The following is a 119,228-nucleotide window of genomic DNA, read 5'->3' as shown; positions in this document are numbered from 1 at the left end:
TAGAGAAGTAACTAAAATAAATACTGGGGATTATAGCAAGGTAGATTAGTGAGCTTTTGGGGAAAACCTAGCTAGAAACAGGGAGCTGGTAGCTTAGTAAGAAGAACAAAAGAGTCCATTGTGAGATGGACTTGGATTGGTTGGGTGAAGTATAAGAAATGAGAGTCAGGGTATCCTTTTTTTTTTTTTAATCCCCACAGTCTACCTTGATTTCTAATAAATATAGATACAGGCATGAGGAGGATATGATCTACACCATGGAAGGGAGTACCCAAATTGATGAGATAACAGATTTGTTGTGATAATAAAGACCATCCTTATTCCCTCTAGAGTATGGATAGGAAGGAAAAAATGTCACATACATACATACACATACATGCATGGTGAAATGTAGAGAATAACACATTTAAAATAAATGGATTTGGGTTTCAGTGTTGACCCTCACTATATGTTGACCTTTACCTCTGTGAACCTCAGTTTCTTTATCTATAAAAAGAAAGACTTCAACTAGATTACCTCTAAAGTCCCTTTCAAGTCTAAATCTAGGTCCCTATGAGCTATACATCTCCCTCTTTCCAGCTTTAAATCTTAATTTTCCATGAAATGACTTCTTCATTAGACACACAAATAAGAACAATTTAAGTAACAATTTTATTCACAAATAAAAAAGCATCACACAACTATTTATACAAGAAAACTATAATTTATAGAATTTTTAAAAATGTCTCATATGCAAAAATAGCAATGACGCAACCTAAATTCATTCAAGCTGATGCCCTTAAAGTGTCACTGGACATTTTCTACTGGCACAGATCACAGTGCTTCACCTAAGCAACATAAACAATAGCAATATAAAGTAGAAAAAAAAATCTATTTTTTAAAAAATATGTACAATTTACATTAAAGGGGGGAATTCTGTGCTTTAATTCAGTGATCTCAATAGATACTTCATTCTTTGAATGAATTTCATACATAATGCTGCTCAGCGGTATACTAGTAAATGCTTAACAACCGGCTCTCGAAAAGAAAAAAATATTTGCATGTTACACTTTTAAGTTTAATCTGCATTATTAACATTTCTCCCTCATTTTATTAAGTCTAGACAACCAAGAAAGCAATAAATCAAGTCCTGATTTGTTGCATATGCTGATTTCCAAGGTATAAATGCTCACATTGAAAACATTTAACAATCAACTCTTGAGAACTGATTCATGTTGGCACACCCACAATGCTGTTGAATCAAAATGATCACATGGATTGCAAACTCCAATGGGCTACATGCTTTAAGTCATGAATTATCCTAGTTCCTTGGCACACACACCCTGAAAGGTCAACTTTTTGACTGCTATGCAAAATTCCACTAATATCTTTAGGAATCTGAAGTGTGTACTGAATTTCTCTAAAATATTAACCAAGCTTAGAGAGTCAGCAGAACATTATTGAATGCTTTTTTCAGCAGGTGTTAATGAAATGGCCTGCTACCCAAAGTATTTCTCCACTGATGAGAAGTGTTATTTTGAGATCAGAGGCCAAAGTCTAATTCATATCACTGAGTGTTCTTTTGTAGGTGTCGAGTTTGAAGTCAGTAAGAGTGCAGATTTAAAAAAAAACAATCAGTTCCCCTCCTCCTTTTGTTATAACACAAGTAGCAGACGTAGGGAGAAAAACATTAAATTGGGTGCCAGGAGACCTGGGTTCTGGTCTTACCTCCACTAGCTAGGTTTGTGACCTTAGGCAAGTTACTTAAAGCCACTGAGCATCAGTTTTCTCACCTGTAAAGTGGGGAGGTTGGATCAAATTGATTTCTAAAGACTTCCATCTCTAAATATCTGAGTAGATGAGAAACACTTGGAATTAATGACATTTATATATGAGTTACAGTAAGTCATTAAAATTGATACTCTTTCTTTACTATGCCTTTCTTTCAGACTCTCTTTGTTGATCTAAATGAAATATGACCAGCTTGTGGTGAGACTCTGACTACATTTTCAAAGATATTTTTAAATAATCTATGGAAATTGTCCATGAAAGAGGTTTTCCTGAAAACGATTCTCATAAGGGTCAATGGTGTTTATATAAGTAAATGAGCTTCAATTTTTGAGCCAATGACAAATTTCATAATATCCCACACGTAGTCCATGAAAACCAAGGTCCTTCTTATGGCCATGCTAACAGTATTGCTGTTAGCTCTTGGTTAGCAAAGTATCCTGCACAATAATGCATATTGGAAATTCTTTTTAGTGAGTATAATGCTTTTCTTAATACTGCAACATATAAGATTGCTCTGGTGCAAATATTTGACTTACCTGATAGTAATATTTACACTTTAAAAAAATTCAATTTTGTTTGTCCACAAAGTAGACACAGAAGATTATAGACTCTGAGAAATCATGTAATTTCCTATTTCAGCTGTAAAGAAGTGAGGTAATGAGATGGAAGAACAAACAAGGCAAGCTAATACAGATTTATCTCAACCTCACATTGACAGAAGAGAGGTAAGGCTAAGGGGAAGAGGACACGGTACCTTTTCCACTCTTGTCAAACCATAGTGTACAAAATGAGGGGAAAATCTGCTTGAAAAGATGGACTTGAACAAGACTGGGGGAAAATGAATGTCAGCTTTAAACCATAAGTACATAGAAGACCCAGAAAAAAAGGGACAATGTCCATATGGTAAAATTGAATTTAAAAAGTGCAAATGTGACCAAGAGTTAACAAGGCGAATTGGTTAAAAGACGCAGGGCAAGATTGATTCTGTGGGCTCTAGTAATGAGAAAGGGAGCCCTATTTAATCTCCTCCCAGTAATAGGAAGAGGGAATACATTCCCAAAACAAGCCAGGCATATAACTTCTCTTTGACAGGGCTATTTTCTCCCCTGTAAATCACTTCAGAGTATCCAGTGCACAAATCCAGAGGTGAGAGGGAATGGAGCAAAGGCCTTTATAACTCTCCTATATTCCTACAGGCAATTAGTAATTTTGATGGGGACAGAGAGAGGCTTCAATACCACAACATACTGGTACTGGTCAAGGAAGCCCTTTGATTGTAACCACATACTACCAACTTGAAATACTGAATTATGAATTCACTTCTGCTTTTAACAAACTGTAGTTTTGCTGATGGCTACAAACAATAGCACACTATACTTTAATGATGGTTGGACCTGCTACGTTACAACTTATGAGGTCTTTAATGGAAAAGGCCCTCCTTTAATAAGAGCTCTTTCTCCTAGAAATACTGTTTAGCTATGATACTGACAGTTCTGAGCATTGGAAGGAAGCTCAACCTTGGAAAGAGATATAATAAAAAGTTTCCTCATTAAAATATTATGTGCATGTCTTGTCCTTTGTACACAGAAGTGATTCATTTCTGGTCAAGTGTATGCATTAAGTTACTTTATTTTTCTTCAGTAATGGTGATAGATAACACTGAGTCATCGACTCTCGGTTGCACTCTCCGTTATGATCATGAGCACACATTTTGTCAGATATCCGGTTATCAGTGTTGATGCTGTCTATGTATGAATTTGTCTTTGTGAGAAGTTAACTGGCCAGGGTAGAAATCAGCCCTGAGACTTTGGTCTCATTAGCACTCTATCCACCAGGGCTATGGAGTTTAGCCTAGCCAAAAAAAAAAAAAAGAGGCTCTGCATAAGTAGAAAAACTCACTTGAATTCTTTCTCCATCAAAACTAAACAATTTAAGTCGATGTCTCTAGTATGATGCCATTTACTGTCTGCTTGTTTTTGAAAACAAAACATGGATGCCCACATATGCCCCATCTTTTCAGTCTTGTGCAGTCATTTGGCCGAGGAACATAAATCCTAACTCATTTCTGCTTCCTGTTACACGGACAATATCTTCTTAGCTTCCAGATCAATCCTTTCGTTCTTTCAGTCAGTTGTGTAGCATAGCAACTGCTTGTTTGGAAGAGAGGCAAAGGATCAGAAATCTGTCTTTAGTCTTTTCTCAAGTTATGCCCTGGAGTTTCAGTTCCCAGCTGGTCTGGCTCAGACACAATTGGCTGAAAGACTTGAAATGCGGCCAGTTCAATTCAGCTTTGTCAGAAACCATCCAAGGTCCAGACTGGGTTCGGTTCCCCAGTGTTAGCAGAGTGGCATTAGGGTTATGTACACTTCCATTCTTGGTAGAAACGAGTCCTTTAGGCTTCCTAAAACCACAACAGAAGAAAAGTTTGTTTGTTAAATGCAAACTAAAGGAAACACACTGTGGATCATAGACTCATTGAGAGCAATTTAATTTTCAGATGTCTCTGCTGCTAATGTTATGTGTTGGTGCCATCTTTGTGAACAGAAGGACCACTGCTTGTTCTCTGATGCAGGGTGATATAGCTTCAAAAAGTGAGCGTGGAGAAGTCTGAGAATAAGTGAATGTCTACAGAGAGCCTGAAGCATATCTAGTATTTGCAAACATTGCTTAAAAGGGAATGACTTCATACACAGTGAGAAATAGGTGCGGATTTTCTCTACTCAAAGCAAACAACCTAAGAGCCATATTCCATTAAACTCCTAGACTTTCTAGTCTAATTGTCTGGTTGAGGTGGTGAAAACAGCAATAATAATGATAGCTCACGTTTATATTGTGCTTTGGGGCAGCTAAGTGGCACAGTAGAAAGAGACCTGGGCCTGGAATTAGGAAGACTCATCTTCCTGAGTTCAAATCTGGCCTCGGACACTTACTTTGTGTGACCCTGGGCAAGTCACTTAAAGACAAAAATAAAAATAAAAACAAAACCAAAAACAAACTCTTACCTTTCATCTCAGAATTGATACTAAGTATTGGTTCCAAGACAGAAAAGCACCAAGGGCTGGGTAATTGGAGTTAAATGACTTATCCGGGGTCACACAGTTTAGGAGGGATCTGAGGCCATATTTGAACCCAGAACCTCCCATCTCTAGGCCTGGCTCTTTATCTACTGAGTCACCTAGCTGACCCTTGGACAAGTCACTTAACCCTGTTTGCCTCAGTTTTCTCCTCTGTAAAATGAGTTGGAGAAGGAAATGGCAAACCACTCTAATATTTTTGCCAAGAAAACCCCAACTGGAGTACCAAAGAATCAGAAACAACTGAAAACTAGTTGCTTTGTTAACAACAAAATACAATGCTTTAAAAATGCTTTACAAATACTATCTCATTTTATCTTCACAACAACCCTGGGAGGTAAGGGCTAATACTATCCCCATTTTGTTGAGGAGTAAACTGGAGCAGGCAGACAAGGTGACTTGTGTGGGGCCATACAGCTAAGTATCTGAGGGAGGATTTGTCCTCCGTTCTTCCTGACTCTAGCCCTCGGCTCCTTAACCCATCTCTATTAATGTTGCAAATAGGTCACACTTAGGTTTCTGAAAAGCTGAGTTCCTAAAGTTAGTTGCAAAGAGGATTGGACACTTTCCCCCAGAAACAGAAAGGAGTCTGCGTACAATGCTTTGATTGAATTGCCAGAAGACACTGTCATCAATTAAGCAACAGGAAAAAGTATGCAGATAATTGTGGGGGATGAGAAGAACTTTTTTCTTTAAAATGCCTCACGGATATATGCACAATCAGCCTTTTACAGATTTTCTTAGCAGGAAGGAACCTCTGACCTCTTGAAGGCAGTATGAGGAATAGGCAGTTAAGGGGGAAAGAAAGCGTTATGTTGGGTCCCCTCAAAAATAGGACATTGACTTCCAGAAATCACAAAGCATGAGGGAGTTTAGGCCAAAAGGAAGAGCATACAAAACACAATAATAACAACAGTAAGCTGAAGTCAAATGTAGTAAAGCCTCATTAGTTCAGATCCTGCTAATGTAGAATCTGTAATGATTTGGACAAGATCTGGGCTGAAGATGACCTTTTTTACAAATCTAGAAAAAGATGTGCTGAGTAAAACATTGCTGAGAACAAGAATGAAAGAGGAGTAGGAATAGGTGCTTTCAGAGTGCTCAGGGTTACCCTGAAAGAGTGTTTTTTTTTTTTTTAAGTAATTAAAGCTATTGACAGAGTAATTATAAGACAGTCTTATCTGCTTATTAAAGTAAATCCTCACAGGTATATACTACCCAAACTGGTACATTAAGTTACCAAATGTATGTGAATGAATAAAAATAATAGTGAGCATTTTTATAGGACTTTTAAAGTTTGCAATTGTCTTTACAAATATCATCTCACTTTAATTAATAAATTAAAAAAATAGCGAGCATTTATATAGAGCTTTAAGGTTTGCGACTGTCTTTGCACATCATCTCACTGGGACCTTAAAAGATAAATGCTATCATTATTCTGATTTTACAGATAAGGAAACTAAGACTTAGAAGGTTTAAGTGACTTGCCCAGAATCACATAACTAATAAGGATCTGAGGCAAGACTTGAATTGAAGTCTTCTTGACTCTAGATCTAGGGTTCTATCCACTGCATCACTTCAGAGTAATCACAGTATTGCTGGGTAGGAAGAAAAAATAAATATTGCCTGTAATTTAGATTTATTATTGATTCATATGAATTATAACACTGACTTTCTCTGAAATTAGCCTAAATAAATGAGATTTTACATCTTTAATGTTTTCAAAAGATCTGCTTTCATTGGTGAGGCACTTTCTGCAATGACACAAATGGTGACCCCTCCCCATTTTATTAGATTATTTGCTTGGGCCCAAAGAAGAATCCACTGGGGATGATGAGCCTCTGGGCACTCAGCTGGCCTGGTCCTGAAGAGGTCAGGTTATTATGAGGTCTCCTTTCTCAAAGTCTCTTCTGTTTTATAAGACTTGCCCAAGTTTGTGCTCCCTGAAAATGGCCTTAAGAGACCTCAGGGTCATTTTTGACTTTAAGATAAGGCCCTGGAAGATCTTAGGGAAGAAAGTGTACTCTGTGTTCAAATTCAATCTCTAGTAATTTGGATTTTAGGGACCTTAACCTGGACTGGACTGAAATATACTATTTTATATATATACATTTATAGTAGGAAAGTAATTTGCTAACTATATTAACTACATAAGCAAGATACCAAGGGATACACCTAACCCATTTAAGGGAAGTGTTACTGGATTAATTCTTCTAGATTAATTTTTTGAATTAATTATTTGAATGCTGGTGGGTACTATTAAATACAAATGCAGAGTGGGTTTTTTTAGTCACTAAGGCAAATTCAATATACTTATGATAATCCCTCCTACCTCATTGCCATGTATTAATGAGGTTTTATTTAACCATATTCTTTTCTGGTTTCATCAAAAGCAAAAGAAGAGAGGCAGCTAGGTGGCTCAGTGGATAGAAAGATAGACCTAGAGATGGGGGGGGAAGGGGGTCCTAAGTTCAAATCTGGCCTCAGACACTTCCTAGCTGTGTGACCCTGGGTAAGTCACTTAACCCCAACTGTTTAACCTTTACCGCTCTTTTGCCTTGGAAATGATATTCAGTACTGATTCTAGGATGGAAGGTAAGGGTTTTTTAAAAACAAGGGAAAGAAAATGTATGATTTTCTAAGGCTTCTGAATCAAACTGAAAAACAAACACAGTTCTTTCTTTTTATGCTCTCTATTAGCACTTTTCTTCCTACTACCCATCCATGTATTTTCTCTTATCATTCAACAAGCACTGTTGTATTACTAATCAACCAACAAATATGTGCAAAATGCTTCTATTTGTAAAGAGCTGTGTAAGTAAACTATAAGGAAATAGATGGGCCTGGAACAATATTAAGAAGATCAAGAGACTTGGATTTTCTTAGAAAAGCAATCTTCTGGCAAGACTATTCTTGATCAGGCAACCTGCTTCAGGGCAACAGAATGCTAGACATGGAAATGGCAAGAACTGGGTTGGAATCACATCTCAGACACTTGCTTAACTTGTGTAAGCCTGGACATGTCATTCAAACATTCTTTGAGACTCAGTACCCTCATCTGTAAAACAAAGGAATTGGACTAGATAACTCAATCTTAAAATATTTACAAATGATAGTAAGAAAAATTTTCATTAATAATGCATATTATCTGACTAATATAATATATGTATATGTATATACAAATACCTAAAATATAATGTTATCATCATAATCAAGTCTGCTAGTGTTGAAAGTATTGTTCAATACTAATATCTAGAAGCACAGTGGACAAAGAGTTGGGTCTGGAGTTAAGAAGATGAATATTTGAATTCAGTCTCAAGAGACTTACTAGCTGTGTGATTCTAGGTAAATCACTTAACGTTTGTCTGCCTCAGTTTCCTCAAATGTAAAGTGGAAATAATAACAGCAAGCACCTAACTCATAGAATTGCCATGAGGATCAAACCAGATAACATTTGTAAAGTGCTTACCAGCACAGTGCCTGGCACAGAGAAGCTTTTAATACATGCTTGTTTCTTTCCTTCCATCCATGTTTTGATATTTTTCTTATTTGAGTTTGGATAAATTAAAACAAAAAACACTGTCTCACTTATTGTAAGGTCAAAGGATAATCTTATAAATTATAAAAAATTTAAACCTTAGCAATCATAAAAGCACAACAATAATTCCTTCATACCACTACCAAGAAAATTACATGAAAGAAAAATGAGTCTGTGAAGCTCAAACAGGTAGGACTTTTCACTGAAATATTGCTTTTCTGGAATTAATTAAATCAAAGTCAGAATGTGGAGAATTCCCACAAAAACTACAACAAAATACTTGATGAAAGACCATGAACTAGTGATAACTAATTATTTCACATACTGTCAACAGTTTGTTTTTTTTTTTAAAGCCAGGCTTAAATTTCAGTTGGTAGCATATACTTGTTCTAATTATTCAGTCTCTCCCCAAACAGTAGTTGACAACAAGGGGAATAACCCAAATCTGTCAATGGGTTTCTCCTAGAATTCAGTGCTAGAAGGGACTTTAGACAGCATCTAGGAGAAACCCCTTAGTTGACTCATGAGAGGAAAGAGAGGTCCAATGACTTGTTTAATGCAACACAACAGAATGGTTAAAAAGAAATCCCTAATGGAGATTCAATATATTAAAGATAATTTGAATAACTGAAAACTGAGCCTGTGGAAACTGACAGAAACCCAATTAGGACTGTAGGATTTAGGGATGAAGAGGATCTTAAAGATCTCTTAGGTCAGTGATGGTGAACCTTTTAGAGACCGAGTGCCCAAACTGCAACCCTTGTGCCTCATGTGAGCTGCCTCCTTATCCCAGACAGGGGAGGGAGGAAGCACTCCCATTGGATTGCTGGGCAGAGGGGAGGGTTAAGTGAGGAATATTCTCAGGTATATGTGGAGAGGGGGAAGGGAGCACACCCCTTTGGCTGGCATGCCATAGGTTCGCCAACACAGTCCTAGGCCAATCTCATTTCATAGATGAGGGAGGTGTGGCTAAGGGGAGGAGAGTGGCTTATACAAGGGCATGTGGACAGTAAACAAAACAGCCAGAATATTTTAGCTTTAAGTCCTCTCGATATTCTGATATAGAATAAGAAATATTCAAATTTAATTTTTCAGACTATCATAATTTTGTATGAAAAGCCTGAGAAAATATTTCTTTAGACTAACATAAGCCAAAAGGGGTCCAATTTTCTCACTAAAAATGCATGCTAGCCAAGATGGGAACCTATATTGCTAACCATCCTTTCTGAGGATTCTTTGCTGCATATTCTCTCAAAATGTACATTTGATGAATAAAGGGAAGATATTATGATATTATATGAATAGGCACAACTAGCCATGGGCAAAACTCAGAGAACTCAGGATGAATTCACTTTTACTCCCTTTTTTGGCTCCCAGTGAGGGAAAGGGCACATCTGTTTTCTTCTACCAATGTGTTGAGCATTCAAATATAAAAGTCCACACTCTCCCCACCCAGTAAAGGAACATACACATGTTATTCTAGTTCATAATTATTTTTCTTCAGCAAACACTTATTAGATGCCTTAAAATCAAAGGTTTTAGATTCAGAAGAGATGTTAGGAGATCATCTGGTCTGACATATTCTTTTTGATATTTGTGCAGGGCCCAAAGTGCTTTATCTACAATATCTCATTGAAGCACCCCAACAATCCTATGAAGCATGTCATGGAATTGTTGTGTCCATTTTAAAGCAAGGAAATTAAAGCTCTGAGAGAGAAGATGACTCAGCCAAGGTCATGGAGTTACTAACAAAAGGAGCTGGGACTCAACCTCAAGTATTCTGGACTCTAGTCCAAAAGTTCTCTGTAGTCAGTACTCTGCCCCAACCCTACCTCAAAATACCAGATAATACATTAGCCTCTCAGTACACATAGAACCCAATCCTAGCTATGGGCAATATAGGATTCCCCAGATTCAAAGAAGATTTTAGTAAAGAAGAGTTATCATATGAATTTTTGTATATAGGAATTTAAAACTCAGAGCCCTTCCAGAAGCCAATTCCCATTACTTATTTTAATTGCTTTTTTTTAAATAAAGAAAAACCCCTTACTATCTGTCTTAGAATCAAAACCAAGTACTAACTCCAAAGCAGAAGAGTGGTAGGAGCTAGACAATTGGGATTAGGTGATTTGCCCTGGGTCACACAGATAGGAAGTGTCTGACACCATATTTGAATCCAGGACCTTCTGTTTCCAGACCTGACTTTTAAGCCATGGGGCCACTTAGCTGCCCCCCACCCCCCATTATTTATTTTTTTTAAAAAGAAACAGAGCATTATGTTTCTCATTGAGAATACTATAAGATCTGGGTTCCCAAATAATCCCTAATCCCAAACCAGTGTTTCATTTCAAGGTCAATCTACAACATGCAGATGCTAAGAATACTGATATTAATCATTATTTCTTACCTCGAGGGAAGACTGGGGGACCATATTCATGGTATCCTCACTTTCTTGCTCTAAGTGGTTTTTAGAAGTTAAAGACTCCTGATTTAGTGGTGGGTCTGTAAGTAAGCTTTGTGGACACCATTCAGTAGTTTCTGCCAAGTTTTCTGGATGAGATTGAAGTGAAGCCACTGTACCAACCAGGTCCTGGCTACTGTTTGAATCCAAAATGGCTGAGTTTTCAGTTTCCAGGTTGAGTGAATTTCTCTCTCCTCCATTCAGTTCCAAATAAGATTCAGAAAGAGAGAGAGTGTCACTGCAAATTGGATTCTGCATGAGTGGCCAGGCATCTGAAAGATCACCACAGGTAGAGTGGGAAATGGAACCAAAGAATGTTGGAAGCATTTCTCCTACTGAACTTGCATTCCTGAAAGAACAACAAAGCAAAAAAAAAAAACCATAAAATTAATTTAAAAGGGAACATAAGTAAAAACTGAATGGAGAACACTTATTAAAGAGGGATGTATAAGAGAGACATTAGTGCAATGATTACCAAACTCTTAGAAGAAGCTATATGTAGTGCTGCCTGCTATTCTAATTTATTTGCCTCACTCATTTAAACTAAATTAGTTAATTTGCTTTAAAACTAGATCAGCTGAAAATCTGGGTTCATATCTGGCCTCAGTCAGATACTTCCTGACTTTGTGACCCTGGGCAAGTCACTTAACTCCAATTCCCTAGCCCTTACTACCCTTCTACCTTGGAATTGATACTATCAATTCTAAGACAGAAAGTAAGGGTTTAAAAAACAAAACAAAACAAAAGATCAGTTGTCCAATCAATGGATAAACAAACATTTTTGAAATGCCTGCTCTGTGCCAGCCACTATGCTAGGACTTGGGGATACAAGGACAAAAATGAAAGAGTTCCTGGCCTTAAGGTGCTGACATTCTATTGGATATCTATAAACTCCAAAAATCAGATAATTACTGTAAAATCCATCTGCAATGAAAATATTTGTACTTAATTCAAAGACTTGTATAGGAACTATGTATTTGATTGGTAGAAATTTTAAAGTAAAATGAAAACAGTAGAAGTGGAAGGTAAGTTAGAAAGAATAATGGACTGTAAAGCAGCTCTAAGTAAACTTGCCTAATTTGGGGGCATTTCACAAAAAAGCAATCAGATGCTTCATATGTGACTTGACCTTTTAAATTCAGCATTTGGAGATGGAGAGGTCTATTTTAGCACTGGTAAGTCAGCTGATTAATTGCTTGTTCTCAGAGACATGAAATGTCACAAATGCCTAAACTTACCTTTCATGAAGGGTAGTCCTGGAGTGGAGAGCACAGCCATGAGTGCCATGATCCATGCTACAGGTCTCATCACAGCACAATGAAGGAATCAAGTGTACTGGCCCTATGATGAATACAAATGTTATTTTTAAATAAAGTCATTCAATTTCATCACATAATTCCCATTAAAACATTGTCCAGTTCAACAACTCAACATATACAATGGCAAAACCCACATAGTATCTGCCTTTGGGATGTTTGAAGGGGATTCGATATGTACAGAAGAAAGCAAATACAAAGGGTATACAGCATAATACAAAACAATTTCAAGAGAGAGGAAGCTAATAATTGGAGGCATCAAGAAAGGAATTAAGGAATTCCATCTGGTAAAAGATTAGAAGGGAGTACACTCTAGACACTTATGCAAAGACAAAGTCAGAGGAGAACTGTCATGTATGGAAAATAATGTTGCTCTTAAATTTTTTTTTTGAGGGTTACTTTTCCCCTTTCCTACCCTCATCAGTTCAAAATGTGTATGTATCCTTTAGTCTATGCAGCATGCAAACCAGGTTTCTCACTGTTCCCCATCCACAAAATGCTACTTCTTATTTTCCAGATTTTGTACAGGGTGGTTCCCATATATGAAATGTTCTCTTTCCCCTGTCACTCAGAACTCCTAGCTCCCTTCCAAGAATTGTTTAAGGGTCACCCAATTTCCCAGATTAAAAAAAAATTTTTAATCATTTTTTTGTTTTTAATTTCTTTATTCTTCCAGTTGTCAATGCTCTCCTCCTCACATTACTATCTATTTACTTTGTATGTTCTTTGCAATTACTTATTGGTAAACATATATTTTCCCAAGAAAATATAAACTCCTTGAGGACTGGTAATGTCTTGCTTTTTGAATTGGTGTCCCTAGTAACTAGCACAAAGCATGCTACATAGCAGGCACTTAATAAGTGCTTCGTGGTTTGTTGATTTATTTGGTTTTTACCATAGTATTTATCTTATTTTAAATAATTTTAACCACTGAGGATCAAATTCAAAATTGTGCATTCTACTAAGGTTGCCACCTGTCGGTTCTTCATCTGGATAGTCCATAAATCAAGGCCTTCAGAACATCATTATAGGGAACTTCCAGGTAAAAAACAAAAACAAAAACAAAACCCTTCTCCTTTCAACATATGTTGGCACCTTCTCTCTACTTACAGTCTTAGGAGAGTTGTCTAAGATGCTAAAAGATGATATGACTTCTCCAAGATCCCATGGTGACTATATGTCAAAGGTAGATTTGGCCATAGGTTTTCTTGGTTTTGAGGCCATCTCTCTATCCACCACATCTTGTTGCTTCTATCTAGAGTGGTTACTTGCACATATAATATTTTGGCATTGATATCATGCCACTCTTGAGTCTACCTGCCATTCATTCATTCATTCAGTCATCATATGTTTATTTAGCATGTGCTTATTGACATACCACCCAGTACAGAGAATACAGAGATAAACAAAATTCATAGCTTTATTTCCACATTTTTAAAATAAATTCAAGGTCTATATTGAATATAGAGGTATTTAATTTCTATTTATGAGTAAATACATGATCTTTTAGCAGCAAGCTATTCAAATATTTAGGAAAAGTTATTTTCTCAACATTTCAGCTTTATTCATATAATTTTAATGTGCACAAACATATTCTGTAAATCTTGTTCTCTGATGGGCTTGAAACAGGTCTTTCAGTGCTGTGTGTCACATTCTGAATCCTAAATGGGAGCCTAGAAAAACCTTCCCACTTGTTCCTCTGACAGCAGGGAAACTCTTGATATTTTGTAAAAACTCAAGATAAGCCACTGGATTATCTTCTAGTTGTGTTTATACGATTTTAGAGTGGTGTCTCCTTTCTATTGGCTCTTTCTGGTTACCTCCAATGGTATGACTGATATTTGCCATTGATATTAGATTGCTCTTGGGAGACAACATTTTTGTATGGATATTTCTAAAAATCATTTGGTTTCTTTAAGGTTTTTTGGGGACGAAGGCTCATGAACATGATTCCTGAGTTCAAGGCTAACAGATCTCACACATCAATTTAACTATCAAGGTTGAACTCAGAATGACTTTATAGGGAAGGCAGGAAACAAACACTTGTCTAAACAAGCAGGTTGACAGGTTGTTTAAATGAAAGCTCAACTGACCCCAAGCAATGACGATGAACTTGCTCAAACATTCTAGGGTTTTAATGAGGTGGCAATTTTCTTTTACTGCTTAGAATCAGAACCAAACCATTAAGGAGAAAGGAAGGAGAATATGACAATATCATTTTTAGCTAGATATTCAAGTAGAACATCTCAATTCTGGGTAAGTGTGCCCTGTTCTTTCTGTTTCCATAGCTTCTGGGCTACTCTTATTCCTCTAATATGGTTATAATAAGGCCTTACTTACCACAAGTCTGTGCTGAATCTTGATGGCACTGACAACAAGTTCTATGAGGATAGTCATTAAGCCGAGGTCTGTCAAAACATGACAGCTCTGACCCATTGTACTGGATATCCTGTGATCTCATAGACCCTGTTTGGTAAAGAGGGAAGAAGGAAAATGCAGCAAGTTCAAGTTAACTCTTGTTTCTGCACTTTCCTTTATGAAGCATAAATTAACATGAAAATATAAAAAATTCCAAATTAACTTTTTTCTAATATTTTCAGTTACTAGTGGGTTTAATCTTAAAATGAGATCATTAAATATGGAGACCATTTATCAAGAAATCTAGAAGCGGTAAGATACTCAGGTTACAAAGAATTTCAATGTTCATCTTTATCTAGTGGCATTAAGATGTCTCGTACTTGTCAGCATCTCTATAAAAATGCCATTCATTTCCTTCTGTACCTCCTCCTTCTCTCTGTCTTTGGGCCTCCCGGACACAGAAAGACTATAGGGTTTATTTTCATTAATCTCCAATTACTTTAACAGTTCACTGGTTCTCATTTTAGGCAAGTTCCTTTGTCAAACCTTTTAATGGCTTTGATAACAATTTGCTTCTCCAGTTTCTTACTTAGAAACATAAACAGAGACTTACAGCGGGGCTTCTTCTCCATAAATTGCCTCTTACAGTAGATCACACAAAGGATGAGGAGGGCCAACAGAACAGTGGCCAGTGCGCTACAGATCACAGCAGCCAGAGCCGTGTCTCGGGGACTGGAGGCAGTAGATGGTATCTTCACAAGGTTTACTTTGGTTGTACCTGAAACAGACAGGAAAGGCAGTCAAGATTAATATTAGAATAAGCAGAACAAAGCTGCTGACTGTGGTGAATTTTGGAATACAGGGTACAGTTATGGACATCCCTTCTGAAGAAGGGCATTGATGAGTTGGTGCATAATTAGGTGGAAAGAGAACAATATGGTGACTGGCCCCAAGATAATGCTGGATGAGGATTGGTTGGAGGAACCGTGGTTGAAGGTTGAAAGATGATTAGCTTGGAGAAGACTTGGGGAAGGACATAATAATGTGTTTTGGGGAGTCAAAAGACCTCAATTCTTACTCTACTTTAGCCATTTACTAGCTTGTGTGACCTTGTCATTTAACATCCTGAGCCCTCACTTTTCTCATCTGAAACTGAATATGCTGCATAAGAAAACACTAAGTTTTTTTTCAGTAACCATCCTAATTATATGAAGGGCTGCCATGTTGAAGAGCGGCTTTCTCTAAAATACCTTCTTACTTTGAGAGTACGTGATTCTGAGATTAATCACTGTGAGCAATGAACAAATAAAAAAGAAGACTATGTATTTCCTAGTGCATATTATATACAATAAGGTGGGAAAAAACCAGGTTGTGCTGAGAGAAACACATTCCAAAACTTCAAGAAAAACTAAAATCCTTAGATCGTTCTTGATCATATATGGCACCTGAAAGATTCAGATATCCTCACTGCTACCTTTGGCAAGTTACAAGAATGCATCCGCTTGCTGAATTTTGCAGAAAAGACTTTCATAGCATATAGTCACTATAATGAAACTAAGTAAGCAACATTACCAAGTAAAAGACACTGTGTCTAATACAGCTAAGCAATGTCTCTATTTTCCTTTGATTGTACTTCATTTGATCATGTGTTATACTTCTCTTTGGAGAAGTCACTACCAGAGTAGATTATTCCTTAATGAACAACATATTTGATACCAAAACTATCCTGAACATTAATTTGACATCACTTGTTGATTTGGGGGTATTTGAAGGAAGAAAACAAATATTTATTAAGCATCAACTATGCACCAGTCACTGTGCTAAGTGCTTTACAAATATCTCATTTGATCCTCAGAACAGTCCTGGGAGGTTGTTGTTCAGTCATTTTAAGTTATGTTCAACTCTTTTTGACCCCATTTGGGGTTTTCTTGGCAAAGATACAGAAATAGTTTGCCATTTCCTTTTCTAGCTAATTTTACAGATGAGGAAACTGAGATAAACACAGTTAAGTGACTTGCCTAGGATCACACAGCAAGTAAGAGTCTGAGGCCAGAATTGAACTCAGAAAAATGAATCTTGACTCTTTCACTGAACCACCTATCTGTATTTATTAAGGAAGTCACTATGCTAAGAAATATTATCTCATGAAGTCCTCACAACAATCCTGGTAGGTAGTCATTACTACTAACAGGTTAATTGACTAGCTGAGGATCACATAGCTAGAAAGTATACCTGAAGCTAAATTTGAATTCAGGTCTTCCTGACAGTTGGCTCAGTACTTTATTCACTGTACCACATAGCCACCTCTAGCTAGCTTTTGCAGTCAATGTGCTACAGAAGCATTTAACAGAGAATTCCCAAGAATTCTATAAAATGGAATTTGCTGTCACCTTCAGTACCTTAATTTTGACACTCTTCCATTCATCTAGAATGGTCAAATGACAGATTTTTAAAAATTAAGGTCCAGAAGAGATCACTTACTTTGATACTACAGAAGCACTATTATTGTCGTTTTTTATTAAGGCCCAAAAGAGATCGCTCATTTCAATGCTATAACAGTTCATCAAGTTCAATTTCCTCATTTTCCACAAATACTAATTATGGATGGAAATAAATTCGACTTCTTCACCTTTGAAATATGTTTAAACCAAGAAATTAAACTGTTTTTAAAGTTTGGCAAACACTCTGGTTCTGCTCACTCCTGCTCTATAGAGAATCTTAAAAGTGTCATAGTTAGAAATAACCTTAAAGACTGAATCTAGCCATTTTCTTTATTGAGCAGGATTCAAGGAGTTCCATGATTTATCTGAAGTTATACTGAACTGGTGGAAGAGCTGAGAGTAGGGCCCAGTCCTCTTGATAGAATATTTATTAACAACAAGCATTTATTAAACGCCTACTATGTGCCAGGCACTGTACTAGAAGCTGGGGCTACAAATAGAAAGAAAGAAAAAACTCCTACTTACAAGTGCCTTATGTTTCATGGAAAAGATAAGTACATAAGTCAATTTAGATATGGATAAGGCCTAAATCTGTCATTTCATTGCTATATAGCTTCCCTGTAAAAAACTTTCTCTAACTATAGAAGTCAGAATCTTTTTTGCAATTTATAATCTTAAATTCCTAGAACCCAGAGGCATTGAGGTCTACCTACCCATAGCTACCCAGCATGTCAGAGGCAAGATCTGACTTCAAGTCTTTCTGACTCTGGGACCATCTCTCTATGTACAATATTATATTGCCTCTCATATATAAGTATATACAGAATAAATATAAAGAAAATAAATACAAAGATGATTTGGGAGGAGTTCTAGCAATATGGTATGAGAAAGGCTTCTTGAAGTAGGTTGTGTTTGAGTTACATCTTGGGAAGCAAAAGGATTCTATGAATCAGAAGTGAGGAGTGAGTTCATGCAATGCATGATGCATTGCAAGTCTAATGCAACGTCTTGGAAATGGAAATTGGAGTGCCATGTAAAAGAAGATGAAGAAAGATGAAGGTCAGTTGGCTGGATGGTAAAGTATGTGAAAAGGATCATACAAAACAAAACTGAAAAGATAGGTTGGGAACAGATTGTGGAGGGCTTTCAAGAAAAAAGAGGAGTTTACATTTTACCCTAAAGGGCTTAGGGAGCAACTTGTGTTCACTGAATAGGGGAGTCACATGGCCAGATTTGTGCTTAAGGAAAAATTTGTGCTTCAGCAACAGTGGGTAGGATGGACTTGGATAGAGAGTAATTTGAGTTAGGGAGACCAGTTAGGAGGCTGTTGCAATAGTCTAGGTGAGAAGCGATTAGAGTTAAACTAATGTAGTAACTGTGCAGAGAGAAGGTATTAATAGAGGGATGTAGATGTTAACATGATCTGGTGGCCAATTAGATATGTAGCTTGAGGAAAGAGAATAAGGGTGGGTGTGGGTCAAGAAAAATGCCTGTTAGACTAGAGGGATGGTGATGTCTTTGAATGAAGTAGGGAATCTGGAAGAGGGAAGGGTTTGGGGCATACAATGTTGGGGTAGATAAGTTCTTTTTTGGTATATGCTGAGTTTGAGATGCCCAGGTTATTGATAACGTGAGATTGAAGCTCAAGGGAAAGATTGGGGCTGGATATATAGATCTGTGAGTTACCTAAACAGAGATTAAAATTAAACACAGGGAAGCCATTGAGGTTCCTAAGAGCCTGAGGAACTCACCATCTTACAACCTGCATGCTCATTTCCCTTTATCTGATGTCTTAGGGTGGTGGATAGAATCTGATTGTCAATGATTCCTAGACTAATTTGGACAAATCTGGCTTGGGTATCCAATAACATTGCTAGCAAGGGTTTTAAATAGCATTTACTTCCAAGTATGTCTGGTATTTACAAGCATATTTTAATCATTTAAAACCCTTTGGAGATATCATTAAAAATCTTAATCAAATGCTTATCTTTAATGCTATCCACTTCCAGAGAAAGGAGTGTTAAGTGTCAGAATGCAGATCAAAGCAGAATATTCTTCACTCCAGTTTATTTGTGTTTTTATTTGAGGGTTTTGGATTTATATAAGTATTCTCTAACAATAATGACCAATATGGAAATATGTTTTGCATGATAATACATGTGTAACCCAAATCAAATTGCTTATTATCTCTGAGAAGGAGAGGGAAGAGAAGGATGGATACAGTTTGGATCTTTTAATTTTGGAAAATGTATATAAAAATTATTATTACATGTATTTGGGAAAATAGAATATCTTTTAAAAATAAAAATAAATTGCCATTTTTGAATGCTGCAAATTAAGCAGTCATTGTCCTGGACCTCCCAGAAATGGAAATTCATAATGGCTTATGTCAATGTGGATAAATGAATAAAAAAAGATATGGACACTGTGGCAGCAGCACAAACGTGTAAAAAGAGACAATAACCAAAATTTGCATCCAATTAAAGAAAATTATATTATGAGGTTGAAAGTGAACAGGGAAATGTCAATAGTGGTACAAATGTTGATAGTAGGGTCCACTGTCTCTCTTATCTGCTATGTGAAAGAAAATTCTACTCCAAATAAAGAATTACTTTACTACTTTAAACTAGCCATCTTACTCAAGAAATTTTAAAAATTTAAATAGTTATTTTTGATATTATTAGTTGCCAATCTGAAAATCAGCAATTATGTCCTAGCTATCAATTATGAAGCATGTATTTAGTGCCTGCAAAGTATCAGGTACTTGGTTAGGCCCTGGAGATACAAATACAAAAATAAGACAGTCTCTGGTCTCAAAGAGCTTACATTCTATAGATAAAGCCACATTAACTACCATGTTAAGATCAGTGATCTTCTCTAAGGAATTCAGTAAGACTGAAATTAGTGGAACACAATGGGGAATGGGAGCATTTAAATTTTCAGAATAAATATTACAAATCGTGGAATATTAGGTCCAGAAGAAACCTCAGATCTCTAATTCCTTCATGCTACAAATGAGAAAAGAGGCAGCTATAGATGTCTCAGTGGACAGAGAGCTGGGTCTAGAGTTAAGAAAACTTGAGTCCAAATGCAGCCTCAGACCCTTACTAGCTATGGGCAATTCACTTCACCTCTGTTTGCTTTAACCCACTGAAGAAGGAAATAGCAAATCACTCCAGTATCTTTGCCAAGAAAACCTCACACATGAAAAATCAGACATGACTGAATGGCTGTACAACAATAGATGAAAGAACCAAGACCCAGAAAGGTTGTAATTGGCCCAGAGTCTTGCTAGTAAGGAGTGTTAATTCAAGGGTGATCAGAAAACCCTTTTTGTTTATTTCAATCCTCATTGAAAATTTTGTACTTGAATACGTATTAATCAATTTTCTTTCCAAAGTAGAAGTTAGTAAATACACTGTGATGCTTCTTTCATGATTATTTGTGGTACCTTAGGTTCGTTTAAAAATAATGTTATATTTATGCTTTTTATTTCAGACTCATATTTGGATATATCCCTACTTGCTCCCTCACATGGTCTCCCTCATTACAAAGAAAATGAGTTAAGCAACACCAATGGCCCCAGAGACCATATGTGACAATGTAGCAGGTTTATTATTCTGAACATCAATTCTAACTGTAAAATTCTTTCCACATGGAGGCTATTGTTAAGACACTGGCCGGAATGTGTGCAGACTTCAAAACATCCCAAAAAACTATTTCATAAGAACCAACTTAGTTTCCAGGCAGGCACTATTCAGAATCACATACAGGGATAATATATAGACTAGAAGATCAGCAGTCAGGAAGTCCTGAGTTCAAAATTTGGCACTAACTAGCTGTGTGACCATGGGCAAATCACCTCACCCTGTCTGCCTCAATTTCCTCATCTGTAAATGGGGATGATAATAATGCCTACTCTCCAGGGTTGTTGTGAAGCTCAACTGAGATAATAATTGTACAACACTTAGTTTAGTGCCTGGCACATAGTAAGCTCCATCTAAATGTTATCTGTTATAATGATGATGGTGGTGATTGTGGTAATGATGATGTTGAAGGGTATGTCTGAAGAATTCTGATTATCTGGTTATCTGAGTTGGTATTGGTTAGGTTCCATTTGGTTTTAATGAGAATCTTTTAGGAAATGGATTTGAGTCTGCTTCATAAAACAGCAAAAATCAAGCACTGTTTTCTTTGTGAGTTTCTAAAATGAAACTGAGATGTCTAATTCTTTCCCCCTTAGTGATACCACACATACACATCTACTAATTTGTCTGTCAATATTTTACTAGGTATTGTGAAGATTAATTTAATTCTCTCCTGATTATAACAATGAAAAATACTTAACTCTCCCCTGATTGTGAAGATTAAAATGTAACCCCTGATTTATTTTTAGATTTAATCCCCATAAGTGTAAACACCCTACTTAAAAGCTGAGTATGAAGATCTGCCCATTTTACATCTAATCACCAAAGGTACAAACTCCCTAATTCACACTTGAGTGGGGGATGTCTTTTACCAATGTGTGAGATAGTGGGTGATGAATAAGAATTGACTGACTGCCTTCTGGGCAGTCCTAGAGCAGTGTCAACTGTGAGTAAAACTAAGGGAAAACACAGAAAGTGACACAAAGGAAGTGTCTTTAAAAGAAGTTGTTACTTCCTGTGAAAAGACAATTCTTCATTCATTGGAGTGCGGACTGGACCTGAGACTCTGTTTCCAGGTAAGGCTGATAAAGAATCTGCTGACTGGTCTGACATGTGGTGAGTGAAAAGCTGACTCTTAACTACCAGATTGACTAAAGAAACTAGCCTCAGGAGATACCTCTCCTCTTAAGAGAGGCTCCCTATATCCCAGGTTCTTGGCTCAAGGCAGAGGCCCCTCGGGCTAAGGTCTAATTAGCCCTGCCTGGATTGAGCCTGGGGCTGGAGATAATAGTTATCCTCTCTGAAGTCTTGCTTCACTCTTTCTAATTTTGTAAATAAACTGCAAATATAATCTCTTTGGAACTGATTAAATTCCTGGTGACCATACTCATAAAATATAAAGTCCAAACCCTTTTAAAAAGAAACCCCTTTTAATCTTGGATGCCTCTAGTGACTCCTCAACCATCCCACCTCCAACCCCTAGAGTTCTGATGGTCCTTTGACGAAATGAGGCATGTGAACTTGTATATCCTTTGGAAAGTTTTACCTTTACCACAAATGATAGTAATCTCTTGATTAAGCAATAATTCAAGGTCCTGTGTTGTGCTAAGCATTATAACAGGGGCTATAGGGATATTTAAAAATAAATTTTGTCTTTATTTTCTCTAGTAATAAATTTACAATAAGTTTTCCAAAGTTATATGATTCATGTTCTTTCCCTCCCTTCTTCCCTCCCCCTCCCAGAGATGGCAAGCAATTCCATTGGGTTATACATGTATTATCTCTCAAAACCTATTTCCATATTATTCATTTTTGTAAGAGAGTAATAATATAAAACAAAAACCCAATTCATATACTGTGGAGAGATATTTTTAAAGAATGGAAGATAGAGTTTGTGCCCTCATAAGTTCACTCTCTAATACTTTGAGCAGATATAACGAGTGCACAGAAATAAAGTGGAATTATTGGCAAAATGCAGGCAATTCTCTTCTGTTTGACTCTTTTGCCCTTGGTATATGGAATTAAAAAGACACAAATTTAAAAAACACATGCCCCCTCTCCAGCCAACTTCTCTACTGTCTATAAAAAAAAGAAGTCCAGGCATGCCAACCATATGTTTACTCTCATTCCCTTTCATCCCTGGCTACATAGACAATCACAATAGAATTGGAAAAAGGTGGCTTGAGGCAAACAAGGAGTGTGTTTGCATATACTGAGCTTTGTGTGATGGGAATGTCATTATGAGTGAAGGTCTCCCACCTGTTGAAATCTTACCCATTCTTTGAGACCCAAATGCTACATCCTCAATAAACCTTGAAACACCATAAAAATGTGTTAGTTTAAAGGCTGGTCCAAGTGCCAAAAATAGAAGTAAGTAATTGTTGCACTGAAGGATCACAGATAAGAGTTAAAGGGATCTTAGATGTTTACTAGTTTACTTCCCGTATTTTACAGAATTGTAAACTGACCCACTGGCAGATATCTTTTCCCAACTCTAAGCTTATGACACTTTGTTCTTTGCTTATAGCCCTGGTGAGTACTCTAGGCTGAGCCCCATATCTGGACTGCACTCTCTCCTCATCTCTGACTCTTTGGGTCTCTAGTTATTTGCAACGTTCAACTCAGGCATCACTTGAGTGGGACCCTTCCTGATTCTCCTTCACCCCCACCCAAATACTCTGCATTTACATATTATGTACATGTTATTTCTCTGCCCAATAATTCCCCCCACAAATGTAAACTCTTTAAGAGAAGGAAAAATTCTATTTCTGTCTCTCTCCCCAGAACCCAGCTTTGTACCTGGTACATGGTAGAAATGCCTTCTTTTCCCCATAAATCCTTGAAAAGGCAGTGACCACCTTCTGTACATGTTTCAATCCACCTGGCCCCATATAATATATGTATGTATGTATGTATGTATGTATGTATGTATGGAAGGTACTCAAAAGTTTTTTTTTTAACTTACTTTCTGCCTAAATACCAATTTTAATACAGAAGAGCAGCTAGGGCTAGGCAAACAGGGTTAAGTAACTTCACACAACTAGGAAGCATATGACGCCACATTTGAACCCAGGTCCTTTCCACTTCAAGCCTGGTGCTCTATCCACTTTACTACCTTGCTGCCCCTCAATAAATGTTTTCTTGGCCATGAAGGGATACCACTCTTATCCTAACCAATGATTAGCTTTGAGAAAAGAAATGCAAACAAAATTTACAAATCTTTGAATTTATTTCTTCTAGAGCTCTGTTATCTTCTCCATCTAATTTCAAGTAAATTGCCATTAATTCCTTGATTTTTAATGTTCTTCCAGCATAAAATCATGTCTAATAGCTTAAAAAAACTAGAAACTGAATAAGCCTACTTCTACTGACATTTTCAAGTGAAAAATATTAATGAACAACACTTTGCAATATCAAATAAACCAAAGATACAGTTTTAGAGTGGAAGACAGCCTTTTGTTAATCCTCACTGGTTAACAAAAATATCTATGGTAACATTAAACATATGAATTCCAGATGTACCGCTGAAGAGCTGCCAATAAACAAAAGAGTTAGATTTTTTTCAGTCAATTTGTACAAAGCATGCTGACACCAGATAAATATAAAATAAATGCCTTCCTCATTTATTTCATCTCCTTAAGATTTTGGTCTAAAAATTGTGTTTTATAGTTTAAAAACTTATGGAAACTCTTTGCCTAAAATGAGTTTTTGAGGGTTAGGCTACCTACTTGTAACCATTTCATAGTTATTTCTCCATACATGAATGATAAATACCTTATTATTAACACCAACGGATTGAAAAATGGAAAGGAGTTTTCTCATTTTTTAATATAGGAGAAAAAGTCATTGATGTATTTTTGTGTGGGCATTAGGTACTACATTCAACTTTAACACAGAGGGAAGAATCACTAACTGTTTGCTATTGTGATTAAGGAAACAAGTCTGCAATTCAGTTTAAAACTGAACAGTTTATGACAAATTATAGTGACCCCAAAACAATATTTGGCAGTGTGAAACCACAAATTATGATAAGATAAGAGAGATGAAGCTTAGTATTAGCCTCTGAAAAACTGCCTGGCAGCACTCATCATTTTAAGAAAATGACTTAAAATAGGAAAATACTGTTTTTAAATGACTACAGTATTTAGAAAAGATACTAATATAAGGATAGGACTTTTAAAAAAAAACAAAAGAAAAAAAGTGTGGTCAGTGCAAAGAACTTTGAATCTGGAATCAAATCTTAACTCAGTTATTTATTATGTAATCTTGAGTATGTATAGTCTTGTGTAACTTAATTTTTCTGTCTTAGCTTCCACATCAGTAAAATGGAGATGGGGTTAATTTGAGAGATGGTGCTGAACTGGAGAAAGAACTTTTTCATCTTGGATCTATTTTTTTTAACAACCCAAATAAATGATTTTCCTTTTTATCTTGATGTTTTCTGACAAGAGGTAAAAAGCTATCCTTCGCTGTGGTAAACACTGAAGATATTGTCTCCTAACATCTGTAATAGACAGTCGGTTGCGTGTATGGCCGAGATCCAAAAGTTCATCATGTAAGGCCACAGTTTCCAAATACGCTCCAAGTGCTGACTTTGAAGCATTTAGTTTCCAAGTTAGTGCCCTATAGTGTTTTAGGAGGATTTTTTTTTTAGAACTTTTTTAAAGTTCAGTTCTGCAAGTATTTTTTCATTTGTTTAAAAATCTTGCAACACTTGTTTATAAATACAGGACTTCAGAGCTTGATTTCTTCTTTTCATGTATACTACTTTGACATAGTTATAATTACTGGCACTTTGATGGTTTAAATTTAAGTGAATCAACTCAGAGCCCTGGGGTATTGTTCAATTTTCAGTATTTTAACACTAATAGTGAAGATCCAGACAGTTACTTTCATTACAAGCAGAAACTCCCCAGGGAATATACTTCGATGTCTTTGATTTACACTTGAATTTGAAATTGCTCATCATTCATTCCCTCTCTTAAAGTCTTTCCCCCATGCTCCATGAGGGCATGGAGATGACCTGGGACTTTTTGAAGACTGTGCCAGGGAAGTGTGCAAGCTCTGACAAGTTTAACCAAAGGGCAAAGGCTTCAAGTCTGGGCCTGGTGACAATATATAGGTCTGTTGTCTGAGGTCCTGCCTGGCTCAGAAGAGAGACTCAGCACCAAGCTGGCCACAAAGCAATGACTTTTTTCAGCCAAAGAGACTTTCAGGGAGCATCTAAGTTATAAAGGGTTTGTAATCATAGTCACTGGTGAAACCATAGTTGTTTTTTTTTTAAATAACACAATTATCTTCTGTATCACTTCTAAGACAGAAGAGCAGTAAGGGCTAGGCAATTAGGGTTAAATGACTTGCCCAAGGTTACACAGCTAGGAAGGGTCTGAGGTCACATTTGAACCCAGGACCTCCTATCTCTAAATCTGGCTCTCTGTCCACTGAGTCACTTAGTTGTCCCAGAAACCCCAACTTTTTGAAGTATTAAATTTACTTGGGTTTAATTATGTCTTACTTAAGAGTTAAGACACTGACTGACTGGATAAACTGAAGCTGTATCCTTTTGAAGAAGATATCCCCTAAAGATATGATTCAGAAAGATTTAAGCAAAGACATCTATATTATGTGGACAACTTTAGGTTACCTGTCAATGTTAAAAAGTGAAAAAATAACAGGGTCGTCAACATGTTCCCCCAAGTCTGTATCATTAGCCTTTATCCTTCCATTTATCAACTCTGCATTTTTCTGAAGGCTGGCCTTATATTGCAGAGTGTGCCTGCTTCATAAGGTGTAAGCTAGTTGCCAAATAGGAAGGAAGTAGACTCCTAAGAGTGGATTTGGTCCCAAAGTTCAGTACTTTTTTTCTTAGATGGTGATGCTATTATCACCCACAAGTATTTCACTTCCATGTTCAAAAACTTGAAAATTCTTCCAATTACAATGCCATTCTATCTCTCTCTTACCTTTCCTATTATCAAATCTATTTTTTGTCCTTTCTTTCACCTCTAATCCCTCCACCCCTCAGTACTTTCTCAGTTGCTGATATAGCTCTGGCCAGACTGTCTTTCCTTCCCAGTCCTGAACCCTTTGTGAACCAGTTCAACCCTGCATTCTCCTTGATAGCAAGTGTCAAAAGCATGGCCCCATGAAACCTGTCACAATACCTCGTATGGCCCAAAGAATATTAATGTATGATTGGGACATTTATTTATTTAAATTTTATTCTTACTGTCATGCAAAACACACTTCCATATTGGCCACCGTTATAAAAGCAAATCCATACATAACCAAAACTCCCAAATAAAACCAAAGACACATGGATGTGAAAGACAACTCCAACAGTTCTTTCTCTGGAGGTGAATAACATTCCCCATCATAAGACTTTCAGGATTGGATTGGAACATATTTAACAAAATAAATAACAATATAATAAAACATGGATAACATTATATTTATTTCTGAAAATCCACAATTCAAAATGCTTTCTAATAAAAAAAAACTTTAGTTTTTAAATTTTCTAGTGAATTAGGAATCTGTGACAAAATACATTATTATAAAAACATAGTTTCTCTCATGAAGCTATGTCTCATGACAAGCTATTAATTTCCAATTTCTATCTAACATATTATCCATGCTGTTAGAAAACTGTAACTAAAGTCAATAGTTTTAACTGGTGACTTTTTTCAATGAATAGCACATAGTAAAGTAATGGAGATAAGGAATAATTCAAGTATGGTAATTGACTAATAATAGGATAGGTACAGACTGAACACTCCTGAAAATCAATAGTTTAAAGATAAGAATGTATGATACTGTTTACATAATAAAAGGGATAATGACTATTCTACTTTAATTACTCAATGCCTCTTGAAAAGAGAGAAGAAACTGCTGTTTGTCCAAAACTAGTATTATACCATCAGCATATAATGGACAAATCTACATGGTATATAACATATTGAATATATAACTTCATGAAAAATTCTTTATCATCAAAAACAATTTAAGGCTGAGATTACATGAAGTTAACAGAACTAGGAGAGTTCTTGCTAAATAAGATACCGAGTCATAAAGATTTTTATTTATATGTACTGAATTTTTAAAATCAATTTTTAAAAATGGATTGACTCATTCTGCTTTGGGGATGGTTTACCACAGCCTAAGCTGGAACATTTTAATGCATGTTAATCATTTTAAAAATTCTTCTTTTTCTAGTTAAAATTTTTTCTTTTCTTTTTAAATTGTTATTTTCCATCTTAGAATCAATACTATGTACTGGTTCCAAGACAGAGGAGCCATAAAAGGCTAGGCAATTGGGGTTCAAGTGGCTTGCCCAGGATCGCATAACTAGAAAGTGTCTGAAGCCAGATTTGAGCATCAGACCTCTCACTTCTAGGTCTAGTTCTCAATCCACTTAGTCACTTAGCTTCCTTCTCTTATTTTTCTTATAAAGGTGTTGAGATTTGACTTTCAAAAGTTTGAGATAGAAGCATGCCTACATTGGCCCAATAAAGCATTCTTTAAAAGTATTTTTATGTTATTACATTCTGTAAGATTAAAATTAATATTCAATAACTCCAAGTATTATATTTTATAAGATTTATTAATAATTACTTAAGGTAGAAGAAATAAAAGGACAAAAGTAAAAGCCTGAGTAAAACCTGCTTTCCCAGCCGCCATCAGGGGAAAACAGAGAGGGGAGCAGGATCACACAAAAACTTTATCTCCAAAACGTAAGGACATATCATGAGAACTAAAGTGGGATGCTGAGAGAGAGTCCTGGGGTTCAGATTCTAATTATACAATTCAAACCATCTGATTGTGTGATAAAATGAGGCTCATCCTACTATTCTAGCAAGTTCATGCAGCTAATTTGGTTGACTTCAAAAAGGTAGTAAAAATATAGACTTGTCTGGGATATTCCTTCAGCCAGCTAAAATTATCTTAGCTGTGGGCATCTAACTATACTGTGATCACAGGGCAGCTTGGGAAATCAAAGGCTTTTCAATGAATGAGCACTGACAATTTGGCATTTAAATCTGGTCATTCATTCTGATGTCCTTCTAATCCATTTCTATGTCATTTGACATCAAAATAAAAATGAACGGGTCAAAACATTAAGTTTCTCTCCAGACAAACTTCTACTTCTTCTAAACACATGTAGTCTATTACTCTAAATTCTACTTCTTCTAGACAGATATAGTCTACTATTATGTTACTAGTTTTTATTGCTAGAGCATCTCATATACAAAGTCTCAAAGGATTTTACCAACATGGCCCCTGTCTTCCTAAAGTACAATGGCACATGGGCTTGGAGTTTGGGATCCTGTTCTTGAGTACAGGGTTGGATGCTTGCTAGTAAGCATGAGTCTCAGCTTATTTATCTGTAGAATGGAGGTAGTCTACCTTATGGTGTTGTGGGAAGGGGAGTCCTTTGTAATACTTTGTAATTTGTGAATTATTACTATTTCTTTAATAATTACTTTGTTAACATTTCTTTTTAAACCCTTACCTTCCATCTTAGTATCAATACAGTGTGTTGGTTCCAAGATAGAAGAGAGGTAAGGGCTAGTCATGCTTGTCACTTTAAAAGACCTATGACTTCAATAAGGCAGGTACTTCTTCCAGCAATGCAGATCCTAATTCATTCATGCCTGAATAGTAGCCTTCATGAGTTGTTCGGACCAAAATAACTGACTGAATTGCTAGTATTTTAGTGGTGAGCCTATCCTTTGGATTATATAAGCAGTAGGTAGTAAAGTCCAGGTTCAAACCCAGGTCTTCTAACTCCATCTCCAAGATTCTTTCCATTGCATCATCAGATTGTAGATAACAAATCATTAGTAGCACTGAGGCCGAGGAATTTTGCTTTATGGACTATAAGCCGCTGCTAAAAGAATAAAAAATTTCTGGAGAAAACTCAAAATTACTTTGACAGATTATCTTACTCCTATTAGGCAGGAAGCTCTCTGTTGGCATTTAATTTGGACTTTGTTATGTCCTGCAGTGGCTACAGAGGGCTGTAGAGAACAGGCTTTTAAGAAATGCTTGAACTGAATCAGTTTTATGGAATCATATCCATTTCAGTTATTAGGTATTTTTTGCCATCATCCATGGTTTGAGCTATGTAACAGAAACATAATTAGCTATTTCTTTAGAGAGAAAATGTAGAGTGGATATATTCAATGAGAAAGAAGAGAAATTGTCATATCTTCACTTTGACAATCTTTAGTCCACTTTCTGGACTACAGAACAAGTTTGTATGAAGATAAGCAAGCAAGCTCCATGCTCAGCAGTCAAGGAACCTAGATAAAGACCTTCAATTAAGTACTCAATAGTGTTAGGTGATGAACAAAGTAAAACAACATGGAATTTGCACATACTAGTTCTCCTGCTTGCTACTGGGTGACCTTGGCCAAGTACACCTCTATGAATTTTAGCTTCCTTCTAGGTAAATTGAAAGTGGGATAAGATTTTTTTTTTTTTAGGTTTTGGAAAATTTCATTTAACTAATTAATTTAGAATATTTTTCCATGGTTACAAGATTCATGTTCTTTCATTCCCCTCCCCCCCCATTCTCCTCCTATAGCTAATGCACAATTCCACTGGGTTTTACATGTATCATTGGTCAAGACCTATTTCCATATTATTAATATTTGCATTAGGGTGATATCTTAGAGTCTACATCCCCAGTCATATCCCCATCGACCTATGTGATCAAGCAGTTGTTTTTCTTCTGTTTTTAGATTTGATGTTTAAGGTTCCCTTCCACCATGGAAGGAACTTAGGACCATGGTCCCTAGGTTGGTTATAGTCTAGGAAATGATATGTAGTTATTAAGGACAGTGAAATATAAAGAACAAAGAATGTATATTTGTGCCTAGAACAATGTCTTCCTTCCTTATAGAAGTTAACTAATAGGAGTTCAGTTAATTAATTTGAATAAATTCAGTATTTTAAAAACATGTGAAAGGTAATGGAAAGTAACTGGGGGGTTATGGGAGTTGTATCTTAGAGGAATTAAAGATGTATTTATTTTTCCCTAACCACCCTTTTCTGTCTTCAGTTTCATTGTTGACATATGCCAAAGAAAACAATAGCAATAAAAGAGGATCATAATCATAGGATCAAAAGACTAGAGCGGGAAGGGGCCTAAGAAATCATCTAGTACAATCCCTTTTATTTTTCAATGAGTAATGTGAGGTCCAGAAACGTTAAGCAACTGGCCTAATGTCACACAGATGGTAGAATGGTAGAGACAAAATTCTAACTCAAGTCCCAGAACTCCTAACTTCTCCTCTTCCTCACTACCTCCACATGCATATTCTATCTCATGAACAAGCCAATTTGACTTAAATCTACTGGTGAGATCGAGAGGCAGCATCGTGGCAACAAAGGGGCTAATCCCAAGGACACTGGACGACCTTGGTTCAAATCCTGCCTCTGATACATATTACACGTATGGCCCTGGCACATTACTTAACCTCTTATTACTTCAGATTATCCTCTAAGACAGGGGGAGCTAGATGGATAGAAGAGAAAAGAGTAGCTGGCTTGGACACAGGAAGACTTCAGTTTAAATTCAAGTTCATATCCAGCTATGACCTTGAGCAAGTGACTTAACCTTGTTTAGTCTCAGTTTCCTCATCTGGAAAGTGAGATGGAGAAGGAAATGGAAAACTACACCAATATCTTTGCCCAGGAAATCCAAATGGGATCACAAAGAGTCAGACATGACTAAAGCAAGTGGAAAACAACATGCTCTAAGACTGTGAATGGAAGAGCTAATGAACATCTCTATTGTTAGAAAGACTTTCCTTACCAGGAATTCCCTACATAGGTTTAGAACAAAAAAACCCACATTTGAAAAAAAATGTACAGTCATTGAACTTTGGGTTAACACCTTTAAAATTCTCATGCACAAAGAAGAAAAAAGAAAGAAAAATTTGGGAGACAGAGAAAGAAGGCAGTTCACCAAATGACTTATGAATGAAAATTTTCTAGAACCTCAGGAAAATATAATCTATGGAGGTATCATTTTTTACTGTCTCTATTTTCTCTCTTTCCTTTATTCCTTATGTCATGAACTTGCAGACTTTTAGATCCAATCCTTTTCTGATGAAAAAAAAAAAAGGAAACAAGGACCAGAGAAGGTTTATCTGAGGTCATTTTCTGCTTATTGGTTACAAAGCTGGGATAAGAATCCAGGTCTTTTGGCAAGGTCTTGTAATGGAAAGAGAAACCATCTTTTTTCCACTGCAAGCCTTCTCAGGGACCATTACATTAACTATTTTCCATATCATGCTTAACCAAAAAAATCTTAGCTGACCAAAATTGTTTCACATCTGAGACAGTGCCACCCAGGACTGTTTGGCTCCTCATAAAAAGAGAACAGTAGTATAACATAAATAAAAATTCAAAACCATAAAGAAACTGGAAGATTTGACTTCAATACATTATAACTGTAAGCATTATATCTGTAATTGTGGATTTGTTCCTTTAAAAAAACCCAAATGCTCAAAGTACATCATTCCTATCTGTAGATAGGAGTGCTTTGTACTTTAGTGGACAATCAAATATGATTTTTAAATAAACCTCCTAAAGCAAATTGTAGACAATGCTTTGAAAATACAAGAGAATCTAAACTCCTTGAGGGTAGGAACTGACTCATTCTTACATTTGTATCTTCTGGTACTTAACACAATACCTAGCACATCACAGGCACTTAATAAATGTTTGTTGATTGTTTAACCTGAATGAATATATGGACAGGAAATAGTCTCATTTCTTTGACAGTCTCCTCTTATCCCCAGCAATGGCCTGCAAGCAAAGAGGATGCTTAATAGATGCTAATTGAGGGTCTGAGGTCAATACTTGCCTCATATATTATCTTAAGAAATTAACTAGGGAAAAAATACAAAAACAGGGAAGAACTTAAAGAAATGAGAAGACCTATGAAAGGTGAAGAATGTCAAACTAAAAGACAATATTCACATTATTCATCATGAATAAAAAGATGTGGATAAAGTCAAAATTGAAAGGCAAGTAAACACTAGTTAAATATAATAGACAACATTGTTACTCCCTTATTAAAGCTGAACCACATGCCAGTTCTTTCTCTTACCAAACCATAAACTACAGAGTAAAATATGAGCATTTATATTCTGTTACTCAAATAATTCTTATATGCTGATTTGTTTAATCATTTTAGATAATTATACTTTGGTAGGTTTAATGATGAGGATTTTTTTTTAGTTTGTGTATTGTGTCACAACAAAATTTCTCAACTGAAAAAATTAATGGTGTCCCTTTCAAAACTGTGCCTGAAGCCCTGTGACTACAAATGTCTTCCTCTTTCTCAGATTCTTCATAAAATTTTGTACTTCTCTCATATGCTCCTCATATTCCATTATGTATCATAGGCATTTGCATGTCTATATCTAATCTCCCTTACTATATGGTAAATTCCTTGAGGTTCTGAATTTCATCCTATTCAAATCTGCATTGTTTTCTGGATTCCTGAATTCACAAAAGAAAACCTGAAAAAGGTTTAACATATCTCAGGTTCATCAATAATTTAACAACACTTTTTCTTTTTCTCATAACTTAATATTAAATTGACATTTGTTGTTTATTAAGAAAAGGACGTAAAACATTTCTAATCGAGCCCTAAACAATTACCAAAATGACTATTTAACTGTTTTCTTTCCTGGAGCATAGTGGAAAGGCATGCCAGCATTTGCGGGGGGGTAGAATTAGGTACATACCTGACCTTCATTTACACTGTTTGGCCTAGGGTGGAACTGAATGTCTGGCTAAATAATGAATCACTATATTTCATTCCCTGTCATGAAAGCCACATAGGGTTCTCTTTCATGAATGAATGGAAAAGGGAAGACAGTAAAAGCAATTGTCACGGTGGGTGGTGGCTATCCCATACAGGAAAGTTGAAGGATAAGCCCTTGCTGAGAGTAGACTATATAACTAATGAAAGATCAAACTTTGCATAAGATGCAACCCCCAAAAAAGGGAGGGAGGAAAAAAAGAAAAGTAAAAGAAAGGGAAGGGATGGAATTATTCTTTTATTAATATTCAGAATGGTCAAAATTGGAAGCTTTCTATGTGAAAAACATCAATATGTCTATTGTAAATGAAATGGACATTGTTTTTAGTACTTAAAACATATACTGGCTATTGTGGGTTTTTTTTTAGATATTGGAGAACAATAGATGCATGATTTCTAGTTCCAGGGTTATTTCATCTTTTGGTTATGAAAGTCTTCACAGGATACATGACCGATGTTTACTGACTCATGATGCAATGAAACTTCTAAAATTTGACACCAGTAAACTAAAAAGTCCATTTAAAAGAACCCCAGCATTATGGCCTATTTAACATCTGTGCTGAGGGATGTGTTAGCTCAAAAAATAGTTTTTGTGTTTCCACTGGGACCAACAGACAAGACTGCCAGCTGGGAGTTAGAACAAAGATACAGAACTTGGGCTCATGCCCTTCACATTACTGTGTGCAGCTCTTCTTAACCTTTTGAATGCCAGAGCCAACCCATACAGCTGCCATTTTTTAAATCCTGAAGGACAAATGGCTTTGCTGATAGTAATCCATAGAAGGAATGAGGGTGCTACTCTTTTAAAGAACAAACTTTGAAACAGAAAGGCTTAAAACTCTTTAGGCTCCCTATTAAGAAGATTTTTACCATCCTCAGAGAGCAATCAATTAATCTTTCATGATTCTTAGAAGATGGTGAATCTGTAATTATCATTATCTAATAACTCTAAGAAAACAAGGACTGGCATTTCAAGTCATGTGGACTTGCTCCTTAATACCATATTTGTAAAGGGTATATGAGGGAAAAGTTTAAATTTAATTTTCATTCAATTCTCTTTTATTCAAATTAATGCTGCTGATAAAGTGTTATTTCACTACTGAAGAACCTTTGGTGACAGAAGAGGCTTTGGGAACCACTGGAGAGAACAAAAATCTGTTGAAGCGTAGAATCTTACAGAAATTCTTGATCTGCCCAGTCTATGTTTAGCTTTGTGTAAAGTCACCTGGCTCTGATTCAGCTACTTTTAGTAAAATGACCAATCAGCTCAGTTGGGGGAAGGGGGAGAGAGACACTGTTAGATTAAAAAAAAAAACAAACAAAAATGAACCAGACAGGTATTTTGATTTCACTGAAGAGTCAGTCATGTCATTAGGAGAGATGAATCAAGAGCGTATTTTCATACATTGAACTCCACCACTGGTTGCAAGTTATTTTCAGTTCTTTTACTCAGGCTCAGATCATGTATGTCTTTTTTTATTGGACCTCTTTAGACTGGTGTCTGAATGTGTTCAAACTAGCCCAGTTAGCCCACTAGATCTACCAACTGGCTAAAGACACCAGACTATGCCTCAGTTTCCTATTCCTTCCATCTTCCCATCTGCCATCATCTATGAGTTTGTAAATTCCCTGCTTTCTACCTTTCCAGAACAAAATGCCTTTCCCTGGTCCTCTCTCCCCACATGTGTTGCCTTCACCTATCTAGGCTTCTAAGATAGTGGTTGTTTTTTTTTTTTAATTGCATTTTTAGCTCTTAACTTAGTACCTGGCACATAGTATGCCCATACTAAATGCTATTTCAATCACTTTTTCTAACAGGAAGGTTTGTTTTGTTTTGTTTTTAACCAAGAAAAGATGACTAGAACAACAGAGAATGACTCAATATAGAAACATCTTATGCTTTCTTAGTACATGCGAATTTGTAAAAATGGTACCTCTTTCTTACTACTTATAATCGTTTCACTTGATTCCCTTGGCACAGCAGCTAGAATTTTCTCTGGCCAGCTCAGTTAGTTTTCAAATTTTCAAGGGCCTATCACAATAGAGCAAATTGACAATACCCTAAAATCTGAGGTAAATGTCTATATGTTCAGTATTTCCATAAACTAGCTACACCTGAATGGAATTAATAAGAATTTTTTTTTTTTTACTTCTGAAAGCTGCATGTTAGTGACTCTACAGGCAGTGGAGATATTGTACAGTCATATCTAGGTTTGGAGTCCCAAAGTTGCTTCTGAGTCCTGGCTATGAGGTTTGTTCCTCGTGTGAGCATGAATAAGTCATTTTGAGTCTCTAAATCTCAGCTCCTTTATCTGTGCTGTGGGGATTGGAATACCTACATTTCAGAATTATTGCCAGGCAAAGGCTTTGATTAAAGTATCATATGAATACTTTAACATAAAGCTTTTGGTAATAGATATAAAAACTTGGGAAAGTAGTGGGAATTCTGCTTTTCAAAGCATCTGAATATTTTTAACTATCACCTGAAAATTTTGTGGAAAAATTAAATGTAGATAATTAAGTATATGTAAGAATTATCTTCCAATTCTTCATTTCCATAAGATGCATCCAAATGGCATTTAGTCCAGATCTGTATAATGTATACAGTAGGCATTCAAGAGAATGCTTTGGGGATGAACTGAATGAATGTCTATGACACATCTCAGACTCAACCATGAAAAAATAAATGTGATTAGTCTCATTTGGTCGTAATAGGGATACTAGTATGGAGTTTGATGAATCTATGACTTTCAGTGATTACCTGATATTTATTTTAAGGCTCAAAACCACTTGTATTTAGAAAGAAAGTTTTTTGGTTATTGTTCAGTCATTTTTCAGTCATATCTGACTCCATACGACTGACCCTATTTGGGGTTTCCTTTCCAAAGTACTGGAATTACTGACAGTGTTACATTATATAGTTCTTGTATTAGAAAGAAGTCCAAGCCTTTCAAATAAACATGGTATATACATTGTTCTTAAGGGAATAAAGCAATGTTGTAAGTAATAAATACCATCTTTTAAAAACAAAAAAAAATCTATTTTCTTCTCCAGTTTATTAGACAGATGAGGAAACTGAGGTGAACAGGGTTAAGTGACTTGCCCATGGTTGCATAATAAGTGTGTCAGGTCAAATTGGAACTCAGGAAGATGAGTCTTCCTAAGTCCAGAAGACTAATAGAATTCATGTCACCATTTTTGATTCTTGAAAAGAAACAAAATATTGATAGAATATACTATTCAAAGCCAGAATATACTATTTGAAGACAAAAAGGAGACTAAAAGAATCTGCAAGGATTCTATATAACATTATAACATTCTGCTCTCTATAACATTAGATTCTAACTATCACTTCATGATCCTGCAGAGTTTTTATAAAACCAACCTCTATAGAATCATTAAACTTTAGTTAGTGCTGAAGAAAATTACTCTCTTCCTCTTATTCCATTTTCATAATTCTAGAAGAAAAATATTTATGTTTAATTAATAAATATGAGAGATTCATAATATATCTTGGACTAACTTAAGTATATAATTGTTTTTTTCCTTCTGTTGGTCAAAACACAAATAAAATGCACAATTTAAAAATGCTTCAGCAACATGAATGAATGGAACAGGACCTTCTTGGCCTCATCTCATTTAATGCCCAGCTTTAAAGTTGTCCATCCTTTCTTTGTGTAATCCCAAGTATACCTTACTAATGCCTTTTCCACCTTAAAATATTATGTCATTCTCTAGACCGGGTAAGTCAACAACATTCCAATTCAGATTTGGAGCTTTTAAGCATGTTGCTCCTATATGTCTTTTCTTGGTTCTTCTGCCATTTCTTTTCCTCCTTTAAAGTCTATCTCAAGTCCTACTTCTTTTCGCAAGAAAAAGTCGAAGTAAGGCACAGATCCCTTTATTAGCACACACTTTGCATTAGCAAAGACAATCCAAACCAATCCTTCTTAACTCCAGCATTTGCCCTAGAATGTGCATCCCTAGAAGGCAGGGGCCTTCTCTACTTTTATTCTGGAGAGTTCCCAGCACAGGGTGGGAGTTCATATTTTGGCTATAAGAGAAAGAATACTCCTTAGAAGGCTCTCTTTCAACTCAGAATAGGAACGTTTTTGCCATTACAGGATCTCCACTTGTAATGTTTGCCTACTTCATCACTGTTGGTGTTTATTTATCATTAACTGTTTAAAACAGGTGAATGAAATTTATCCTTCCTTTTGTAAAATTCTAGAAAAATGAGCTGTCCAGGCTTCCTTTTCCTTTTCTTTTTTCCCCCCAAACTTACCCTACTCATCAATATAAAATATTTCAAATTCTGGGATGGCCTTTAATAAACTACAACCTGTTTCTTCATGAGTAAATATTTAAACCCAGTCACTGCTTTAAATGTCTACAACAGACAGGATAAAAGCCAGAGGAGTTAGATTTATAGCTAACTAGGTAATAATCAACTGCTGTTAGTTCTTGGAGGTCCTGATCAAAGTTTCAAAGCCTCACCATGAGCAGAGGAAGTTCATGCCCTCCTGCTAATGCTCACAGGCAAACAAAAACTTTCCAAAGCATCCACCAGATACAAAGGATAATGTCAATTTACTGAGTTGAGACATTTAAACTTTTCCTTTTCACCTGTAACAGTCAAATAGAGTTAATGGTCTGCAAATATTTAAACAATTTCATATAAGAAAAGAAGAGCAGTCCAAAGAATGTGATGCAACTTTTTCATTCTTTGGAATTTTTACAGGTTTCCCCAATAGCTATGGGCAGTAATCTCACTAAGAAGGGGATCAAAAGTTTGGAAACATGAGTGGTGGAAGACACTGGTTATGGTATTTAGGGTGCCCTTTCCTTTGAAGAGGTGGAAGAACTTTAAACATTTAAATTTTAAAGAGAACTTTAAAAATATAACTATACTTCAGATATGAATAACAGCATACATCTCAGAGAGATTGGAGGAATCGTTTGAAATAGTATACATATATAGAGCATTTTGAACTCTTAAAGCATTATAATTATAATGATAATTATTATAGTCGCCTCAGTTGCCTATTAGTAAAGCACAAGATATGGAGTCAAAAGACCTGAATTAAAATCCAGCCTTAGACTTTTACTACCTATGCTTATTAGTTGTATGACACTGAGCAAGTTGTTTAATTGCTGTCTGCCTCAGTTTCCTCATCTGTTAGATGTGAACAAGGATAATACTTACTTCTCTGGTTGTTATATGAGAATAAAAAGAAATACTTTCAAAACATTCCATAAATTTTAAAGCACCATATAAATGCTAGTTATTATTATTATTAATGTAATGTTGTTTTTATATCAAGCAGCATAATCTCCTTTATCTCTATATATATATCAAGATGTAACAGAAACAGAATACTTTTCAAGAAATGCCAGTTCTACACTATTCACATCCAGAGAAAGGACTGTGGGAGTAAAAACACAGAAGAAAAACAACTGCTTGATCACATGGTTCAATGGGGATATGATTGGGGATATAGACTCTAAATGATCACTCTGGTGCAAATAACAATAATATGGAAATAGGTCTGGATCAATGACACATGTAAAACCCAATGGAATTGTGCATTGGATACAGGAGGGGGGGTGGGAGGAGGGAAAGAACATGATCTATGTAACCATGGAAAAATATTCTAAATTAATTAATTAAAAAAACTTAATTTAAAGAAAAAAAGAAATGCCAGTGTTAGATTTTTAGACTCCTTGATTGCATTGTCTCCTCTTTTCTTTATTCCATACTCTCAGTATCTTTAATATCAGCAAGAAGATAGAAGTGCTCACATTAAAGCACTTTTGGTCAAGAGATTTGCCATTTGCACTATACTGATTGGTGGTCCTCAAGACAATATACCCTATTATGGGTGTGTGAGGGAAAGCACTCTGGATAACAGTAATGTATAGGATTGATTCAATGCTAGTGGCTACTAGATATGAGGGTGATTTTTATATGATAGTTTTAGGTAAATTTAACTTAATCAGACAGAATCCTTCACTAGTCTGAAGGTTCAACCTTGACTACAAGCTCACTTAATGACTTTTTCGGTAAAGACTGCTACATGTCTGAGCAAAGAGTGGATGAAAGGAGTTGGCCTTCTCACACACTTTCAGGAATCTCAGTGGTCAGGTTTCCCCAGTTGTGGTGTTTTTTCTTACCCTCTAACTTTCATAGAAGGTAGGAAAAAGTACAGAAACACAGGAGACACAAAATATTAAAAACAAAATCTCATACTTCGCATGTCTTACAATTTGACTAAAAATTCCTACAGAATAAAAATAACATTGGTAATGTTGTAATGACTTTAAATAGGATTTCAACATTTCATTTAGAATACATCTGGGACAGTAAGGCAACATCACTGAGAGTATTATTTCCTCTTTGCTCTCTCCTTTGGCCATCACAGAACATATCTGTGATGGTCTTTTGATGGTAATATCTAACACCACAATGACTTCCAGTCCTCTTGTCTTCCCCCTTTACTTGACTGTTCACAGGGTTTGGAGGAGACAGGAATCATCAATTCCATTCCTTTTAATAAAATGAAGACCATCATCTTCTCTGTCACTGCCTCCAAAGATACTTTATATCTCACTCTCTGCCATGCTTCCATACCCTCTAGAACCCTTCCATTGCCATTTTGACTGATTATGCAACCTAAGGTCTTCTGGGCTTTGCCATCCAATGTATCATTGACTCTTCACAACTTCTGAACCTTTCTGACTTCCTTTACAGTTAAACTTACTTTTAGGATAATCCCATTTTTAAATTCACATCCCCAGTGTTCAGCACAACCTCAGGCAATAGGAAGCTCTCTCATTCCTTCAATCATTCATTTATTAATCAATCAATAAACATTTTTATTGTTTGGACATTTCTATCATGTCTGACTATGTGATGCCATTTGGGGTTCTTGGCAAAGATACTGGGTGGCTTGCCATTTCTTTCTCCAGCTTATTTTATAGATGAGGACCTGAGGCAAACAAAGGGTAAATGACTTGTCAGGGTCACATAGCTAAGAAGTGGCTAGGGCTGAATTTGAACTCATGAAGATGACTCTTCCTGATTCAGGCTCAGCATTCCATCGACTGTGATACCTAGCTGCTCCTCAATACACATGTATTAAGCACCCACTCTGCATCAGGCACCATGCTAAGTGCTGGGAATACAAGAGGCAAAACACATTCTTTGCCCATTACCTTATGGTACTTGTTTTGAATAATGATTTATAGAAGTGATCATTCAATGTTTCATTAAAGATTCCATTGTAATGTGAATGATGGGACATTTAAAGATTGTCATTTTATACTTGTGCTGTACTCACAATGTCTAGGCCATGTATAACATCAGGAAATGGGATGACTGCATGAACCAATGAATATAGAGCTGGTTTTAGAATCAGGAAGACCCAGGTTCAAGGCCCACCTTGGACACATACTGGTTTTGTGATCATGGGTAAGGCCCTTAACCTCAGGGTGCCCTGGGCAGCTCTCTAAGATTGTAAGCTGTAACAAATGTGCCAGGTACATTGATGCACCAATGAAATCATAGGGTGAGGGAAGGAGGCAGGAATCAATGGTTCAAAGAAGGAATGGAAGAAGGAAGAAAGGAAGGAAAGGTGTTAAAAAGGAAAGGAATGAAGGAGGGAGGAAATAAGGGAAAAGGAAAGGAGAAAGAAAGGAAGTTAAGAAGGAAGGAAAGAATGAAGTTAGGAAAGAAGGAAAGAAGGGAGGGAGGGAGGAAAGGAAGAAGGCTGAGAGGAAGGGAGGGAAGGAGGAAGGAACTTAGAAAGGAAGGAACTTAGGAAGGAAGGAAGGAAAGAAGGGAGGGAGGAGGGCAGGAGGAAGGAAGGGAAGAAAGTTGTGAATGAGGGAAGGAAGAAAAGAGGGAGAGAGGACAGGAAGAAGGAAGGAATGAAAGGCATTCAAAAAGAAAGGACAAAAGAAGGAGAAAGAACATTATAAAGAGAGGGAGAGATGGAGGAAAGGATAGAAAGAAAAAAGAAAAATGCATATCCAAATTAGTGAATTTGATGATCTTCCATGTTGGTTAGAGTATGATGCTAATGAGATCACCAACATAGATACAATATCTTTATAGTTTATTTTGTTCCAAAGATAGCCTCTTTAACATTAGCCAGCCACATCATATTACACGCCCTTGGGCACAGACAAGTATGTTTACTAGACTGGCACAGCTCCACACCCAAGCTCTGCTGATTGAGGCAATGGTAACATCCTTCTGTGCGAAGTTCTATACATTACTGAACCATAGAACTGTAATTAGAAGAGCTCTTGAAGACAGTAGGAAGTTTGGAGTCTAGAGAACAGATGCAAGGATTATTTTTAGACTGGAAAGAAATCTATTTCTTCATGACTAAAGAAAAGAATAAGAAATTAGATTTGAGGTAGCAACTTTGGGGGAGATGGATGGGGTATCCAGACCTATGATTTCATTGGTATAGAAAACTACTGATTTCAAAACTCCCTCTACTGATGTGGACCAGGAGATCCTCTATAACTTAAGTGTTGGAGAGTAGTCCAAGGGCAGTGGTCTCCAAACTTGTTTTACTGTATACTCAATAGTATAAATCTTTAAGCATACAAGCCCAACATATACATATTTACTTATATTATAAAACTTACTAAAATATTAGTAAAAAAAGATAAGATAAAGCTAAAATATATTTGATCCTCAAGTCAACAGAGAACCACTGGAATTTATTGAGTAGGGTGGTGATTGGCCAGGCCTCTGTTTTAGGAATATCAATTTGGCAGCTTTTTGGAACATGGATTGGAATAAGGAGAGATGAAAAAGGGAGAACCAGTAGGATGATATAGTTTAGGCACCTGTCCTAGCTGTGCGACCCTGGGCAAGTCACTTAAGTTCCATTGCCTAAACCTTACTGCTCTTCTACCTTAGAACTGATGTTAGTTCTGAGACAGAAGGTAAGAATTTTTTTAAAATCTATAAAGAGAATAGATACAGTGCTGGGCTGGTAACCAGGAAAACCTGGGTTCAGGTCTTTCTTTAGACTTTCTAGCTGTGTGATCATTGGTAAGTTACAATAGCTCTCTGGGTCTCAATGGCCTCAATTGTAAGATGAGATGATTGGACCACCATGGTCCGTGGCCCTTTTGAGCTCTGAATCTATGATTCTCCTGATTGAAAAAGTTACAGATAAAAATCTAAAAATAGTGGATTCAGATCTAGGAGAAGAAAATGAATAGCTAACAGTGGCCAGCCCACATTCACAGCACAGAACTATTACAGATAGATGTCTGAATGGCAATAATGGGTAAATGATTGTAAAAATTAAAATAATTTTATCCCTTACATCATTCCATGTTAGACACTGATTTTAAAAGGCTTGAGCAATTAGGTTTCTCTTTTGGTGTCTCCTTAAAAGTACAGTGTAAACACAGAATGGTTAGAAAGAGAATGAAAAGACTTCTCACCAGTACTGGAAAGAGCCCAATCATTACGAGTTCACCTCTGAAACAGGCAAAGCTGAAATACTGAAGTTTATTCCTCAGGACACAACTAAATTGAACTGGTTTACTTGAGTTTTTTGAGAGTTAACTTGACTGGATTTTCTACACCTCCCCACTAGGTTCCTTCTGTTTAATAAACCATTGTAATTTATAGAATGCTGGACTACTTTTACTGGCTCCACTTTGGTGTTTGTGTATGCTTGTCATTTTTATTCATCTAGCCTGATCACTTTTAATAGCCATTGGCTTCCACCAAGTCTCACAGTATATGGACTGAGCAACTAAAGAAAGATGCATATTATTCTTTTGTTGGTCAGATATTTTTCAGTAGTGTTCAACTCTTTGTGACCCGAATTGGGGTTTTCATAACAAAGATTCTGGAGTGGTTTGCCATTTTCTTCTACAGTTCATTTTACAGATGAGGAAACTGGGGTAAATAGGATTAAGTAACTTGTCCAGGATCACACAGATAGTAAATCTTGCAGGTTGGATATGAACTCAGGTATTCTCAACTCCAGGCCCACTGCTCTATCCACTGTGCTACCTAGCTGCCCATTTGACATAAAAGAGAGACATGATAATAGAGTGAAAAGTGAAAAGAAAGAGTGATAATATACTTGGAATCAAGAAGATCTAGGACAATATCTCATCTCTGATACGTACTAGTTTTATGACCTTGCATCTCAGTTTTCTTATCTGTAAAATGGATACCTTAAATGATAATTAAAAGGAAAGAGCTTTACAGTCTTTTAAGGGCTAGATAAATATGAGTTATTATTATAAATTATTATAAAAGTGTACACTAGTGTAAAACTATAAAATAAGTGGTCATACTATCAAATTTGTTCTACTATCTGGAAGTGAACTAGCAACACATGAGTGAAACAAACCTTTTCTTTTGATTCTCTTAAATTTAGAATTCTTCTCTATCAGTAGCCTTCCCAACTGCCAAAAATATAGCAACTTTTCTCCTTTCATGTTATGGCACCATACCAAAGACCTAAAGTCCTCTAGGAGCTTATTTGCGTCCTCTAAGCATATTGGTAGACCTTCTTGGTGACCCTTTCTCTGTCCCATTACCTGTCATGTTTTCTTTAGGGGCTATATGTTCAGCACTAAATTTGTGTTTGGGTACACTAAGGGAAATAAAGCTCTTTCACAAAAATAAAGAGCAGAATTGAAGATGATAGTTCCTGATTTGAAAAAAAAAATCTTTAGATATAACCAGTTTTCCACACACATGTTAACAGAGGTTAGTGCTAGTATAGATATTTTCTAAGAAGCTACATTCAAATTATTCTTAATCTATTATTCAGTGTGATTAATTCACCAAATGAGGTTTGACTGATGATAAGCATAAAACAGAATATGAAATATGAATAACATACGAACATGTGAAAGTAGCTTTGACTATTTCACTGTGAGGAACTCTTGGTGTGAAGGTTCTTTTCTGAGTGTTGGGTCTCTCTTCAATAATACAGTTCACAATCTATCTCTAATATCATAGGGTTATAGGAAGTTGCTTGCAGTGCACAGAGCTTAAGTAACTTGTCCAGGATCACACATAAACTATCTGAGCCAGAATCTAAACACAGATCTTCCTAATTTCAAATCCAAAACACTATCTACTGTACCATACCATCTCCCTTGAATAAAATATAATAGCAAAATGTCAATAATTTTCTTTAAGATTTTTATGAATCAAGAAGTTTTGTTCTCTAAAACCCTAGCAAATGAACATTAACATCCTGGTAGGAAACTTGATAAATTTCATGCCCCTCGAGTAGTTTCACAGTGTGAAGATTGAATTTAGTTCTCCCCTGATTGTAACAATGAAGGTACTTAGCTCTTCCTTGATTGTGAAGATTGAATTGTAATCCTCTATTTGTTGATTTAATCCCCAGAAATGTAAGCACAGTACTTGAAGTTGAGTGGGAAGATCTGATCACCAAGGGTGTAAATCTCCCACTTAATCATGAGGTGGGAAGTCTGTGACCCACATATGCAATAGTGGGTAACGAATTGGAATAGATTAATTGTCTTCTGGGCAATCCTAGAGCAGAACATCTGCTCTGATTGGTAGATGTGAAATTTAGGGGAGGTGACACAATAGAAAAAGATCTTTAAAAAGAGGACCAAAGGCTAGAAGAAGATATTTGAGATAGATGGAAGAACTCTGACTTGGAGTAAAGACTGGAGGACAGACACTTGAGGAGAGACTAGAAGAGGAACTTGACCCTGGGGGAACTCTTGCAGGAGACCTCAGACTGCTTTCCTGTTAGAGGGTCTCCATTGGTGAGTGAAAGGCTGACTTAGTGACCCCGCCTTTCTGGAAGGTGTGAAGCATCCAAGAAAGGCCCTTCATCTTGAGACTCCTCCCCTGGCTGGGGCTTAGAATTTCTAACTGGTATCAGTGGAAGCCAGAGCTTGCTCTTGCTCTCTCTCTCTCTCTCTCTCTCTCTCTCTCTCTCTCTCTCTCTCTCTCTCTCTCTCTCTCTCTCTCTCTCTCTCTTCCTTAATATCTTCCCTCTATTATAAATAAACTACCATAAATTCCATTTACTTTAGTAATTTATTTTGGGATTTGGAAATTAAATCCCTGGTGACCACATATATAGATATTCAGAGTCCAACCACAATTAGATTTAACAACAGTGAGAAAAATTTACTTCATTTCTCAACTAATGAAAGAAGGAAGGTTAAAGATAGCTCTAGTTCTATTTTAAGCAACATTGACTCACAGTGAGGCTCATATGGGGGTGGTGGATCTCCACAAGGTACACACTCCATGTCTTGAAAGCCAACAAGCTTTGTCTTCCTGTAAAATCTAGAAAAGGAAGGAGAATGAATCCTTTAGATATTAAGTCTTTTTCTCCCAAGCTAATAGATGCAACAAAACTTTTTTTTTGCTAAAAGATATCTGATGCTTCTATGACTATTTTTATTCCAAATAAAACTGAACTTAGACAGTTAAACATAATTGTACCTCAGGTAACATACCATCAAGAAGCATAATTGTGATCACACTGTAGTCTTACTGAATATGTCAAATATTGGGAACCAATCCCAAAAAGAAAATTAAAAAAAAGAAAGAAGCCTCTCAATTCTAATTCACACCATCTATTATGAAGGAAACTTTTTCGATATTCAGAATTAAAGTGCTCTTCTTTATAGCATAAATTACAATGAAGTCAGAAGTAACTATATGATGAATCTGGACAATGTATGCAAAAATATCCCTATCTGAATAAATGTTAAAGTTACATTTGGCCCTAAGCTGGGTAAACAGTTTATCTAAATTGTCCAGATGACTGTCAATTTTTATTATGAAAATCTGGCTAAATAATACATAGCTCTGATTTCTATTCTCCTACTGAAAAAAAGTGACTCATTTATTTAGGAATTTTTCATAAAGTTACATAGAAAGCAAAATGGAGAAAATTAAGAATTTCCCCCTTCAAGTTAGCTCTTTTGTTAATTATTATATATAATTATTATAATTTAATAAATAATAATATAATAATTAATAGGAATATCAACTTTTCAGTTTTGTATCTGTAGTGATTAAAAAGTAAACAGATGAGATTCCAGTAAAATAAACTAAATGGCAAAAGATAATCTGTACACAGTAGAACTTATTCCATACAAAAGCAATATAGTATAAAGGAAAGAATACTAGAAGGGGAGTTGAGAAGACCTGGGTTTTAATTCTGGTTCTGGTTTTCCCATTAATGCAAGTAAGTCACTTTTGTTCTCTGGTTCTCTAGTTTCTTCATCTAGAAAATGAAGGGCTGGATTGGATGATCTCTAAAGTTCCTTTTGGCTCTAATGTTCTATAACTCTGACTTTAGGTGAGTAGAAAAATCAATCAATATCAAATAAGAATACAATTTGTGGTAATGATCAGTATTGAAGGGATAGTAATACAGTATCCAAAAAAAAAAGACTTTAAAAAGAGAGAACTACAAGAAGGAAACATAAAAATGTTTTAAATGTCAATATTTTATGTCATTTTGGGAAAGAAAGAAAATGTATATTTTGAATTCAATATTGGGTTATATAGTGATAGCTTAACAAAGCAGTCTTCTCACAATAACTCTGTCAGATAGGCTGTGTAAGTATTATCATTCCTATTTTACAGATATGGAAACCAAGGCTTACAGATATTAAAGTAATTTTAACAAGGTCACAGAGCTATCAAGTGACCTAATTAAAATTCATATTCTAAAAAAATAAGTCTTTTAATTCACTATACCATGCCTTTTTTTAGGATAGGACCTCATTCTGTTTTGAGCTCTTTCTGGTAGTTCTAATAATGATAATTAATATTTTCACTCATAGACATTTATTAAAACATTATTATTAGCTTAAAATTAAAGAGAACTCAGGATCTGATTAAACTTGTTTAATAAGACTTTGATAATGAACTTGAAGACCATGACATAAGGAGGATTTTAGTGTTAGTTTCTCTTCTGAGCCCAAGTAGTCAATTATGTCAACTATCTATCGAACATTTTGAAACTACATGTAAACACTTCATTGAAGCAAAAGCCTTTGGTCTAAGCAAAGAGGAGGATAAACTATGGAATAAAGCTATTCATTTGGGCTCTGTGCCCCATCCTCCACTTTTCCTCAGGATATCTATCACCTATGTTCCATAATTTCCTAAAAGAACTTCCCAGTTATTCAATAACTTCTCCCTCTCAACTGAAAAACCTCTGCTTCCTTTGAGTCTTGGTCACCATATTCCCCATCTTGGGTTTCATCCTACATATCTGCATGAAATTGTACCTCAAATTTAAAAAATTGAAGAGCCTACTTCCACATTTTGGGAAATACCAATGGCTGTGGTCTTGAATTGTCCTAGGTGCTGGGGCCACTAAGCAAAAAATGACACATATCATGCCCTTATGAGGAGCTTGGGGGAAGGGAGGGTAGAAATCAGCATGTACCCAAGAAAGTAAATGCAAAGTAATTTCAAGATGGGGGTAGAACTACCACCTTTGGGGGATGAGAAAGGGCCTTATCTAGGAGGTGGCACCTGAGTAGTGCTTTTAAGGAAGCCAGAGACTCTATAAGGTAAAGGTGAGGAGTAGGTGAATGCTGGACATGGAGTCCAATGTGCTATGATTTAGCTACGAGAGCATAAATGGACTAAATGGCAAAATACATGAAAAATCTGACAAATCAAATCAACAAATGCTTATTGAGTATTTCATATATTTCAGGTACTAACGGGGACTCAGAAGTGTAAGAAATGGACCCTCTACTCAAGGAACTTACAGTCTAATTCACAAGGGTTATATTTAGAATCGGAGGGGATTTTAGTCACCTCATCCAATGACTTCATTTTACAGATGAAACTCAGACCCAGGGAGGAAAAGTAACTTGGACAAAATCAAAGGTCTTCCTATTCCCAATCTAGCAGTATTTACAAAATATTTTAATGGCAAAAAAGATAAACAATTTGAGTTAATAATAGCATATTAATTAAATATTAATATATTAATATGATATTAACTAATTCAAGGCAATGTTAGAGTACGAATTTTAAAATTATTTAATATTTAAAGTTTAAGAGAATATAAGTATATTAATTTGTAATCAGAATTATATTAAATATTTAAATTATTATTAGTGTGTTGATTTATTAATATAATATCAAATAATTTGAGTTAATACTGGTATGTATAAAATTGAGATAATTCAAGTCAATGTTAGTGTATTAATCTAAATTTTATTTAATATTTAAATTTGAGAACACAAGTTTATTAATTTATAATTGGAATAATATTTGTTATTGTTAGTGTAATGATTTATTAATATAATATCAAATAATTTGAGTTAATACTGGTGTATATGAAATTGAGATAATTCAAGGCAATGTTAGAGTATGAATTTTAAAATTATTTAATATTTAAAGTTTAAGAGAATATAAGTATATTAATTTGTAATCAGAATTATATTAAATATTTAAATTATTATTAGTGTGTTGATTTATTAATATAATATCAAATAATTTGAGTTAATACTGGTATGTATAAAATTGAGATAATTCAAGTCAATGTTAGTGTATTAATCTAAATTTTATTTAATATTTAAAGTTTGAGAACACAAGTTTATTAATTTATAATTGGAATAATATTTGTTATTGTTAGTATAATGATTTATTAATATAATATCAAATAATTTTAGTTAATACTGGTGTATATAAAGTTGAGATAATTCAAGCCAATGTGAGTGTATTAATTTAAAAATTATTTAATATTTAAAGTTTAAGAGAAGCATATTAATTTATAATTGGAATAATATTAAATATTTAAGTTATTTTTAGTGTGTTGATTTTTATAATATCAAATCATTTGAGCTAATACTGGTATGTATAAAATTGAGATAAAAACAGGAGAAATAATTTTCCATAATGATGAAAAAAAGAGTAAAATTTTAACTTACCCTGGTAAGCAGTCCCCACAAATGGCATCACTGGTGACAGAACAGTTGGCCTTCTGAAATCGATTCACTAAAGCACAATCCAGACAGGATTTGCATTTCTGAAAGCCCCAGTCCTCCTTGAATCTGTGCGGCCTGCATGTCATGCACTGTGCATCCTCCCCATAACCAAAGCCACATTCCTGCAGGGATTAACAAGCAATAGAAAGCCATTCAGACATTGCAAGCGTGAATAAGTAGGGACTGCTGGGATAAAATGAAGACCTAGTGTAATAATTACTGAGGATAGGCCTTCCTAGATACAAAAGCACTTCTTTCAGCAAGTTCAAATGTGTCTTCCACTGCTAATAATCTCTCTTACTTCTATAAGTATACTTAGTCATCCACTTTATTCAAGAAACCACCGGGTATTTGAATAATAAAGGGCCGCAAGGACTCCCACTGGTACATTATTACTAGCTTATGGTAGAATTATTGAGCTTTCTTGTTTTCTAATTAAACCAGTCATGTGAATGTTCAGATTCTAAAGTGAATGGACTATTCAGCAATTCACTGGTAAGACATAAAAACAAGTACTTTGATATTGGGATTCATATCTTATGTGAAGGAAAATAATGGCGTGTAAAATTTCACATGAAATTGGCATGGTTATAAAAACAAACAAATATACAGTTAACTAATGTTTGAAAAAGTGTTATTTAAAATTTGATTACCTAATTACATTTTGCAACTTAAGTTCAAATTTCATTTAATAAGGTATGGACATTCTTTTTAAAATCACTCAAACTCTACAATTTAGGATGAAAATGTATTGTAACTTCTGGTTTGGATAAAAAGAAAAGTGTTTTATTTGTGTCACAAATTATAATCTTAAGAGATCCAAGGGCTGTAAGCTGGAACCACGTTGAGAATGTGTCCATAAAAGTGCAGCCAATATAAGCGGAGGTGATCATTTAACCTCTCAAAGCCTTAGATTCTTTATCTGAAAAATAAAGGGGGTACAGCACAATGATCCCTTGGATTCTGAAAATTCTTCCTCTGCCACACAGCTCTCTTTTCTTTAACTTTACACAATTTGATATTTCTTATATATTCTAAATCAAGCTGAATTATCTAAAACAACTGAATTTTAAAGCATCCATTAAGTGCTTACTACTTGCCAAGCAGTGTGCTAAACCAGGAATATTAATACTAAGACAGTTCCTGTTCTCAAGAAGCTGACATTTTTATGGGGAGATCACACATAGAAAAGAGTGGTGGTCAGGGAAAGATAATTCTGTTTGGAAAGCTGTATCAGGGATTCTCAAATTGTTTCATCTCAGTATTCCTTTATCTTTGGTACCCCAAAGAACTTTTGTGGGTTATACCTATCAACATTTATCATATTAGAAATTAAAACTTATATTGGTTCATTTCATTTAAATAATAATAAATCCATTACAGGTTAACATAGGACACATTTTTATTTTAAAAAATAAATATTTTCAAAAATAAAAAAATATATAGTGAGAAGAGTGCCATTTTTGAAATTTATTTTTGCAATCCTTTTATTCCAAGTATGGGGGGGCGGGGCAGAAAGCTGGGTGACTCAGTGGATTGAGAGCCAGGCCTAGAAAGAGGAGACCCTAGGTTCAATTCTGACCTCGGATACTTCCTAGCTATGTGACCCTGAGCAAGTCACCTAACTCCCATTAACTATCCCTTACTACTCTTCTTTCTTGGAACTGATACACAGTATTGAGTCTAAGAAAGAAGGTAAAGGTTTAAAAAAAAAAGTACATAAAAAAATCTAGCCTCACACAAATACATAGTTGGAAAAGGAAAGTTTTAATAGGCAAATAATGTATTGGTATTGTTAAGAAATAGTTTTGACCTTGCAGTCCCTGAAAAGGTCTTGGGGACTCCCTGATGTTCCCAGACAACAATTAGAGAACTGCTGAGTTACAAAGGTGAGAGAGGAATAGACTGGCCCAGGATCTTCCATCTCGAGGCTTAGCTCCTTGGTAAATACTTCTTGGCAATGACAGAGCTGAGTTCATCATGGTACCCAAAGGAGAAAGCACTGGTGAAGGTTGGGGAAAGGAGTGAAATGAGTGGGATTTGGAACCAGGTATTGAAGTAATGGATGCCTGAGGCAATTACCAGTCAGAACATGGAGCCCTGGGGGGAGAAATTCAGGGGGTAACAGGGTTCAGAGTGCCTGTCACGACTGGGAGAAAGTCAGTCACCCTTGTTTGCCCCAAACGACTCTTAAAATTATAAATTGCAGGGCAGATATCAATCTGCAGTGGTCAAGGGAGTTTCCTCACTAGGCCCTCCCTTAATAAAATCATAGTTCCAATAAAACAAACAAAAAACCTCTCTCCCCCCCAAACCCTCACCACCAAAAAAAAAAAGGAGGCAGCCAAAATGGAGCACATTTTTTTCTTGATGAGACAACAAGCAAAACTGAATTCCTTCTTTTCCTTAGACTTCTCATATCTTACAGATCCCTTCAAATGTCTATTTGCCACCATACTAAATGGCTTTACACTCCTATTTTTTTTAGTTCTCATGTTGGCTTTTTAAAGTTTCTCTCTATTTACCTTTATTGTCAGCCTGCTAGAGATCAAGATCTTGCTGCTTCCCTATACTTAAATTTTCTTTTTTTTAGAAATGACAGGGTCAGTTCCAAAGCAGAAGAGTAGTAAGGGCTAGGTAACTGGGGTTAAGTGACTTGTCCAGGTCTACACAAGTTACGAAGTGTCTGAGTCTAGATTTGAACCCAGGACCTTCAGTCTCCAGATCTGGCTCTATCCACTAAGCCACCTAGCTACTCTTACTTCCCTATACTCTTCACTGACAGTCTTTCATTCCCTTTTCATTTGAAGCTTCTAAACTGCTATGTATGCATCAGGAAATTATATACCCATGCCTGCAGTCTGTGTTTGAACACCCTGGATGAGATTCTCCCCCCTCCCCCCAGCTTAATTCAACAAACCCATTAAACTATGTGCCCAGCACTGTCCTAGGTGCTGGGAATATTGGGACAAAAATAAAACAGTTTCTGACCTCAAGGAGCTTATATTCAATCAGAGAAGACAATATATACATATGTATATATATATATTACATGTATAAATAATGAACATACATAGTTGTTTATAAGGAGGCACTTGAAATGAGGAGAGATCAGGAAAGGTTTCATTTGAAGAAACTAGAGCTTGAGTAGAAATTGGAAAGAAACCAGAGACTCTAAGAGTCAGAGATGCTTTCCAGGCACAGAGGACAGTCATCACCAAGGCACAAAGACCAGAGCTTGTGTCATGTGTGATAAACAAGCAAGAATATGTTTTGTGGAACTTTTAGTGGAAGGTAGAGTTAATATTTATAGTATGAAGCCTTTGAATGAGGGTCTAAAGGACTCTTCTAAAAATAAAAAAAAAATCCAGGACTTTTGGTACTGAGACTTTATGATCTCTATTTTAGTTTCTCAGAAGCCTTCTTGATCACTTTGGATTGTTAGTTGAATTCTGCCTTATTCAGGTAAATGATGATGTGACTTTTGGATAAATGAGGTATTTTTAATTATCTATGCCATTTTTAGCTGGCCAACTAAATACTAGAAAAGTGATTTTTTGGTAACTGGCTAGTTTTAAACTGGCCAAGTTTTAAAAAATTAAACAAGTAAGCTGAATGACCCTGGGCAAGTCACTTAACCCCAATTGCCTAGCCCTTACCACTCTTCTACTTTAGAACAATATTTGGTAACGATCTGAGGCAGAAGGTAAGAGTTTAAAAAATAAACAATTTATAGATTTCCAGGTCAGGAATTTCTGACATCGAGTACTGACTATATGGATATTGTAAAGCATTGATGTCATATCTTAAGATTTAAGGCAAAGCTTAAGTTGCCCTTTTGTTTCCTGTTAGTGGATTTATTTTTCAGAGGTTAGGACTAAGGTTGTTTGTACCCACTAATTTTTAGGGAGTATTTTAAAAAATTTCAAAAGATGACACTTGAAGTCCACTGTAATTTAAAGAACCACCACTACCACCACCACCACCACTACTACCACTTTAAAAAACATAATCCAGCTGGCAGATCATAAAATTCTGGGAACTCTATGCAGTGCCTGTTCAACCCAATCCCATAAATCTTAAAAAGACTAGAATTTCAGAGAAGTTGTTTCCAATTATCCAAAGAAGTAAATTATAGTGTGTAGAATATGATTGTTTGGGGCACAACAAAGAAAACTTATCAAAGCATTTAATACTCATAGACTTGATCTGTCACATTTCTGATGCATCATAAACATCAGAGTCACTGTAATTACTTTAGATGCTCTAATAAAGTAAACAGCATATAAATATTAAATTGCTTACAGTATAAAAATTTAAAACACTCCAATGTCTTCTTTGATATAGTCTCATTAAATTAAGTAAAACTATTAGTTAAAGGTGCTTTAAAATTCTTCACAGTAGAATCAAGGAATACCTAGGAGATGTGAATCACAAGAACAGAAAGGAAATGTGTAGGAAAATGGGGTTTAATAATAGAATGCCATTTGTTCTCCGTTAGCCAAAAGGGGCTCATTCTAAATATCACATCCTTAACTTTTCTGTATAAAATTAGCAGATAAGTGAGTGTGATTCTTGGAGATGGTTTCTTTTAAAATGCCATGATCTCCCTAAATGACCTCTCCCTTTTGGATTTTGGGTCACCAGTTTAATGTTAGACTTCCAAAGGTAGTCAAGCTTTTAAGCAGTGAGTCCAAACTGAAAATTACTTGGTATGAGCCTCTTGATTATTTGACACCAAATCTTCTCTTTGTCTTTTACTAAATTGACTAATTATTGAATTGAACTAGAAAAACAGTAGACTTTCATAGCAGCACATCAACTGTTCTGAAAATTCTTAGTTTATGGACTGCTTCTGGGAAGCTGGGCTCATGGAATGAGCTCAATATTTCTTGAGGCTTTTACCAGCTACTGTTGGCTTTTTCTGTAAAATAATTTCATACTGGCAGAAATGGAAGGCAGAACATGATGTGGGGATGGTTTTGGAGACGTAGGCTCTTAGTCATCTTATTCAATTAGGTTTTCCATATATATAATTCATCCTTCACATCCTCTTCTTAGTTTCCTTCCAGCCCCAGCCCAAATCTTACCTTTTACAGGAAATCTTTCACATCCTTCTTTTCTGAGATCTATTGTGTGCCTATGCGTTTCTATGTATCTATCTATCTATCTATCTATCTATCTGAGACAGTTATTTACAAGTTGTTTACCCTATTAGAATGTGAGCTCATTGAAGACAAGATCAGTGCTGTTATTTATTTTTGTATCCATATCACTTCTAACTGATCCTGGCATGCAGTATACACTTATTAAATGCTTGTTCACTAACTTCCTGTGTCAAAGAACAGCTTCCCTCTGATCTTGACCCAAACTTAAGAGTTGGTAGCATCCAACTGCTTCATTATATTCAAGCTTTAGCTATGGTTGAATCCATCCTGTAAGTCCCAGTTGGAAAGCTTCCCTCCATAAAATTGCTCACCATAAACCTGCCACAATCACCCCTCTGTCTTTTCTCCCTCCAAAATATAGCATCAGATGCAAATTTTATCATATAGTAACAATGATCTCAAGCTGGAAGGGAACTTGGAGGCCAACTATTCCAACATTCTTTTTCTCACCAATGGGGAAAAGGAGATTCAGAGAGGATAAGTAATTTGCTCAGGGTCACACAGGTAACAAAAGTCAGCAGTTGCACTCATGTCCTTTGACTTCAAACCAAGGTCAGTTTTCCTTGTATTGCAAAAAGAAATGTATCTTTCACTCTCACTGGAGACAAGTCTGTCTACTACTTGGAAGATCCACACAAAATAGAAATAGTTCATGGGCCAATAATTTCAGAACCAGAGAATGGTCTTTATTTATTTATTTATTTGTTTATTTATTTATAAATGGTATTTATTTGCGCATGTTCTGAGGAAAAGTTTTGTTCACAAAATTTGAAAGTCAAGTGATTATTTTAGTATTTATTCCTAAGAAGTTATTTGCAGATAGATTTTAGAGTATCAAAATGAAAATCACAAATTAGATTAATGTGAGTGGTATTTAGAATTTGGCCCTCTTCCTTTTAATAAAACAGCCCCAGTTGTTTTTTTCCATCTTTGGAGATTCCGTAAGATTCTGGAGTTGCTTTGTTGTTGTTGTTGTTTATAGAGAAATTAAAAAGCTGGAAATTGTTAGTATTTGCCAACATCATTCAGCTCTTAAGTATAATTAAGCCTAAATAAAATGAGCAACACTTTAATTAAATGGTGGGAATAAGTAGCTTTTATGCCTACAAATTACTCTAACATTTTTTCTTGCATCTTTTCACATTAAACTAAAGCTACCCCCAAGTGAAGAAGGAAACTTTAAAAGCACAGAGACAAACATCCACCTATGTGGGAGAAGGAATGTTGTTGTTTATAAGAGTTAATTTTTCATATTAACAAAAGTCATCCCAATAATTGGTTAGAAAAGCTTACTTTGAAAACAGTGCCAAAGACTCAAAGCCTAACTGTTTCCAGTGGTTCATGCAAAAACTAGTTTTCTGATTTACAGCTGGAAGATGCTCATGCTAAAAGCACACTGTTGGCAGTAAGACTTAAAATGCAATACTTGCTGAAGAGGCACAGTCATGGCTGGGCAAATTCTAGACAGTGAAAATTAAAAGTCTAATGTGGTTACTTTAAGAAAACAATATCATGCTCTCCCACAAATCCCAAAGTTTTGTTTATTTTCTTGAATTGAAAGGAAGCCCAATGGCTTCTTCAAATCTCTCCAACTCATTTATGGAGAAAGTTGTTCAAAATATACATACATACATGTATTTGTTTACATACATGTGTTTCTTTTCATAATCTTAATATTTACATAAATGGAATCATCATATCTACTTTTACCAAATGAAGAAAATCTTAATTATTGGTTCTATAAATTACAAAGGCTAAATAGGTGTGAGAAACAATGATCTATTATAAGATAGAACTTTACTGGGCTTAAAATCTTCAATGTATTTTTCTAGTAACAATGGAAAATTAACTTGGTTTACATTAAAATGGTATTGCTTGATTGTCACTTTTAAAGAGCACTATCAGTTTGTTTAGAAACTGGACAGATTGCAGTGAATTGATTTCTTAGAAAAAGAAAGGTTTCTTCCAGAGGCAGCACAGAAGAGTCAGTCAGTCAAAATGCATCTATTTTTAAGCCCCTACTATGTTCCAGATCTTGTACTAAATTCAGGAGATACTAAAAAAAGGTAAAGAAGGTAGAACCTGGAGTGAGAAAGTCTCAGGTTTTAATGCCAGCTCTGACACTAATTAGCTGGATAGTCCTAGACAAGCCTCTTTACTTATCTAAGACTCAGTTTTGTCTTTTGTAAAATGAAGACAATGCCTGAACTGCCTATCTAAAAGTTGTTATTATGAAGAAAGTATTTTGTATACCTTCAGGTGTTATTTAAGTGAATTACATATACATAGTCTTTAAATGAGAAGTTATTTAATTAGGCAATTATTATGATTCAGGAGTCTTTTTCTTATAGAAACTGATTCTGAATTGTCCTTCAGCCAGTTTCCAGGGAAAAAGCAAGATGCCTGATCAGATCCAGAAACAGTCTGTGACCCTTAAAGATCTACTGAAATCACACCATCAAAAGGTAGATTATGAAGAAGTGAAGGCATGCAGTTGTTGCAAAACTTTGGATTTCTTCCAGTTAGTCATCATCAAACAGTAGTCTAGGGATAGAGCAAGTGTCTTTAACCTGAGATCTGTAAGCTTGTCTTTTTTTTTTCCATAACTGTCTATCAACATAATTGGGTTTTCTTTGTAATCCCAATAATTCCTATTTTAGACATTTAAAAAGATTATTCTGAAAAACAACTGCTTGATCACATGGGTCAATGGGGATATGATTGGGGATGTAGACTCTAAGTGATCACCCTAGTGCAAATATTAATAATATGGAAATAGGTTTTGACCAAGGACACATGTAAAATCCAATGGAATTGCTCATTGGCTATGGGAGGGGTTGGGAGGGAGAGAACATGACTCTTGTAACGAAGGAAAAATATTCCAAATTGACTAAATAAAATTAAAAAAGAGTATTCTGAGAAAGGATCCAAAAACTTCACCAGATAGCCAATCTGGTTCAAGACAAAAAAGAGATTAGAAATCCTAGGTAGGGGCATTTTAAGAGATGGGCAGAGGGAATATAGTAAGAGGTAGTAAAGAAAATGAAAGAAGACTCAGGAAGTGTTCCTTGAGGAAGGGGGGAAATAGTAGAAAATGCTCAGCAAAATGTTAAAGGAAGAAGCCACTGAAAGACTTAACCCTTGTCTACAAAAACAAAACAAAAGAAAACAAAAAAAAACAAAAAACCACCATTTGCTGAATGGTGAAGATGTTTTATTTCAGTCATTTTAAATACATACTGTGGCTTTTATGATCCCATTTGAGGTTATCTTGGCAAAGATACTTGAGTGGCTTTCCATTTCCTTCTCTGGCATATCTGACAGATGAGGAAACTGAGGCAAAGAAGATTAAGTGACTTGTCCAAGGTCATACAGCTAGTAAGTATCTGAGACAAGATTTGAACTTAGGAAGATGAGTCTTCCTGACTTTAGACCTGGTACTCTATACACTGTGCCACCTTGCTGCCCCCAAAACCAAGACCTCCAACCAAATTTGGAAGAACTTCAAGGTTTACTAAATGATAAGAGACACCCTTTGAACTTATACACCTATGTAAGCTGGAATATACATATCTCAAAGTACTTTTTTCACAATTAAAAGATTTATTAAAACTGGCAAAGATTAATGATTTAAATAAGCAAAAAAAATAATGTAATTTTGGAATCAAGAACTGCTGCTGAGGCTTCTTACTAACTAGTAATTGAAAGGAAATGAGAAGAGGTATGGGAAAAACCACTGACCATGAAGGGTAGTGGGATGCCAAAGCTCCCACTTCCTCCAGAAAATGATGGTATACCAGTAGCTTAAAAAAAAACAAAACTTGCTACTGAGAACTTTTAAAGGCAGAGATTCAAGAGTAAGAATTTAATCCTAGACACCTTGAAAGAAAAGACTTGAAAAACTTCCAAAGAAAATAATAATTAGGAGTAATAAAACCACAGATGGAAATTTTAAGTGTACCTAGCTCTCACCTGCAGCATGTTTATGATCTATCTTTTAAGCCATAGGCATAAACTTTGAATTACAAAAAATAATCAAGAGTATAAGTAATTGTAACCAGAAAAGTTGATGTTACTATAGATAGAGAAACATAGTTTAGGACAAGAAAATGAGGCAAAGAGAATAGCTTATTCTGTAAACTTTCCATGTTGTCTGAAATGTGCTGTCTTTTTCATGTCAAAGTAGCTTTAGTTGTGGGACTTCAGTAATTGGATCCAGTACTTCCACTTTCCCATAAATTACTTAAAGATGCTGCTGTTTACTGTACTTTTTAGATTCAAAACACTTAACCTAACCATAATCTTAAGCTTCAATCGAAAAGTTAAAAGAGCTCTCTCTATTTGTATTCATAAAAAGGAAACAAGTAGACCTCTCTTCTAACTACATATTTAGTGTAAAACTCTCCTTTAAAATGTTATCCAGTCATTTTTAATAATAAATTTAAGAGTCACAAAGCAAAGATATGCAGATGTTATAAAACTGCTAAGCAAATAGGGCTTATTTTTTAGTAATTAGGCTTATCTTTTTATACATAAAGCCTAAAAGTAATAATTAACCAAATTAAATAGAACCTATCTTTTAAATGTTTCCACCTACAGAAAAATACCTATGCTTTACTTTTCTTTCATAGGAAAGTCATATGCAATGGTTAAAGACCTTATGTGAGGAACAGAGAAGAAAGAAATTCACTAATTATAGTAAAGAGTTCTCTTACTTAAAATGATTAAGAATAATCTTATACCTTCGTTATAGTCAACCACTAAATAAAAATGTATTTTGCATTTTGACAAGTGTCAGGAAGCAAGGGTCACACACCATTTTAATTTATTGAGTGCAGAAACCAAAACAGAAAGTTAAATAATTAACCTTTTAGAAAGCAATGTGTGTGTGGAGGGAAGCTAGGTAGCTCAGTGGATGGAGAGCCAGACCCAGAGCTAGTCAGTTCCTAGCTGTGTGACCTTGGGAAAGCCACTTCACCCCCACTGCCTAACCCTTACTGCTCTTCTACCTTGTACTGATTCTGAGACAGAAGGTAAGGGTTTAAAAAAAAAGCAAGCACAAAATAAAAAATGACTTATGGATTCATAAATTACTTAAGTTTTGGTCTTTAACCTTAACACATACATTTTATTGCTTAATAGTGATGATGAAGCCCATGTAGTCTAACATTGATGATATAACCCATAGACTCTTGAGATACTTTTCTATGAAGTATTAAGGAATATATATGATAATGTGGAATATTATCATTGTACATTCCGATAGTGTATTCATTTTACATTCCAATGAAACCAAAGTCCCTTCCCTTTAATATTCTGTTGTGACAAAACATGGAAAAATGAAACTTTCCTCATCCAATTTTTCCTGTTGCTTCCAAACATAAAAAAAAAGTTAGTAAATATCCCACATCTCTTTCTTTTTTTTCTATAGGTTGATATGGCTGAAAAACTCATCACCTAGTGGCCAGCCTATGGTTAAAATTCTCTCTGTACCTAGTTATTTTGGTCCATGGAAAACAGAGACAATCTGTTGCCTGGATCACACTCAAAGTTTCTCCAGCCAGCATGGCAGAATCAAGTAGAGTTTGTGTTATGCAAGCACAACCTTCAAGAACCCAAGAACACTTCTTTGTCATGGCATAATGAGGTGGTGAAATAGAACTTTTGTCTAGAAATATGGCATTACAAAACCCACAGGATTTGTAATGATTTCCCTTTTTCCAATTTCTACCTTAAATAGAATATTACACAACACATCTATGTTGCTGTTTAAATGGATTTAATTTTAAATACAGGGAAACATTTAGCATGCATATGGATGAGATTTAATAAAACACAAAAGTGTTAAATTTTCACAAAATAGATTATTTTGCTTAATATAACAACTTTGAGCTAATAAAAAATAACTGGGATTTCTAAATTTCATTGTGTTTCTTAAAAAGTCATCTTATCCCAAAGTCTTCTAGAAATGTTTAGAAGCAAAAGCTAATTGAATTTAATTCAAATTGTCAAGATGGGTTTTGAATTTTTTAGGTTTTATTTCTGTTAGCTGTCTCTGATATCTTAAGATATAAAATTCTTATCAGATATATTCAGCACAAAGATATTTGTCAGTCAACCACTTCCCTTGTCCCTGTGAATTAATTGTATTTGTGCAAAACCTTTCCAATTATCCATTCCATTGCAATGAAAAATATCTATTTCATTTTTTGCTGCAGCCTATATTCCCCATTTAGTTAAGATTTTCTCTTTCATGAATCAGTGCATGTGTTATATGCATATACTATGTGTCAGTCACTATGCTAAATACTAAAAGTACAAAGAAAAGCAAAACACAGTCTCTGCCCTTGAAGAGCTCAGAATCTAAGGTGAGAGACAACATGAAAACCACTTTGTTCAAACAATTATTTTATGTAAAATAGGAAATAATACAATAATATATCATTGATATTTCTTCTAAGTTTTAAAAGGTATAATCTATAAAATCTAGACCATGTATCCACTTTGAATTTATTGTGGAATATAGTATAACATTTCTGTCTAAACCTAAAATATGCCATGCTAGTTTTCAATTTTCCCAGAAGTTATCAACTAGGGATTTCTGGCTTGGGCAATTTACATTTTAAGTTTTATCCAATGCTAAATTATTGAATTCAACTATTTCTGATTCTTCTTGTCTAGCCTATTCCACTGATTTGTATTTTTATTTTTTAACCATTACCAAATGGGTCTAATGATTAAGTTTGAGGTTTGGAGTTCTGGAATTGCTATTTCCCCTTCAAGTCTACCTTTTTTGTTCATTTTCTGCATTGATATTTTAGGTCCTTTGTTCCTCCAAATGTATTCTGTTATTTTATCCACTTCTAAAAGGTACCTCAATGGTGAGTTTGACTGCCATAGTTCTAAACTGTAAATAAACTTGTAGATTGCCATTATTATTCTGTTGGCACAGCCCAGAATATGCTCATAACTGTCCAAGTAGTTCTTTAGTTTTTTGAGAAGCATTTTGTAATTGAATCTACACAGTTATTGGATGTGCTTTGGTAGAATGACTCCCAAATATTTTGTGCTTTTTGTGGTTATTTTGGACATTTTTTGTATTTTAACAAAATATTTCTGTATTTTTTACCCAGAATTTATGAAAATCTGATCCTCATCTTAATTATAGGGATTTCGAAGGAGGGAATGTTTTCCTGAGGAAGAGCTTAAGTAATTGGATTCTCAAGTCTTCTCTTCCTATCTAGTAAAACCAGGCAACTTCCTGATCAAATTTCCCCTTCAAACTATGTACATCTATACTTTTCATACAAATCACTTTATATACAATGGTAAAATGTATATTGGAACATGTATTTTTGACAATAGACATTGAAAATTATCTGTTGAAATGCTACTAGATTTCACACTGAGTTCAAAGAACAGATAATTCAAAACCAAATGTAAAACACAGGATGTTTAAATCACCCTACTTATTTAACACACCAATTCCAAAAAAGCTGCCTCCCATGAAACTACTACTTCGATGCATAATTCTTTGTTTCCTGTGGCTTGTAGATCATTGATCAAAAATATATGAATGACAAAACCAGTCTTTGAACAATGGCAAGCCTGTGGGGAGAGAGCACTTCCCTGAGGAGGAGCCAGATCTGGTCACTTTAAGCAAAGGGAAAACTCTTATTGTTTGTGCCTTTTTGAACAAGGAGACTTTGATGCTTTCTTCCCCTCAAGAAGATACATCAATGACTTGAAAGTTCCCCACTAACAGTGAGTCTCTCAAAGAGTCAACAAAGAGAGAAACTAGGCTCCACCTTTCTTAAAATGCATCCAAGAGAATAGAGAACCAAAATTCTTTGCTAATATATATTTCCCCTAAATACCAGTACATTTCAAAGCTGTCATCCTCATTTACAAAATGCTTTTGACTCAATTTTGATAAAGAATAATGACAACTAATATATTAATTTTAAATGCTACTATAAACACCTTGAGTGAGTTCATTTAACTTTTATTTTTAATAAAAAGGCATTGATCTCCATCTAGCTTGGATGAGAAATACTACTGAAGAAATTCAATCCAATTCCATAAATATAACAATCATTTACCATATGTAGTTTATTGTCAAGCCTGGTAGCTTACTGGAAATAGAATCTATATTACTTATTTCTTATCTCTACTAACATCAAAATCATTCACATTAGGAAAAAAGCAGATAATCACATCACTGAAGATATGTCATTTATCTTTATTTATCTTTATTTATTTTGAAAGTTGTGTTTTATAGAACATGAACAAAATAATGTTATTTAGAAACATGACTTTTCAGTCTCCTGCATCTTCTGTTTGATGGGAAGGGTCTAAATTGGGATTAAAATTCAACTGAAAAAATCTTCCTCTAAAATTCATATCTTGTATATGTCTCATGCACATAAACTAGAAAAAAATAATTGGTATTCTTACTAATGTGGTGTTTGGTTAAAGCAACACAATGAAGCAAGTTAAAATGACCAGATGAACACAGATTTCCAGAAGAAATAGCATTTTGGGGAAAGAAAGATTTCCAAGAATAAAAACATTTAAGTACCCACGCCATCATATATGTAACAGATGTACCTTAGACAGCTCCATTCCTGGGCCACATTGTTTGCAGGGGACACAGTTTCCAGAGCGATCCCTAAATTCTTGTTGTCTACAATCTCCCGTTTCAGACATTATTCTATGTGGCTAAAAGAAAAACACACACACACACATAATTCAAAATGAATTGTCCACAAAGATACATCACACTAAAGTACCTTGAGCTCTTTGGAACATAAAGTTTAAAAATAAATTCAAGGTATTGTTCTAATAAGGCTGTCTGATATAAGTAATGTCATGCCCAGAAAGGTTAATTGAGAAAGAAATAAAGCTCATTTTCACTTTCTGAAAAGAGGCCAATGTAGGATAGGCTCTCAGTAAGTCAATGAGTCTAATTCTTCAGGGCACTTGAAGGACCATTCTTTCCCCTTAATACAGAGGAAGGAAAAGTTTCTCTCCTTGGACCAAGCTTTATTCAGCTCCAGGGCAGAACTGCTGCTTCCCGCAGCAGTTGGGTGAAAAGTGATATATTACATCTTTAGGGGATATTGATGCAGCCTAAGGAGAAAGTCTGGAGCCTAGGAAATGTCTAGGAAAGGAATGGGCATGCAGAGAGAGCTATTCTTCTGCTCTGGGGTTTAAACATTCTTCTGCTCTGTAAACTTCCAAGTTCACAGCAGCCTATTCTCAGATCTGCAACTAAGAGGATACATTTGCAAATATAATGAATTTGGATGACCAGTTACACAGGGTTTTTCAATAACTCATTAGAAATTTCCAAGTGGCTTCGATGTGACTATTATTAGTTTTACCCGAACAGAGTCAGTCCTTTCCAAGTGTGCAAAGTGTTCATTTTACCTAGAATTCATGAAAGAATCCTATATACTTGCCCTTATATACTTGCCTTGACTACTGGCTTCGGGAAATTACATCTGAGAATTAATGGATAAAAAGTTGAAATTTGTGAAAGTGTTTTAAAAGTTTGCAAAGTGCTTTATACATATGATCTTTTAAAGGCTCACAACAACTCTTTGAGGTAGGTGTGATTAACATGCCCTTTCCAAAAGTGACAAAACTGAGATTAAGGAAAAGTTAAGTGACTTGCCCAGGATCCCACAACTCGTAAGAGTCAGCAACAGAATCAGAGACCGGGTCTTTCTGGTTCCAACTCCAGCACTGTCTGTACTCTTTCAGCCTTTTCTAGTTGGCAGAAAAATGGTTGTTTTTTAAAATATTTGAGTTCTTCAAAAGAAAGATTTTATGTAAATATGAAATTATATTATCATCATTATTGAATTCTCTAAATGATGTATTGAGATAAAGAATACATTTGGGGAAGATGAAGTCAAATGATGAAATTTTCAGTAAAGGCAAAGAAGTTTCTATGCCTTTTCCAAAAGAGGGCTCATCCAACTTTAGGTCTGTGTTATTAAAAAAAAAAATTATTTAACTCAACTGTGAAGGGCTCAGGGAAAACCAGGACAATAAGAGGACTTGGCTATGATACGAGTTACTTTTTATCAGTCATCTCCTCAAAGTCAATAGTTATTTTTATATTTCTTTCCTACCTGCCCCCTTGAAGAAGCCAGATGTTACTTAATAATATCAAGGGCATTTTTTTTTCAAAATATTTTCCCCTTTAACACAGAATCATGAAAATCTGAAGAGAGACTGGGCTGTCCAGATCTACTTGTTGGGCATAGCGCCTTACTACAGGACCATGTAGAGAGGCACTTAAGAAATGCTTTTAGACAAGAGACAGGGCAGCATAGCAGGGTCTAAAGTCCGGACCTGGGTTCATCTCTTGGTTCTATTACTTAAAACAGTTGTAATCTTGGCTGAGTCACTCTCCCAGCCTCAGTTTTCTCACCTGTAAAATAAGCTGGTTGGACAAGATCATCTTCAAGGTTCCTTTCAGCTGTCAGTCTGTGATCTCATGATGGATGAGCTATTATTTTGTCTAAGCCCACCGTGGATAAAGACTTCTAACTTTGATGAAAAAGCTATATTTCAAAGACATTCAGAGGGAAAAATTCCACACAGCCTCCCTTTTTAACTGTTTATGTTTAACAGCTTTAATCGTCAGCAAATTTTCCATATGTCTACCTGAATTTCTCATTGCAGCTTAACCCCCTTTCCTCACACTCTGTCCTCCATGGAGAACAGTTACTATCCTCTGTATAATAACCTTTCATATATTCAAAGATCATTATTAAGCTTTGCTTTATTATGTCTCCAGATGAAATAAATTTCAGTTCCTTTTAACTTCCCTCATAGGGCCTATTTTCCAACACTTTTAATCATCTTAATGGTTCTCCTTTGAACCCTTTCCAAGTATTCCACAACCCTTATAAGCTGTGCAGTTGGGAACTGGAAATAATACTCTAGTCAGGAAGGGTCTGACTCGTGCTGAGTATGGCACATTTCTATGAGCCACAAGATAATTTATCATTGTCATGGGGCTAGAAATGTTGTTGCTCCAATTATTCGATTTCCTCTGTATTTCAAAGAAAAGAATTTAAACAATGCCTTCCAAAGGCAAGCCTGGTCATTTCTGTTCATTTCTGATTCCTTCATTTGTACTACGGAAGTTTAAAAAAAAAGGAAAGACAAAGGAGTCTGAAACAATTATAGAAAATACTCCAGAACACAGTCCATTAATTACATTTCTTTCCTCATATTCAAATGAAAAAGTAGAATGAAATTGGGTTACTTACCAAATGTGCTAGTAAAAATATTATGGTGAATAATAATTCTTTTGGTGAGCTTCTAGATTCCATTTCTTTTGATGAACTATATTCCAAAGCTGAAACCAAAATAAAAGAAAATTAAGAAAAAATTGCATTAAAATTTTAAAAACATGATAAATACATTTACTTTGAATTTTCTATTTGAAATTTAACAATGTATTTACATGTTATTATTCCTTATTTTCAAGGGATCATTTATAAGTCAGCATGGACAAATGACCGAAGTTTATTTTTAAAAGATAAGGGTGAAAATTAAGGCTTTAGCTTGACAACAAATGTTATTGAAAACTTTGATAAGCATTAACTTCCTTCATTTTCCATTTTCTCTCTGAAATCACTATTGAGTTCAATATAGTGCACTCTGTAGACAGCCACATATCAAACAGGGACAATGAAAGCTACTCCTGACTTCAAAGGCAATTCATTCCACATGCAAGGATGAACTTAGGCTATGCCTCTAGGATGTCAGAACAATCAGTTAATGAAGTCAGTGGAGTCAAACAACCAGTCAATTCACCAGTGAAAAAAAGACAGTCCAACAACTTGTTTGACTTGTCCATTTGGACAAAACAGCCAATGAGGTAAATCTGTACAGTTGGCATTAGCAAAATCTGATGCTCACCAGAAGTACATAAACTAAGGGCAAATGAAAATTAGAGGAAAATTAGAATCATAGAATGTTTGGATTGAGAGCTGGAAGGTTCCTGAGAGATGATCAAGCCCAACTCCTTCATTTTTTACAGATGAGGAAATTAAGGGACACAAGAAGCTAAGTCATTAAGGCATTTTTTAAAATTAGGTAAACCAGTTGTTTCCATAGGCAACTTGGAAGTTGAGGCACTGATCTGAGTAATCCAGAACAAGAAAAGCCAACCAAATTAAAGAGAAAAATTGAAGCATTATTTTGTAAAGCCAGTCAAGTTGACTAGGTCACATCTACACAGTGGCAAACAAAGAAGAGATCTATTTAAGAAAAAAATAATTGTTTAAGGGTAGCTCCTAGACATCCATGTAGTTGCATTATTGAAAAATGAGTTGAGAAAGTCCAGGGTTTCTTTGAAACAGAAGTTTCTGGAAACAGATTCAGAAAAGATGATCTTATATGCTCTAAAAAAGAACAAAGTTCATAGCCTCCTTCCAACTATCTCAAGCAAAACATCCTCTCTCTAGTTCTCTCCCTCCCCAAACAAAGCAAGTTACACTAGCAATATAAAGAAGAACCAATCTTTTAGCTTTGCTTAGTTAGCCAGGGGTATATCAACAAGACAGCAGATAAGTCTTAGGCAGAATCAAACTGGCTGTTTTCATAAGTCAGAGTGGGAAAACCACTGGGGAATTATTTAGTTTAACTCTTATTTTTTTCATCAGAGGTGGAGATATAATAATTTAAGATAATCCAGAGCTTCACTTAAAAAGCCTTTAGTGAATGTGTACTGATGAGTAGGTTATTGTCTTTACACACAATACTGAAATCTATATAACTTACATTAATGCTATAATTGTTTAATCATGCAGTTCTTTTAAGATTAGGAACACACAGGCTATAAAAACAGAAGAAAAAAAGCAAATTACAATGCCTCAAGACTTCTTTTTAGGATTATTTACATTTCTTTAGGATAACAGGATTATGGATTTAGAGATGGAAAAGATTGGGCAATCTATCAAACTTTTCATTTTAAAGAGGGGGCACCTGAGATCCAAAGAGATTGAGTTATCCAAGGTCATACAAATAAGGTAGCAAAACCAGAATTTGAACCCAGGGCCTCTGACTCCAAACCCAGGGTTCCCTTTCATGAACTCACATTGCTAAAAAGTACCAACAATAGTTAGTGAAGTGATGGATTTATAATAATAAAAAATATTTGTCATTCTAAATTTGAAAAAAATTTTTAAGGATAAAAACTGTAAACATATATGTAAAGATCCTAACATCAAAGGGCAGTCTGTTAATGTCTACATAAAATGAGAGGAAGGGACTCATAAAATCAATCAAACAAGCACCCACTTAGCATAGAGCACTACTCTGGGTTCTGAGGAAAGCTTATAAATAGCATCTATGGGGGAAAAACAAAAAAACAAAATATTAACAATCTCGAACATTGATACCCAGTTCAAAAACCTAGCTCTGGTCTGCTAGTTTTTGAAAGTGAATAAGAATAACAACACACACACACAGAGTCCTCCCTCACAGAAATGATAGATTATATAATCCAAAAAAGATTATGCCTTATTTTAGATGAGATTTTTCTTTAACAGGACAGAATAATTTTTACACGCTGGTCTCATAGGAAATATCCTCTCTTATTTCATTAACACATGCCAAATTGGACCAAAATAGAGAGTTGAATGTCTAACATTTTAAGGGGGCAGGCATTTCTCCCAACAAAGAAAATTTTCCAGTAATAGCACTGGAAGAAAAAAAAAGCAAAGCAAAAATCCATCCTATTTTCTGATTCTTTTCCTAGCTCTATCATATGACCTTGGGTAAATCATTTTTGTTGTTGTTTGGTTCTTTTGGTGTGTCTGACTGTAACTCCATAAGAGGACATCTAGGCAAAGATATTGGAGTGGTTTGCCATTTCCTTTCAGCTTATTTATGCATGAGGAAATTAAAGCAAACAGGGTTAAGTGACTTGCCCCAGGTCACACAGCCACATAACAAAGTCACTTTCCTCTCTTCTCCTTTATTTTATTTTAAAACCCTTACTGTATGTCTTATGGGCTAGACTTGCTCAGGTTCATATAGTTGGGAAGCGTCTAAGGTTAAATTTGAACCCAAGACTTCTTATCTCCAAGTCTGGCTCTTTAACCCCTGAGCCAATCTAGTTGCCTTGCTTCCTCTTCTTTAAAAAGTAGGGAGACAGTCCTATTTATTTGATCCCTAATTCTTTATATTATAGTGGGGATCAACAGAGATAATACATGTGAAGATATTCAGAAAATTATAAAGAGCACTACAAATGTAAGGTATTATTATTATTAGCACTATTTGGCAGGCAACCAGATAATTTCTGCTCCCAGGGGACCAGGAATCAGAATAGAATCTCAAAAGTGAAGTGATCACCTAAGACTCTAAGAATGAATTTTGGTGAAAGGATATGGGATCTCAAGTCTGAGAACCTGGGATGAAGTGGGCTCTGCCATTTAACTATGGGAACTTGAATGATTTATTCTACTTCCTTATTCCTCAGTTTCTTCATATGAAAAATAAAAGAATTAGGCTGGATTTTCTGTCCTTTTTTGGATGGTATAGTTTTATTAAAGAAGCATTTTGACAAATGCATGTATGTAATGGGAATAATTTAATTTTTCATAAGATAGTCTAGTCAAGTGACATTTTACAAGTAATTCAGCTATGATGAGGTGTCACGAGTATGAACTTGAGTTTCCTGGAATAAAATGAAATGCAATATGAATTTCTTTGGCATTCATAACATGGGGAAAACTGGGCAAAAAAAGTCAAGCATTTAAGTAATAATATTAAAAGTTTAAAATGAAGCAAAAAATTACATTTCAATTACTGAAATGTTATTTGACTTCTAGACATCTCTTTCTCAAAGACTATTAAAATAACAATATTGTTCAATGTTCAACTGATGATTCATCAAATGGGAAGTTATAAGGAATGTCAGTAAGCTCAAGAATGATTATGATTATGTGCAATTGGGAAGTTGGTTAGAAGTACATCTGGGTAGGGGTATAAATTCATCCTATATAATGATCCCACCATTGGTCTAGAGTAGGTAAACCTTTTAGAGATGGAGTACCAGGCCCTGCCCCCATCCACCCCCTAGACTAAGTACCATACCAGCCACCCCCTTACCCTATACAGGGGAGGGAAGAAGTTCTCCTATTGGGCTGCTGGCAGAGGGGCAGGTGATGTGAAAAAATGTCATCAGGTGTGATGGAGAGGACAAAGGGAGCAGCTCTTCCCAAGTCCCTTTGCCTTTCTAGTAACGAACCCTGGGGTGGAGAGGGGGAAGGATGTCTCATGTGCCCAAAGAGAGCATTTTGCATGCCATCTTTGGCACCTGTGCCATAGGTTTGCCATCACTGGTCTAGATTTTTTTTTTTTTTACGTATAACCTTGGTGGGGCAACTAGGTGGAAAAGTGGATAGAACACTGGTATTGGAATCAGGAAGACCCATATTCCCTAATTCAAATCTGGCTCAGACACTATCTTTGTGACCTTGAGTAAATCATTTTACTCTGTTTTCCTCAGTACCCTCCTCTATCAAAGGAGCTAGAGAAGGAAATGGAAAATCATTCTAGTATTTTTGCCAAGAAAACCCCAAATGGGATCACAAAGAGTTGGGCAAGACTGGAACAACTCAACCACCTTATAACCTTTGTGAGGAACAAGCACTTTTGGTCTGAGGGAGAGAGTATATGTTAATAGAAATGATTCAGTTGTATTCAAGGTGCATGGATAGATGAGAATGGAACTGCCAATGAGTGGTGGGCGTCACACATTCTCTAATTTATTGAAATCCTGTTCATTTACCAGTCCTTTATGTTGGAGGAACAAAGGCAACAATGAGAACTGTTGGTCATTGGAAAAAACTTTTCTTTTCCTAAAGCAGATCCTTCTGACCATGCTTTATTGTTTCTGCTATGTACTTGTCAGTCTGCGATTGTACTAATCACTCATATCAAAAAGAACATAACTAGAAAATTTTAAGTTTACACAAGTCAGTATGTAATCATAACAACAGCAACTAGCATTCATATAGTACTTTAAGATTGCAAAATACTTTACATATATTATCACATTCAATCCTCACATTGTGCCTGGGAAGTAGTGGCCATTATTTTCCCTACTTACAAATGCGAAAGTTGGGACAGAGAGGAAAGTTTAAATGGTTTGCTAGGGTCAAAGAGTTGGTATAGGTCTAAGGCAGGATTTGAACTCATGTCTTCCTGCTTTATGCACTGTGCCATCTAGCAACCTATTTCTTAAGTTATCCAGGCTACCCATCTTGTATTACATATATTTCCTATTTTCATAGCTTCTAAATGGGCAAATCCCAAGGCATTTTTAAAAAGTATATTCCCAAGTCCCTTATCTAAATATATAAATACTTGTAATGCCATGTTAGCTGCCCATGATAGGGTAAAGGAACTTAATACATGTTTCTTGATGACTGATCCCCAACTCATGTGAAAGGAGCTCAAATATTCAAAAGAGAACAAGGGTCCTGAAGCTTAACGTTTACAATTTTTAAAAAATATTAATACACTTTACCTCATATTCCTCTGATTCCTTATTTCCAAGAACAGCTTCTATGTACAATTTTGCCAAGAATCCAAAACGTGGATCTTAAAAGAGTATTTCAAATAGTCTGGATAATTTTTCAGAACAAGTCACTTATTTTATTTTATTTTCCATCCCTTAAATAAAAACCACTTGATTTATTAGCCACCAGATGCAGCCCATGCTGGAGGTAACCGTTTTCATGTAATAATCATATATTAACTTTATATAATGAAGCCATATTCATCCTTTACATTTTTCCAATATGCAATAAGCTGAAACTTTTTAAAAAATCAACTTTAATGTAAACTGGCAAGCTCACAATTTATAAAAACCAGGGTTGAGGTAAAGCCAGTGCTATAAATGCAGGCTTTAGCATTTTAATACCTAGACTGTAATCATAAATGGATTAAAAACAAATGTCAGTCCTAAATGTCAAGTGATGCAAAATGGATCATAAATATAGGGTACTTCTATCTTCAGGAGGGATTACAACCACCAGCATCTCCTATGGGCTATACTCTTATATTTTAGCTTTCAATTTCACTCTATTCAGCTACAAAATGTCCTTGTGGCATTGTGTATCTGGCAAATCTGTTTGCAGCCCAGAAACTCTTATAGAGGTGTGCTGTATTACACATATTGATGTTGGCCTAGAGACGGAAATGATTTTCCTTTTTGCAATCATGAAATATTTTCTACAAGCTTTAAAATTTTCTGCTGCCAAATGCAATATCTTCAAACACCCAAAGTTCAAAATGTTAAAACCTAATATCAAGCTCCAAAAAATCATGCCATTTGGGGGGGGAGGGGTGGAATAAAAAGGGGCAGCATTTTCAAGTCTAGACCCTCCCCCCTATTACCTTACCCCCAAATGATTAGAGTTTCATGGGTTAATGAGCAGGGATCATTTATACACTACAGGACACACTGATGTTTTCAGAATTGTTGCTCAATGATGATAGTCACTAAAATATTATAAGAATTTCTAAACCTGCCTTGTAGATCTATGCATTATAAATTTAGAGTAAATAAAAATTTGAATGAGAAAGGAATTTCCCTTTTTCTGGAGGAAACTGTATTTCACCATCCTCCAAATATAGCTGTCTAAACTATTCTTTTAAAACATATCCTAAGGAGATTACAATAACTTCTTTCATAACCTACTGCAGTCTCTCATTTCTCCAGGCTAAATACTCACCATTCCTTTAAAACCTTGACAAGCTGATTGAGGAGCCCCTGTGTAACATTCACTCAGTCTGATGAGTGTTTATGCCTCTTAGTTTCAAATAAGTGCTGGTGCATTTTTATCTCAGGTAGAAAAATCTTTTTAAAAGACTGTTGACCCGTAGGCATGCCTTTTAAAAATCACATGACATAATATGATTCCATTCAATTATCCTAATTCTTATTGTCAGCATTTCTGAAAGATAACAGGCTTTGCATGAACTGTAATGGAAAAAAACACATTGTACAAATTGCCTGTTTTTTATTTTTCTGTTCAGCTTTGAAGTTTATTTTCAAATTTCTAAATACTTAATGTGAATGAATGGAACATGTCTCTTGAGTAAAAGTTTATTCAGCAAGCTGTAAACTCACACATAAGGTAGAATTATAACTGAGATAACTTATATTTATCTAGTGTGGGCAGAATGTGGCTATTATAATTTCTACAATCAATATAAACTACAAGTTATAATGATCTGAAGTAATCAGTCTATATGTATCTCTTTCTTTCTAAAGTGTAGTAGACATTAAGCCCTATACAAATGTAAGCCATAATCCTAATTCAATTCCCTTATATAAGGGACCTTATCAGGCTAAAAAAGGAAAAGATAAATTTTTATGTTCTAAAGTTCAGATTCAAGTGTAAGACTAATTTTAAATTTCTACACAACTGACTTTATGGTCCTTTAATTAAAGGAATACATTACTTCGATGGTTATTCAGAAATATACAAACAATAAATCAGTTACTACTTACTATAAAAAGGAAATATTATAAATTCAATTAAATCATGTGCCAAAAGAGTGAATTCATTAAAGGATTAGTAAATAGTTATAAGAAATAGACCACTATGCACATATAGTAATAATTTCACATTAACTTTCAAGGCTAAGAAAAAATACTTTGAAAAGACAAATTTCATATTAAAAGTGGAATTTGAGTCACTGAAAATAATTTTAAGGCTAAATAGGTGAATAGAATGCCAAGAAATGGTTTTATGATGGTCTCATATTCTGTATTAATGATGACTGATTAAAGTCATACCACACACATCTTTCTGGAATTAGTTCAACAATGAATTGTGACATTAAGCAACCAAATATTTTCATCTTGTCTCAATTATGGTCATTATTTTCCTCTCTAAATCTCCCTCTTATACATATCATCTTATTTTAAAAAATACTTCTTTGCACCAAGTTATTGATGAATAATTGAGGGAAGGATGACAGCTTTTGGCAGTAGCTATCAATTGCCAAATCTAAATACTATCTGAAAATTGGTCAGTAAGTGACATATGAAACTTCACCTACTTGAGAAACATACAGAAATAAAGTAGCAGCAAAAATACCCAAGGTATATAATGACCTGCATACCATAAAAGATGCTGAAGAAACACTTCACTAAAGCAATGTAATTCACTCCTAGTAAAACAGCATCTTCTCACAAAATAACTACATTGAAATAAATTCTTCAATTTATGTATATCGTGTTTAAGAACAATAGTTACTTTAAATACAATGGAATCTTAATCAAATAAGACTGTTTCAAGAAAAAGAACACAACATAGCCAATAAACACTTATTAAGTGCCTTCTAAGTGCTGGTCATTGTGCTAAGGATGTGTGAATTTTATATAATCTATTGCAATTAAGAAAAACCTGTAGCCTGTCTGGGTTTTTTGTTTACAAAACTTACTTTCTGTTTATGCAAAAAAAAAGTGATTTTATTAAAGATTTCTTACATGCTAAATAGAGGCAAAGTAAAAAGTTCCTTATAATTAACTCAGTCCACTCATTTCAACTCATCCAAACGTTTATTACCAAGGTCATAATTAACTCTATGTTATATTTGTCCACAGAACACCAACAGCAAAAGTAAAAGAACTTACAGGTTAGATCAAGTTTTCTTTTCCCTTTTAAAAAGGAAAGATAGGGCAACCACAAATCTGTTAAATTCTCTCTACATCCTTTTTTTTTTAATTAAAGTCCTTCATAAATGTCAGCCTTCAACAGAAAGGATAACATATGTTTATGTTAACATTTATGAGGCTTTTGAAAGCGCCTTCTACCTTCCTCCCCCGTTACAATTCTTTTCTGCGATTGCAGACTAAATTTGTTAATAGGAGGGGCTGCTTCCAGCTGCTAAAATCTGAGGGCAGCTCAGCAATCCTCACTCCTGAATACCCACAGGAACAAGCACCTAGGCAACTCTAGCGGGCGGTTATTTGGGGTTATTTCCGAGGTGACCACTAACACAATAGAAGCCACAAGTTTGGAGACAGACTAGGCGATATTCCCAACTTTTCTCTACCTCCCATCTAAATCCTGGAGCACACAACAAGGTCCCTGGGACAAGCCTATGCTTTTTAGAGACTCGAAATAATCTTCCCTTCCACTCCTATCTCTGGCTCCGAGGTGCTTACTTGCCCTGCCCAAGTTAGAACCCTACAGCTGAAAGACTCCGCGATCCCCTCGGCCTTCCTCCCTGCACAAAGCGCCCTACCCTCCAGCGCGCGCGCTCACCCTCTCTCCAAAGCTATCTACGCTCACACCTTCGGCTGCACAGGATGTGCTCTCACCCCAGGCGATCATCAGTCAGCGTCCACCTCTCGCAGACAGAAACAGCCTCTCTCCTCCGGCGCTGCACCCAAGAGTTGCTCGACGGTGAGAAAAGCGCCGTGGGCATCAGCTTAAGCAAGGCGTCCATCCTGGGTCGGTTCACCCTCTCCAATCCCTTGGAGGCACCTCCCGGAGCGCTCTCCTACTTGCCTGGATCCCTGCTTCCCCTCCGAGGCACGCCAGGGTCAAGCACCATGCAGTCGGTGCCAGGTTGAGCTCTACTAGGCTAGAGGATAGCGGGTTTCGGCGATGTAAGGGGTGGCCGGTCCTGGGGACATGGCTCTGTAGCCTCCGCACGGGGCACTGCCGTAGTCTGGGCAACGGCAGCCGCCACCGCCTCCGTCTCCGTCTCCCCAAATAGTTCCAGCCAGATTTACGGAGCAGCCCCGCCCTCCTCTCCTGTCCTCTCCTGCCTCCTCCTCTCCTTCGCAGGCCCAGCCCTCTTCTTCTTCTTCATAGTCTGCCTGGCCTCTCCAGAGACAAACCTTCCCGGTAGGGAGCTGGTTTCACTCAGTGCCCTACGCCCCCTCCCCCCTCTTCCTTCCCCAACACCACCCCACCCCCAACCCAGCCTTTTACACCTCCATCTCTACTCAGCACCTGGGCTGATGTCCTACTTTGCTCCAGCCACACAAACTGCCATCGGGGGCGCTAGCAGTCACTCACCACCGTGGCAACCATGGGTGAGGTGAGTCTTGTGCCCTCCTGCCAAAGTGTGAGAGGGTCAGCAATAACCTCCCTCCTAAGACTCTTGTGAGGCACCAGAGTGGCCCGCTGAAGGCAGGAGGGTGTTTCAGCTTCTCAGTGGGTGAGAAGGAAACAAGCATTTATTAAATATCTGTTATGTAGCAGACACTGTGCTCTTTACAGACATTTTATTTGAACCTCACAATATCCCTGGGAATTATTATGAACCCCATTTTCCAGTTGAGAAAACTGAAGTGAGCAGACATTACCTGATATGCCCAGAGTCACACAGCTAGGAAATATGTGAAGGTAGATTTGAATTCAGGTCTCACTGACTCAGGGTAAGGGCTCTACCACTTCTCCTACCCTGCTGTCTCTAGGCAGAGGACTTCTCTTCTGCTCTTGCCATTTCCCTTATTTAATTCAATAAATGTGTTAGGTGCCTACAGTGTGCAGAGAACTACTAGACATTGGGGGAGATAAAATGGTAAGGAATAGCCTCTGCCCTCAAGAAACTCATAATTTGATATGGATAATTTACCAAAAAAAAAACAAACAATAAAAACAGCTCTTTCCCCAGTTGGGCTACTTTTCAAAAAACTCTTCAGACTTTCCTTTGCCAGGCTTCAGAACTCACTACTTTATGGGTGCTATCCTAGTAGACAGAACTCATGTTTTGAATTTGGATATCCTTGGCTGAGGAAAGCCTCAGTATGCAGCCCCTATAAGTAGATATGTGTGCCATGAAAGATGGGTGTCACAGTGGGTCAGGAAGATCAGCATCTCCCCACCCTGTTCACTCCAAAAATGTTTTTCAGCATCTATTATAAATGCATGGCCTTTTGCTAGTGTTTGGGGATGATCCAAAGGCATAGCTAGTCTAACATCTAGAGCACTGGGCCTGGAATCAGGGAGATTTATCTTTCTGAATTCAAATCTGACCTCAGATACTTCTTAGCTGTGTGACCCTGGGCAAGTCTTTTAACCCTGTTTGAATCAGTTCCTCATTTGCAAAAGGAGTTGGAGAAGGAAATTGGTAACATTCTGGTATCTTTGCCAAGAAAACCCCAAATGGGGTCATGAAGAGTCAGACTGGCCTCAACAGTAAGACAAGCAGCAGGGATTTGCAAGATGATGTTTATGAACTGGGTAGATTTTTTAAATACTGTGATAACTATATTTCAACATAATTACTTTCTTCTGAAGCCCTATGTATTTTATTTTATGCATTTAAAATATTATTCTTAGATTTCACCAGAGTCCCAAAGGAATCTAACACATGTGTACTGATTAAAAACCCTTGAACTAGCTCCTTAAAGTTTCATGTGTAGTATTTAATCTTGGGCTTTTTGAAGTCAGAGGCCATACATTATACTATTTTATTTGTGAAGCATATGGGTTAGCTGGACTCATACCTGGCATGTATGCTCTTCTCATCTCTGCTTCCTGGCATGGTTTGAGTCTCATCTGAAAACCTACCTTCAGCAAGAAGCTTTTTCTTAGTCCCCCTTAATTCTAGTGACTTCCCCCTCTAGGTTAGTTACAATTTATTTTGTAAATAGCTTGTTTTTACATAGTTGTTTGCATGCTGTCTCCTCCAATAAAATATGAGTTCCTTGAGGATAGGGACTGTCTTCCCCCAGTGATTAGCACAGTTCCTGACAAATAACAATCATACTCATTGTCTAAATGTTTGTTGAGTTACTGACTGCTTAACTGAAGATGACATCCTGATTTACTACTACCATGCATGGCAATGGTGAGAATTCTGAAGATCACATCATAATTATTTGGGTTCTGAGGTCCCTTTCTCTTCTGAATCCACCATCTTATGATAGAGACATGGCCCTAACAGGTCATCTATAGAGTCCAACTCCCTTATTTTACAGATGAGGAAACTGAGCCAAGTAGCAATTTTTCAAAGGTCACACAGAAAACAACTATTAAAAGAGAAATTTGAATTCATGTTCTCTGATTTGAGTCATTGCTCTTCCTACTGTCCCTTACTGTCTCTCCTACATTTATAGTTTATTGAGCAATTTCAAATATTTAACCCATAGCTCAGAACTATACCTTCCTACTATGGAGGACCAGAATTCAGGCTTGGAAATTTTTCAATAAGTATATCAGTTTGCCTCTGCCCCTGGAGCTCAGAGAACATTTGCATCTGGCTAATTTCTAGCTTCAAGGTATCCCTATTTCCCTTTTAAACTCCAAACTAACAAGGAATCAAACATAGAACACAATTCAATTCAATCATGAAAACAGGAAGTACTTATAGGGGAATCCATAGACAGTCAAGAAAGAGCAACCCCTTTAGTGAATTCCATGTACTATAGGGACCTACATTGTGCCCCTAACCATATGGTAACATCCTAAGGTTAGTTTCTTCCCACTTCACCTCCCAGAGAAGGAACCCTCTCCAGACCTTCATAGATCACTCACAGTTCCAGTTAAGGCATTATCTAGACTTGTTCTTCCACCTTCTGCCTGTGTGCCTCATTGCCTAGCCCCACCTCTGATCTTTGCCTGGATAATCTTTCTTCCTTGTTCCAGAATCAGTTCTAGCATCAATCAAAATACTGACTTATTACTTTGCTGCTGCTAAATTGTGTTCCTAAGTTGTTCAGTCATTTTCAGCCATGTCTCACCCTTCATGACCCCTCTTGAGGTTTTCTTGGCAAAGCTACTGGAGTACTTTGACATTTTTTTGTCCAGCTCCTTTTAAGGTGAGGAAACCAAGGGAAAGTTAAGTGATTTGCTCAGGGTCACACAACTAGAAATTGTCTGATATCAGATTTGAACTTAAGAAGATGAATCTTTCTGACTCCAGGTCTGGTACTATCCAATGTACCACCTAGCTGCTCTTTGTTTCTATAGTAACTGATTTTTGTCCAAGAAATCCTCACTTTTCCTCTGCTTCTGCATTTACCACCTATATATGCTGCTTTACATTGCTTTTCCACCACTGATAAGTGTTTCCTTTTCCTTTGGAAAATGTTACAGCTCAAGGCCAATACATACCTTTGGTCTAGTAAACACATTTCATCCTCTCTGGTAGTCAGACTTACAGTCTCATCAATACTGTACACATAAAAGCCCCTCAGGTAGCTATGAAGATCTCCCTTCTGCCCTCTGACTCTGCTATATTGAGTTAAGGTCATTCAGCTCTTCTCTGCCTCAGAGTACAAGTTATATATCCCCATATTATCAGCATCTTTACAAAAATGAATAGTTTTGAGGTTGAGTTAAACATTACATCTTTATCTGTTTCTCTTTTTCAATTCCCTTCCTCTCATTCCTCCAAGAAGCAAGCCATGCAAATTGCCTAGAGATTTTAAGAAGCTGAAGAGAGCACCAGGAACCTGGGAGGTAAAGGGGCAAAGTCGCCATCTCTTACTACAATGGCAAAGACCAATTTCCCCATTACACATTATGTCATTTGATCCTTTCAACAACAATCTCTTAAGAGAAGAACAACATTGCTATCTCTGGTTTACAAATAAGAAAACTGAGTTTCAGGGTGGGTAGGTAATTATAATTGGCATAGCTTGGTCTAAAACCTATGGAACACATGCCAGGGGGCACTCAGAGCCTGCTCTGTGGGCACATGCGTCATTGCCCCAGCACAGAGTTCTCCAGAGTTTGTTACTAGAAAGCCAGAGTGATGGGGATCCAGGCTGCTCCCCTCCCCCTCTCCATGTGCACCTGAGGATATTTCTAATATCACTTGCCCCTCTAAAAGGTTCACCATCACTGGTCTAGAAGCTAGATCTTCTGACTTTGTCTTCTCTACTGAATTCACTCTCCATTTTGTTAAGAGATGTTAAATGTCCATATATATGCCTAGAGAAGGCTAACCTGGCATAAATTTGAAGGACAAATTAAGGAGGAAAATGAGATTTTATTACCTAATGTGTACCAGGCACTGTGCTAAAAACTTTACAAATACCATCAAATTGAATCCTCACAACAACCCTGACAGGTAGGTTCTATTATTATCCTCATTTTACAGTCAAGGAAACTGGGGCAGTCAGAGAAAAAAGAGACTTGCCCAGAATCATTGTGTTTAATAAGTATTGAGGCCATATTGGAACTCAGGTGTTTCTTACTTCAGCCCCAGCCCTCTATCCACTGTGCCATCTAGATGATGGGAAACAACAAGTGGAGGCAAGTCGGCTTGTTAAAAGGTTATCGCAATATTATGGGTGGAAGGTAATGAGGATGGGCACTAAGTGTGGTAGCAGTGGGAATAGAGAAGAAGGGACAAATGCAAAGGATATGGCTCAGGTAGGATTAAAAATAAATGAATGAGAGAAGTATGAGTCAAAGATAGCCCCAAGGTTGTAAACACAAGAGATTGGATGGATTATTTGTAATGCTACTGGTAAAGTCAAAAGGAAATACTACTTTGAAGAAGAATATAATAAGGTTAGTTTTTGAACATATGGAAGTTGAAGGGTGTTGGTGATAGAATCAAAGTAGAAAAGTTCTGGAAGGCAGCTGTGAAATTCAGGAAGATAAAATTTGGGAATCATCTAGCTGAAGCCATGGGAGCAAATAAGACTGCAGAAGGAGAGAAAAAAATAAGGATAGAACTTTGGGGAACATCCAACTTCATAATGAGGAGCCAGCAAAAGAGACAAGAGATGGCTAGAGAAACAGAAGAGAGTATCTAGAAAGAAAGAATAATGGAGAGGAAAAAAATGTTGCAGAGAGAAGAATCTGACGAGGGCAGAGAGAATGCCCTGGGTCTGATTATAAAGGGAGCTAGTTTTTGGATGCAGAAGCCATATGGAAAATGGGTGAGAAGAGTATGAGTAGTAAGGAAATAGACACTTTGGGTTTAGACAGAATTTTCAAGAATTTTTCAGAGGAGGAGAGAAGAGATTCTGCATGTCATCTGAATAAGGTAAAAATGTCAAGGGAAGGCCCTTTTAGGACAGAGAAACTTGACCAGGTCTGTAGTCACATGTTTTGCCCTATTCAGTTTGGGATCCTCCCTTTCCAAACCATAAACAGACCATGATCATTTTTGCATCTGTGCCTTGGTTAATCACTTCCCCTGCCTGAAATAAATCTACCCAAATCCTACTTTTCTTTTCATGATTTAGTCCTGCTTCCTCCATGACTCCTCTCTGATTTTTCAGTTCCCATCGATATCTCTGTTCTCTAAATTCCAAATACATTTGCAATTCTAAACACAGTTTAGCTATTAATCTCCAGTTTCAGATGTGCTCATTTTGTCTCTCTCTATAAGAATAAAAGTTCCTTGAGGGCAAAATATGTCTTGTATACAGTACCACCAAGCACATATAAATAGATGATGAGTCTACATTTATTATGTAACTGAACTTAAGGTAATTCATAACATGAAGTTAAAATTTTACATTATTTAGAACTCATTTTCTAACAATAAAATAAGTAAAAAAGGGCATTTTGCATTACAGATAATTATCTTTAAATAATTTTGAAATGCTATGTTATTTGTGGCAGTACTTACATATCAAATTATCTTGCATATTCTATTTGCATATACATTTTATTTATATATTGTTTTCTATATGTACATACATATAAACATAAATATTATGTATAGGATTTACATAATATATTTATTCAACAAACTATTGATGGACTATACCACAGTAGATAGAGCATCAGGCCTGGAGTCAGGACAGTTCTAGTTCAAATCCCGACTCAAACACTTACTGACTGTGCGACCTTGGGCAAGTTGCTTAACCTCTCTGCCTCCATTCCCCCAACTGCAAAATAGACATAAGAATAGCACCTACCTAGCATGGTGGTTGTGAGAATCAAATGCAATAATTGTAAAGTACTTAGCACAGTGTCTGGCCAACAATACATGCTATATAAATGTAATTATTATTATTAATTATGTGCCAAGTACTCTTGTCAAGTGCTGGGGAAACAGAGCTAAAAATGGAAATCTCTACCCTAAAGGAGCTTACATTCTAGAGGAAATAACATATAAACTTATAAATAGATGCAAAATGTACACAAAGCAAATCCAAAGTAATATTAGGGGGAAGGACCTAACAAATGGATTTTCTTTAAGACAAAAAGATTCCAAGAGGCAAAAATGTGGGAAAATGTTCCAATCATGAAGCACAGCCTGTGTACAGAATCTGGAGATGGAATGTTGTCAGGGACTAGCCATTTTGGCCAGAATACAGAGTGCGTGAGAGGGAATAATATATAATAAACCTGGAAAGGTAGACTAGAGAAATATTGTGATTATAGCCAAAGCCCTGGAGGCCAGACATATAGCTAGGTAGATATACACTAATTAATATATATGCCTTTGTGTGTGTGTATACACATATATACATAAACTTACAGATAGGATAAGGAGACTGTTTTGACATCATACTTTACATATATGATGCCTGCTAAATTAAATGATTGCCAATAAATGTTCTAAATAAGAGCACAGTGGTGAGAACCTACCCTCCTTTAAAAAAAAAATCTTTGCTCCAAGCACTCCTGGATGGTTAAACCCTTGTACCTTTATATTAAAAAAAGGAGTTTTTATAGGTTCTATTCCTTCCACAGTAGAGAAGTCAAAAGTTAGAAAAAGGAGGGCTGGAGTCATCTTTGGTTTGGAGGTTAGAAAAGCTTCCTGTGCTTCCTCCCTTCTTCTCATTCTTCTTGCCTCTTGTCTAATCCCTGTTTCTTTAGAGGAACAAGGATGAGGTAGCAGTAGAAATCTGTGCTGTGAATCTGAACAGATTTTTTTTTCCTCTCTGGAAGTTACAATTTCTTTTTGATTATGACAGAATCATGTTCTTCATGTTTCACTTTAGGTTGAATTCTTTGAGAATGATTTCTTTCCCTTCCTACATCAGACTGCCTCTAGTATATCGGATAAATTTTGTGTTTTTGTCTTTGTGGATGCTCATGGCATCTTCATTCCATCTTTTGAGATCTCTCATTCACTGAATATAGAAGAAAGAATCAGGCCAATCAAGTGACCTAATCAAGTTATAGTTTTACCCTGAAAATGACATCAACTAGATAGATGACTTCTGGAGGTCCTGTTAAACTTTATAGTTTTGTAATATTTGCTGGACCTCATGTTTGTCCTATACCTTCTCTTCAATTTGTAGTCAGAATTTCTGGGAGACAGAGAGGCTGTCACAAAGCAGGTTTTTATGCAAACAAACACCTTGGGGTCAACTTTCTGCCCACTATAACACTGTGGCTCTGAATTTGGTGATAAATGGTAAAATTATGGTACCTATAATTAGCTGTTATTCAAATATAATATGCAAAATTATAATAATAAAAGATCTAAACTGTACTAATTTTTGAAAATGTTTGTTACCTTTTTTGTACCTTTAATAAAAAGAATTTACTGTCTATTTGGAATTTTTCTTGAGCTCTTTGAGATCCTTTATAAGAGTCAAATGACAGTTGGTGGATGATGGTTGTTTTACCTAGAAAATGTTATATAAGCAAATTACCCATTTTACTTTAAATGGCACTGGCAAATATCATAATCTATTCCTTACATGGAATATTTGCCTTATTTTCAAGAAAGAAAAAATAGGGAAAGCATTCTCAGTGATGTGGAAAATAGTTTCAAAAAATTAAAAATGCTTCTCTATATGGAAGAGATAAAGAGATTTGTCCATAGTTATCATTAATATTAATGAAAGTTTTAGCATATGCAAACAAAGCATTAAGTTAGTATTGGTCAGGTTCTGGGTAGCTCATTGGAACTATTTACAAAAACTCCAAATTCTCCTTAATACAGAAAGTTAGCTAAATAAGATCTCCCATAATGGCATTTAGAAAATTCACAAAAACTATTTTTAATGTGGTGATAAATCATCATAATGATAATATTTTTAGAAGGCATACTTTTGCTTGCCTTGCTAATCCTACTAACTTGGTGTATTCGATACTCCCTGGTAGGAATGTAGAAACCGATTCATGTGGTAGAGATTCAAAAGGACAGTCGAGAAGTAATTTGGAGTAACCGTGTTGATAGACAAAAGTGCTTGACATGGTTGTCTCAGTAGCAGAAAATGCACGCCAGAGGAAGTTACTATCTTTATATCTCAAAGACTAACATTGTTCCCCAGTTGGCTACACAATGCACTTGTTATAACAGTTGTTAGAAAGTTATGCTACTGACTAGGCTATCTGGGACATTCACCACTTCCACAACACACAGCCAGGACAAACTTTGAATAGTTATTAATCTCTGGGTACTTCTGTAACTGAGAATTGCTAGTTCATTGACATGGAAACCTATAATTAAAGCTTCTAGTCAATTGTTCTTTTCTCAACATTGTGACTTGTTTAATTTCTCAGCCTAAGGCTGCGTCTATACAATGTCAGCAGTTATTTAATTTAATTAATTCAGGTAAAATAGATTGGGGAGGGGGAAACCTGACTTGGGCTGATCTGGCCCTCTGGTCTATATTAACCATATATGGACCAATTTTTTTTTATTTTGTTCTTTGTAGATAGCTCTGTTATAATGAGATTGTTATAATGAGATTAACAAAAGGATATATTACTATGTGAACCTGAATTAAGGGGGGGGGGGCAGGAAATGACAGATAATCCCAAGGGCCAGGACAAAGTATATCTACATGTTGCTTTTTTCCTTGTTACTTTTCCTTTTTTTCCAAGTTTTTTTTTGCACCTTGGTCCAGTAAGGTTGGAGTAATTTGAAGTAGATTATATAAACTATGAAAAATTTAAGAAATGATGATCTAGGAGGTCATGGTCATAATTTGTTGCATTGTTAGGAGAATAAAAATGTAAATACCTCTCCTGGCACTAGTAAAAGCAACAGTTAAGACGGGAAGATTAAATTCTTACTGACAGACAGCCCTTTAAATCACAGTCAGCTTGGCATGGTCTTAAGTAACCTTCACTGACAACTATCAAAGTAGGAAAATCAAATCTACAGTGCTAATTGCCCTCCTCCTAATATCAGGCAGCTGCTTTAAAAAGGAATGCAAATTAATTGGTTTGGGAAAATTAATGATAGATGAAATCAGGCCTCATTAGGCTATACTTGTTTCATTTGAACATCAGGGTAAATGGTAAATGGCCCTATCACCATTTAGCATTATCTTCTTGGTTTTTTTTTCCGCCAACACAAAATAGAGTATTGCTATGGTAACCGATTATTCTGCCCAAATAAAACCAAGAGTGGGATGGGGAAGAAGTTTTAATGAATCAATGTGAAAAACACTGATCTCTCTGTTATTTCATAGTGCCTTTTTGTAATTATGTTCAAAATGAAAAGATTTCACATATTTTAGTACTTAGTGAGCTGATAAGGTACTTGAGACTGTCTTGTTTTGCTAATAATTAACTTTCTCTTTTCAAATTCAGTTTAGTAGCTCAGTTTAGATGTGTGTTTTGCCAGAGTGTACCTTAAGTGAAAAACTTTGAGTGAGACTCAACTAATTTTATGTGAAATCCTGAGTATTGACATTCAGATAATTTTCATAAACAACTGGCAAATTTTAACTGGCAGCAACTATCACTGTGCATTTGAATGCTAATTTGTTAATTACTATAAAACATTTTTGAGTGTCCTTTTGAATGGGCCTTGATCTTTCAAAAGGGCACATGGGTATCTACACAAGGGCTTTGAACCAAGTTTAAGGGAACTTGACTTCACTTTGAAAAAAAAATGACATTTAGTTTTATACATAAAAAAGCTTAAATAATTAAAAATGTTCAAAGAATCTTTGCAAACTACAAGTAGTTACAGTGTTATGTATTATATATATAATATAAAAATGTTCACTTAAACAGATATATGTTGTGCTCAAACACACTTGAGCAAAATATCCAGTTTATGCAAGAGACTTAATTTGCTCTTTTCTATAAGAAGGAAGTCATTTATTTTAGGTAAGCTTCCCCTAACGTAAAAGAAAAAAAAAATCAAATATTGCTATTTTAAATGAAAAACTAAAACAGAAAAAAAATCATTAAACCTCCATATATAATCTCCATCCACATTTAGTTACATATTAAAATCTATATGTATTCCCGGTGAGTTCTGCTGCCTGCTCAAATCGTCACAGCCTTTTACTTTGGCTAGCTGCTCTTGTCTCTCCTGCTTGCTAGCAACTAATTTTCACAGCAAATTGTGCAAATATCCCACTGCAAACAATGCTTGCTGCATAAATCAACTCTTCCATTTCCTCTGACACTGAGTGAGAAGGGTGGCGTAGCATTCGACAGTGAGATTCTGATTCGAGAGGGTTAAACTTCTTTGCTCCTGACACCCATCCATACACAAGGTCGATAATAATAACACTAAAAAGCTTGCAACAAGATAGAAAATGTAATACCTGCAACGTGCCGAAGTCTTTCCAGTCTCCGCCCTTTCAGTAATTTAGTTTTACACTGGCACCACTTCTGTACCAAATGCTTCTTCCTCCCCTAAAAATGTGTGTCAGCACAAGCCCGGACGAAACTCCAAATCCAGGAAAATAAAATTAACCGCGCAGATCAAAGGCAGAGGAGCACGGAGACCAAATGCCTGTAATCTGATCAGTGATCAGATGCCATTACATCAAAGGCAGTGCTAAGTTGTTTTGGCTTTTTTTTTTCTTTCCATACGTATTAAAAAGAAAATTCTCTTTTCAGCAGGTAGTTAGCTCCCGCCTTCTGGTCCTTAAATGGCTTTGTTGAATGTGGATCACTCTGGCTTCTTTCCTCGTTTCTGTGCCGGGAGAATGTGGAGGATTCCTCCCTGGCTCCCCGGAGTTGAGTGGCTGGATCTGTAGCTTTTTCAGTTCCCAAGCTGTGTTGTGGATTGTGTGTTGGGAGTTTTTCCTAGTGCCAGCGGGTTGTGCTTTATCCCTTTCATCTAGGCGAACTGCAGATCCCATGACATCATTCAACGCTGTGGGACTGGTAGGAGAGTTATAATTCAGCCTGTGGGGGAATACAGCGAGCGAGCGAGCGAGCTAGCTAGCAAGAGAGGAACAAGAGTTTGCATGATTTCTAATCAGGTTAGTCCATTGTAAGGAGCACAGGGCTCATTCCAAAGTTTCTGTTATCTGCTTCCTAGGGAGAAGGGAGAGAGAACACAGCCAGGGCTTTAATGTGTGATAAGATCCCAGATAAGTGTCAAATAATAACGCTTAAAACGTTATCTTTGACCAAAATCACCATTTCCCACAAAGACTAGGGTATCAGACATTCAGAACAATTTCATAGAGCTGCCAAGCAATTATGAAGAATGTCTCCCAATAGCCAGATGGACTGGGTGAAAGGCAACAATAGCAACTCGACTGAATGAGAAAGAGGTCTCAGAGAATTCAAGTAAATTATCCTCCTCTTGAAAGTCAAAAAGGAAGAAACCCATTATCAATTAGAGAATGGCTGTCTAAATTAAAACAAGGCTGCCTGACCAAGTAATTAAATCAGCAGGCATCAGTCTCTTGAATTCTGTTCTCAGATCGGCCATCAACTCACTGGGTGACCCTTGGCTGGAACCCAAGCTTGTCTTTGCCTTAGTTTCTGATTTTGTAAATTAGATTTAATAGCATCTCCTAATGCTCAGTATTATCAAGCTTGATTAATTAATCCTTGCTAAATATTTTAGGATTTTCACATGATATGTAAAGGCAAAACATGTTTTCATCTATCTCCTGGAAGGATGTGGAAATCATGCCTGGGTAAAAAATAATGTTGTTATTGTTCAGTTGTGTCTGACTCTTCACAACCCCATTTGGGATTTTCCTGGCAAAGATACTGGATTGATTTGCCATTTCGTCTTCCAGCCTATGTTACAAATGAGAAAATGGAGGCAATAGGTGTTAAGTGACTTGCCCAGGGTCACATAGCTAGTTAAGTGGCTGAAGCCAGATTTGAACTCAGGAAGATGAATCTTCCAGACTCTAGACCTAGTGCACCATCCACTGTGCTATCTAGCTACCTTTTATTTAATAAATAGCTTGCATTTATTTGATACTTTAAGATTCACAAAGCACTTTACAAATAACTAATTTTATTCTCACAACTCTCCTAGGTGGTAGGTGCTACACTATTCCCAGTTTTTGAGATGAAGAAAATGAGGCCAACAGAGGTTAAATGACTTGCTGAGGACCTAGCTAAAAAGTATCTGGGGTAGGATTTAAATCCAGATTTTTTGAGGGATGGATTCTCTGTCTACTATGTCTCCTAGCAGACAGTTTTCCTAAATTGTTCCTAGAATTTTATAATCAGAGACCCTTGAGAAATGGAATATCAAGTTCAATTCCATACTTGACTCCAATTCTCTGCTATCAATCTTGAATATGAATCTAAAAGGCCTGCAATTAAACTTTTCCCCCTTTTGTTTATTTTTATAATTTATGAAGAAAAATGTTTAATGACCTAATCTGATTTCTCTTTGTGGTAAAATATGTAGGAAGTCAACATGATATTAGACACAATATAATTTTTATATGACCATGTTTTCTTTTGAACATAGTACCAGGAAACAGCAAATTGTGGTTCCAAGATCATAGGGTTATAGACTGAGAACTGGAAGCCACCTTAGAGGTCATCTGGTTCAACTTCTTTATTTTACAGATGAGAAATTGGAGACCAACACGGATAAATTGTCTGAAGTCTTTCTCTATCTTTTAAATTTTTTAATCATGGAGGGAAGGAAAATTATTTTAGTTTGCTAAAGAAAAAAATTCCAACCTTAAAAATTCATTAAGGGAAAAAAGATTTATTCAAATCTTTCCTCCTTGAGATCAGGAACTGTCTTTTCCCTTTCTTGGTATCTCTAGGGCATGTGTTGAGTGCCAAATAAATGCTTATGGGCTTCCCTTCCTTCCTTCTTCATTGACTAGATTTTTCCTTAATAGAATCTAGAAATGGAAGAGATCTACTTAAATATCCTATTTTACAAATGAGTAAACTTAGGTCCAGACAGTTACACTGACTTGCCCAATGTCACACAGGGGTTAAGCAGAATTCAAATTCAGGTCATCTTTCTTGAAATACTCTGTCTTTTGTGCTCCTGACAAGGTCTCCCTTTCATTCTGTAATATATTTTAGAAGCTGTCAAGTTTTTTTTTTAAAAAACAAGTTACTATTCCAAATTTCCATAATTTTAATTTTAAATCAAATTGTTTTCATTTTTTTTTAATTTCTAACTATCTCAAAGGGAAGGAAGGAGAGGAACTAGAACTCAAAATGTGAGAAAATGAATCTTTAAAATTATTTCTACATGTAATTGGCATAATGTGATTTTTAAAAGCCTAAACTCCAAAACACATACCCATATATACATGTGATAAATTCTACATGTAATTGGGGGAAATAAAACATTATTAAAAAATTTCATTGAAATACCTTGCTTTTATATTGACTTCATTTCCAAATCTGTCATTCCTCCTCTTTTCACTGGAGAGCCATCCCATATTAGAAAAACATTTTAGAAGCAGCTAGGTGGCACAGGGGATAGAGAGCCAAGCTTGGATTCAAGAGAACCTAGGTTCAAATCTGGCCTCAGGCACTTCCTGGCTGTGTGATCCTGGACAAGTCATTTAACCCTGTTTACCTAGCCCAGGCCCCATCTGTCTTAGAGTTATTAAGACAGAAAATAAGAATTTTTTAAAAAATAAAAAGAAAAACATTTTAAAAGAGAGAGAGGAAAAAACAGATCAGAAAAAACTAATCATGATTCTCTACTTATGTAAAAAGGATAGGGGGTACATTTTCTCTTTTCCTTTTCAAGGCTGAGTTTAATCAATACAATTAAAAAGAGGTCAATTTCTTTATTGCTATTATTGTTTCCATTTACACAATTGTAGTCATTGTGCATATTGTTTTCCTGGTTCTTCTTCCTTCATTTTGCAATAAATTCATCCAAATCTTCCAATGCTTCTCAGTATTCTTTATTATTTCTTCTGAGACAGTAATATTCCATGACATATATATACCGTTATTTATATAGCCATTTTTGAAAAAATGGACATTTACTTTATCCATTGCTTTTCTTTCTCTCTCTCTCAAAAAAAAAAGTAGCACAAATATTTTGGTGTATGCAGGATCTTCGTCTCTTTCATCTTCTGAGACTATATGTCTACCAATAGGATCTTTGGGTTAAATGTATGTGCATTTTAGTCACATTTCTAGCACAATTCCAAATTATGTTCTAGTATATTTCAATCACCTCAGAACTCCATCTACAATGTACACATGTGCCTATTAAAACAAATTTTGATAGTATATGATCATGTTAAGTTATTAATTAAGACAATCAGATGAAAAAGACATTAGCAGTCATCTAATACAAATCCTTCAGATGAGGAATCTGAGACCCAGTGAAAATAAGTCAGATCATAAGTAGTAGAACCAGGATTTGAATTCACGTCCTCAGACTCCAAATCCAGTGCTCCATATCCATTACATCACATTGCCTTGATTGGTGCAATATAATTTATGTCAAAGACATTTTGTTTTTCAGTTTTGCTTTTATAATGCACCTATCACCCTGCCCTTAGGATGTCTCCTCTGAAATAATGTAATGCATTAAATATAGAGTCATACTGTCTTCACCAAGTAATCTAGGCACATTTCCATGATTCTGGGCCACTAGATAATTTCCAGGTGCAGTAGGCTCTGCTATCTACCCCAACCCCCATCTAATTTTCCCAGGAACCCATCAAAATGAGGAAAGCTCTGGCCCCTCCACAGGACACTAAACACATTAAGGTTCTTCATAGCTAGCTTAAGAAAACAGGGCTCTACCTGTAGTAATTGACCAGTGTCACATTATCATAAGAAGCACGGAGGCCCAATAGATAGAATGAAAGGCTGAGAGTCAGGAGGACCTGAGCTCCAGGGATGCCCCTGATAAATACTGTATCCATGGTCTTGGGCAAGTCACTTAAACTCGTCATAACTAGAAGTTGCAGAGTGAGTGCCATCATCATGGGATGAGATTTCTCATTGGGAATTCATTATACAATGGGATCTCTGATATAAAATTTAAAAATACAATTTAAAAATACATTTTGTATTAAAAAGGAATGACCATAATACCCAAGAGCATCTCTGAAATTTTGGAAAAGAAGTTTTACTTTTAATACACGAGTCCTATCAAAGCCATGAAAAAAAATGGAATATATGAACTCAGGAGTCCTAAAGTCCTCAGAGCAATCTTTAGAAAAGAGAGTCCCAGAGGAAACCTAGATATATGATGTTCCATCTGGACATGTACATACACAGACACAATCAGAGGGATGAAAGAATGTTTCAAGATAGTAAGAAGCTCAATATTGTCAGTAAGACAAGAATTTATTTTCAAAGTAGCTTGAAGAGCTAGCCAGCCGTTTTTCATGAACATGATGTGATACTGTCACAATCAATATACTACTGGAGTTACTTTTCATATATCATGATAGTTTGGGGGCTAATTCATCTCTCCCCAGTGGCCTAATGTCTCTTGCTACCAATAACAAACATTTGCAAGATGATAGTAAAGTTTAGAGATAGAACTTTATTAGCACAAAATTAAATAAAACTAAAAGGTTATGTGCAGAGATTGAGTTCATGACTGTGGCTTCATTGGTACCCCATCTCTAGCCATCTGAGCAGACCCATTGTTGGGGTGCTACTGGTCTCCTTGTTATTTTTGAACTTTATAATAAAGAGGATCTGGGGAAAAAATTACCCCAAAATACCTTGTTATTGTTGTCAGTTGTTTTTCAGTTGTGTTTGACCCTTAATGATATCATTTGGGGTTTTCTTTGTGAAGATACTGAAGTGGTTTGCCATTTCTTTCTCCAGCTTATTTGACAGATGAAGAAACTGAGTCAAACAGGATTGAATGACTTGCTCCGGATCACACAGCTAGTTAGTATCTGAAGCTAAATTTTAACTCAGGAAGATTCAGGTATTCCTGGATCCAGCTGTGGCGCTCTATTCCTCTTCACCTTGCTGGCACAGAGTCTCTATGGAGACAGAAACCAATTAAGTACAGAATTCCAAAAGTTGTTTCTTTAAAAAAAAATGAGTTACAGCCTTAAATTGATTATTATCAACTTTCTGTTGTCATATATATTTAGCTTCTCTTTCTCCTTCCAACAAGTTGTGTTCTAGTTACTGTGCCTCCACATTTTGTGTTAATTTCCCTTCATAATCTGGAACACACTTCTGCCATATCTTTACCTTAACCTGTTGTAGGTCATGTGAATTATGGTGACAGTGAATTATTGGTTCAGGGTGTGCAAGTTGTTTTTGTGTTGAATTTCATTGTTCATTAAGCTCACTATATCCACTTGTGAATAATGTAGGGTCTTATTTTCTCTTTACTAAAGATGTTTTATGGATTCATACTTGTGTAACGGGAGACTGGCACATGCACAGAATAGATCAATATTGGTTGATGCAATTTCCCCATTGGGGAGAGTCTGGAGAGCTTGCTACGGAGGGAGTTGTGATACATAATGGAAATACCTTGGAGAGATATTGGAGTATGTGTAGATATTCCATAACTAGCTCTGGTTGGCTAATCCACCCTGCAGTGAATATGAAGCTCTTTGATTGGCTATAGAGACACTAAAAAAGTCCCAAAGTCAGTCTAGGCTTAGTAACATTGACATTTTGTTTGGCTCCTCCATCATGGTGAATGTTTTCCATTCCTTCACTAATGGTATTGACTGAGGAATACTCTAAGGGAAGACGCCACAGGCCTTCTCCTTCTGAGGCTGGGTGGCCTTGTGAATATAGGCTTGGGTTTTTGGTCTGCCTCAGAATTTGTTCTTCTCCATTTTAGGTGAAGGAAGAATGGTTTATGCAGCTACCTCAGCTTTTATTTCCCAAGGATCAAGGGAATGGTCTTCACAATCCAGCCTAGAGCAAGAACTCAACAGTGATGCCATCTGTTGAGATCAGTGCTACATAGGATCTGGTCACTTTCTCCAGAAATCATCGAGGAATGGGGACAGTATGTCCTTCAGGTTATAAGAGGAAGTGTTTGGACTTTTGTTATTACTATATCTCCAAAGTAAATTTTTCTTTATAAAAGCGAATATTAAGTTATTAAATGGAGCTGAGGTGCTACTCAGCAGCACCTAAAAGTCAGGGGAAACATAGCCAAGGGGGGCTCAAGTCAATAGAAGGAGTGACACCACAAAACCTGAGGGTACCCCAGAGCCCTGAACAGGACTTGTAGCTTGCCTGGCTACACAGGAGAACAGATAGTCATATTACAGAGAACTGACTCTACTTGAAATGGTTATTTTTAAACTTGCTTCACTGTTCAAACATTTTTACGAGATTAGGAGGACATTAGAGAGAATATCAACATTTTATTAAGGAAGTCAAACTTGCATATGCAGTTCATTGGACCATAGATTTGGGCCTGGAAGGAGAAATAAAGGCCTTTTAGAGGGACTAAACACTCAACCAGATGCCTTGGAGTCCTTGAGGACCTATGACTATGGATTAAGAACATAACATTTTACACACCAAACAGTTCAGTAAAAAACAGATTTTGAAGAATATACACATGATAAGACTTCAAAATTCCTAAATTGTCAGATGATCTCAATTTTTATCTCTAACTTTGTTGACATTTGATGAGCCAAATAGGAATAACACTATACGAATCAGAAAAAATCAATTATAATTACGAAGTTAGGACACTCAAGGTCATTAGGGCAATTAGGTAAGCACAACGGATAGAATGCCTGGCCTGGACTCAAGAAAACCCTCTTCCTGAGTTCAAATCTGGTCTCAGACAATTACTACTTGGATGACTCTGGACAAGTCACTCAATTGTTTGCCTTAGATTCTTTAACTATAAATCGAGCTAAAGAAGGATATGGCAAACCACTCCAGGTTCTTTGCCCAGAAAATCCCAAATGGGATTGCAATGACTTGAAATGTCTGAAACAACTGAGCTGCCACCACAAGGTCATTTAATCCAACCATATACACATTATGAATCCTAATCTTCGTGGAGCATCTACCTATTTGATTGTCATACAAAATTAAATATAAAATATTTTGTGAAATGTTTTTGTAAAATATAATTGAAATATGACATCATGTATCTAGAATATGCTACACATGTATAGATGTGCACATTATACATGCACATGTATGAACAGTAGAATAGGCATACACACATATATGTAAACACATACACATACGTACACACTATGCATGGTGGTGAGCAAATACTCAGTTATTTAGGAACTTTTATTTTAATGATGTAGACCAGCTTGCCTACAAGCAATTTTTTTAGTTATCTCACATTTGTTCTCCCAAAATAAGGGGCCTCTTTATGGCCCTTAGAGAGTTGGCAACATGTATTCTCTAACTCTTCGGCAAATATGGGTGGCAGTACTTGTCCCATTAGTTAAGAGTGTATCAACAATGTGGATTTATCCTTAAATTCTTGGCTTGAATCTTCATAATAACTCTCCTCCCTTTGTGCTTTGTTTCAGTAAACCCTATGATATAATGGTGATGATCACACAATTATGAATTAACCGGATTTAGTTCTTTCCTCATGACTGAAGAAATAAAGGAAGAATAATAAAAACAAATATGTATTAATATACCTACTTTACCTCCAGCTACTCTAGAGCTAGCCAGCTTTAACTAGTTTAGAGCACAACCCCTATAGAAGAATTCTTGGACATAATTCCTATTCTAAAACTGAGCTGTTCCCCATCAGTTCCCTCATATTGGGAGCTAGAAAGTGTCACAAGTCTTGAAACAGACCCTACACACCCCTATATCTGCTTTTCTCATTCAAAACTTCTTGAAAGTCCCTACAAATCCTTGAGAACCAGGTTGCAGACAGCAACTCTCAATTCTGCTTTCTCATAGCTTCTCTCAGTGTGGCAGTCATTGGCTAAACTGGGTGGGACTCTGATGGATTCTTGGGTTTATTGATAGTCTAGGTCATTCCCTCTATACTCCCCTCATTGCCATTCCCTTTGTCTCTCTTCCCAAAATTTCCTCTGTAGCAGCTATATCTTGTATAATTTCTATTCTCATGCTATACTACTATTAAGTTTGCCTTCTAAGGAGATCTAGAAAAAAGAAAAAAGATCTATATGTTCCAAGATATTTATAGTGACTCTCTTTATAGTGGCGAAGAATTGGTAATTCAGGGAATGTACAAGAAGTTGTGGCAATGATTATGACAGAATACTACTGTGCTGTAAAAAAAATGATAAGCAGGTTAATTTTTTTAAACACATGGAATGACCTGCATGAATTTATGAAAAGTAAAATGAGTAGAACCAAGAAAATATCATATACAGCAATAGAATTATTGTTTAAAGAATAACATGTGTCCATCTCCAGGAAAAGAATTTATAAATTGAAACAAGCAAGCATAGTTTTATATAAATATGTAACTTTTTGTCAAATGATGTCTTCTTTGGTGCATGAAGGGAGGGAAGGAGGGAGGTTGATACCTGGGAACTTTTATGTAACAAATTAATTATTAATTAAAAACAAAACAAAACACAGGCCCCACAAGTTATCAGATGTGGCAGAGCTAGAACTTTTTCTTATTTCTAATGGTAGTTTATTCATAGGATTATTTCTTTTCCTTTTAAAACCCAGGAAGCCAATCTCTAGGAGATATGATTATAAGGAAAGCAGCATTAAACTTTTCTTACATTGTGCCTTGAAGAAACACTCCCTGGGTGACATAATGGATGGAGCATTGAAGTTAGAGTCAGAAAAACCTGACTTCAAATCTGACCTCAGAGACAGAGCCAAGATGGTGGAGTAGTGGCAGAAGCCTTCTGAACCTCGTTCCAACCAATCATTACAAAGTGTCTCAAAAGGACAGAAATAAAACCTGGAGGAGTAAAGGGTCTCTCCCACTGGACTTAGCATTAAACTAATGTGGAGAGTGGAGTGGAGTGGAGATTTCCATGCCATAAGGGAGCAAAACTGTACTCATCAAAGCTTAAACTGATTACCCACACATATCCACATATACACACCACCTACTGGACCAGAGTCAGAGTGAGGGCCAGGGCAATCTGTAAATTACAGACTTACCCCTGAGGGAAGTACAAAGCCTTGGCACCAAGGTTTGAGACTGAAGAACACAGAGCTTGGGTAGTGGAGCATGGAACTTGGGCAGAAACACAGCTAGTTACAGCTGAGGCAACAGGGACTAGGAATACAGCCTCAGGGTAAAATACTTTTAAATGTGATCTACATGAAGAACATCACAGATCTACCTGCCCTCACTTGGGCTTCTGACAGGGAAGGGAAGATACTAACTAGGCAAAGACCTGCAAGACAGAAACTAAGAAAGCAATGGCCACCAACATTTAGGAACCCCAATCCACTAGTGGCAAAAGGAATAAGCAATAGTAAAAAAAGCTCTTGACCCTGGAAAATTTCTATTCAGATAAAGAGCACAATACAGAAGCAACCGCAGAGAGTGACAAACAAGCAAACATCCAAACTTTAGAAAAAAATGGAAATTGGTAACAAGTTTTTAAAGGACCTCAAAAAAGAGTTCAAGAACCAAGAAAGAAGAAAAATGGAGAAAAGAAATAAAAGTATTACAAAAAGAAAATAACAGCTTGAAAGACAAAATTGTCCATATGGAAAAGAGGCACAGAAATCAAATGAAGTAATAAGCAAATTGGAGACCAAACCAAAAAGGAAAATCAAAAGATCATAGCTGAAAAAAAATCAATCTTTAAAGTTTAGAATTAGGCAAGTAGAAGCTAATGATCTCATGAGACGATTAGAATTAATAAAGCAAAATCAAAAGAATGAAAAAATAGAAGGAAACATGAACTAGCTCACTGAAAAGGCAACTGACCTGGAAAACATATTCAAGAGAGACAATTTAAGAATTATTGGACAAAATAAAAGCCTTAACATCATATTACAAGAAATTGTCCAAGAAAACTGCCCTGATATTTTGAACAAGAAGGCAAAATAAACATTGAAGGAACCCATAGATCATCCCCTACCTTAGATCCCCAAAAGACAAGCCCCAGGAATGTTATAACTAAATTCAAAAGCTTCCAAGCCAAGAAGAGAATACTGCAAGTGGCCAGAAAGAGACAATTCAGATATCAAGGAACCCCAGTTAGGATTACACAGCATTCAGCAGCTTCCACACTAACAGACCACAAGGCTTGGAATATAATATTCAGGGAGGCAAGAGAATTGAGTCTACAACCAAGAATCATCTACCCATCAAAACTGACTATATACTTTCAGGGGAAAGTATGGGCATTTAATAAAACAGAAGATTTCCAAGTATTCCTAAAGAAAAGACCAGAATGACACAGAAAATTTTATGTCCAAATACAAAATTCAAGAGAACCATAAAAAGGTAAGCAAGAAAGGGAAAAATTATGGATTTCAATAAGGTCAAATTGATTTATATTCCTCTATGGAAGAATGATATCTCTAACTCTCAAATTTGACCTCAGACAGGAGCTATATGACCCTGAGCAAGCCATTTAACCTCTCCTTCAGTTTCCTCATCTGTTACAATGGGTATAGTAATAGTACCTAACACCTAGGGTTGTTGTGAGGATGCAATAATATTTTTAAAGCACTTTATAAACCTTTAAGCATAATATAAATGCCAACTACTATTATCTACTGGACCATCCTGGAAGAAATGGGTGGAAAGAGCAGAGTCCAATTTAGGCTTGCAATAAAGAAAATAGTTTGATGATTAATAATGGTGGAAGGGAGACTTGGTCTGAAATCAGTGGATCAGACTTCAAATCCCAACTCTGACACTATTTGTGTGACTTTAGGCAAGTTACAACTCCTCTCACCTTGCTAGGTCTCCATTTCGTTACTCAGCACTATGGTTTCTTGGGGTGGCTAGGTGGCACAGTGAATAGAGTGCCAGACCTGGAGTCAGGAAGACTCATCTTCCCAAGTTCAAATCTGGCCTCAGACACTTAACTGCTTGGTGACTCTGGGTAAGTCATTTAACCTTATTTGCCTTAGTTTCTTCATCTATAAAATGAGCTGGAGAAGGAATAGCACACCATTCCAATATCTTTGCCAGGAAAACCCCATATTGGGTCATGAACAATAAGACACAACTGAAATGCCTGAATGACAGCAATATAGACATTTCTTCCAGCTCTGGCTCTTAGTCACTATGAAAAGTGGAATGAGTTGCTTTAAGAGGCTGTAAGTTTCTCCTCCTTAAAGATATTCAAACAAAAGTAGATGAATACTGTATACTATAGAGGGAATTATAGTTCAGGTGTACATGTAGGACTGGTCCTCTGAGCTTCTGTCTTTTTTTACTCCTGCTTCAGAAGAAAGCAAGAAATAGAGACTCTTACTAGTTTTCACTTGCCTCCAGTTCCTTTGTAAGTAGATTATTTGAAACATGAACTTTTCCCATGGAAATGTTTTGCAAATGGTGGTTAGAATCTCAGGCCAACCCATGAAGATAACCAAAAAACTATTTTATCCATAATGTACCAGAAGTGTATTACTATTTTCCCTAACAGTATTGGAAACACTAAATATCACATTCTTACTAACTAGAAACTGAATGTGACAATCCTAACCAAAGCAATTTGTGGGATGGAAAACAAAACAAAAGAAAGAATGCCAAATTTATCATGTTTATGAAATAGGAGCATATGGAGAATCTTCAGAATAACCCTACTAATACATATCAGAAATATTTAACTTCATTAGAAAGTTGAATCTGAATGAACTACTTTGAAAAGTACTAACCTTAGTTAAAATTTTTTTAAAGATAAAATATATCGTTTAATTGAGGTAGCATGAAGTATAATGCTGATGTCCAGTGAATAGTGAACAGAGACAAAGCAGGACAGATATTTTGCAAAGACAGAATTATTTATTTAAAAATTGTTCCAAATATTTCTATTTCGCAAAAAGGGATGTTGGATAGGTGATTGGTTATTTATGATTTATTATATAAAATGATTTATTCATAAATAGATTAAAGAAAGTTAATGAAAATAACTTTCTAGTTGTATGGTATAATAAAAAAAGACTAGTCTTGAAGCTAGATTATGATGGGCCATTCACTTGACATCTCAGAGTCTCAGTTTCCTCACCAATAAAATAGGGACAATAATCATATATGCATTACTTATGTCCACTGGGTTGTTGTGAGTATCTTATGAGGTGATATATGTGAAGGAATTTTATACAACTTAAATCTATTTTGACCATAATTATTGTTGATTTTTCTTCCTTCTAATCTAGTTTGATGGCATTAGATAGAAAATAGTCCCAAAGCAAGTTATCTTTCTGTTATTTTTGTTTATGTTTAATGTTCTGTTTATTATTGCACAAGTAGATAAAATAATTGGATTTTTCCCATTGAATAAAACTATGAATTCATCTTCTGTAGACTCACTGAAAACATTCTCTAACAGCAGGCAAGATAATGGGGATGATATGTGCTTCACTTTAGTCTCAGATGGTTTTGATTTATTCTGATTGGTCTTTATATTATGAAAGCTTTTCATTCCAAGCATCTTGGAAATTTTTGAGTACTTGGAATTGTAATATCTATTAAAATGTTCTGAAATTTTCATGGAGCAAAGTCATCTGAGTCTAATTGTGGGCAACAGTTTTTATGTGATAATGTTGTGCTTTCAGTACAGTTTAATTCTTATGGATATTTTGAGGTCTCTGGAAGGGTGGGGTTCAATGAAATCAATCAGTCTAATACTCCATCCCATTTAAAGTAAATGATATGATGACAGATCCAGTTACATTTATCAGGCAGGAACAAGTCACAACCAACCAATCAATCAATCAATAACTTTATTTTCAGTGTGAAAAGTACTCGAATAAACTGGTATGAGAAACAATGTCCAAATTGGTTGAAGAAACTTAGTTGTTCCCTGTGGATCATAAAAAAGATAAATTCTAGTTTATAATCAGAGTAATTTGAACTTTTGGTCAAAGAGAGATATTTGAACAAGAGGAGAGGAGAGAGCATTACCCCCAAACCCTTGAGGAGATGAGCACCTGAGATATACCACAGCCTAGGTCTCCATCTTCCCACTCCTTGGCTAGGGGATATGATATGTGAAGGGTTCAGAGAATTTGTGACTTCTCATTGGCATCCATCTAACTATCATCTTCCAGGATGGCAGTGACTGAAGGCATCAGGAGCCAAGAATAGACAGTGTGATGTTGAGAAGCCAGATTCATGGCATCAGAGGAGCCTGTAGCAAAGAAGCTGCACCATGCCAAAATGGAACATTGTGAGCATGCCACAAAGAGGAGACAAAGATTCTGAGGCATCAGGGGTAACAAGCTATTCTTTTGTCCCCTGTGTTCTATAAACTTGAGCCCATTTCTTCTTAGACTCTATATGGACTAGGGGGAGAGTGGGTAACACACTTTTGGGGAGAATGTTTTGTATCAATTGTTTTTACTATACCACCTTAATAAGTGCCTCTTTCTAAAAACTAATTGAACCTGGCTAGCTAAATAAAACTAATTGATAATCATTGTGGGAAGTAAGGTACCTGCAGTGTGCTCATTAGATAGCACTGGAATAGGCTACCCCTGGAGCCCTAAGGGGATGTAGTAGCTACATTCTGTGCACCCAGTTGGCCAATGCCAGTGAAGTTTGGGAGAGTAAGTTTCCCAACTCCTGAATGTTACATTTCTAATGTCCAATTCTAACTACTTATTTATTTCTCACTAGGTATTTGATAGACACTAAATTTTTGCCACTTGCAAGTGACATACCTTGCAGTTTCTATTTTTTTCTCCTTTGCTATTATTTCTCAAAATCCTTACTTTCTGTCATAGTAACAAGTCTAAGAAAGAAGGGCAAGGGCTAAGCAAATGAGATTAAGTGATTTTCTCAGGTCACATTACTAGTAAGTGTCTGAGACTAGATTTAATCCCAGGCTCCCCAACTCCAGATTTGGTACTCTATCCCCTGTGCCACCTAGTTGCCCCCATAATCAATATCAATCCATGTGTTCATGGCCCGTAATATAGGGACTTCTACAGTTTCTGATGGTAATGGCATGATCTCAAATCACTATCCTAAGCCATTCTAATTCTATAAACAAATGTGTGTATGGTTTAACTATTTATTGAATACTTTTTTGTTGACATAGTTTTGGTTGACTTCATGTGTGTGTTGCCCATTGAATGTTCACTGATTCCACTCATAATAATAACTAACATTTTAAAGTTTTCAAAGCACTTAAGTGATCTCCTTTGATGCTCACAGCAAACTCTGTGAAGTAGATGCTACTAGAGGCTAAGTGACTTGCCTATGGTGACACATCTAATAAATATCTGAGGGAAGACTTTTTGAAAGCAGGTCTTTCCAAAACCATGGCCAATGTTCTATCCACCCCAGCACCCAGCTTTCACTCTATATTAGCCATTGCATATTAGCCATATTCTTCCTCCTGTAGATGAACCCATTTCAGTGCCTTTCAAACAACCTAATGGCATAAACCTATTGTTGCCCTATATTATTGTTGTGTGAAATAGTGTCTGTTTGTTCCAGAAGGATTTCTGTGTTTAATGTATTTTTCATGTTCTCTGAAAACATCTTCTGGTGTATTTGTTCAAGGATTCTTGATCCCTAATGCTTGAATTTTGATGCCTTCTGAATTTAATTTAGATAATTAAAAAAACAAAACTCCTATCTTCTGTCTTAGAATTAATACTAAGTATTTCTTCCAAGGCAGAAGAGAGGTAAGGGCTAGCCAGTGGGGTTCAATGACTTGCTCCGGGGCACACAACCTAGAAGTATCTGGGGTCAAATTTGAACCCAGGACCTCCTATCTCATCCACTGTTTTACCTAGATGACCCTCTTAAATTAGAACGTCAAAAAATTTACTTAACTGCAGTAGGAAACAGAATTGAGAAACCTTAAGGAAGATACCATATTACAAAAAACTTAAGTAATTTTCTAAACAATATAGACTTTTGTTATTGTTCATTCTTTTCTGACACTTAGTGACTCCATTTGGGGTTTTCTTTGCAAAGATAATGGAGTAGTTTTTGTCATTGCATTCTCCAGCTCATTTGACAGATGAGGAAACTGAGGCAAAGGGGCTAAATGACTTGCCCAGTCACAAAGCTTCTTGCTAGCTGTGTCTAAGGCCAAATTTGAATTTAGGTCTCCCTAACCCCAGGCTTGGAGCTCTTTCCACTGCCTCACCTAGCTGCCCCAATATAAACTATAAGAAATATCCATTTCCCCAAGTATTTAGAGTTGAAAATAGATTTTATTTTCAAGTTGTTATTGTAAGTACAAGTATTACCTTTATAGTAGTACAAGGGGAGATAATATAGAGGAAAGAGAGTAAAGACTGAATCAGGAAGAACTAAGTTCAAATTCTACTTCTGATGTTATTGGTTTTATCACCATCGCCAACTAATTTAATCAGGTGGAGATTCATTTTCCTCATCTGAAAAATGGGGATAATTAATAATGCATTTTAGTGATTAACTCAGAAAGTTGTTAGATGTACAAATAAAACAAACCCTACTACATATTAGACACTGAGGGACACAAAGACAAAAATTAAAGTCTGAACCCTTAAGTCCTCACTTATTCTAGGAAGGGAATCTATGTGTATATACATAAAAATGTGTGGAAGATAGATGAAAAACAAATATAAGTTAATTGGACAGGTAGGTGGTGCAGTAGAGTGCTGAGCCCAGAGCTCAGAAGACTCATTTTCCTGAGTTCAAATTTGGCTGTGGATGCTTAGTAGCTGTGTGAACCTGGGCAAGTCGCTTAACCCTGTTTGCCTCAGTTTCCTCATTTGTCAAATGTGCCAGAGAAGTAAATGACAAATCACTCTATTTGAAGAGTCAGAGATAACTGAAAACAACTGAATAACAATTGGGAAAAGTCGCTAATTGCTGGTAAAGGTTTCATGCAGAAAGTAGTGCCTTAATTGAACTTTGAAGGAAACTCAGCAATATAAGAGATAAGCCAAGGATGAGGAAGTGCATTCCAATCATTGCTGGGTACAGGTGACAACTAATGCAAAAAGCACAGATGAGGAAGAAGGCACATCAGGCATGAGGAACAGCAGGGAGGCTCCTTTGAGTGAACTGTAGATTTGTGAAGGGGTTTCATGTATAATTGGGCTGGAAAGGTAGCATGGAGGCAGACTATGAAGGGATTTAAATGCCAACAGAGATGTTTGTATATGATAGGAAAGCACTTTTCAATTCTTAAGATTTATTTAAATACAGTTATTTTGACATATAAAAAGTGTTTTCTAAATATGCAATCATAATTATACTTATAAATTATTTAGTGTATAAATTGCATGTCCATATACAAAATAAAAATACACATTTCACTGTGAAATGTACCTTGGCTTTGGCAACTCAATATTTCCATTGATGAATGTGAGATTCATGATCAAAGTAATATTGAGGTTTTGTTAATTATTTTAAATCTTTTCCTTTTGTCTTAGTATCAATTCTGGGACAGAAAAGTGGCAAGGGCTAGGTAATTGGAGTTGCCTTACCCAGAGTCACACAGTTGGAAAGTATCTGAGGTAGATTTGAACCCAGGTCCTCCTGACTCTAGTCCTGATACTCTATCTACTTTACTATCTAGCTGCTCCTTTGCTACTTAATTGTAACTATATAAAATAAATTTTTTCTCTATAGTTTGAACACCTTTTGCTATGACATCTTGAGGTAAATGGAACATTATGATAATATCATCCCATTCATTTAGTTATGCATGTTTATGTGTTTTTCCTGGGAAAGTGGGGGCAATTTATTTGTTTTATTTTTTTTCATTTTTGCTCCATAGGATAACAGTATTTTGGTCATTTTTTTTCCCTGGATCTCTTCTTGACTTCTTTCTTGCCCTGATGAATAAACCTTTCTTCTTCCATTTTGGCTCTTCACTCACCTTTGTCTCCTATGGAAATTCAAAAGTATACAAAACTATAAATGCTAAATTTACTTTGATGTGAGACTCAAAAATCCTTCTTCTTTGATGATGAAGTTTAATGAAATCTCTATCACTGTTGAATACAAAAAGGATGGGCTCAATTTTTTTTTTGTCAGGGAAGGGAAAGACTTTATAAGTCTGCTTGAAATTCACAACTTTCTCAAAGTAACTCCCTGATTCCAGGCCAGATAACATTTTCAAAACAAGCAAAATACTATTTTAGTTGTATGGGTAAAGGATTTGATAAAAGGATAAGTTAAATACATAGATAATTCCCTAAAAATAATATGGTACATTAATTTCATAGAACTGTGGAATTATATGACTAGAAAGATTATCATGTTTATTTTCCTTGATTAGACATCCATTTTTTATCAGCATCCAGAAAGGAATATATCTAAATGATCCTAGACAAATGAGTTCTCATTTTTAGAGAACTCCAGAAAAGTTCTTCCACCTTTCTGAATAGTGCTTTTTATTCTAGTATTTAACAATTTTCCCTCCTATGAATTTTTCTTTGATCTTATTTATATTCTAAGAACAGCAACTTATGCCCATTTCCTTCTGTTCCAACTTCAGTGGAGATGGAGATCATCTGATTATCATCCTTTGTAGAGTTTTGTTTATCTAGGAAGAACATAAAAAGCATTGTATCTCAGACTCCTAGCTGGTGCATTAATTCATTTTACAACTCCTGCCTACATCCCTCCCCTCAACCCCCCCCCCCCCCCCCCATTGCTGGTCATCCAATTTATACTAGAACACTCCAAAAGACGGGGAATGCAGCATTACAAATTGCATGACATTCCAGTTCTAATCTGCTACCAAATAACTTCTATCCTTTGGTTTATGCCAGTTGCATTGTGTGTCTGCCAAGGGGTGGATTAACTGACCAATCAAGGTCTAGTTCTGGGTGTATGCACAAAGAACTCTTGATATATGGGATCTGGAGAGCCTCCTTCTGGAAGTACATGATAATGTGTAATGGAGAGACCCTACCCCTGATTCTGGGTATGTCTGACATTCTATGATTGTTTCCTGTCCATTTACTTGATGGTGAAGCAAAACTATTTAATTGGTTGTTAAGCTAGAACTGGCTGTGCATATTAAAAGTTTCTAACCAGTCAAATGACTCTCTTTCCTGGTGGTGATCCAGCCAAGACCTTCAATAAGCCTCTAAGTAGGGGTAGAAGTAGCTACTTCCCCCACTTATGCTGGAAAATGGTTGGAATGATCTTGTGAGCTTTGAAAGATCAGAAGAGATCTGGGTGAAGAGATAGCCGGTAGCTCTAAGAAGTATCCTTGGAATAATGATAGTCTTGCTAAATATTTGCTTTGATGACAACAATACTCATTTGGATATACTCATTTTTGGATGGTCTGTTTAAAAAGCAAACCTCATGATAACTCATATTCTTTATCCAGCATTTAAAATCTACCAGGAAAAAAATGGCAAATGAGCAATGATTGTTATCCACAATAATAAGTAAAATGAAAGACTTACAATTTTTATTTGTGGATCCTGGATCAAACACTGCTTTGTACCTTGGTTTTGGCCATTGGTTGAGCCAAAGTTCTGGGGATTTGTTATATTTTTAAGTCACAATATGGTGAAGAATCAAAACACAGAAAATCCAATGCAAATAAGGCTTTTTATAAGCAGAGATGCCCTTTACAGCATCAAGGTGCAGAGAAAGTAGTGAGGGCTTTTTGAGCCACTTAAGAATGCAGAAAAACTTTCTGGTCTGAAGCCAGTAGAAGGCTCCACAACTGAATCTCTAATGTCTATTTGCCACAGGGAGGTTTATAATGAGAGAGAGAGAGAGAGAGAGAGAGAGAGAGAGAGAGAGAGAGAGAGAGAGAGAGAGAGAGAGAGAGAGAGAGAGAGAGAGAGAGAGAGAGAGAGAGAGAGAGAGATGGCAGCAAAACAGACAATGGCAGATATTCAGAAAGCCATGAAGTGTTTCTGTCTCCTTAAAAGATATCCCCAAATGTCTAAAGCTCTCCACAGAAACCCTCCTGAATTTCACAATGTTGCTTAAAGGCTTGGGATTTGTAGCAGTGAAATTTGGCAGGAATTACAAAGAAGCCAGATAAGATTTTCTATGACATATATACATAAATATTTTATATGATTAGCTAGCTGTAGATCAGTTAAATAGTTGCCTTATGTAATTGATTTGGGTTTTTCAAGACAACTTTATGGTATTCAGCGTATGGATGTATTATTTATATTTACATAAATATACTCTATTCTTTAAACTATTGGGGTATATAAAATCCTTTTCTCAAGAATAGCCAATCATACAATTGTTTTCTTTTATGGTGAAATCTGATTCAGCTGTAACCATTTTTACCAAAAGTATCTATGACTAGAACAAACTGGCTATTTGTACATGGAAGAGCCCCTCTTCCAGGTTTGTCTTCTATTTCACAAAGTAGTGTGTTCTCTATCGCTGGAGCAGTTAGGAATTTTTGTAGAAAAGATTCCCTTATCAGGAGGTAGACAGGAATAAATTACCTCTGGATCATAGAATCTGTCATTAGAAGGGATCTTTTCAGGGATAGCTAGGTGATTCATTGGATTGAGAGCCACACCTAGAGATGGGAGGTCCTGGGCTCAAGTCTGTCCTCAGGCACATTGTAGTTGCAAGACCCTGGTCAAGTCATTTAACCCCCATTACCTAGTACTTACTGGTTTTCCTCCTTGGAACCAATACACAGTATAGATTCTAAGATGGAAAGTAAGGGTTTAAAAAAAAAAGAGAGAGAGCTTACATGCTACAGGTCAAACCACAAAGGAACAACAATAATAATAACGTAATATTTATTTAGTGTTTTAGCATTTGCAAAGCACTTTGCATATACAAATCTTACTGTAATTTTAAACTTGAAGGGCTTTAAATATTGTGACAAGGAAATCACTTTTAAAAGACTGATATATATTAATTTAAGGTCGCCAAGGAATTCACCTATGTAATTCCTTAATGAAAACTGAAGTCAGCCGTCAACCTTTTATGGAGTTTTAATTACAAACAGGAGGAAGAAAGGAATTAGAGATAGAGAGATAGAGGGAGAGAGAAAGGGGAGAGAAGGGAATAGGGCTTAAATACCCCTTCTGTTTAGGCTGGGCCAAAAGGCCCAAGCCCTTAGATAGCTGGGGCAATGAAAGGAGATCAGTCCCTATTACTCACGTGACCAAAAATGGAGAAACAGTCTCCGGGGCCCCCACCTTCAGCTTCCTTCAGCACAAGCTTCTCAGAGCACACCGCAACCACTCCGACAAACTCCTCAACCACCTCGAGTCTTCAGACCCCCCTATCCTTAAGGAAACCATCCAAGTTCCCTCCTCTCAGTCCTCACATCTACCAATCACCTGTCCATCAATTTCCCTGTGCCAATGGAGGCTCTAGCTTAACCCAGGACTGCCCAGAGGTCTCTGGCTTTGCACATGTCTGTTGAAGGTCATATTTTCAAATAATTAAATCTTTGATCCTTTGCTACAGCCCTTTCTAAATCCTGTTAACCTGAGTAGGGTAGAGATTGGAATAATTAAATTTTGATCTATGCTGCAGCCCTTACTCAATCCTGTTAGGACTGAGTAGGGTGGAGATTGATTCCAAGTATCTCCATTGTATCAATTCTAAAATCAATCATGACTCAAAGAAATTCTTGTTCTATGCTTAAGCATAGGTCAAAGTCCTTTCCATTGTTCAGCAAAAGGTTTCTGTCCTAAAGTAATCTTAAGAAGGGAGGAGAAGGAACCTCCCATGCCAATGGGGTTCACATTCCAATAGTCAAGACCCACTATCAATAGGAAATTTTTCAAGTATGAAATTTCCCAATGGTGAAATTTCCAACATTTATAAGTCTAAGAAATTTTGAGGTTTACAATATGAAGACCTTTGGAATACCCCATACTGTGTATATGTAACCCTATTCCCCAAATCACAGTTTCTCTACCATTTACTTAGGGATACAAAGAAGAATAAAATATTTCCCTAGGCAGCCTATTCCTTTTTGAGAGAGCTCTAATTGTTAGAAAATATTTCCTTATGCTGAATTAAAATCAACTTATCTGCACTTTTTAGTCTTTATTTCTTGTGGGGCCAAGCCAATCAAGTCTAATCTCTCTTTCACATGATAGCCCTTAAATACTTGAACTAGATGTCCTTGTCCTCTTCAAATCTTTCTAGTCTTCAGATTGTCTCTACTTTGTAAATAAATCACAACATTTAGAGTTAAGAAGAGACTTTAGGACTCATATAGTTCAACCACTTCATTTAAAAAATGAGGAGACCAAAGGCCAGTGTTCCCTTAATGAATACTGTCTTCAACAATATGGTTTCCAGTCCTTTTACCATTTTGGTAGCCATCCTTTCGATGCTTTTCCAGGTCATCAATATCCCTTTAAAAGTATGATTCCTGGAACTGAACATCATACCACAGATCTAGTCTTACCAGGTTAGGGTACAGCAAGATTGTATAAATCTAGGTAGATATTTCTTTAAAAAGACTAATGAATGATTCTATTACAGGAAAACTATCCTTTGGCTTGTGGCTGAAACTGCTATTTGTAGAACTTGGCTTAGTTTTTGACAGTCTTTAGAGTCATGTACCCTGCCCCTGACTTTGTCTAAATAAATCTGACTTATTTTGAATTACAACAGGTAAAAAAAAAAAGACATACTTTATATTTGGGTAGGGGAATATGTTTATGGGGACTTTTTGCCTCTCTGTCTTTTGTGTTTGTGCAAAAGCCAAAAGATAGATAGAAATTTGGCAAGATCTATGTTTTGTAGAATTTGAAAGAAGATAGGTTTGATTTATTTTGGGGGGAGGTATTGCTATGTGACATATTGCAGATCTGCAGGATGGAGAAATCCCATCTGAGTTGAGAAAGTTTCAGATGAATCATGTGCCTTTGGGTTCCTAGGAAGGCTTCTGTTAGAAGGATTGTCTACACTAAAAGTCCTCTATGGCATCCAAGTGACCATCTCCAAGATGAAAAAGAAGAAAAAACAGAGGTAATGAGGAGGTTTTAAAATGAAAAAAAAAAAAGGTAATTGGGCATACAAAATATGCAGCTCAACCATTCCTGTCTGTGAAAACTGCCATTACTATTTTCATTGCTGACATACATAGTCCAGAGAAAAGAGATAATAGATAGAGGCTTCTGCCAAGCTTTTTCTCCCCTTTTCTCCTTATTTATTTAACCTTATGTTTCATATCTTCAATGCTACCCATGTGTGATGTTTAATACATGAAATATGTTGCTGCTGTCTTATCTCACAATTGCATCTATATGCAAAGTTTTACATAATCAAAGACACTAACAATGGGTTCTTTTATTTTGCTTTCTGAGGACAGCTTTGTGCACTGGTGGAAAGATTGCAAAATAAGAGGCTGTCTCCAAATGAAGTCCCTAAGAAAAAGATCTTTTATGTTGGAATTAAAATAGGATATTACACTAATTCCTCTCTAAAGAGGCTTAAAGAAAGCAGCCTGGCTCAGTGATCTGATCAGGATGAGTAGCTTTCCTTCTTTCTTTCTTTCTTTCTTTCTTTCTTTCTTTCTTTCTTTCTTTCTTTCTTTCTTTCTTTCTTTCTTTCTTTCTTTCTTTCTTTCTTTCTTTCTTTCTTTCTTTCTTTCTTTCTTCTTCTTTCTCTCTTTCTCTCTTTCTTTCTTTCTTTCTTTCTTTCTTTCTTTCTTTCTTTCTTTCTTTCTTTCTTTCTTTCTTTCTTTCTTTCTTCTTCTTTCTTTCTTTCTTTCTTTCTTTCTTTCTTTCTTTCTTTCTTTCTTTCTTTCTTTCTTTCTTTCTTTCTTTCTTTCTTTCTTTCTTTCTTTCTTTCTTTCTTTCTTTCTTTCTTTCTTTCTTCCTTCCTTCCTTCCTTCCTTCCTTTCTTCCTTTCTTCCTTATAGGCCAATAAGGGAGGTTACACCCACCTACACCGATGAATTGAGGAGAAAGAGAGAAAGGGTTGAGAGAATTAGAAGGGAGAAGAGGTTGATCTTCCCCCCTATTCCCCTTGGTGAAGACAACCTGAGTTTTATCTTGCTGAGAGACAGAATATGTCTCCTCAGAGAATGGGGTTGGGAGGTGGAGGTTAAGGGCTGGAGGAGAGGGCTTTAGGGAAATGACCCACTGCCTCCCTTTTTGATCTTAGCTATTGTTGAGAGGCAGGATAGATTTTCCTGCCTCTGGTTCCTCCCAGCACCCCAAATACCACTTTTCCCTTTAAGATCTGAGTTCACTCCTCAACCCTGGTCTTGAGCTAATCCTCCTCTTTGGGGAGAAGTATGATTCTCCCCAAATCTTCAGTCTCCTTCTTTGGTGTCAGAGAGTAGGCAGACTTGATCTAACTAATAACACTTTATTGAAAGTTGGGTAAGGAAAGTGGAGAGTAGGAGTCCCTAGAGACTGGCAGACTGACCACCCCCAAATCTCAGGGGTCCAGGCACTTAGCCTGACCCCTCTTCTGGTCAGTTCTGGTTGTCCCTACTCGAGTTAATCTGATTAAATTGCTGGAGTTCAGGACAAATTGGGGATAGAGAGGTGGAGAAAATCCTTGGAGAGGATTTTCAGTAGATGGCTTCTTTCAAAGTCCAATCTACAGTGTTTGAGATGAGCAAAAGACTTCCAGGGATCACTAGGAAACAGTTGGTGTCCAGAGAGAAATCTCTAGCCTCTGAGATCCTCTGGTTAGTCTCTCAGCTGAAGGAGAAAGCTGAACTCAGCCTCTGTTCTCCCCCTGAAATCCTGGGTCTCTTGCTTTTATGCCCCTCCCCCATGTGGGCTGCTTCTTGCTTCACTGGATCAGATTTCCTTCTTTTGCATCTTCCTCTATTTTGCAAATTCTTCTCTTACATCTCTCTCTCTCTCTCTCTCTCTCTCTCTCTCTCTCTCTCTCTCTCTCTCTCTCTCTCTCTCTCTCTCTCTACTCTCTCTCTCTCTCTCTCTCTCTCTCTCTCTCTCTCTCATTCCTTGTTTCTCCATTTCTGAGTCATTGGAAAAGTAGATGGAAGTTAGAGCAGATGCTCTTTAAGGTCCTTTCTGGTTCTAATCCTAAGTAGAAACAAACCATTGGCTCAAACTGTAATGACCTTCACTTCTCCATGTATAAAATGAAGATGATATCCCTTGCTGTCTTTCTTAGCATAAAGTTGAACATTAATGAATAAATGCTTAGAAATGATAGTCCTGATGTGATAAATATTATTATTTTATAAGGTATAGTTTTATTTACTTATTGCTATTAGGGATAGAAATTGGGCCTGGGCCTATGATTTAATTGGTATAAGGTGAAGAAACTCTCTTAACAATGCAGAGTGAAACTTTCTCTGCAGCTTATAGGCTTAGAAAACTACCTAAAACACTGAAAGATGAAGCTACTTGCCAAGAGTAGTGTAGCTAGTATGTGTCAGAGAAAGAACTTAAACCCAGGTCTGGCCTTCAATAAACCACATTCCCTTTCTATTGCTGTTATAGATTATTGTTCTTGTAATAATAATAGAAATAATAATAATTTAGGGTTCAGAGAAATCTACATTCAAGCCCTGTCTCTGATACCTGTCTAACCCAAACATGTAACTTAAAGTCTCAGTGTTCCAGATGCTCTAAGATGACAAAGTACAGAAATGTGTAGACCATCCACATTGGAAGATACCCACATTAGAACACCAGTGAGATCAAATTAAAATAGAAATGAGGACCACTCATTCATTTATAAAGATTCTTGTGGGCTATTGACTTGTTTTAAAATGTGATATTATCTGTGTCTCATTGTATTTATATTTATTTTATATAATCCCAATTATTATTTTTTAAAATTCCCTGTCATTTCTTCATTTTTAAATTTTTTTCCAGATTACATGTTGATAAAATGAAAAAAAAAATTATAAAGATATTTTAGTTTACCAATTAAATTTCAATCTGGTTGAGGCCTGCATGAGGGCAGTTTGTTCAATTTGAGATCATTAGACTGGAACAACAACAATAAAAATCTTATGTGCCCATTTCATGCACAAGTCAAATATATAAGGGAGTTGGAAAGACTGGTAAGCCTTAGTCACTGAACACACATTTCTTGAGTTCTCAGAGGCAGCCTAATCCTTTTTTCCAAGCTGAAGGATACAGCTGAAGGTGGAGTCAATCTAAAATCACCCAGCAGCTCTTAGAAAAGAGAAAGTAACTACTGAAGCTTTAAAAAGAAAGACTTAGAACAAGAAAATACACATTTCAGATTCCAGACATTGTAGAATGAGAAACAATTTATTGAAGAATTGTTAAAGAATTAAATTTCTGAAATATCTCTGGGCCACAAACCAATTAATGAATTTGATATTAACACTTTGCCTCAAATTAAAGGATGGCATGAACTGAATGAGATATTTACAAAGTGCACTTGAAGAATGATAGTTGAGGAGTCCATAGTCTAATCTTTAAAAGTCCTCTATGACATCTAAAGGGACCATTGCCCAGATGAAAGGTAGCATTGCCCAGATGAAAAACAAAAGAAAAAAGAAAAAAGAAGCAGTATTCAGGTGGTTTAGATTCTAATTGTTTATGTAAATCTGTCAAAGTAGATACCATAGAACAGTAGTTCTCAAACTTTTTGGTCTTGGACCCCTTTTTACACTTACAAAAAATTATTGAGAACCTTGAAGAGCTTTTTTTATGTAGATTATAGTTATCAATAAATTGCCATATGAGAAATTAAAACTGCTTAAAATATTTATTTCTTAGTTTGTTAAAAATAAACTCATAGATGTTAACATAAACACCATATTTTATTAATGAGAAATAACAATTTTTCCAAAGAAAAAATTAGTAGGAAGAATAGCATGTTTTTATATGTTTTTGCAAATCTCTTTAATGCCTGGCTTAAGAGAGGATAATAGGATTTTCCTATGCTGCTGTATTCAGTCTGTTGTAATAGTTATTTTGGTTAAAGCAGATGAAGAAAATCCAGCCTCACACTGCTTTGTAGTTGGGAAAGGGAGAAATATTTTAATAGGCAAATAATATCGTACTGCAATTAAGATAGCAATTTTGAATTTCGTTTGTACTCCAAGAGTGTCTTTGGGGCTTTTAAGAATTTTCAGTCCATACTTTGAGAACTACTCTTATAAAGAGTAGCTGCTGTGTAGCAAGGATAGCAACAGGGCAGGCTACCTAAAAAGTTGATAGGAGACAAAATTCAAGGACATATTTTTGTTTGTCCCTGTCATTGACTTCTTCCTATAATCTCAGAGTTGGAAGGGACCAGGAAGACCATTCAATCCATCTGAATGAAGGAAAATCTCTACTAAATCATCCTAGTAATTGGCCTTTACTTGAAGATTTCCCATGCAAGACTTAGTTTTGGATAGTTCTATTAGGGAATTTTCTTCAACACTAAATATAAATGCATTTTTCTGCAACTTCTAACCGTTGTTCCCAATTTGGCCCTCTGGGGACAAACAGAACAAATCGAAGCATCTTCCATATGACAAGTCTTCAAACAGTTGGAGATTGTTATCATATTTCATTTAAGTCTTCTCTTATTGAAGTTAAGCATGATGAGCTCCTTCAAATGATTCTAGTATGGCTTACAGTCAATTCCCTTCACCATCCTGGTTGCCCTCTGGAGTCTTTATAGTTTGTCAGTGATTTTCCTGAAATATGATGTCAAGACCTTAATGTAGCATTCCAAATGTATTTTGAACAGGGAAGAGTCACATGAAATGAACACCTTCCAGGTCCCACAGATTGACTCTCAAAGTGGCCTAGGAGAATGGGAACTTTTAGGACTGTTGAGCTTTTTCTTGTTCAATCATTTTTCAATAATTTTCAACTTTTCATGACTCCATTCATGGTTTTCTTGGCAAAGATCCTGGAGTGGCTTGCTATTTCCTTTTCGAGTTCATTTTGCAAGTGAAGAAACAGAGGCAAACAATGTTAAATAATTTGTCTAGCATCATATATCTATCTAGTAAGTGTTTGAGACTAGATTTGAACTTAGGAACTCCAGTTTACTCTATCCATTATACCACCTAGAGGTGCCTTTACTTCTTTAGTATTTAAGCTTGCAGCATACCTCTTCTTGGGTAGTTCTCCAAGATGTTATCTAATTTTCTATCCCCCATCTTGCATTTGAAGTCATTTTTTTTTACTATTAGTATGAAGATTAATTTATACCTATTCAATTTTATATTATTAGTATTTGTGTTCAATTTTATGCTATTCATCTTAGTTTATTTTTCTAATGTTATGAACTTATTGGATTATTTATATGACTCTGTCATATAGTGTGTTAGTTTTCTCTGCCAGGTTTATATCATCTGCACATCTGGTAAGCAGTATGTCTATGCTTATCCAAATCACCAATAAAAAAATTAAACACCACAGAGCCAAGGATCCAACATCAGAGACCTCATTCCAAGTTGATGGTAAACCATTAAAGATTACTATTTAGGTCTGGCCATTCAAGTAGTTCTGAATTTCCCTTTTTGTGTTATCTTCTAGCCAACACCTTCTCATCTTGCCCATGAAAATAGTATGAAAGGCTTTAGTCAAATGCTTACTGAAATCTAGGAAATGAGATTAATCTGATGGGACTTCTTCATGTTGACTACCATGTTGGCTTTTAAAGATTTACCATTCATTTTCTAGATGTTCACAATAATCATCCTTTGTAGATTGTGCAGTAGATAGAGAGCTGGTCCTAAGCCAGGAAGATCTGAATTTGAATTCAACTTCAGATATTTACTAACTGTGTGACTCTGGGTGAGTCACTAAACTTCTGTCTCAGTTTCCTCATTTGTAAAATAGGGATAAAAATAGTACCCTACAGGGTTGTTATAAGGCTCAAATGAGATAATAATTATTGCTTAATACAGTTCTCAACATATACTATATAAATGATTTTTCTCTTCCCTTACCCCATTTGGTTCTAGAAATCTGACAGTAATTTAAGTCAAACTCACTAGTCAATAGTTAGTGCTCTTTTCTCTCTTCCCTTTATTGAAAATGAAGGGGGCAGTTAGGTGGCTCAGTGGATTGAGAGCCAGGCCCAGAGACAGGAAGTGCTGAGTTCAAATTTGACCTGGGATACTTCCTAGCTGTTTGACTTTGGGCAAGTCACTTAAACCCCATTGCATAGCCCTTATCACTCCACAGTACTAGTTCTAAGGCAGAAGGTAATCTTCTTTTAGATTTTAGATTTAGAAAATATTTTTTTTAAAGAAAGAAAATTAAGACTTCATTTCCCTTCATTCTGTAGCAATTTTCTCTTTCCTTGCAATCTTTCAAAAATCCCAGATAGTGTTTCAGCCATCATTTCTTCAGTACCCCACTATTACCTACTAAGAAAAGTTCAGGCTTTTCTCTTGGCAGACAAAGACTTCTGTCATCAAGTATCACACTCCTTTTCTGGGCTTATTCTGTTTTACTCCCCTCCATGTATTCTATACTCAAGTCAAATCATGCCACTCTCTTTGCTCCTAAACACATTCTGGGCTCTTATCCCTACATTTCTTTGCGTAAGCTGTTCTGATAATACCCTTCTCTCTATTTGCTGATTATATTTTTATCCATGCTTTAGATATTCAGCTCAGATTTAATTTACTCCAAGAAACCTTCCACGTCCAGCTAGACCCTCAGCCCCAGCAGTTGGTGATGACCTTTCTCTTCATATCTTGTATCAAATTTTGCTTTGTATTTATTGTATCATATTTATGATGCATTGTAGATTTTGTATTGTATGTTATCTTCCTACTAGATTGTAAACCTCTTAAGGACAGATGCTGTGTCTAATCTAAACATTTCATCTGTCCCAGTGCTTAGAAGTGTTGCATATTCAAAATGTTTGCTGTTTTGTTATTACTATTGTAGTATAATAGATAGATCCACTGCATGGGCAGTGTGCCTGTTTTTCCACTAAGGGGCTCGTTTATTCTGGACTCGTTCATGTGGTTCAGACTGGGTTCCGTCTTGAAGGAGTCTGGCACCTAATGAAAGGAGTTAGACTTCCTTTTCTCATATTTTTTTGGCTCATTATGTCTCCTATCCTGGTGTCCTCAGGAAAAATTGCTTAAGGCTTAGGTTTTGGCTTATGCATTTGTTGTTGTTGAGCTGTTTCAATTGTGTTACACTCTTCATGACCTCATTTGAAGTTTTCTTGGCAAAGATACTGGAATGATTTGCTACTTTCCTCTCCAGCTCATTTTACAGATGAGGAAACTGAGGCAGAGTTAAGTGACTCTCCCAGAGTCACACAGTGAGTATACAGGGTCTCTCCAGAGCAGAGATTAGAAGTCCTCAGTGTATAAGTCAGGTATGGGAAGCTATTTATTTACTATATATGAAATAACTGCTCAACACAAAACACAAGTACACATATACATACTATACAAGTTATAGTACAAATTACAGCTCTACTCTGCTTAAGATAAACCTCATTTGAACATAAAACAATTTGCAGCACTGTTGAATGGATACTGTTCCATTTTACTTCTTTACTGACTCCTCAAATCCAAGTCAACTGATACTTGAGCTAGTAGACCTTGGACTCATTCTCCTAGATGCTAGTCATCTTCTTTCAGGCAGACACTTCTTTTAAAAATTACTTTCATTTTTATTATTTTTATTTTAATAACAATTTTTTACATAAGTTTTCCAAAGTCATATGATCTATATTGTCTCTCTCCCTTCTTTCCTCTCTCCTCCTAGAGCTGACAAGCAGTTCAATCTAGTTTATACATGTATTATCATGTAAAACATATTTGCATATTATTCATTTTTGTAAGCAAATAATCATATAGAACAAACCCCTAAATATTTGCCCAAATAAAAAAGTGATAAATCATATGTTTTCATCTGCATTTTTGCTCCAACAGTTCTTTCTCTAGAGGTGGACAGCATTCTTTTTCATAAGTCCCTCAGAATTGTCCTGGATCATTGTGTTGCTGTTAATAGCAAAGTTGATCACATTTGATTGTTTCATAATATTGCAGTTGCTATGTATAATGATATCCTGGTTCTTCTTATTTCCCCCTTGATGCACACACTTCTGCTGCTGACAGTAGTCGGCTCTGTCCAATGGACACACAGCCTCTAACTCTCTAGAGTGAAACTAAACTTGGACATTCCCATTTCAAAACCACTTGGTCTCCTCCTATTCAAGGAAAGGAAAACCAAGATGAATGAGGCAGATAAGATCCCAGGCTTTAGCTCATCAGTTGAACCTTTTTGTTCTCTCTGCTACATGAGAATAATTGAATGATTGCTGTATGACATGTGAGGGGGAAAAGGTGCTATTCCATCTTCTACTCCCTCACAGGAAGTATAATGAAAGGATGCTACTTGCCACATGGGAAAACTGAAGAGTCAAGGGCAGAATCATTCCCTTTTTAAAAGTCTACAGTCATTAGCTCTTCCCACTCTGTGGCCAATAAAGACATTGGTTTGTCCACTCACTGTGCAAACCCTTCAGGGCTGAGTCATATATAATCAGAAGTAGTCAGGGTGTTCATCCCCAAAGGGCTCATGTATTGAGTCAACAAACACAGTTAGATTCAGGACTTTTCACATGCCCTTTTTGACCTCTAGTTTTAGGTAGAGGTTCTTCAGGGATTGCTGTATTGCTACCCTTCCTGAAAAAAAAAAAAATCTCTTGATAGCCAAGTTTATGACTGAATGTCCTGTTAGATAGTTAGCTAGGCTAATCTATTGTGGTCTGAACTTGTCACTTTTCCAACTTCATGGGACCTGCCAGCATTTGTGCTCTGTTGGCACAGTCTCTGAAAATTCAAGGTCACCTCTAAGCCACAATCAGGAATCAGAATAGCTCTTTAATAGCAGAAGCTAAAGGCATGAACATTGAGGAGCAACAATATTGATGATAACTCGTAATTATGTAGAATGTGACAATTTGCTTAGTATTTTCACCTTGCCTAATTCATTTAATTTTCACAGAAATCTTTGCACATATTGAGAGTTTAGAAATGTTTGTTGAATTGTTAGACAAGCAGAGCAGGTATCACTGCTCCCATTTTTTTACAGATGAGAAAACTGAGGTTCAGAAGGTTTAGGTGACTTGCTTTAGGTCATATAGGCAGAGGCTAGGAAAATTTAGTGCCCTTTCCATTATTATTTATTATTCCATTATTTTAAACACTTACCTTCTGTTTTAGAATTGATATTAAGAATTGGTTCCAAGGTAGAAGACCAATAAGAGTTGAGCATTTGGGGTTAAGTAATTTATTTACTCACGATCTCACAGCTAGAAAGTATCTGATGCCAGATTTGAACTTAAGATGTCTCAACTCCAGGCCTGACTTTCTATCCACTGACCCACCTACTTGCCCTGGTACCCTTTTCATTATGCAAGAATTAGCAAGCAGAGTGCTTTGCACATAGTAGAAACTCAATTAATAGTTGTCTAATGCAGCAGCTTTATATAGTGAGAAAACCTTTTTCTCCTTTGCCAAACCATTCCCAAGTGGAGAGAATGGAAGAGAATCTTCTAACTAAAGGTAATTTTGTAGAACTTGTTAAAGTCAATGGTTAAGTTCTTAGAGAAACATGAATCTCAAATTCACAACTTTGTGACAAAGACAAAAGAACTAGGGAACTCAATTTCATTATGAGAAGTAATAGTTTTCATGGCAGCTAGGTGGCAAGGTGGATAGAGCACTGAATCTGGAATCAAGAAGACTCATCTTTGTGACCAGTCTTAGACACTAACTAGTTGTGTGACTCTGGGCAAGTCACTTTATCCTGTTTGCCTCAGGTCCCTCATTTGTAAAATGAACTGGAGGAAAAAAATGGTAAACCACTCTAGTATCTTTGCAAAGAAAACCCCAAATAGAGACACAGAGTCAAACATGACAACAACAACTATAACAGTAACGCTGTTTGTAGAGAGCTGGTTTTAGTGAGAAAAGTGCTGAACCTAGAGTAGAATTATCTGTTTGATCTAAGCTTTGAGACTACTTAGCTATGTGATATTGGACAAGTAGTTTACCTCTTCTATGTTTATACCCCATATATCTTCCTTTTACTATTACTTGGCTACTCTACACTGACCAAGCTCTTCTGATCTTACTACTTGCTCACTATTTATTTGGCTCTCTAATCTAGAAAATTAGGTTAATAATAATGCACTGTCTGCATGTACTTCATCAGTGATTGTTGACTAATTATCTCATGAAGTTGTTTGGAGGCTCAAATGAGATTACGTATTCAAATCCAAGTGTAGCTGCAAATTGCCAGCTTAATGTCTTAATGTCACTGAAGTAGAATCCATACAAACTAAATAAAAATTGTTCTGAGACAATCTCATAAGGGACAGCCACCAGAATTTGTTCATTATTCTTGCCTTTGACAAATTCTTTTAGAATTATAGACTAAGATAAATGGCTTTTTAATTCTTAGAGGTAAAGGATATTGTCATTGGATGTGGCTATTGTTAGTGTTCAGAGTAATGTATTTCATTATAATACTACGATGAAGAATCAAAAGCATTTTGTAACAATATGTAACTGACT

The 119,228-nt window shown here is 36.0% G+C and overlaps 1 protein-coding gene across 4 annotated transcripts; it reads right to left on the bottom strand.

The window, feature by feature from the left end:
* Positions 1–628: 628 nt before the first annotated feature.
* TNFRSF19 (TNF receptor superfamily member 19) lies at positions 629–86,647 on the bottom strand. Of its 4 annotated transcripts, none has more exons than XM_007495220.3 (10): positions 86,097–86,647; positions 65,926–66,014; positions 63,245–63,355; positions 49,410–49,588; positions 45,698–45,783; positions 15,131–15,295; positions 14,500–14,625; positions 12,082–12,184; positions 10,790–11,192; positions 629–4,171 (listed from the first exon to the last, which is right to left on the bottom strand). In XM_007495220.3, the coding sequence occupies exons 2-10, from the start codon at positions 65,986–65,988 to the stop codon at positions 4,163–4,165; spliced, it is 1,245 nt and encodes a 414-aa protein (XP_007495282.1). In that variant the 5' UTR covers positions 65,989–66,014; positions 86,097–86,647; the 3' UTR covers positions 629–4,162. The 4 variants fall into 4 exon arrangements, with proteins under 4 accessions (XP_007495282.1, XP_007495280.1, XP_007495281.1 ...); XM_007495218.3 differs by lacking the exon at positions 86,097–86,647 and adding an exon at positions 74,991–75,847; XM_007495219.3 differs by lacking the exon at positions 86,097–86,647 and adding an exon at positions 75,018–75,662.
* Positions 86,648–119,228: the final 32,581 nt, after the last annotated feature.

Source organism: Monodelphis domestica, chromosome 4, assembly GCF_027887165.1.
Source record: "Monodelphis domestica isolate mMonDom1 chromosome 4, mMonDom1.pri, whole genome shotgun sequence".
NCBI lineage: Eukaryota > Metazoa > Chordata > Mammalia > Didelphimorphia > Didelphidae > Monodelphis > Monodelphis domestica.
This window is presented reverse-complemented; position numbering and strand designations above follow the sequence as displayed.

Bases quoted from the DNA above. Each gene is read 5' to 3' on its own strand.
- TNFRSF19 (XM_007495218.3), bottom strand. From the start codon at position 75,030: ATGATCGCCTGGGGTGAGAGCACATCCTGTGCAGCCGAAG. The intron at 45,784-49,409 runs GTAAGTTAAAAT...TTCCTTTTCTAG, and splicing joins TGTGGGGACTGCTTACCAGG to ATTTTACAGGAAGACAAAGC. The intron at 11,193-12,081 runs GTAAGTTTAGGC...TTGTTCTTTCAG, and splicing joins AGGACTACCCTTCATGAAAG to GAATGCAAGTTCAGTAGGAG.